Genomic DNA, 134,896 nt, shown 5'->3' on the forward strand with positions numbered 1-134,896 from the left:
TCGTTGGTCAGGGTTGTGTCTGGGTTCCCTGTGTTTCCAAGGCTCTGCAGGTGACGAGCGTGGAGCCGGCCCGAGAGCTGCTCTAGGCCTGCTCCACCTCTCACCACCTTCCTGACCTTAAGGAAGTTCCTTAAGGTCTCTGTGCCTTGATTTCTTCATCTGTATAATGGGGACAATGACTCTTCCTTCGTAGGGATATTGGGCGAAGTAATTGCAAATTCTTATAATGTGCTTCTAACAGTGCTGGGCACATAATGAGCCCCCAGTGTTACTTGATTTATTTTCCAGGATAATGTTAGGAGGTGTTTCATTCTTTGCTAACGATCCATCGCATCGTCAAAGATCATTTCTAAGTCACCACTCAGGCTCCTTCCCCGAAGCATGTCCCCTGGACCACTGGGGCCATGAGATGCTCCGTCAGAAAGAGGATGTGTCTTCTGGGTCCGAGGTTTGGAGATCTGCGTGCACAGACTCCGGGCCGAGCTGGAGGTGTGCGCGGCTTGAGATAACAGGTTCATGAGTTTTTTTTAAAATGCACCCACCCCCTCGGGGGGTGGGGGGAGCTGAGCAGCGGGCCAAGTGGAAACCAGTAGCTGCTGGGACAGTCACTCGGGCCCTCCTGCATTCCTCCTGTGGCGTCGTACCGCCGTTCCCCAGAGATAGTCAGTGTTCCCACGGGGCTGCCTTTCCAGGATTTGTCTGGTGGCTCCCCAGGCTGCTGGGAATGGCCTGAGGTCAGAGGCCACGAGGGCCACGCCTCCTGGGAAAGTGGCCGCTTCGCTTTGGGGTGTAACTGAGACACAAGTCGGATCGCAAAGCCACAACCACCTCCACCTCGGAGATGCTGCGGGTGGCTCTCCCTCCCAGCAGGTGCAACACCCCCAATGCATCGATGCTGCGTGGTGGGCACACAGCCCCCGGAATGGGGTTCCCTGTGCAGCTGGAGAGGGGCGGAGATCCACGTGCCCTGCAAGGAACACGTTGATTCACAGAACAGCGAGGGAAGATGGGTGCTGGGAGAGGTGGTGAGAGAGGCCAAAGAGCAAAGCATTTCACAGGCTGGACGGGCGCGTCCCCCCTGTGGTGACCCTCACTCTCGGGGGGAGGGGGGGGGGGTCTGAGCGCGTGTGCGCTGCGGAGGGAGCGGCAGGAACTAGCGGTTTGCAGAACCGGGTGCTTCCATTGTGTGTTTTCTGCATTCTGTCAGGATGGCTGCTGGGGTTTAGGACCCGTGGACTCTGGGAGGCTTCCTGGTCCCTCCTTATTCCCCGTGCTCAGGACCCAGCCGCGTGGCATGGCCTGGAGCCGCGGGGAAAGGCAGGCCCCGGGGCCCACCTGCTGAATCCGAATCCCGGGGGAGTTTGGACAATTTCTCCGGGCCGTTCCCACACGCTGTACCTGAGAGACAGGTCTGGGGCGGGAACTGTTGGGCCAGGGACATGGGGATGATTCAGGGACATTCACAGTCAGGGGGAGTTGTCAGTCCAGCTGGCCCAGCTAACTGGCTGTGACGAACTGGGAGGCCCTGCCTCGGGGCTGGAACTGGTCTTTATTTTTAGAGAAAATCAAGTGGGGCGCCTGGGCCGCGGGCCCGCAGTTGGGTGTTCTGACTCTGAGGACCTTCCCGGGGGGTCTGCGGTCCCTCTTTAGAGTGGGAGGGGGTGCTACACCCTCGTAGTCCTGTGTTGCATGTGGTCTCTTGCGCTGTAAATAAAGAGATGATGGTTAATACGCCGCCTTGCTGTCTCTCTCTGCCCCTCCAGGAGGCGGGCTGCCTGTGCAGGCAGTGAGCACGGTCGGGATTCCACCTGCCATGTCTCTTGCATTTTCTCACCCTCACCTTTTACTGAGCGTTTGCTCTGAGCTAAGCAGTAAACCAGGAAGATGGGGCCTCTGCCCTCACCTGGGCCTCGCTGTGGTCCTTCGACCAGACCTTGTGGGTGGGAGTTTCATACCTTCATCTCCTTCCCCATCTTAGGGTTGGGGCAGCTAAGGTCCCACAGAGATGACAGGGCTGGTCACAGCAGGTCGGCCCCTGGCAACCTCATTCCAGGCCTGGGTGGCCGAGTGCCGAGAAATACTGATGGCAACTTTGGCAAGACGGGGAAGAACTCAGGAACGCCATCGAGGCTGGGCCGGGCAGGCCCCGATGCATCTTGGGAAAGCATGCACTGGCGAGGGGGTGGCCTGGCTTTGCACCGGGAAAGGCGTCTCTTGTCTCAGTGGCAGCTGCAGCCAGCTCTGCTCAGCTCCACGCCCTCGGTGACCCTTATCTATGCTTTTGCTTTCCGTGGTTTCCGTTACCCGAGATCGACCTCAGTCTGAAATTATTAAACCGAAAATTGCAGAAATAACTCATACATTTGAAATCGGTGACATTTTGAGTCGCAGGATGAACTCACTCCATCCCGCTCTGTCCGCCCCGGACATAAACCATCCTTTGTCCAGTGTATCCACGCTGTTCACTAAACTCCCGTTAGCTGTCCGGGTTATCAGATCACCTGTGGCCAGGCTTGTGTTTGTCACCCTTATTTTACTTAATAGTGACTCACTCCTCTCACTTGGTCTCGTCACACAGGCCTCGTGTCATCTCACATCATCACAAGAAGGGTGAGTCCAGTACAAGATATTCTGAGAGAGAGAACACGCTCCTATAACTTTTATGGCAGGATGTTGTAATTATTCCATTTTTGTTAGTTATTGTCATTAATCTCTTACTGTGCCTAATTGATAAATTGAGCTTTATCATAGGTATGCATGTTTGTGTAGAAAAAAAAACAGTATACACAGTGCTCGATATATAGAGGGTTTGGTAGATCCACAGTTTCAGGCATCCACGGGGCGGGGGTGGGGTGTCGGGTGGTGTCTTGAAACGTCTAAGGCTGAGAAGGAGGGATGGATAAGGGGGGACTGTGCCTGTTGGGAGAGGAAATGGCAATGCATCCATCCAAATACAACCCTGGCCTGTTTATTGAGCTGTCCACTGCATGAGGCCCCCGTCCTCTGTGTAGCTGGAAACTGTTGCACCCCATTTTGTGGAGGAGAAAAACTAAGGCACTGAGAAATAAAGGCCTTAGTGACAGTAGTGAAGAGCCAAGGGCAACACCCAAGTCTCTCTGAATCCAAAACCTGATTATGTTCACCGGCCCCATGTTGCCTCTCCAATGCCTCAGTTTGGTCAGTCACCTAGCCTCAGACCCGCCCCCACCCCCACCCCAGCTCATCCAGGATCCCCAGGGCTGCTGCCAGGGCCTGCAGGGGACAGGAGCTCCTCAGGCAGGCCCCTGCCCTGGACACTCACCTTCACGCTGCCTCCAGGAAGGCCCCTGGGGTTTCCTCTTCCTCATTCTTCTCTTATCTCCCCCACCTGAGCACAGGCTCTCTTACTGCCCCTCAGGGAGCCAGGGAGCCAGACAGGAATGCTCTGCAGTGAGCCAGCCCAGCAACAGAGGGTGAAAGCAAACACCAAGAAAAGCCCCAGGCAGAGAGGCATCTTGGGCAGCCGCAGGGCTCGGTGGCCATCACTGGCCTTACTTGCGTGTCTGAGCGACCTCTAAGGCACAGCCAGAGCCCTCGTTGCCTCCCTTGGGATTCTATTCCGTCTACATGGAGAGACGAGGCTGGACAGGGGGAAGGAGGAGGCGGCCTGAACTCGGACAGAAGTGGGACAGAGGAGCAGAGCCAGGACAGGCAGTGGGAGGCGGGAGGCGGGAGACACTCTGCACACATTTAGGGAGGGCCTGCGTGCGTGCACACACATGGACACATGGTGACATGAAGAGGATGGCTGGAGGAGGGTAAGGGGAATGAAAGGCCATAGGACAGAGTGAGGGCCGCTCGGGCGATGGGCTGTCTCTGTCGTGGGCAACGGCCTCTGAAACCCCTCTCTTTCTGGCTGGTGTCGAACACAACCGTTTCCCGGGATGCAGCCGCTCACAGGCTTGTCCTTCCTGCTTTCCACACCCACGGAGTGGTCCACACAGCCTTCTGATGGGCTCTCTGCTGCCCCACCTGAGCACACGGGGCGAGATCAGTGGTAATTTGCATAGGATCCTGATGAGATGGCCGAACAACAGGAACATTAGGGATTATTGGCTGCATTTTAATGCTCAAGGAGGAGTATTCAAGGAGCCTGGCTGGGCCCATAACACTCGTCTGGTGGGGAAAAACCAAGTGTCTCTTCTGGAAAAGGGGGTTCTCACACCTTCCAGCAATGTCCAGGTTCCTCCAGAAAACGCGGGAAGAGGGAAGTAGCAGACTCGCCCACCTCGACTCCCTCCAGGCTCCTGCTTCCCCCAGGATCACACCCCCTTCTGGCTTTAGTGACTGGTGGTATGGACACCGTGGTCACACCCGCTTCCTGCTTTAGTGAGTGGAAGTATGGACACCGTGGTCACACCCGCTTCCTGCTTTAGTGAGTGGAGGTATGGACACCGTGGTCACACCCGCTTCCTGCTTTAGTGAGTGGAGGTATGGATACTGTGGACACAGTGGTCACGCCCCCTTCCGGCTTTAGTGACTGGTGGTATGGACACCGTGGTCACACCCGCTTCCTGCTTTAGTGAGTGGAGGTATGGATACTGTGGACACAGTGGTCACGCCCCCTTCCGGCTTTAGTGACTGGTGGTATGGACACCGTGGTCACACCCGCTTCCTGCTTTAGTGAGTGGAGGTAGGGTCATGATGATTTTACTGATGAGTCCTAATGGCGTTTGATCCTTTCAGATCCTGGGCCAAAGGCCAGGAGGAAGTCTGGAAGTCCAGGAAAGCCACCCGGCTCCAAACCACAGGATTCTGTTCTTTCTGTTCTTTTATTTCTGCCTCATTTCCCACTGTCTCTGTTCCCAGAAGCAGAGAGAGAGAGAGAGGGAGAGAGAGAGAGAGATATCACAGATACAAAGAACAGCATTGACCAACAAGAAGCCAGGCCTTCCTTCCCCAACCCCAGGAACACGCAGCTAGCGTGTTTGTGACAAGCTGAGCAGAAACGCTGGAGGACAGGTCTCCAGATCAAATCCCAGCGACATTCCCTGTGCCCCAAGAGCCACGCTCTGCCCCCCATACCTTCTCTGATGTGGAGGGAGGGCCCTGCGTGCTCACTGGCGCCTGTGCCTTGCGGACGGCGCGTCGGCTACTTTCTCCGTTCCAGTTTGATTTACCTACTGGGGAAAGGAAGAGGCCAGGCCACATCAGAATTGCTGGGTGTCCAGAACTTTGAGGACCAAAGGGCAGTTGGATAGCATTTCAAAGCTTTTCATATTTGATGCCTCCTTTGTGCCTCACACAGCTCTGGGGTTGACTATTCTGTCCCCATTTTTTTAGATACAGAAACAACTTCAGATGGCCTGGCCGGCATGGCTCAGTGGTTGAGCATTGACCTATGAATCAGGAGGCCATGGTTTGATTCCTGGTCAGGGCACATGCCTGGGTTGCAGGTTGGATCCCCAATGTGGGGTATGCAGGAGGCAACCAATCAATGATTCTTTTTCATCATTTATGTTTCTATCTCTTCCTCTCCCTTCCTCTCAGAAATATATATATATATATTCACACACACACACACACACACACACACACACACACATATATAATTTGTTTTGTTTTGGGGTTGTTTTAAAATATATTTTATTGATTTTTTACAGAGAGGAAGGGAAAAGCATAGAGAGTTAGAAACATCGATGAGAGAGAAACATTGATCAGCTGCCTCCTGCACACTCCCTACTGGGGATGTGCCCGCAACCAAGGTACATGCCCTTGACTGGAATCGAACCTGGGACCCTTCAATCCTCAGGCCGACGCTCTATCCACTGAGTCAAACCGGTCAGGGCATTTGTTGTTGTTTTTTAAAGAAAAAACTTCGGAGATGACGTGACTACCCAAGGTCACATGGGTGCAAAGTGGCGGTGCTGGGGGGTCAGGGCTGGGGAGGCCGGCACACTCAAACGCCGAGGCCCAGCTCTCAGGCTTTGCTCCTAGGAACAGGGCATGGGTGGAGTCCTCTCTCCATGAAAGGGGCCTTTCCGTGCTGCCTGGGTCCTGGCCTTTATGCCGGGCCAGGAGATGCTGAGACACGCTGGAAGATGCTATGTTTTTCCCCCCCCCATAGCAGCAGGGTAGCTATTTGCTTCCTGAGCATTTACAAAGTGTGAGGAGCTGGGCCAGGAAAGCTGTGTAAATCATCTCACATGATCCCCACAATCACTCTGAGGCTAAATAACTTGCCCAAGACCACTCTGCTAGGAGGGAACAAGGCAGGGATCCAAAACAATGCTTTTACCTAAAGGACACAGGCAACCATAGGAAGGACATGGCTGCGGTGGCTTCATCAGCCATTTCCATAACCAGCGGCATCAACCAAGTGACTTCCTGGACAGAGCCTGGACTATCGGTGGTACCTGAGGACAAGCAGGGCGTTGGGCGGCAGGTCTTCCGGGTGCCGATGACAGGAGGGAGCAGGGCACGCGAATGTGTGCAGTTGGTGTAGGTTCATTCCCTGGACACCTACTATGTGCCAGGCAAGTGTTGAGGTTACAAGACCCTCCTAGGACTTATAGTCTAGTCGGGGGAAGGCAGATAATAAACAAGTAAATGGATAGGGAAGTACCTTGAGAAATTGATAAGTGCGACAAAGAAAATAGGACGGTGCAACCAACTTGGAATAGAGCTTGGCAATTTCTTAAAAAGCTACATGTACACCCACGCTGTGGTCCAGCCACTCCTCTCCTAGATATTTACCCCAGTAGGTGTTCAATAACTATTCTCTGAATGGATGGATGGATGGATGGATGGATGGATGGATGAGTGAATCTATTCTGCATGTCAGTTTCTTTGTTGAAGGTACAAAGATAAAACTTGGCTGAGACAGAAGGGACTGATGAGGGAACATGAAAAACTTAAACTTCACTCCAAAAGTGTCCTCAGAAAGAATGCCCCCCTCACCCCAGAGCCTCGTGGAATGTGCTCTGTGGGGGTCCATCTGTCCTTCCATCCATCTTCATGCCTGGGTCTCAGCAGGAACTCTGGCTTCGTTGAGAATAGTTGCACTTTCCTTTGTTCCTCTGGGCTCCATCCCCACCCGGGTCAGCTGGATCTATACCACCACCTCCTCCACCACCTCCACCATCACCTCCACCACCACCTCCACCGCCCCCACCCCTACCCCACGCCTCTGGCCCCCGCTGGTCGGCATGAATACAGCGTCACTGGGTGAGCTGCTGGGACATTCCACAGACCCAGCCTCGTGTTTCATCTGGCTCCCATCTGTCTTCCCCTGCTTGCCTCCATCCTTGCATCTCAGCCTGGGCAGTGTTTCCCTTAGATGTGGGCAGCAGAGCTGAGTGGCTGAATGTCAAGGCCCTAGAGCCAGATCTCCTTGGGTCCCAGCCCAGTTTCATACAACTAGTGAAGTGCCTTTGGTCAGGCCTCTCAACTTCTCTTAACCTCAGTCACCTCACTGAGACTCTGCATAAGAACAGTACCTGCAGCATCGGGCTGCTGTGAGCATGTACTCTGAGTGCTTTTCACACTGTCTGACACAACATAAGTACTTAATAAATGTCAGCTCTAACCCTAGAAATTGTTTTGCATTTTCTGCTGACAAAGTGATCACAGTCTTGTTACGGACCTACAGGCTTGGGTTAAACACCTCTAGGATCTGGGGTGCATGGAGAACATTCTTGACTCAAGTGGGTACCAACCATGGGCCCCATGGGTATTGATAATGACAATATCTGATGCGTACTGTTCATTTACTAAGAGCCAGGCACTTTACCCGGACAAACACTCTCTCCTTGACCCAACTTTAGTAGGCTTCTCTCCTTGACTATGCCTCAGCCTGGCCCCTGTGTCTGTCCTGTTCTTGCTGGGCCTCCATAGGCCCATTTTAGCAGGAATCCTGACCTTGATATCTGATCACCTCAGTATTTGTATCTGATCAAGTCCCCTTCCTTCCCCTCCCCTTCCCCTCACCCTCCCTATCTCCCCTCCGTCATCCCTTCTCCCCATCCAGGCACTTTTAATGTCTAAGCCCTTGACCTGCCTTTAGCAGAGAATCCTGCTAGGTCAGTTTAGCATAATCCCACCTACCCTTGACATCTTCTCTTGGTAATTTTCCACCCATTGCCCCCTCCACCCTCCACCCGCCACTCTGCTGCTTGGCTATAAAACCCCATTTGTCCTTGCTGTCTTTTTTAAAAATATATTTTTTGTTGATTTCAGAGAGAAGGGAGAGGAAGAGATAGAAACATCAATGATGAGCGTGAATCATTGGTTGGTTGCCTCCTGCACACCCCCTACTGGGGATCAAGCCCACAACTCAGGTATGTGCCCTTGACTGGAATCCAACCTAGGACCCTTCATTCCGCAGGCCGACGCTCTATCCACTAAGGCTGTCCTTGCTGTCTTCATAATTAAGCTTGATTTCTCTCTTCTCTTGCAATATTCCTATTGCAAAAGTCTTGAGTAAAGTCTTCCTTGCCATTTTAACAAGTGTCAAAATAATTTTTCTCTAACAACATGAATTCGTGCACTTAGCTCCTGTGAGGTAGGTCCCGTAAGTGTCTCCACTTTAGCATTGGGACGTAGGAAGGAGAGAGGATGCCCTAAGAAACGAGACACCAGCTGTTGCCACATCTGCAGTTTGCACCTGGACGTTCCCCCAAGCTCTCCCGGCTGCAGGCGGTCCTATCAGTCCACCTACTGGGATATTAAACAGGCCGGATGTTGAGCCCTTTGTGACAAATCCTGGGGTTCTCCAGCCATCGGGGGGAACTGCCGGAGCAGTGAGTGGCAGGAGCTCTGGGCTGGAGGACGCGCTGGCAGCCCGACGCCATCTCCTAGCAACCGGACGGCGGTCACGTGACTCGACTCACGTGGCTGGGAGTTGGGCAGGGGTTGGAGCCCGGGTAGCAGGCTGGGCGGGACTGGCAAGTTTCCCTCCGGAGTTCGTAGGTCTGGAGCCTCCACGGCGGTCGCGCCGGTGCCTTCGGCCGAGGTCGGGATGGATCCGCCCTCCGTGAACCTGAAGGTGGCGACGGGCGGGGCGGGGCGGGGCGGGGGTGGCCACGCCGCGGGCACGCGGGCGCGGGGCGGGTCTCCCGAGTGCGGGGGGCGTTTGCTTTGTAAAAGTAGGATTTTAGAGGTGAGAGGGCCAAGGGTTTGGGGAGAAAGAGAATGTGCAGACGCCAGGTGAGAAGGAGGCGGGCAGACAAATTGGCAGGGATTGGGGTTCAGGAAAAGGCCACCAGGTTAGGCCCCCCCGAGGCGGAACTGGAGGCGGTGGGGGAGGGAAAGGGCCGCCCCCTCCAGCTGGAGGCGCCCAGCCCCCGAGGATCGCTGCGGCCCGCACGCCCAGAATTCCGCCGGAGGAGGAGGAAGGCGCGGGGGAGGGACCCGCTGAGCCCTGGGGCGGGGGTGGGGGTCGAAGCGGGACACCCCCTCCACGGGGAGAGGGGCTGGACCTTTTACCTGCCCTCCCAGTGCCGCCTGAGAGCCTCGTTTTTCCCAGCTATGTAAACCCTGCGACCTTATTTCCTAAGAAACACGAACTCCGCTAGAAGTTACTTAAAAGCAGAAAACCCCAACTTTGTACACTTAGCAAAACACTGCTGGGCTTCCTGGGGTGTCCTCATTTCCTGAGCCTCCTCCTCAGCTCCCCAGGGTGCCCTTGGCTGTTCTTCTTTTTCTCCCCGCCCACCCCTTTTTGGTTGTATTTGCGACAGAGGGCCCGAGCCAGTAGCTTTCGTCTGGAGGCTGTGAACCTTGGACCAAAGTTGCCGTTTTGAGTCTCTGTGCTGTCTCCTTTGAGACTTTATTCAGGAATCTTCGCAAATGACAACGCATTTAGCAGCCAGTGGTGTCCGGTACTCAAGGAGGAAGCGAACCCAGGTGATAAGTGACGACAAAACAACACATGGTCCATATTTGGGCTCTGAGACGAGGTCTGGGCTATTTCGCAGCCACACTCGCTGGGGCAAGCCTCCCCGAAGCTTCCCGCCAGCAGCTGCCTGCAGAGGTGGCTGGAGCGAGGGAGCGGGCTGGGAGTCACGTGTTAGCTGGGAAGAAATCTATGTAAGGGCAGCTGAGGTTGGTTGGCATCCATACTCATTCTGTGGCAGGCATTGTGGGGTTCATGCCAACCGTTACGTGAGGTGGTGAGATCCCCGAGGGAAAGTCAGGTGACGGGCAGAGGTGCAGGAATCGGAAGGGGCATCTGTGGTATGCCAGGTTATTTATTTAATCCCAGCAGCCTCCCCAGAAAGCTGATCCTGTCATCTTTTTACGGATGAACAGACTTCGGCTCAGATCAGGCAAACAACTTGCCAAGGTCCCACAGGGATTAGGTGGCAGAGTCAGGACCCGACCCCACGGGGTCAGACTTCAAAGCTGCCCTTCCCTGGCCCCCGGTAAGTAAGTGACGGCTTAGGTACATCAGGGGCTGTGGTTTTTGAGCAACTTTATGGGCCTGACAGCCACGCACCACCACAGGTGTGAGCTTTCGGTGCCCAGAATGAGACAGCCGGTCCCTCGCTTTACGGGGGAAATAAGACCCTCTGTCTCCAAGGGTCTTCGCGGCTACTAGTCAGAGACAAGCAGGTGCTGGAAGGCCCCAAGGGACGGGTTGCCAGGTCACATCCAGGCCATCCAGCTGAATTTGAATTTCAGATCAACAGTGAGTAATTTTTTAGCGTAAGTATGTCCCGGGCAATAGTTGGGACCTACTGACAAAATATTCATGATCCGAAGTTAAAAATTAGCTAGGCGTTCTGTGCTCTTGTTGTTAAGTCTGGCCGCCCTACGGAGGGCAGCTGTCGATTTCTCGTTCACAGGCCACTTAGATGTTCTGAGATCAGGGCCCCGAGGGAGCTGGGAAATGCCCCCCGGTGCCCCTGCACTCCCTCCCCATTTCTTCATTGGCCCATTGCCTGCCTGTGCCCTGGCAGAGTGGACAGTGGTGCCAGATGAGAAGGAATAGTCGCCCCAGGCCCTTTGCACAAAGGACAGGCCCTAACTTGAGCTCTGTCATGAGGCAGGTCCTGCGCTGGAGGAATGAGATTGAGACAAGCTGAGAAAGGACTAGACTTGGGTTCATGAGCCCCTGTTAAAAGAGGCCCTTGGGAAGGGGTAGGGGATTGTGTCGAATTAGGGTTAAGAATTCAGGACAGCTGGTACCAAGGGCTGACTGCCTGGCAGGCACTGTGCTCAGGGTTTCGTAAACCTCTCCACCTCCCTGTACCGCTAGATCCACACAGCAACCCTATGAAACAGGCATGTTGGCCCTAATATACAGAACAGCAAGCAGCAGTTCTGAGGGGGCAGTGACTTGCCCGCGCTCACACAGCTTCTGCGTCATGGAGCCAGGATCTGACCCACATATTTGGCTGCACACAGTTAGCCACTGCCTGGTTCTGTCTCCCCTCGAGGGCAGGCAGCCCTGACGGGCGTCCCTGAGCCTCAGCCACCCTCGGGGATCTTACTACCTCACGTAACAGGTCGTGTTGGCACGGGACTGGTAGGAATATATTCCATATGTTGTTCTGTATGTTGATCTGAGGTCTGTCCACACCTGTCTGGGAAGTTCTCCACCTCCATTCCAGACCCCACGGGCTCTAGCGGCAAACAAAGGGTCCAAGTCCAGGCCCTCATAACTCCTTGGTTTCCCCTTTGCCTTCCCTCCTCCAGGCTGAACCTCGTTTCCACCCACCCTTCCCTTGCTCTTCCAGGGCCTGGCAGTGTCTCACCGGCCTTGGGGCCAAACCTGCACTCAAGGCCAGGCTTTGCTACTTACTAGTCGCGTGGCCTTGAGCAGGTTTCCTAACCTCTCCCGAGGATCCGTTTCCTCGCTGTAAAAAGAGGAGAAAAATAAACCCTATCTTCTAGGGCGATAAGAGGAGGATCCAGGGGTCCAGGAGGGGATGTGGCGTTCTGTTTTTATTGACATAAAAACTCGGAACGGATAAACCAGTTCTGAGATTTGCATCTGGGCTGTCTTGTTTGTGAGTGTTATGTTCTGGTCCAGTTCACGTCACCTCTCACTGCCTCGGTTTCTTCCTAACTGAAACAGGATTCATACTCTCCCCCACGTAGTTGCGAGGATGCCATGGGCCAAGTGTCTGGGGCAGTGTGGACACGCGGTAGGCACCGCCCCCTCAGGAGCCGGAGTTGCTCTTGTCAACGCTGTTGCGGATGCCTGTCCCACACGGTACCTCTGCTTATTAAGCGGGTACCTCCAGGGACCATCCTGCTGCCTGGCTCAGTGGTGGAGGCACCCCCACAGGACATATGGGTGATGGGCCTTGCCTCCATTTCACAGCCACCAAGGGACCTGGTCCCTAGACCTGAACCCTGGTCTCTTATTCCTAACCCAGCATCCTATGCGCCCCCTGCTACCTGGGTTCTTTGACCCTCTCTTGCCCGGTCTTCTGACATATCTGGAAACGGGCTGGGCGGCCGCCCTAGGGCGAGCACTGTGTGAAGAGTCTCCCACTATGAAGGAGAGTCTTCCCTTCCTCTTGCCCAGCCAGGAGCTGTCTGGCTGCCCAGGCACATCCCCAGGTCCCAGCGCCTCCCCTCCCCCCCACCCCATTCTCCGTGGCCACACCTGAGCATCCCAGGTGGCCCCTTGTTACCGGAAACCTCCCCCAGAGCCTGCGGACAGTTCTTTGGCGCTGAGATGAGTCACTGTTCTCCAGGGGAACCGTGGGGAAGGGCAGGGCCGGTCTGGCCGGGTTTCTTATGGAGCTTTACTGGACAGAGGCCTGGTGGGTGTGCCCGCCCATTACAAAGCGGGGGAAACTGAGGAAGGGGAGGCTTGCTCCTCGGTGGGTTTCTTTTCCCAGGGGCTTAAGAGAAGTGATCAGGTCGTGCTAAGTTTTTTAAATATTTATGAGACAAGAGTGATGTCACACGGAACGGGCCGGATGTCTTTTGAGGATCTGCCGTATTTCCAGGGTATGCCCTTTGCTTCCCGAGAGAGATGGCCTCGTTTTACACCTCAGCCAGGTTCTCACTCCGTCTTCCAGGCCCCTCCGACTCTAGGAAAAAGCCTTTAAGCCACACGCTTCCCTGCGGATCAGCGGCCCCCCTGGTCCCAGCCTTTCCTCTCACCAGAAAGCCGGGCTCTGCAGGGCCCTTTGGTGCAGACCTGGGTGCACACAGCGGGGGTGTCGGAGCCAGAGCCCTGGGGAAGGATGCCGGTTCTGAGACAGAAACCCACGGTGGAAAGGGTCAGGTGTTGATTCTCCGGGCCAGGATGGTGCTGTGACTCCCCTGTGCCTCTTTCCTCCGCGCCTCCTCTTAGCCTGGAAGGCAGATGCCAGGACCGCTGTGGCTGGGCACAGTGTGGCCTTGGGCAGATCTCTCTCCTCTGTGGGCAGGGATTCCTGCAGAACAGAGGGGACAGTGGCTGGCTCTTAGGATAGAGATCAGAATCCGCCCCCACCCCCAGGGCCAGCCCTGCCCAACCCCCAGCTGACATCCCTCCCTAACTCTCCTCTTATCTTCTACTCCAGGCACAGTGGCTTCTTCTCAGTTTCCTTTCGATGACCAGCAGTGGAGGCCAGCTCCAGTCAAGGGGGCTGTTCCTTTAAGGACAAATGGGGCAATAGAAAAGGGTGGAATATGACAAAAGAGCCAGAGGGTTTTTTCCCCTGAGCGTAAAGCATACCAAGGAGCCCGCCGTGGCTTCCTCACATGGAATGGAATCCACACTCCAAGGCCCTCAAGGCCCCTGCCCCCCCCCAGCTGCGCCCCCACTCCTGCCCCACACGGCACCCCAGCTCCAGAGTCCCAAGAAATCAGCCTCTTTGAGCGCCTCGCCACCACCCTGGACATTCCCGTCAAGGTCTCCTCTATTCCAGGGCAGATTCCCGCTTCCCCAAAGGAGCCTCCAGCCTTTGGAAGCAGGAAGGGGGGCGGGGGTCAGCAGCCCCGAGGGAATGGGGCGGAGTGAGGGGGCAGTGTCCCCCGCCTGGCCTGGCCTTGCCTTCCTCCTCCTCCTCCTCCACCAGTTCACTCGCCATGGCAGACATCTGTGTAGGCCTCTTCGGTGCCAGGCAGTGGCCTCCTGGGTTTTCTGGCTCCACAGGCTTCCCCACCCCCTGCTCCCCATGGTGGTCACATTCACAGATCTCCCCTCTCCCCCTTTTTGTGCCACAGCTGATCATCCTGGTTCACTGGCTGCTGACGACCTGGTAAGTGACTCCGCAGGTGTGTCCTCTTCGGTGTCCACCTGTCTCCTGTGTCCCCAGCCAGTTCCAAGACTAAATAGCACCTTTGTCAAGAAGATCGTCAGCAAGCCGCCCATGTCCCAGGGAGGGGGGAGGGGCAGGCAGTCCCCAGAGGCCTTGCCCATCGCGGCCTCTTAGGACAGTGGTCCTCAACCTTCTGGCCCTTTCAATACAGTTCCTCATGTTGTGACCCAACCATAAACTTATTTTCGTTGCTACTTCATAACTGTCATGTTGCTGCTGTTATGAATCGTCATGTAAATATCTGATATGCAGGATGGTCTTAGGCGACCCCTGTGAGAGGGTCGTTCGGCTGCCAAAGGGGTTGCGACCCACAGGTTGAGAACCGCTGTCCTCGGAGCTCCGAGCCCTCATCCATGGTAGCGAGGTCAAATACAGATTTCTCAGCCTCACTCCTCTAGCTTCGGAGCTGGTGAGTCTGGGCTTCGTTCGGCCCCAGCACTTGCGCTCTTAAAACCCCAGGCTGAGACGACTGACTCCAGGACCGTGGAGCCTCGTTGCCTTCTACACGGAACTGCTTGGATGAGTTTTCTGGCTGGTGCACGTTAGGGATTGTTGTTCAGTGGATGAAGCGCCTCACTGCGTGCTGGGGCAGTCGAGGTCCAGTGAAAATGGCAAATAAGAGCATGGCCCCTGGCTCGGCTGGTGTGGCTCAGTGGTTGAGCGTCGACCTAAGGACCAGGAGGTCACAGTTTGATTCCTAGTCAGGGCACATGCCCAGGCTCCATCCCCAGGAGGGCGTGCAGGAGGCAGCCGATCAATGATTCTCTCTCATCACTGATGTTTCTATCTCTTTCTCCTCCCTTCCTCTCTGAAATCAATAAAAAAAAAAAAAAAATTTTTTTTAAAGAGCATGGCCTCTTGAGTCAGATTGCCTGGGTTCAAATCCCAGCGCCGCCACTTAGCCGCTGTGGGATCTCAGGCAGGTTGCTTGACCTCTCTGAGCCTGAGCTTCATCACCTGTAAAATGAGGATAATGACAGTGCCTCCTTCCCTGAGTTGTTAACACAAATGCACATAAATGACTTCACTTAAAGCATTTAGAAATGTGCCAGATACTAGTAAGGGCTCTGTGGTAATTAGTATTTTCATTGGGTTGACAATAAGTAAACATCAGTTAGTAGCAACACCCTAAGAAATAAAATAGGGTGGGCATTGTATTAGACGGTGACGAGGTGGCGCTTAAAACTGGGCGGTCAGGGAGGAGTCTTGGTGAACATTTGAGCTGAGTCTGAAATGACAAAAAGGGGCCAGGTGTTCAGGGTAGAGGTAGGCACAGGTGTCACCAGTGCTCCCACTGGGCCCCTTAGGCCATGAGAGAGTCTCTTATTTCAAGTGGGACAGAAAACTGGTAGGACTTGGAGCGGAGGAGATATCACCAGATGAACTTTTCCGGTTGCTATTTAGAGAATGGCCCGGAGGGGGCAGGAGTGGAAGGAAGCAGACCATGGGAGGCGGGCTGGTACGTCCTGGCAGGAGAGGATGGTTTGGGCCCGAAGGGATCCATTTGGGAAGCAGAGCCACTGGAATTTGTTGACGTTCCTGGCTCACAGCTGGGGCACAAGAGGCTTGGCCAACTGTGGCCTCTTCTCAGAGGCTCCCTGAGACCCTGGCGCTCCAGGGAGGTAGCCTATGGGGGGTGGGGGGAGCACCTGTGGGGCAGTCACCGGCTAACCTGACTCAGATCCATCTTCCCACAGGGGCTGCCTCATGTTCGGGGGCCCCTATGCTTGGGCCAACTTCACCACCCTGGCCTTGGGCGTTTGGGCCGTGGCTCAGAAGGATTCCATCGACGCTATAAGCATGGTGAGCTGGGGAAGGCCGCTCAGGATGATCTGCGGCCCCTGCTCTGTCTTCCCTGCACCTGTTCCAATCTTCTGCCTGTTCCTATTTCCTGTTTTCTAAAGCCGGGCTGCAGCCTGCGTGTGTTTGCTAGCCTGGCCTGGGCCTGTTTCTCTGCCTGCCTGGCTCAGAGAGCTCAGAGTGTGCCCATTGTCTTCCTGCAGGAAGGCATGGGGCAGGGTCCCACCAGTGGCCCAGGCTGGCCACGCCCCTAGGGCAGTGGGACACTACTCAAGACTCCCCCCCAACCCCCCACCCCGCTAGCACCCTCTTTTAGGAGGAGACCAGCAAAGAGGGAACTCTACTACTTTGTGAGGTCAAAGTGGATACAGCCCAATTAAGCTCTTCCTGAAGGGTGGTGGCTGGGGCCTCTCAGGATGACAGAGAAGGGATTTCCTTGGTGGTGGAGACAGAGTGGGTGAACTCAGGTACCTTCCATCTCAGAGGTTCTGGAACCAAGTCTTGTACCTTGTTTTGGCCTCAAGGGTGACAGGAGATGGGCGGGGGCTTGGGTGGGGCTGGCAGGCTGGGGCTGGGCCTCAGATACGCCCCCCCACCCCCCACCGAGTCCCTGCTCCACTCTGCAGTCCCATCAGCTGTCTCACCCACAGGGTCCTGCCTGCTTGCTGGGCCTGTTTTCCAGCAACCCCTGAGGTCACAGTAGGGCTCAAAGGCAGCTTCTGGCCTGGTTATGTGATGGGGGGGGGGGGGGGGGCAGGACGGGGAGGCAGTATGCTCGTGAACTCTGATGCCACGTGGTCACACCTGGGCTCTGTGCTGGCCTGTCTTGCAGTTTCTGGGTGGCTTGGTGGTCACCATCCTCCTGGACATCATCCACATCAGCATCTTCTACCCGCGGGCCGGCCTCTTGGACGTAGGGCGCTTTGGCGCCGGCATGGCCATCCTCAGCCTGCTCCTCAAGCCCTTCTCCTGCTTCATGCTCTACAACATGTACCTGCAGCGCGGGGGCGAGGCTCCCTTCCGCTCCAGGGAGTACTATCCAGGTGAGCATGCCACCAGCTCCCCACGTCTCCCCTGTCTCCCCCGCAGTCCCTTACCCACAGCCCCTGCCCCTAAGCTGTGCCAGCTCCTGGTCTCCGTGAAGGGTACTGAAGCCAGCCCTGATGGACCTAATGTGGAACGTGTCCTAGTCCCCATCTCAGGAGTTGGCTCTGTGCACACAGCTGTCCCAGCCTGGTGTGACCTTGCCCTGCCATCAAGCTAGAGACAGAGTTGGAGGCAGCAGCCAGGACTCTCTCTGAGCCCAAACACCGGATCCAGCTGGGGGAGTGATCCGGTTCCACGGGCAGCTCTGGGCAGTCTGCAGCCTGAGACTGGAGGCACCTGCAGGGCCACCCTCTCTTCTCTGCTCCCACCAACCCCCATCCCTAGAGCCCCCTTCTCCTGTCTCCTGGGATCTGGGTGGCCGAGGGAGAGATGGTGCCGGCATGAGCCAGGGAGCCTCAGCCGAAGGCAGCACTCACCTGCAGGGCTTACCCTGCCTACCGGCCCTCTCCTTTAGCCAGCCCCGCACTGCCCTGCTGCAGGGCCTCATCTGGTTGCACCCCTCCTCGTGGTGGCCGGGCCATTTCCCTGCTCTCTCCCACACATGTTCTCCGTCCCTCTCTCTCTCAGAAGTGGGGAGAGAGGGGTGAGGTTTCCTTCCGTTCACTCCTGAGATAGGCCAGCAGTGACCGGTGACCTGCCCTGGTGGAGCAGTGGGGCCAAGGGCAGGCAGGAGTGGCCTGTGGCCTGCCCTGGGGTGAGGGTAGCCAGTAACATTCCTCCCATTGGACAGATGGGGAAACTGAGGCTCTTGTTCAGGATCATCGGACAAATGAGCAGCGTGGAGATGGGAGTGTGGGGGGTGGGCACTGAGAGCCCTGCCGCCTGCCTCGCACCCCGACCCCAGCCTCTGCAACGGCCAGGCTCTGAGCCTTCGGGATAGAGAGAGCAGCGACTTTCAACCCGTGTGCCGCGAGAATTTTTAAAATACACTGTTTAGTCAGGAGCACTGACCTCTCTTCCCTTAGGTCAGTGATGGCGAACCTTTTGAGCTCGGCGTGTCAGCATTTTGAAAAACCCTAACTTAACTCTGGTGCCGTGTCACATAGAGAAACTTTTTGATATTTGCAACCATAGTAAAACAGAGACTTATATTTTTGATATTTATTTTATATATTTAAATGCCATTTAACAAAGAAAAATCAGCCAAAAGAATGAGTTCGCATGTCACCTCTGGCATGTGTGTCATAGGTTCGCCATCACTGCCTTAGATTGTCAGGGAAAGAAATTATAGCAGCCAACACAATAGCCATCTAGTGTGAATGAATCAAAGTTATACTTTTTTTTTTTTGTCAGATTGGCAAAAAATACATGTCTTGGTGTGGCACAGAATTTTAGCGATGTGTGTGTGTGTGCGTGCGCGCCATATGAGCAGGGTGGGAAATCGCTGGGATAGAGGAACACAGCACTCCCGTTTGCATCCTCGTCCTCAGCTTTGAGCTATGTAATCTCAGGCAAGTCAGTTCATCTCGTTGACCCTCAGTTTCCTCATCTGTAAAGTGGGGACAGTAAAAATGCCTGCTCCATAAGGATATGGGAGGACTGAATGAACATTATGGTGAAAGGCTTGGTATCTGGGACTGTGGCCACTGTCGCTGCCCTGGGTGCCAGGATGCCAGCTCTAGCCTGCCTGGTGGGGGTGGAGTGGGTCTTGGTTTGGACTCAGTGGAATGTCCTGAGCCTCACCCCTCATTTTTGCTTTCTCTCCATCTCCCCACCCTCCTAGGTTTTGGAAGCACATCTCAGCGCAGTGCCTACCAGACGATTGACTCACCAGAGGCCCCCACAGACTTTTATGCAGGCGCGGAGAACAAGGGTCACACCTCCCAAGGGTACTGAAGCCAGCCCTGCTGCCCTGGCCGCAGCTCCGGGGCCAGAATCACAAACTGTAGGGGAGGTTGGTCAGCAGGGCCTTCCTTGTGCCCTGGACACCGATCTACGGCTGCCCCTGACCCCCCCTCTCTTAGACCTAATGTGGAACGTGTCCTAGTCCCCATCTCAGGTGTTGCCGGAATGGCTCTGTGCACACAGCTGTCCCAGGCTCCCTGAGACTCTCCACCCACTTCCAAGTACCTCACCGGTCCCAGGCTGGGAACCGTGTTCACTTTCCTCACCTCCGCCCCTAGCTGCTCCATGCCGGTCCCAGGCCAAGTCACTCCTGAGCCGGGCAGAGTCCAGCCTCTAAGGGCCAGTGACGCCCCCGCCCTGGGCCTCCCCGCAGTTGTCGAGCCTCCCCACCCCCCGCCCCTGGCAGAAGGAGGTCTGTGGTATAGGGGGAGGTGCTGTGCTTCTCATTACCTGATCACTTACTCCTGGGAACCCCGGGGCTGGAGGCAGGCGGTGTCGACTAAACGTGAGACCCACAACAGCCCCCAGCTTCCCTTCTCAGAGGCATGGCATTAAAGTTTGGGGAATTCTGTAGCTGGATGTGTGTGGAGCCATGTTTAATACCCCAGCAGGGCTGGCGCCTGGAGCTGCCATTCCCAGGAAGGTTTCTGCTGCGAACCCACAGGGTACCTGGAATGAGCAGCCTGTTCTGCTGCGACAGGAGAAGGCAGGGGCTCACGACCAGGGGCCTGTGTTCAGTGTGGCAGATGGATGTCTGCGTCTCTGAATCAGTGGACTCAGGTGATGGTTTGAGTCTTGCTCTGCCATTGCTTGGCTGTGTGCCCTTGGGCCACTTAGCCTCTCTGGATGGGGACTGACACCTGCCAGAGGGCGATGATTCAAATGAAATGTGAAGCGGCTGGCCCCCTAGGGGCTCCTGAGATAGCAACTAAGTTGTTGGTGGGGTTGCTCCTCCAGCCTGTAATGGTGTTGGGTCAGGCGACAGGTGACCGCTTCCTGGCTGACCCTGGGTCTTGGCCTCAGAGCTGACCAGAACTGATACTTACTGTCCAGAAGCTCTGAGGGTCCTTTGGCCAGGGCCCCGCCCCACTGACTGGGATGGACATTGACTACTGGGCCCCGGGTATCTGGCCCATCCTGGCTTGTCCCCAGTACAAAGACGTCAAGGCCTGGTGCCCAGCCCCCACACTTAATGTCCTCATACTGGAACTTTGTTCACTCACTGCTGTCCTTTCAGCACCTGGGACAGTGCCCGCACCCAGTAAGTGCTTTATGATAGGAGTAGGATGAATGGATGAAGAAAAACTGCAGGACGCCAAACACAAACATCGAGATCGCCAAGGCAGCCAGGTAGAAAAGATATCATCCGGAAAGGAATGACAACTACACCAGCAACCGATGACCTGCCAGCAGCCACAATACACATCAGAAGACAGGAGTGTTATCATCAAAGTGGTGATAAAAGTAACTCCGCCTGAAGTTTGTAATAGTGAGTGAGCGTTCAGGGATGAGGGTGAAATAAAGACATTTAGAGAAATGACAATGAGTTTATCACCAACAGACCTTCAAGACAGAAACATAAAGAATCTGAGGAAGAAGGACATTTTTCCATAAGGAAGATCTGAGAACCATGAAGGAAACAGTAAATGTGGTTTAGTGTTCACGACAATAATAATACAGTTCAAGGGGAGTTGACCAGAAACAGTGTTATAAAGTCTTTGGTTTTTGGTTTGTTTACTTGTTCATTTTTTGTTGTTTTTTTGTCTGGAAGGAGGGTAAATAATGGATTAACTTTAGACTTTGTCAAATTAAATATACAAATTAAAATGTGTTGGATAACCACTGAAAGAATAGAAATAGGATGTGTAAGTTGCAAGACATTTGTAAGGGGAGGGGGAAACAAGAAAAAAAGACAAGAAAGAAGAAAGAAAAACATGAAGTTTGATCATTAACAGGCACAAAAATGAGATGGTTTGTATATGTCATAATCATATCATTGTAAATGTGTGGTTTTTTTTTAAATCTAGCCATATTGTGTCATAAGAGACCCACCTAAAATATATGGACACAGCAAGGCTGAAAGTAAAAGGATGCAAACATTAAACCAGGCAAGTAACCCCAATAGAGCTGGTGTAGCTGAATTAGTATCAGAACAATTTGACTTTAAGGCAAAAGTTTTACTGGAGACATAGGAAGAACAAGACCTGAATACCAAAAGGCTCAAGCCAGTGTTTACGAGGAGTTATTAGATGCATAGACTTATGAAGGAAGTAAACACACACACACCCCTTCAAGATCTGCTTTAGAGTCTGAAAGGCTGGCTGGCGTTTGTTAAACATCTGACTCTGGTCAAGCCAAAGGGTAGCAGAGTGGGTGTCAACACTCCCCTTTTACAGATAAGGGTCCTGAGGTTCAGAAAAGTGAGGGACTTACCTGCGGTCACACAGCCTCAGAACCCATCTTGACCGGGTCTTCGGGCTCCTGGCCCAGTGCTCCTTCCTCGTCCAGCGCGTGTTTAGAAAGGAGAAACAGCACCACCTAGAGCAGTGGTTCTCAACCTTCCTAATGCCGCGACCCTTTAATACAGTTCCTCATGTTGTGGTGACCCCAAACAAAGTTATTTTCGTTGCTCCTTCATCACTGTAATGTTGCTACTGTTATGAATCATAATGTAAATATCTGATATGCAGGATGTATTTTCATTGTTACAAATTAAACATAAAGCATAGTTTGTAATCACAAAACAATATGTAATTATATGTGTTTTACGATGGTCTTAGGCGACTCCTGTGAAAGGGTCGTTGGACCCCCAAAGGGGTCGCAACCCACAAGTTGAGAACCGCTGCTCTAGACGGAGGAAGGAAAGGACAGGGCAGGGTGGCGTGGGGAACCGCAGGGACAAGGGCTTGACCGTGGAGGGCCTGGCGGGCGGTGTGGATAGGGCAGGTTCCAGCCAGTTTCGGAGGGACCCGAGGGCCAGCAGGCTTGCAGGTCTTGCGCGCAAGAAGTTTGCACGAGGTCACGTGCTTTGTGGCTCGATGCTCAGCGAGGGTGCAGGGGGCAGAACCCTCGGGGCGGAGGACCCCTGGCCACGCCCTCGGGCCCACGCATGCGCAGACAACGGCGGCCACGCTCAGCACTTGGGACAACCGACCCCCCGAGCACCCTCCAGGCGGCACGAGGCAGCCGCGGGGCGTGCACGCTCTCTGCTCTCTGACGTTGCCCCGCCCCTACAGAGTTGGATCGTTAGCCGTACTGGGCCGGCCGAGGTCCCCTCTAGGTTCAAACCCAACTGGGTGAGAGAGGGCCCGAGGAAGACAGATATGTATATGTCATAATCATATAATTGTAAATTATATGCACTGGAGGGCAAGTTCAGGACAGGAAAACTGACCGAGGTTCTTTTGGTGGGAAGAGGAGGGGTGGGGGGCGGGGAGCGATAGAAAGGGCTATGTGGACTGAGCTGTCTACCTGCTGTCCTTAGCTGGACAGGTAAGGGCGTTAGGAGCAGATAGGGAGCCCAGGCGTGGGGTGAGTTGGGGGGGAGAGGGGTAAAAAGGGATATGTGGACTGAGCTGTCTCAAGTATCCTTTGGAAAGAGGTGGGGAGCGGGGTTGTCCTGCTGAGGAAGCCCGGCCCAGGTGGCCCCCCTGCAGCCACTGGCCTTGGCGGGACAGGTAGCCCCTTTAAGCTCCAGCTTCCTCTTCTGAAAAGAGAAGGACCTAAGTCCTTGGGCTGCGGTGCAGAGTAAGTGATGTGAGCCCCTACTGTGTGCCAGGGACTATTCCACATGCTGTGGATACAGCATGGAAAAAAGAGACAGTGGCTCATAGTCCACTGGAGGGAGAAAAGCAAACGCTGATTTCTTCAATCTGTTGGGTGGTGCTAAATCATGGGGTAGAGAGAGGAGGGAACGAGGAGCTGCTGTGGTTGGAGGGACAGTGGTCAGGGAAGAGGAGCTCACTGTGATATTTGAGGCAGAACGTGAAGGAGAGAGAGGGAAAGAGAGTTCCAGGCTGAGGGAACAGCAAGTGCAAAGGCCCTGAGGTTAGAACAGGCAGGGCATTTTGGAGGGACAACCAGGAGGCTGGGGTGTTTGGAGCAGGGAGAGCCAGGGAAGAGGAGTAGGGATGAGGCTGGTAAGGTAACTGAGGGCCAGGTATGTGGGGCAGGGGGTTTGGATGTACAATATAGTGATTTGACATTTTTATACCAGCCAGTGGTGATCACGCCATTAATTCTGTTAGCCATCTGTCACCATATAAACTTGCCACAATATTATTGACTATATTCCCCTTTCACCCGTTTCCCAAACCCCTCCCTTCTTATGCAAATGTCCTTAAAAGCCAGAAAGCAAATGTTTTAGGCTTTGTGGGCCACGGGGCATCCTTTGAAGTTACTCTGCCATGCAGTGAGAAAGTGGCCAGAGACAAGCCGTCAGCCAATAGGCTGGCTGTGTGCCAACAGTGTTTCCATGGCAAAGAGGCTCCGCATGTAGGGCCTTGAAGCCTTCAGTGAGGACGGAGTGGGCTGGGGAGCCCTTGGGGCTGTTTGAGTTGAGTCAGGACATGCTCTGATCTAAGTTCTCAGGATCGCTCTGGCCTCAGTGGGGAGTAGTCCGCAAGTGTGGGGCGAGGGCAGAGTGGGAGACCAGTCAGGACGCAAGAGGCAATGGCCCTGGACCTGGGCAGGTGGGGCTGGACGTGGTGAGCAGGGGCTGGGTTCCGGGTGTCTTTGGAAGGTAGAGCAGATGCGATTAGCTAATGGATTGCAGGTGATGGGACGGGGAAGGAGCGGTCAGGGTGGCTCCGGGATCTCCTCTGAGTCAGCAGGGGGCTAAGCTGCCCTTCTGGGAGAAGGGGGGATGGGAGTCTGCCTTAGAACTGTCTGGAGCTGAGGTCACTTGGGGTGCATGCGTCAGGGGAGGAAGGAGGCTGTGACACCTCCAATCCTAAGAGCTCAGAGAAGGGGAACCAGCAGGAGGGACAGAAGCCGAGAGGTGGCGTCCTGGAGGGCTCTAAGGAGGACAGTGACGACTGTCCTGCTGAGAGCTGGCCAGGGACCTGCATCTCGGAGGTCACCCGGAAGAAAGCAGCTTCGGGGTGGGGGTGGCTGATCGCAGGGAGGTCAGAGGCGGGTGAGAGGGATTAGGATTTGGGTGTGATGAGGAGAGGGAAGTGGTCTGGGGCCTGGAGGCTGGAGAGGGAGGGTTTTTGGTGTTTTTGTTTGTGGTTTAAGTGCTGATGGGAGTGAGTCAGTGAAGAAGGGGGAAGTGTAAATGATGGGGGAGGGGACCTGTGTCCTGTCCCCCAGGCTCGGTGCCCTGGTGTGTGGCTGAGTCAGCTGTGAGGGTTGGGCAGTGTGGTTCCTTTTCCTGGTTCAGAGAATGGCATCTTTGAGGCTGGTGATGGCCCTGGGAGCTGCCCTTGGGCCGGGGAGACAGAATGGTACCCAGAGCTTGGGGGAGGGTCTGGCTGGGGTTGGGACCACAGGATGGTGGAGGGGCAGGAGAGGCAGTGGACATGGAGCTGGTGGAGGAGCTGGTGGCATGTCTCTTCTGATGGCCGTGTTTGGTGGGGGCAATAGGTCCGCTGAAGGGGGTGTGGGGAGAAGAGGGGGCAGAGGTCTGAGGACGGGGGTGGGGGTTGGGGGGGAGTTTTAGTTAGTGTCTAAGAGGGTGGGGAGGAGGGGAGGAGGGTGTAATTTTGGAAGGAGGCCACGGCGCAGCCTCGCGGGTGTTTTCAGCCACTCTCTCCAGCCCTGTGACTTCACTGAGTGAATGTGGCCGGAGAGGAGCTGAGGGCGTGCAGAAGGGATGACTGTAAGCCTGGCTGGTTAAAGCGCAGGAGGGGAGAGAGACATCAGTGAGCAAAAAGAGACCAAGGGTGATGGGGTGGCGGCGGGGAGGGCGTCCCTGGAGGGAAAGACTGTTGGGATCAGGGCACTCCAGGAATGGGCTGGAAAGATGGGGGGCTCTGGAACGAAAATTACAGAGGAGTGCAGGTATTTAGGATGACAAAACCTGGGGTGATCATGGAGCTGGTGGCTGAGGTGGGGTGAAGGGCAAGATGGTGGGAGGGGAGAAGGTCAAGGACCCCACAGGCCAGGAGTCGGGGGGGTAGTCCATGGGGATGGTGAGCTCACTGAGAACTTAGACAGGTATGTGAAGAAAGTGTCAGTGAGCCCGGCCGGCGTGGCTCAGTGGTTGAGCATCATCCTATGAACCAGGAGGTCACAGTTTGATTCCTGGTCAGGACACATGCCCGGGTTGCGGGCTCGATCCCCAGTAGGGGGAATGGAGGAGGCAGCCGATCGATGATTCTCTCTCCCTCTCCCCTCTTCTCTGAAATCAATAAAAATACATTAAAAAACACAAAAAAGGAAAGAAAGTCTCAGTGAGCTGGCAGCTGAAATCTTCGTGGACTGAGGGGTGACTTCCTGCATGGAGCACCTGGGGCTCGGAACCAGGGTGTTAGGGAGGAGGGAGGGAGGACATGGGGGAGTGGGGACAGGAAACAAAGAGAGCCTCGCCCCCTCTTGGGGCTGGGCAGGGACTCTGGAGGACAAGAGAAAATGAGATGGAAAGGGGGTGGCCTGGAGGCAGGATGAGGAGACCCCATAGGGGCCTGACCCGGACAGCTGGGGCTGGGCCAGAGGGCAGCCAGGGGTGCCAGTGAAGGGTGGGCTGTGGGCCAGGGCTGGGGTGTGGCCTGGTGGGAGCCAGGGCACCCCGTCCTCCTCCCACAGATCTCGTCTGGTCAGCTAGGCTGCTGGCTGTGGTGTGGAGCAGCGACACTGCTGCCACCTGGCTTGGCCCTGAGCCCATGGAGCTGAGACCCGACGCCAGCCAGAAGGAGAATGTGTCCCCCCGGCCTGCGACCCCCCTGAGGCCAGGCAAGAGGCTTGGTGGGTCTGGGTTGGGAGGTGGCAGGAACGGGGTCCCCTCTAGGTCGTGGCCCAGAGCTCCTTTCCCAGACAGGCCAGCCCAGAGCCTCCACAATTCCAGAGATTAGCTGCATCGGGCCAGCTGGGCCAGGACACAGGCTTCCCAGCCTGGAGCCCAAGGGAGGGTCGGGAAGTCAGGGGGAGGGTGGACCAGGAGCAGGCCTGGCTGGGCCCTGGCTGAGAAGGGGCTCCCCCAGGTAGGTGGGTGGTAGGTGGGTGCCAGGGGTGGTGGGCTGGGGAACCTGAGTTCAGGTGCCTGGGGCTTTCTGAAGGCCAGAGCAGCTGCAGCCAAGGGTAGAAGCAGCCCAAGGACAAAGTCAGATTCTGGTTCACGTGCCAGGGTCTCTGTTCCAGCTGTGTGGCTGTGAGCAAGTTGCTTAACCTCTCTGAGGTTCCTGTCTACAAACTTTGATGGCCCACAATCTACTTGCCTGCCTTCCCAGGCATCGCCCCAGCTCCGTGGGATGGCTGTGAGGGCTGGGGGCAATGGGAAGGAGGGCTCTAAGCCCCACCCCAGGACCCCCAGAGCAGCTTTCAGCCGTTTGATATGCTGGGTCTTACTGTCATCCTCAGCTGCTGTCTATCTCCCCCCCCCCCTCCCCCGCCAACCCCCGGTCCCCCCCACCCCCGCATCACTTCTTTGCTCAAGCTGGAAATCAGGGATTGGTCCTTCACGCCCCCCTTTGCTTCGCCCCTCTAAGCCTCCACAGCGGATCTGAATCTGTCTTCTCTCCACCTTCCCTGCCACCCCAGACCTGGTTGTCTCCCCCTCAACAGCCTCCTGTCCCCCAGACTCCCTCTGCCCTCCTCGCCTCTGACCCTACCCCGTCCCTGATCCAAGCAGCCAGGCACAGTCAGATCATGTCACTGTTCTTGCTCAGGACCCCCAGACACTGCCCATTGTCTGCAGAGCTGACACAGACCCCTGCCGTCCAGGCTCTCTCCGGCCTGGGACCCTGTCCCTCCGGCTCTGAGGCCTGACCGGCCCCACCTGTCCCACCTGAACTGAACACGAGATCCCCACTCAGGGCATGACTGTCTCTACTCCCTTTAGAGCAACGGAGACTCCCAAAGAGCCTGGGTGTCGTCCTGGGTAGTGGACAGGGCCCGTGGGTGCCCAGGGGCCAGGCCGAGAGAGGAGAGCCGGCCACCACTCCCTCGCCAAGGGCAGCCCTTCGCCAGGAGCCCTGCCAAGTCCAGACCAACCTGGCCAGCCCTAGGCCCCGCCTGGGCCTTGCCCTGAAGGACACGACCGGCCGGCTGATCAACTCCAGATTCCAGCAGCAGAGCAACCTACAGCCCCTGGGAGTCCTCCCGCTGCGGGGGGCGCGAGCGTTCACCGTCCAGCAGAGTAACCTGAGCGCACGGGAGGCCGGCCTGGCGGGGTGTGGAAGCCGCAGCAGCCCCCACCCCTGGTCGGAGCCTCAGGAAGGCTTCTGGCCTCACGGGGTGCCCCGGAGAAGCCCCCAACCCCCAGGGCCACAGGCTCAACCATCCCCCACCCTGAAGCCGTCCTGGCTTCTGGCCACAGACACGCCCTGCCCACGCTCCAGGCCCACCCTGCGCTATGCCCCCACTGATGGGCACACAGAGCCAGGCTCCAGATCCTGGGGTGGCCTGGGGGACTGGCCCTCCAGGCTCATGGGGGAACCCCTCACCCTGGACGACCTGGCTGTCCCCGTCAAGAGCCCGGCTCGGGCCCCACCCCAGGCTGCCACCTCCCGGCTGCCGGCCTCCGGGCAGCACCTGGAGCAGGAGGCAGCCCGCCTCAGGTGCTGGGGGGCCCAGGAACCCCCAGGCCCTTCGCCGCAGGAGCCCTGGACCAGCGGTGGCCAGGCCCTCCCTGCTGGCCCCCAGTGCACCGAGCCTGTTCTCATGTTCTGCCGTCAGAGAAAGAAACACCCCCGAGGTCTCAGGGGAGCCGTGAGTCTCCCAGAGACACCGGGGGTCCAGGCGAGCAGCAAGCGCGCGTCGCCACCGCAGACCGCTTTGGGGGTGCTGACTGGGGGCTTCCCTGACCCCGTGCAGGGGGTCCTTCCTGCTTACCCCCTGAGGCGAGGAAAGAGGCCTACATGCAGCAGGGGGCAGACCGGAGGCCCCCTGCTCCCTCAAGAGGTGGGCAGCAGAGAGGCCAGACTGTGCTCCCCCACGTTCTCTGGGCAGCCTGGGGTGCCCTCCCTGGGCAGGAAGGAGGGGAGAAGGTCCCAAGGGAGCAGGTGGGAGGGTGGAGGAAGAGAGGCCACTTCCTTTCTGCAGGCCTTGGCCCAGCCACTAGTGCCCTGCAGGTAGCGGCCAGAGGAGTCTGGGAGCAGGATTTGGGGGGGGGGAGGGCGCTCCAGAGGGCTGCTGCCTCCCCCAGGAATTCTCACTCCAAGCAGCCAGGTTCGTCAGAAAGGGAGGCCGTGGGGCAGGCTGGGCAGGGGTGTCCGTCCTGCTGGCTGCGGGCCTGAGGGCAGTCTTGTCCTTTTGTTTTCCAAGAACAAAGCCGGAAATCTTGTGAACCTGGAGTCCGAGAGGGCCCGGTGAGGCCACAGCTGGGGCTGGGACAGCTCCTCTCCCTTTTGCCTCATAGAGATTGGCCCTGATGGCAGAGCCACATGGGACTTGAGGGGGAGAGACTTCCACGCTGTCCCTGCTGGGGATGACAGGGTCCTCCGGGCCCCCAGGGAAGGGACGGACAGCAGCTCCTGGAACTTGTGGCTGCTGGGCATTCTCCCGCCTCCATGGCTTTCTCACCTGAGATTTCCAAGCCATCAATAGAGGGAAGCCCTTTCTGCTGCGCCCTGGGCTGAGGAGCAGGCCCACCCCCTGACCAGCCCCGTCCATCCCCAGCCGGCAGCTGCTGTCCAGATGTTTCAGGGCGTGGCAGCACCTGGTGTGGAGGCGGCAGGCAGCGGCCCTGGGCCACCGGCGGCTGCTGCGCAGGGGTCTGCGGCTCCGGGAGGCCCACCTGGAGGTGGCGTGCGGTGGACAGAGGAGGGCCCTTCTGGCCCAGAGCTTCCAAAAGGTCAGGGACCTCCAGGTTGGGTGGAGGGGAGGGGATGAAATGCTGGTGTGCTCAGGAGGAGGTTCCTCTGGGGCTCGGGTTCTACCTTCTGAGTGACCCCCAGGAGAGCGCGCCGACACCTGAACCAGCTCTGCCTCAGCTCATATCCGGCCTCCGCTGCTGTCCTTCTTTCACACTTTCTGGCTGTGCGACTGTGGGCAAGTTACCTAACCTCTCTGTGCCTTCGTCTTGTATCTCTAAAATGGGATGATAATTGAACATACTCCCTCAAGGTTGTGGTGAAGTTAAATGAATAAAGGGACTCAGCACTTGCCTAGCACCTAGCTCGCACTCTGCCACGTACTGTAAGAGCTGCTGTTTTCCACGAGGGGTTTGCAGGCCAGGACTGTGCTCTTCCCTCCTTGGGAAGGGGGTGCTCTGGGAGGACCCAGCTCCAAGTTCGGTCTCCCAAGGAGAGCCCTGCCTCTGGGGCGCCCTCTCTCCATTCACTCATGCATTTCCAAGGAGGCAGGGTTGTCTAGTGGTTGAGACCATAGGCTTTGGAGTCTGATAGAAGTATTTGGCCCCTGTCCCTGCGCCTCCCTGGTGCTCCCTCTCAGGGCACATTGGAGGCTGCAGCCAACGTCCCTCTTCCCTTCTCTCCTGATCCAGTGGAGACACCGGGCTCAGCAGCAGAAACAAGGGCAGCCCCACTTCCAGGCTGGCCCAGGACCCCCACCCTCTGGGGGAGGCCAGCCCCCAGGTCCCTCAGGAAGGAAGCCAGGGGTGGACCCCGCCCAGAGAAGCAGGTAGGTGGGGACACCCCGGGTTGGTCAGTGTGGCTGGGCAGAGCTGGCAGCCTCCCTCCTCGTCCCCATCCCTCTCCCCAACAAGAGAAGGAGGATGCAACCAGCAGACGTGGACACAGATTTGTGCAGAAAGAGGTCCATCACAGCATTATTTATCCTTGTAAAAGCGTTGACACAGTCTCAATGCCCAGTGAGTGAGAAAATTCCCATTTAACTACGTGATGACTATTTGGCAACCATTCTGCATGGTATTTATGAAGATTTAAAATTTTTCTCCCCACTCTCTTTTCCTTTATTTTTCTTTTCAATACTTTTAATTTTTATTTCTGATCATGACAGTCATGCATGCTTGATTTGAAAACACATTCAATATAGTTAGAAATTTCATCCCCCTCCCCATGGGTCCCCATTCCCGGAAGTATTTTTATGGACATGTGTGTAGAATTTTTGATGACAAGGAACAATGGTTATGACAATGTTAAATGAACAAGAAAAAGGAATAAATAGTATCTAAGATATTTTTCTGTGCACCTAAAACAGTGCATAAAAAAAGACCAGAAGGAAAAAAACTAAAATGTTGCACAATAATGCGAATGGACTTAACACTACTGAACTGTCCACTTAAAAATGGTTAAGATGGCCCTAATCGCTTTGGCTCAGTGGATAGAGTATCAGCCTGCGGACTGAAAGGTCCCAGGTTTTTTTTTTGTTTGTTTGTTTGTTTTTAAATATATTTTATTGATTTTTACAGAGAGGAAGGGAGAGAGATAGAGAGTTAGAAACCTCGATGAGAGAGAAACATCAATCAGCCGCCCCCTGCACATCTCCCACTGGGGATGTGCCCGCAACCCAGGCACATGCCCTTGACCGGAATCGAACCTAGCACCCTTCAGTCCGCAGGCCGACGCTCTATCCACTGAGCCAAACCGGTTTCGGCCCCAGGTTTGATTCCGGTCAAGGGCATGTACCTTGGTTGCGGGCACATCCCCAGTAGGAGGTGTGCAGGAGGCAGCTGATTGATGTTTCTAACTCTCTACCCCTCTCTCTTCCTCTCTGTAAAAAATCAATAAAATATATATATTTTTAAAAATATGTAAAAAAAAAAAAAATGGTTAAGATGGCCCTAGCCGATTTGGCTCAATGGCTAGGGTCTGAAGGGTCCTGGGACTGAAGGGTCCCGGCTTCAATTCCGGTCAAGGGTACCTACCTTGGTTGCAGGCTCCTCCGCGGCCCCTCAGAGCACGTGTGGGGTGGCAACCAATTGACATGTCTCTCTCACTTCGATGTTTCTCTCTCTTTGTCTCTCCCCCTCCCTTCCACTCTCTAAAAATCAATGGAAAAATATCCTTGGGTGAGGATTAACAACAACAAAAAAATGATTAAGATGGTGACTCCAACCTCCAAAAAAATAAAATGCAAATAGTGCTTATTTCTGCAACAGAGGGATTAAGTTGGCTATTTTTTTCTTCATTTCCTCAATTTTCCACTACTCTGATGTATTGTTTTTGTTCTTATTTTTAATTTTAAAAATGGGTTTAAAATAATTTAAATAATATCCATTGAATACATGTTTGTTGTGAAAAATCCAAATAGTATTGAAGAGAGTGAAGCAAAAGCAGAACCCCCTCCCCAGATCCCTTGTGTGATCAGGGATGAGTGCACTGCCTGGAAGAGAACAGCAGGTGGCTCAGCGTCCCGTGCTCCTGTGGGCGGGCAGGATCCACCCCGGGCTGGGGTGGACAGTTGGATGTGTGCCTTCCCTGGGCCCTGGGCATCAGTTTCTCTCTGGGCAACTTCACTCTCAGCCCAGGGAGCCTGAGGGAGGAGGCAGGAGCCTGGCCAATTCCATCACGTTCTGGGCCGAGACCAGATGGAGGAGACGGGAGGGTCCATATCCTGCAGGCCCTGCAACAGCTGTCTGGTGAGATGTGGGGCCCTGGGAAAGCGGGGCAGACGGAGCTGGGCAGGGCTGAGTCCCCACACAGGGCAGGGGAGGGCAGGGGGTCCTGAGTGGATGAGTGTTCATTGAGCACCTACGATGGCAACTTCCCAGACACCATCTCATTTGAGCCTCACGGTGACCTCGGCAAGGTGTTGCGCCCATTTCACTGATGGGAAGACTGAGGCACAGAGTAATTAAGGGACTAGCTTGCAGACACACAGTGATATTGGTGTGCCACTGACGCTGGCACAGGCCCAGCAGAAGCTTGAGTGTTAGACCTGGAAAGTCGCTTAGACATCATTCGCTCACAGGGAAACAAGCCCAGAGATGAGGAGGTGTCCCAGGTGTCAGTGGCCCTCCTGGCCCTGATCCTCCCCTCTGCTCACTTCCTCTCTCACCCCTCCCTTTACAGTCTTCCTCCTGCAGTGCCAGCAGGAGGAATGGGCCAGGCAGGAGAAGGGGGTCCAGGGAGAGGCCTCCGGGGCCATGCTGAGGACTCAGAGCATGGGGAGGAGCCCCCAGGCCTGGTGCTCTCCTGCCGCAGATACAGCCTGGGTGCCCCCCTGGGGCCCCCAGCATCAGAGAGCCTGGCTCCGCAGGTAGGCAGAAGGGGGAGCGGTGGGAGGGGGACCGCCTTCCCTGAGGCAGACGTTGACTCCTCCTTGTCTTGAGAGACAAAGATGAAAGAGAAATGAAAACAGCTGCAGTTTACGGAGAGTCTGAGACCTGCTAGAAACCACCCAGGAGCTGGGGGTTAGTTACAAGTAAAGCTGAGTGCGTCGTCACCTGTCCCACGTGGAACCCCTGGCCAGGTGGGGGACAGACAGGAAATTAGCGGTCACAAGGGGGGCGGTGCGAACACCCCCTGAGTGTAGTGCTGTGAAGGGAAGAAACACGGATCTATGAGTTTTCTTCCCTGTTGTTAACGTTTAAATTACGGAACATTTTGTCTTACACAAAACTAAAGAAAAGGGGATAACACGCCTGTATATCGCCCAGCTTCGAGGAAGTCACCTCCCGAGAAAGCTCCTTTCGGATGCACTCCGACTACTCCCCCTCTACGTTACCGTGACGCAAACCCCAAGCCTCACACCATCCACCCATAGCTATTTCCGTAGCATCTCTGAAAAATAAGGACTCTTGTACACAACCTGACCACATGCCATGCTCACACCTGGAAAACGAACAGTAATTCCTTAATCCCAGCAAGGATCTGCTCAGCATTCGGATCTCCAGTTGTCTTACAAGCATCCATCTTGTTCCAGTTTGTTTGAATCGGGATCTAAATTAGGTCCACATGCTGGAATTGGTCGAGATTGTCATTCAAGTCTTTGTGAGCTGTGGGCCCCCTGAACTCTTTTTCCTTGCAATTTGCCTGCTGAAGAAACCCGATAGCTGCCCGCTGCCTGCATTTTGCTGAGAGTTTTTCCTGTGAGAACATTTAAACTGAGGGTGCCGACCGCGGCCAGGGTTGAGCGGAGGTGCGAAGGATGAATGGTTGGCTAGCGGAGGGAGAGCCGGTGAGAGCGCCAGGCAGAGGGAACAGCATGTGCAAAGGCCTATGACAGCAAATCACAGAAAACTCCAAGAACAGCAGACAAGTTGCAGCCCTGTTAGTGCGGGGGGAGGGGGGGGGGGGCGCGCGCCGGGGATGGTTTGAGATGAAGTTGGAAAGGTGTGGGGAATCTTGCAGGCTTGGGGAGGGGCTGACATTTTATCATACAAGCAAGGGGCTGCCACTGGAGGATTTCAGCAGGGGAATAAAATGATCTGATTTGAAGATTTGTTTTAAAAAATCACTCGGTTACTGAGTAGGAACTGACTGGAGGGGCCAAGAGTGGATGAGGGCAGCCAGGTAGGAGGCTGTGGAGGCCACCCAGGCACGTGGAGGTGATGGTGTCAAGTCCTTCCTGCAGCCCCATTTTACAGATGAGAGAGCTGAGGCCCCGAGAGGGGAAGTAGTGAGTCTGGTGCTTGACAGAGGCTGTAGCTGTGGCCTTTACAACCAGCACCTGCACTTCCTCTCGGCTCTCCCAGGTGCTTTGGGGCCTGGCGGCGGTCGGTGAAAAGAGGGGCCCAGCTCCGGGAGCACCTGGCTGACCGCCAGATGGGAACCCCGAGGACATGCCTGAAACAGTGGGTGTGGATGAAGCAGCTCCGGGCATCGGATGGGGCGAAGGTGACCCAGCTGTCCCTCTGCCGGCAGAAGGTGGGTGAGCAAGGAGACCGAGGGCTCCTCCTCCCTCCACCCCAGTCTCTTACGGTCCTGCTGCAGGGGGCCGAAGTGAATTGTGGATTGTTGAAATGGGAGGTGAGGGAATTGGGACCTTCCTCAGGGTGCAGCCTGGTGGGCCTGGGAGGGTCCAGGAGGGGTCCCGGGAGTGGGTGCGCCCTAGCGGGACCTTGTTCCCATCATGAGCTCTTCTAAGCCAGAGACTTTATTTATCTTCCACCAGGAAGGGATGTGGCCCCTGCTCCCGGGAAGCACCTGTGGTGAGTGGAGGGCACAGCCTCTGTCCCCACCAAAGCCTGGCCAGGACAGATGGGATCTTTGAGGTGCCTGGAGGGGGGAGGGTTTGGGGTGTGGGAGGGTGAAGTGCCCTATGAGTGGGGAGAGGTCTTAGGGGAGGGCCTGAGGCAGCAGCCATTAATGACTTTGGGCAGAGGGAGGTCACGGGGGACATGGCTGATGTGTCTCTTAACTGCTTCTCAGGGAACATGGACCTGGGCAGCTCAGCCCCTGGAGGCCTGAGGTGGGTGGCCCAGGCCCAGGGGCTGCCCCAGGAGCGAGGCCAGGGCTCCCCGCAGAAAGCCTGCCCAAGACGAGCCCTCCACGGGGTGCTACTGCTCTGGAGGGCGAGGCTCTCCCAGCGCCAGCGGGCTGAGTAGGTGTCCACAGGCTTGTGGCTTGGGCGTGGGCCTGGGGCCGGGTGGGCCCATGAGCGGTGCTCCCCCGAGTGGCTCCAGCAGGGGGCCTGGCACACGTGGTACCCAGCAGGTGTGGGGGCAGGGGAGGTAGCCCAGGGACACCGAGATAGTGCCTGAGCAGAGAGCTGTGGGGACAGACACCGAGTCCTACCCAGGTGGCTGGAACCTGATGGGGAAGTTGGTCTAAAGCTCCTCTCCCTCTCCAGCTTCTAGAATCGCCTCTCCCCCAGCTCCCAGCTCAGTGGGAGCCTCCTGGGGCGGGAACTATATCTGTCTCTTCGCCTCTGTCTCCCCACCGTGCAGGGGCCCAGCCTGCAGCAGGCACAGGATAAATACTGTAAATGAATACGTGAAAGATCTCTCGCACACACCCCCTTCCCCAGTGTGCCTCACTATACTGCTAGGCTAGGGAAACGGAAGCTCAGAGGGCCAAGCAATTGCTTTAAGTCACACTGTGAACCAGGAGCAAGAAGGTGGATTCAGAGCCCAGGCTGATTGATGGTTTTGTGTGAGGGGAGGGGAGGAGCCAGCCTCCCTCCCAGGACATCAGGTGTATGTAAGCCAGCCATTGCAGGGTTAAGAATTCTGCCCTTCCTAGCTGGTTTGGCTGTGGATAGAGCGTCGGCCTGCGGACTGAAGGGTCCCGGGTTCGATTCCGGTCAAGGGCACGTACCTTGGTTGCGGGCACATCCCCAGTGCAGGGGGGTGGGGTGTGCAGGATGCAGCTGATCGATGTTTCTAACTCCCTATCCCTCTCACCTTCCTCTCTGTAAAAAATAAATAAAATATATTTTTTTAAAAAAGAATTCTGCCCTTGAAAGCCATGCACCTGGCATCCATCAGTCCCACACCTATTTGGTCCACTTGGACCCTCAATCTCTTTTAATGCACCCCTGGAACTCCAGGGAATCTCAGTTCACCACAACCCTTCAGCATGTAGCCCTTCTACGCCCAGCCCATCCTGTGCCTCCGCATCAGGATATGGCCGGCCTCTCCCTGTGGCACCCCTTTGCTGCCCGTGGCCCGAGATGAGTGTTCGGGTCCAAGGTCTGCTGCTATTTGGGGCTTGAGGAAATGCCTTCCCCAGGCCTCCGCGTCCCTATCTTCATTACTGAGTGGAAGTAGGAGTACTAGTGCGGTTAGGCCTGTGGCCGCTTGAGGCTGGGGTCCCTGGACCTGGGCCCAGTCCCATCCCTCACCCACCCGGGAGCATGTCACTGTCAGCCAGGTGACCAGCACAGGTGGGGCTCAGCAGAGGCACCTGGGAACTTAGCCCGGGCGGCGCCCAGGCCACTGGACCAGGATCTCCGGGGGTGGGACCCCGGGCGTCCTGTTTCTTAGGGCCCAGTGGTCCAGTGTGGGCTGGTTTGGGAGGCGGGGTGCAGAGCTCTGGCCAGGTGTTTGGCACGTAGCAGCACCTTCCAGCTTGGCTCTTTCCAGGGGCCCGGCTGGGGTAGCCCCTGCTTAGCAGTCACTCCAGCCAGGGGGTGAGGCTGGGGCCGGGGAGCTCATCTGCCCCTTCCTATAGCTCCTTCTCCCAGGGCGTGCAGCGGCGGCTGCTAAGGTGCATCCTGAGGGCGTGGCACTTGAGGGTGTGGGGACCAGGCAACCCGTCAGGCAGTGCCAGGACCACCTCGGCCTCAGAACTGCTGGGCAGCACAGGCCCAAGCCCACTGGAGAAGGTGAGCGGCAGGGGCTGGGCTGAGCCAGGGTGAGTGGGGGGCACGCGGGAGGAGAGGGTGGGGATGGGCAGGGGCCGGGCACCCAGGAGTCCACACCCCCTTCCCCAGGCATCCAGGGCCTCCGCCCTCCTGGAGACGCTTCGGCTGAGCTTTCTGTGGGCAGCTGGGCGGCAGCAGCAGGCGCGGTGCCTCCTGCTCTGGCAGGCGCGGGCTCAGCAGTCCCGGCGTGCAGCAAGGTGGCACCAGCACACCCTTCAGAGGCGGTAGGGACCCTGCCCCAGGATGGTGAGCCAAGGCCTCTTCCCCCTCAGTCCTTGGCCTTCACAGCAGCCCCCCCTTGGGGTCTTCATCCCAGAGGGCACCCCTCGCATGCCCCAGTCTCAGATCCTCTCAACTCCTCCTGCCCTCCTTCCCTGCCTGCCCTGCTGAGAGGTGTATGCGGAGTTGGGACGGGGGGTGGGGCACTCGTCAGGGCTATGATTGCAGAGATTTCACAGCTGTGGCTCATTCATTCATTCATTCATTCACTCATTCATTATAGCCCAGTGCTTCACAGTTTGTCTGCCTGGATTCTAATCCCAGCTTTGCCCCTCACTGGCTGTGTGATCTTGGGCAATTTGCTTAACCTCTCTGTGCCTCCATCTCCCCATTTGTAGGAGGTAATAATAGTTCTCACTTCAATGGGGATCAATGAGGTAGGACACATGCCTCCCCTAGCACAGTGCCTGGCACAGAGCAAGCACTCCATTCCTAGCGAGGTTTAGCACTAGAGGTTGATACAGACCTGGCATTGGAGGTCTGGGGTCCCCTCTTATCCCCATCACCTGTCATTGTGACCCTCGCAGGAGCAGTCCTCCAGCCCCCAGCAACGACTCTCCCCCAAGATGGGAACTGGGAGAAGAGTCACCTCAAGCCCCTCCCTGCGGCTGCGGGAAGAGTGGGCTGGGCTGGCCCCCGGTGGTAGTGACCATCCTCAGGGTGGACACTCCTTTCCCAGCATCCTTCTCGGCTGGAGCCACTGGTCAATGGCCCAAGGGGCCCAGAGGAAGCTGGCTGTCCGCTGGGCCTGGGACCGGAGCTGCAGGGACGCGCTGGGCCTGTGGCGGCGGCGGCTGGCGCAGTGGCAGGAGGCAGAGCAGTGGGCCCAGGAGCGGGGCCGGAGACGGGTGCGAGACGCCCTGCAGCACTGGCACTCCTCCTGGCAGAGTGAGTGGGGGACTGGGACGGGCCCCACGGGTGAAGGAGGGAGGGCCAGGGTCCACCAGGAAGACCGAGGGGTCTGTATCCTCCAGCACAGAGTCCAACAGTGGGACCCCACAGGGCATGCCCAGGACCCGGGGGCGTGGACACTGGTCCCAGGTTCACGTCCCCACTTCCATTCCCTGGCAGTTGTGGACTGCAAGCAAGCTACTTAAGCCGAGTCTCAGCTTACTTACCTGTAAAATGGGGATAACAGCAGTAGCACCGCACGGGGGGTTGTGGGGATACTGTGAGACAGCCCATCAACGGGCTTGGCTCAGAACCCAGCTCCTAGCAGGGCTCTTGTTCATCTTCATCCTCGTCATCCTCACCTGGCTTTCAGGAGGCGCGGCCCCCTCAGAGCCCAGCACAGGAGAGGGGGTCACTCGGGGTGTTTTAGAGGTGTCCCCTACACTGATACCGCGTACCGATGGGCTGGCGGCGGGGACTTGGTTGTTCTGGAAAACTCAGAGATGCCCTAACGCAGTGGTTGGCAAACTCATTAGTCAACAGAGCCAAATATCAACCGTACAACGATTGAAATTTCTTTTGAGAGCCAAATTTTTCAAACTTAAACTATACAGGTAGGTACATTGTTATTAACTTAATTAGGGTACTCCTAAGGCTTAGGAAGAGCCACACTCAAGGGGCCAAAGAGCCGCATGTGGCTCGCGAGCCGCAGTTTGCCGACCACTGCGGCCTAACCGGTTTAGCTCAGTGGATAGAGCGTCAGCCTGCGGACTGAAAGGTCTCAAGTTCGATTCCGGTCAAGGGCACGTACCTTGGTTGCGGGCACATCCCCATAGGAGGTATGCAGGAGGCAGCTGATCGATGTTTCTAACTCTCTATCTCTCTCCCTTTCTTTCTGTAAAAAATCAATAAAATACATTTTTTTTTAAAAAAAGCTCCATGCTGTCCACAGGAGACAGTCGCTTCTCCAGCGCCATTGTCCAGTCGCCCAGGAAGGCGGGCCCAGTGCTGCCAGACCTTGTTTTTTAAAGAAAAGCTGGAAATCTAGATTTTCATGAAATTCTCGGGATTCCTAAACATCATCAAGAAATTTTTTTAAAAAGAAACAACTCCCTGAGTTGGGTTGGCTTGGTCAGCAGTAGCACACCTGTGACCAAAGCCTTTCAACCCAGACAGCGAGGGTGGCCTCCTCTGCTCCCACTTGGGTAGAGGGCAGAGGGCTGGCTAAGCAGGGCCCACAGTCACCCAGAGCCCGGGGGTGAGGCCAGAGTGAGCACCCAGGGCCCAGGGGTGAGGCCAGAATGAGCACCCAGGGCCCAGGGGTGAGGCCAGGGTGAGCACCCAGGGCCCAGGGGTGAGGCCAGGGTGAGCACCCAGGGCCCAGGGGTGAGGCCAGGGTGAGCACCCAGGGCCCAGGGGTGAGGCCAGGGTGAGCACCCGAGGCCCAGGGGTGAGGCCAGGGTGAGCACCCAGGGCCCAGGGGTGAGGCCAGGGTGAGCACCTGGGGCCACTTCAGCCTCTCTCTGGCCACAGGGCAGCAGTGCCTGCATGACCGGTACCAGGGGTGGGCGCAGCTACGCCAGCAGGGCCTGCGCAAGGCTGCGTTCCAGAGCTGGCGGCAGGCGGCAGCTCATCAGAGACATAGGATGGCCAGGCCAGAGCGGCTTGCACTGCAGAGGTGGGTGGGCCTGGCAGCGGGAGGCAGAGGGTCATTCCCACCCCGGGAAGAGCAGGGAGAGAGCCCATGGGGATGGGAGGCTGGGTTGCCCCTGCAGCTCTAGGGGAGTCCGCGCTGGAGGCCTGGGACCTGGGAAACTGGGGGTGGGGTGGGGTGTGAAGGGAGACCCTAGCCTGAGCTGTAGAGCCGTGACCACCAGCCTTCACTACCTGCTTTGTGCGGAGGTGGGGCTGGCAGGCCCCTCATCCCACATCCCCTCGCCCTCCTGGCTGGGTCGGTCCTTTGGTGTCAGAGGCTACGACTAAGATGGAGAGATGAGCTCCTCGGACACCCACCATCATCATTGTCCCCGCACCACGTGTTTGGGGGGTCAGCACAGGGGGACGCTGTACACAGGGGCCAAACAGAGGGGCTGGCATCTTAAATAGAGATGCTCCAGTAAAATATGCATGCACTTAGTTCATTAATGCCATCGGAGAGCAGAGGGCACAGACGATGCCCGCTGTGCAGTTACAGACTCACCATTGTCCAGCGTCCCCACAGCCAGCTAACACCGCTGCAGGGCGGCTGACTCCTGTGCTTTCGCATCTGAAGGCCGTGCCCGTGTTGCAGGCCCCTCAGAGTCCCCTCACTGCCCCCCTGCCCCAGAGCGGGCTTGTGAGGGGAGGCAGGGGCGGCTGTCTCAGGGGATCTGGGACTTGAAGCACAGCTGCTGGGCTCCCGAGTAGCATCTCCCCGCTCCCCCCCCCACCTCCTCGCCCCGAGTGTGTGCGCCCCTAGGCCCCAAATGAAAGCTGGCACCTTCCCCGTTACACGTCGGTCCGTACGTTTTTAGGCACAGGGTGTGTATGAAACCGTGTGTAACCTATAAGACTTTGGGGGGAGGGGAGGAAGGGTACCATTTTGAATAAATGCGATTTCTCACTGACAGCAGCGGGGCCCTCCTCTGCTCCTGTTTTGCAGCCATTTCCAGGCCTGGTGTGGGTCTGCGAGAGACGCAGGGATGCTCCGGGCCCGGTGCCGAGCCGTCCAGGCTGGCCTGAGAAGACGGGCACTGGGAGCCACATTGGCCACGTGGCAGGAAGCCCGCGTGGCCGCAGCCCGGGCGCGGGAGCATCACGTGGCCCGGGCCTCCATTGCTCTCTGGAGAAGCCATGTGCAGGGGAGCCGGGCAGACAGGCAGCTGAGGAGGGCCCGGGCCCAGCAGGCCTTTATGGCGTGGCGAGTGGCCCTGGGCCAGCGCTGTGAGGCCCACCAGCAGGCAGAAGGGAGAGCTCGGGCCAGGACCCAGCTGGCCCTGTGCTGGACTCTGTGGGTGCAGGAGTCCCGCCTACACCGGCTCAGCCGAGCCCGCGCTGCCCGGAAGCTGAGCGCCAGGTGGATGCCCAGGGCCCGAGGGCAGCCCCTCGCTGTGCTTCCAGCTGGGGCTGGAGTTGGTTTGGGGCAGGGGAAAGGGTGTCTGGTGGCTGGTGCCAGGGCTTGGGGGGCTGGGGCTGCCAGGGAGAGGCGATTCTGGTCATGGCAGCTCATCCTGGGCCAAAGCCCAGCTCTGCACTCCCCAGCGTGTGACCCTTACTTGGGCAAGTCTCCCTTTAAAGGTCAAAGAAAGATAACAGAACTGTTCTGCGGGGCAGCGGAGAGATTAGAGATAACGAGTGTAAACATTCAGCTCAGGGCCAGACACTACACAGCAGGTGCTCCGTAACCCGGGTTCTTGGGGGGGGGGGGGGCAGCGTAACTGGCAGGACTGTCCTTCCTCTGAACAGGGTGCTTGTCCCTGTTGTGCGATATTCTGCGGCTCTCTGTGCCCAATTAAGCCTGTTTGCTCCAGGAGAGCGGGGGGGGGGGGGGGGGGGGGGGGGCAGGGCTCGGGGCTTTGCCTGGAGGTCCCCTACCATAGGCACTGGCCAGGGCTGGGAGGGCTCCCTCCGCTGCCATGAAGCCTGGCGCTGATGGCCTTGGGTATGGGCTCCTCCTCTCCCCCCAGGGTCCTAGAGGCCTGGGCCCAATCTGCCGCCCAGGGTCGTGTCCAGCGGGTCGCCATCGCCCAGATCGAGGTGGTTGGGCACAGGCAGCTCCTGCGGGCCCATTGGGCCCAGTGGCGGACAGAGCTGCTCAGCGTGTGTTTGGAACCTCGGATGGAGGCCCAGGAGACGAGCACCGCCCATCCCAGGCCCAGGACCGACCTCACGCACTGGCCCGGGCTGGTGGGCAGAGGGCGCCTCCTGGCGCTTATGGACACTGCAGCCCCATGGAAACAGGTGACGTGGGGTCCAGGTGACGTAGGAGGTTCAGAAATGACCAGAAGGCCAGTGGCTTCAGAATCGGCTTGTTTCAGCCCGTGGTGGCAAGCGTGGCCGGATGCTTCCTCAGGGGCCAGTAGCCTTGGGGACACCACCCTCCCTAGCCCTTAGCCAGCCTCCTGGCTCTGGAAGACAGCCAACCCCGGTCCATCAGCAAACATCTCCTGGGCACCTACAGAGTGCCAGTCCAGCTCAGGCCTGCTGCAAAGACGAATGCTGGGTCACCGTCTCTTAGGCACCCAAGTCATATATGTCGTGGTGCAGGGTAGCATCAAGACAGACATATGGGGACAGTAGCAATTCTTTGTGGTTCTTTTTCTTATTGAAAAATGAAACATGCTCATTACAGAAAAATCAGAAATTGTGAGTTTTCTTTCATGATACTCTCTGCCCAAAGATAGCTGCCAGACCTTCTCCAATCAGAAGCAGTCAGTTCTGAGACCAGCAAGCTTGAGGGCCTGCAGGAGGGAAGAGGCTGCCGGGAAAGTCAGGCAGAGAAGTGACGCCTTGTGGCGTCCAGGGCTGTGTCATTGCGGGACGCACAGCCCAGAGTTACCGGCAAGGCCACAGGGTCCTGAGATGAACTGGCATCACCAGGAATCCTGTGTCAGAGCGCCAGGAAGTAGCTAATAGACTCGAGAGAGTCTGAGAAGAAAGAGCAAGTGGTTGTTTTAATGGAATAGAGAGGAACTGGCGTTGGATACTCGCAGAGTCCACATCTTCTATGTGGGGCTGCGGCCACAGCAGATTCTGGGGGCTCGAGGTATTTTATTCCTAGTTCTGTGCTACAAGACAATTCTATTTTCAGAGTATGTTTATAAACACGTTCACCCATTGCTGTCAGCAAAGGCAGGCAGGGACCCACTTACTGGTGGAGAAACTGAGGCTGGTAGAAGCTAGAAGTCAGTGCTGGGAATGGTAGTGGGGGTGCTGAATTCCAGGCCCCTCCTTTCTCCCACATGCACACACACGCCCAGGCAACCCTCACCTAACATCATGAGCGGGGATGATGCCACTCCTGGTGGCACTGGGCCCCTGAGAGCCTGGGGTCTGTCTGTAGGAACAGTAGCTGGGGGCTCCCGAGAGGGGTGGCCTCAGCCAAGTGACTTCACTTAGTCGACTTTAAGTGGGAGAGTAATACCCGCCTCACAGGCTATACCTGGTGCTGGGAAGTTCTCACCTGTGGTAGCTATTATCGATCCACCCGCTGCTTGCGCCTCCAGCCACATGGGAGGACGGGGGAAGAGGCAGTGATGTATGCTGAAGCCCATACTACGCTTGGATACCTTCTCCGTCTCCTCTGGGAGCCGCAGGGTTCACGGGAGAATGTGCAGTCCCACGTGTGCTCACACAAGTAGGAGGCCCCAATACTGGGTCAGAGCAGGGCCAAGCCCATTGGGTTCACGTTTTCCTCTCTGGCTGTTCTCATAGACCCGCAGCTGCAGGCCACAGGGCACGGGGCCCAGGCCGCCCAGCCCAGCACAACATCGCAGCCCTGGTGGGCAGAGGAAGCTGAGAGAAACGTCCTGGGCTCAGAGTAAGGAGACCTGCCCCTGTGGAAGGACGATGTATGAAGTGCAGGGGTGACTGGCCACCGGCCCTTAAGGGCCCGGAAATGAGCTCCGAGCTCCTGGGCAAATCCATTGTATGTATTTACCTGTATTTCCACCACCCATTTCCTCTTCAGGAATATCTCAGCCATTTTCAGAAAACAGTACATCCGCCCTGCCTGCCCCACCTATTACATCTCTTGGGCCTGGAGGCGTGGGTGGACGTGGGGCACACACTTCACTCAGCCCCTTTTGCCGCTCACCCCTGTTCTGTGCTCAGCCTCTGGGGGTGGACTAAGGGGGAGCTGGCCCTCCTGAATGTTGGCCTTTTCTGACTCGATCCCCCTTTCCAGGCGACAGTGCCACCCAGCTCTGGATGCAGAGGCCTGGACCCAGGGCCCAGGGCCGGCCCCCTCCAGGGCCCGGAGGGGACTGCAGCTCCGAAGGCCAGGTGGACAAGAGGCGGCTGGGGTAAGCAACTGCATGGAGAAGTGGGCGAGGAGGGGGCCCAGCGTGGAGGGGCCTGAGCTGAGGCCAGGGCTGGGCCTCTCTGGCCAGCACTCGCTCCTGCAGGCTCCTGGAGGAGCTGGCCCAGCCCACGGCTCAGCCCTGTCTCCTGGCCGTCAAGGGGTCATGATCTCTTGACCGTCAGTCGGGATGCACACAGGGCCTCTCTCCCCAGGAGGAAATACCTGCGACGCTGGCACCTGGAGGCCCTGCTCCGCCGGCTCCAGGGCTCCCAGCAGGCCAGGCGCCTGGCCGGGACATGGCAATGCTGGGTGGATGCTCAGGGGGCAGAGGAGCTGGCGCGATCGCTGGTGAGTGGGGAGGGGTCCTCTCACCAGCCTCACACCAGTTTCTTATGCTATTCTCAACCCTAACACCTACAATGAAGTCTTTCCAAGTATGGCCTTTGGACCTACTCAGTCTGAAACCTGGGACAGACCCAGGAATCTGCATTGTTCACACACCTCATGGTGTGTGGCACCCTTGTCCTGGTGCCACAGAGGGGCTGGGGGCCGCGGCGAGCACAGGTGCCCGAGGCAGCAGTCGCCCAGTGTGGGGCCTTCGCACCCTGTCCCCACAGCTCAGGCAGTGGCGGCTGAAATGGGTCTGGCGCACATGGAGGCGGCGGGTCGTGCAGCTGTGGGTGGCTCGGCGATTACAGCAACAAGCGGATGGCTGGGTCCTTTCTCAGGTACTGGCAGGGCAGCCCCAGCCCCCAGCAGGCCCTTCAAAAGCCAGCGCCTCTGAGCTGCAAGCCCTCCCCAGGCCCCTTCATTTGCAGGGGAGGGTCAGTGTGGGTAGAGAAAACAGCTTGGATTCGGGAGCCCTGGATATAGCTGGCGGCCCTGTGCCCAGCCCGGTCCTGCCTGGCACTCCCCGTATGTGCTCTGAGCATAGCTTCCCAGGTCACAGGTCCGTTCTATTCTGAGCCTCTGCATTTGGCCGGGGGCCGGGTCGGCTGCCTGCCCACCTAGGGCAGAGGGAGGGACCTCTATTCCCCATGGGACCAAAGGTGCTGGGCACAAACAGCGCAGGCCGGGAGGGAGCTGGAGAACCTCTCCTTCCCCTCCCGGTTCCAGGCCTTTGAGAAGTGGCACCAGAAGCTGGCAGCCAGAGGCCTGAGGAGGAGCCACCAGCAGCTTGAGACCCCAGAGTAAGGTGGGCATCGAGCCCAGGGAGCACCCCCTGCGTGTGGCGTACTCAAGGTGGAGCAGGGGCCCGCAGCAGCCGGGGCTTGTTGCCATGGAAAGAAAATCAGAATGGAGCCCAGCCTTCCCAGCGAGGCACTGTGCCCCCACCCCATTCCAGGGAGTGCAGACTGGCAGGCGCGGGGCGCTCAGCCCACCGAAGAGCCCTGGGAGCTCTGAATGCCAATAAACTGCCCTCCTTGGTCCCAGCTGCTTCTCTGGCTCCCAGCAGCCTGGACGGACGTGGAGGGGATGTGCCCACAGGCTGCTCAGTGGACGCCCCCCACCCCCTTAAGCTCAGGCAGGGACAGGGACAGAAAAGAGCCCACATGCACCTGCCAGTCACCACCCTGGGCAGCGCAGCTTGAGGGCCGATTTCTGGGCAGCAGTGCCAGGCAGGCAGATTCCGGATGCGCAGAGGGCAGAGCAGCTGGCAGGAGGAGGTCCTGCCCGAAAACTAAGCCAGGAAAACAGAAGCCCTGCTCGAGTGACCTCATGTGACCTCGCCTTTGCCCTCGGTGGTAATGGGCAGCCGAGAAAAGGGAAGGTGGAGGCTCCACCAGGCACAGAGCCCTTAAGAGGGACTTTATCCCTGGCGCCACCAGAACAGAGACAACTGCTCCCTAGAGCAGCATGGCGGAGGTGAAGCCCAGCGGGCCCCAGGGAGGAGGCGGCTTGTATTATTAGGTTTCAGCCCCAGACCCATCCGGGGGCCTGGTGCCAAGGGTAGTGTCTGCCCTTCAGTTACAAGTAGGAAGTGCCCAGCTGCCAATGTCTCGAAGGCAGAAGGGAGCAGCATCTTCACTCTGCCACAGCTATCGGCAATGCCACGCGTGCCTGCTGCCCGTGTGTGCTTTGCCCGTCTTCCATAGCCCCAAGTGCACGGTCACCGGCAGTCTCCGGCTGGCTCTGAGAGGCTGCCTGGTATGAGGTCCCCGTCAGCCATAACCAGTCTCCTCCCCTTCTCAGGGAGGATGGTGGTCCACGCACCGTGGTCCTGGGCGGGATGGAGGTGCTCCCCGCAAAAGAGCAAAATCTCCCGGCCGAGCAGGGAACACCAGGTCCCGCGTGGGGCTGACTCGGGTCCAGCCGAGCCCGGAGCCCCACACCAGCGCAGCTGCCGTTGTACGTGAGGGAGTGCAGGAGCCTCAGGATGTCAGGGTGCAGGGTCACGGAGCCTGTCCGCTCTCGCTCCGGGTCTGTTGAGAAGTTCAAAAGTGTCTTCCACCACCTGCCACAGGCAGTTGTCCAGCGGAAACTCGTTGTCTACCAGGTTGACGAGGAAGTAGTTGTCGTGGATGTACTGGATGATCATACGGGACGGGGACTCCTCGTCGTACAGCTTGCCCCACTGCTTCACCCACAGGGCGAAGGCCTCATCCTGCACGTGCACACGAACAGGCACAGGCGCAGTCACACACAGACATACCAGTGCAGACAGGCAGAGAGACGCACAGGTGCAGACACAGCCACACAGGCCCGGTGAACAGGGCTGCCCTTGGGTCAGGGCTCCGTGCTCAGCGCCACAAGAGTCTCTGCCACAGCCCAGGAGGACCTTCCCGGGAACAGAACAAGGCCCACGGCGGGGCCACCGCCCACTCCCCAGCCCAGAAATACGCTGTGGCTCAGAGTCAGGGGACAGCCAGGAGGGCCCAGCAGTCCTGCTGCCAGGTGTCCCCAGCGGGCAGGGCAGGCCGCTCCCAGCCCCTTACCTTCCAGAACATGAAGCTGACAGGATCCACCACCGTGGGCTGGATGATCTCTCGCCCAGGGAAGATGCCCCAAGTGACAGCGTTGGGCTGCAGCTCAGGGGCATTGGTGATGTTTTCACCCTGGGGTGGGAGGGGGGTAGGAGCAGACGGGACAAAGCCAACCAGAGCCCCCTGCTTGCCCAGGCAGCCCCTGCTCCACGCTCTCCCCGTGCCCCTCCCCCCAGCTCTGTGAGCCTGAGACCTAGAGGCCACACGGAGCACTTCCTCCTCTCTCGCTTCAATCAGCTCCACACCCAGCGGCTCTGCCTGCTTCCTCTCCACTCTGCTCCCTGGGGTCTACCCAGCTGGGCCTCTTTGCTACTCAGACAAGGGCCTCTGACTCTAGTGTTCCCGGGCCCATTCGTCATCAGCTGTCCGCTGTGACCTGCCTAAAATAACACGCAGAGCCAGTCGCTCACTGCTTGGAAAGGCTCCCTCCTGCCTCCAGGGACCATGGAGGCCCCTGAGCCCCTGCTCAACACTTTAGCCTCGCGCTCCACAGTCGGCGGTGACCCACTAGCCGTAGACGCTGCCTCTGAACACCCTGCCCTTCCCCAGGAATGCCCTTCCCTCCTTGTCCTGAAGGATTCAGGCCACAGAGGACCCTCCAAGAAGCCTCCGTGACCTCCCAGGTTAGGTGTCCCTCCCCTGGGTCCCCAGCATCCTTACTGAACTGAACTGTCCCGTTATCCACTGACGGACCTCGCTCACTAGGCTGGGAGCTCCGCCTGCCCGGGGCCAGTGCCTGCTGAGTGCGGGAGTGACCGTGGGTGCCCTCGGCTGGCAGCTGCCCCGCTGAGCACCGGTGTGTGGAGCTGGCCTACCTTCACGTCCACGATGTGGTAGTTCACCCGCTGCTCGTACTTCTTCAGCACCTGCAGGAGTGCTCCCACCGTCTCTCGGGAAGTGAAGAACTCCAAGTAGGCCTGGGGAGCAGGCGCCCGTCACCCCCGGTCCCTGCTGGCCGCCTTCTCGGCGCTCAGCAATCCGGGTCGGATGCCCCCAGGGAGGACCCACGCGCACAGGTGTGTGGGACACTGAAGACGGGGGCACTAGTGGTGGCCACACGGATGGAGTCTGGAGCAGGTGGTGAGACTTCCCAGCTGGCCAGTCTGCGGGACCTCTGCCAGCCCGCCTCCCAATAGGCAGGGAGGCCCCTGGAGAAGCCATGAGGAGGCCACTGTGGAGCGCAGGCTTGTGGGACGGGCCTGGCCCCTCCCACCTGCTCCCTCACTGGAGGTGACAGTGACTCTAGTGGCTGCTCTGGCACCCACTGGATCAGAGATTGAGCTGGGTGTACGCCGTCACTTGCCGTAATGCCCGTAGTACTGCAAGGGTGGGCCCCCTCAGCCCCATTTCCCAGATGAGGCAAGTTCAGGGAAGGTGAGGACCTGGGCCCACTGGTGATAAACAGCACAGCTGGTCTCCTCACACCGGGGTCGTTCTAATCAGGGCCCAGGGGTTCAGTGTGAGTGTAACTCTCACTCCAGCCGCCCAGGGGAGAGGTGGCAGCTTGGAAGAGAAGCGAGTGCTTCCTGTCCCTCCCACGTGTTAAGCTGTACGTGCCTCCCCACAACATGGGGTGATCCGTCCCACCTGAGAAGGCAGAGGCTCAGAGCGGTCAGGGGACCCCACCCAGGCCTGACCTAAAGCGGGAGCTCCCGTCCACCCTGGTCCACTGCTGCTCAGTGAAGGGTCCAGAGAGGAAGCTTCCTGTCCCCATCGCTGGGGCTCCTGGGGGCCAGTCAAGCTGGGGCGGCCCTGGGCCCCTGCACACCTTCTGGAAGACATAGCCCCCGCTGGGGCCCCAGCCCACGACCGGGTCAGAGGACGGCTTCCCATTGATGTTGGGCTGGGAGTTGATGGTGAGGATGCCCTGCCGGTTCACACGCAGCAGCTCCTCCTTCATCAGGCTGGTCTCGGCCGCCAGGGGCTCGTCATTCCAGGGCAGGCAAGTGACCTGGGAGTGGGGAGCCGGGCTGGGCTGACCATCGGATCTAGTACTCTGGGCCCCTCCCTCTCCGGGGCCCTGCGAGATACCCAGCCTGTCTCTGCCTCTGTAAGCCCCTCCCAGGCCCCCCAGCTGGCGACTTCCCAACTCACCCTTCTCCCTGGGCTGAGCTGCCACGTGCAGAGCAGAGAGGAGGCTGAGGGTGGGCAGGCCACAGGGAGACGGGGTGGGGGTGTAACCAGGGGCCCCACTGAGCACCACTCACTGTACAGCCGCTCTGGTTTGGCTCCCCCGAGAGGTAGTGGACAAAGACTTCAAAGACACTTTCTTCACTGGTCAGCTCCTCTCCCCACATCTTCAGCAGCTCCTCCCTCGGGGCCTTGCTCGTCAGATAGAAGAGGTAGTAGTCCTTCAGCTCCCCGAAGGCTGGCGAGGAGGAATGGCCCCTGCAGAGGACGTGCCCCGTGGTCAGGGCACAGCCTCACCTGGGGCTCCTCACAGGACGACAGCTGTCCCACACACCAGAGGTCATTCTGTGACTCCAGTCCCCCCAGGGCAATTAAAAATGCCAACTCCTGCCTCCTGCCTCCCAAGACACAGGACCCATTTGCAAAGGACAGCCTGCGGCCTCACCAGCGGCCGTTGGGGAACTCGTCCCAGTCCTGGGTGCGGTAGATGTAACTCTTCGGTCTAGAGGCCCAGAAGATGGGACGCACATCTTCCTCCCGGCGCTTGGGGTGGGCACTGACAGCCCAGGGCAGGGGACGCCTGGGTGAGATTGGGGACAGGAAGGGACTGGCTCAGGTCCTCAGGGAGAGGACCCACTGAGCTGGGTCTTTCAATCTCACTTGAAAACATCAAGGTGCACACGGACCTCCCACGGAGGCTGGAACCCCGTGTGCCTCCAGCCACAGCACAGACAAGCCCTGCACCCGTGGCGTCCAGCCCTGCTAGGGCGCACTCTTGCTGTGACTTCCATCTGACTTATCTGCCCACCGACTTCCCTCTGTGGCTCCCGGGCCTGAATTGGGGGCCCCTGGCCTCACCTGGGGTCCTCGGCCCACATGCCCAGGCGCTTCAGCACCTCGGTGGTGGCCATCCGGCGGTTGAGGGTGTAGAAGTGCAGGCCCGGCACCAGGCCACTGGCCAGCAGCTCCTGGCACAGGCTCACGGCCTGGTCGATGCCGTAGTTGCAGATGGCAGCGTCGTTGTCCTTGATGGGCTCGATCACGTCCCTGATCTTCTGCGGCACCTCCAGCTTGGACAGCTTCACGAGCTGCCGCAGGGAGTGGTAGCCCTGCCGAGACACGGGGGTGTGTCTCTCACCCCGTCTCTCACTCTGCTTCTCCCCCTTCTGCTCCCTCCAGGCCTCCGGCCGACTGCAGTGTGACACAGACCCAGGAAAGTCTGGCCACACTGTACAAGGACCCTTGCCTGGTCCTGCTTTTCCCAGTCTGCAGGGGACCCAGCTGCCCAGAGCATCCCTGCCATCGGTCTGAGCCAGCCCTTTAATCCCAGTGGTTCCCAAGCCTCCTGGGTCATCAGAATCACCCGTAAGACTTAAGAAGTAAGGTACACATTCCCAGGCCCCACCTCAGACCTACTAAATCAGAACTTGTAGGCATGGGATCTGAAGTCCATCTTTTGAAAAAGCTTATCGAATGATTCTGATGACAGCCGTGTTTCAGAAACATTGATTTAATAAAAATTGAGGGTGAGAGCTATCATGATCCCTTGTAGCGACACTTGTCAGTAAGCCAAGTACAACAAGCCCCTCCGTCAGGTGCTGTTGCTGGTTTGGGGTGGGGGAGACTGGAGGTAACCCAAATGGGGTGGTGAGAGGACATCTGCCAGAGGCATCTGGCAGGAAATCCACTGAGCGTCCAAGAACCTGACCACGAACTGAGCGCCGGGGGTGGGAGGAGTCCGCCAGCCCGCCCGGGCCCTCACCTGAATGGGGAAGATGCCGGGAAGGATGGGGCAGGTGATGCCTATCGCGGAACAAGCCTTAACAAAGTGGAAGAACGTGTCAGCCTCAAAGAAAAGCTGGGTGATGATGAAGTCGGCTCCTGCAGACACCTTCCCCTTCAAGTGCTTCAGGTCGTCCTCAAAGCTCTCGGCGTCGGGGTGGCCCTTGGGGTAACCTGTCGACAGGGTGGCAGTCGGGAGAGGCGGGCTCCACCTGCTCCAGGTGAGGGAGGAGGAACCCCGGGAGCTGGTAACACAGCTCTCTGCCTCCAGGGTCCGGACTCGGACCTCCCACCACCACCGCAGGGCCGGGTTGACACGGTGAGTAGCTGGGCTCATGGCTGATGTCCTCCTCACCCAGGAGGTGACGTCCGGTGAGCGGTGGCTTAGAGCCACCCTCCCAGAAGTGGGAGCAGATTGCTCCAAACCCCACACTGTCCTGCCTCATGTCCCTTGCAACCAGCCAGGTAAACCAGCCTGTGCTTGGTGGTCCTGGAGGAGAGAAAATGCCTCGCTCAGCAGTTGGGCAGCACTTGTACTGCACTGGACTCTACACATTGGATTAAAGCAGCACTTTTAACATTAAAATTACTTTAAAAAAAAAACAAAACACCACACACACACAAAATAAAACATTGAAATTACTCAGAGGTCCAAGAAAGGGAAAAGCCAGCATGTTACATGCGGAAAAAGGGGAGAAAGCTCAGATGTTCTGCTTGAAGAAAAGAATGAAGAGAATATAGTAACTATTTCTAAGTGGCCAAAGGGCCGTCATGGTCAAGTTCATATTCTCTGATGCTTCTCATGGCAGAACCAGGATCAGCCAGAGGCTGCCTGACAAGGGACCAAGCAGCCCCACTAAGCAGTGAGCTCCTGGGGTACGAGGACACGGGCGCAGCTGGGATACCCACATGCCAGGGACACACGACAGAATCGGAACTGCCCGGGAGGCGGGAGCGGTGACCCTGGCTCCTCGCTGGCTCCAGGAACTCTCTGACCACTCGCCTAAAGGACCGAGCTCACGGAGCCCGGCCTGCACAGGAAGACTGGCTCACTCAGCCAGGGCCAGGGGCAGGCCTCAGACCCAGGCTGGTGGGAAGCCAAGCTGCTCTGTACGTGGGGCCTGGGGTTAAACCCAAAGTCACCTACAACGAGTAATTTCCTTGCAGCCACATGGCTTATGTTTTAAAGTCTGGATCACTTTTGATATACTACTCCATAAAGTGGCTTTGTTTAATATAAAAAATGAATTTCCCCAAAAGATTTGAGGGAAAATGTCATGCCAAGATGATGTACCAATGAATCCCCAGACCTCACCACACCCAAGCCCCTATTTGAGAAGCTGGAGGCCCGACTCTGTTAGTGGGATAGGAGGGAAGACCCCCCACCTGTTTCCAGCAGGTAAACCTTGCCTCCTGGCTGCAGCCAATAGAACTAGAGTTCAGCTGATCTGATTCTCCTGAGACTGTGGAGTTGACATTGAGGCCTGTCAGTCAGTCTGGGCTGATTGACAGTGGAACTGACCCGGCGCCCTCAGGAGCAGGTGTGCAGCAGGAGGCAGAGCTGGGGGTTCTGTGGCCCCAAAGAGATTGAGGGCCTTGGTTTCTTTAAAAATAATGTTTTTAAATATGTTTTTATTGCTTTTTAGAGGAAGGGAAAGGGAGAGAGGGAAACACCGGTATGAGAAAGAAACATCAACCTGTATGCCTCCCATATGCACCCCGACCCGGATCGAACCCCAACCCCAGCATGTGCCCTGACCAGGTATGGAACCTGTGACCTTTTGTTGTACAGGACGACACTCAACCAGCTGAGCCACACCGGTCAGGGGGGCCTTGGTTTCCGACTGCCTCCCGGCTCCAGCACCCAGTGAGGCCTGGTGCGGCTTCCTGACCTTGGGTTCTGCGATTCCCTGCCGCCTAATAAACACTCCTCTTTTGTGTTAAAGAAGAACAGGCCAGGAAGCAGGCTAAGGACATGAAAAGGCAGAGAAACAAAACCTTCGGGGTGGTGGTAGCCTGGGCGGGGAGCGGATGATAGAATGTTGAGTCAGGGCATTAACCCACCTCTGCCCTGCTCTCCTCTGGCACAGGCCCGCAATGCATGGGGTCACCACACCCTGAACTGACTACAGGTGAGCTCTCTGTGCCTGTCCCCACCCACTGGGACGCTCCCGCCACTCACCTGCCACACAGATGTCAAAGTAGTCACCAAACTCGCTGCGGATGAGCTTCACCAGGTCTGTGGCATAGCGGAAACAGCCTTCCTCCTCCTCCCACTGGTCACCTACAGGGTCTGCAGGGTTGGTGAAGGTCATGGTCACTGAGGCTCACTGATCTGCAGCTAGTTTTTCTGTGCCTTCTCCTTACCCCTACACCCGGGACCATGAGATCCTCAAAGGCAGAGCCCTGGTGCTATTCCAGTTGGTGTCTCCTCTTGCTAGCGTAGCACTTGGTAAGCAGTGGGAGGGAAGACAGTGCCCAGCCTGTCGGACATTTACCAAGCACTGACTCTGTGGGCACTGGGCTGGCAGCGTAGAGCAGGGGACAGCTGCTGCTCTCAGCTTAGCTTGTAGCATCTGAGACCCCCCGCCCCCCACTCAAACCTGGGTGCCTAGCCTCACTCAACCAACCCCACTGCTCGCTATCCTATCCTCTTGGAGCTCTTCCCTCCTGGGAGAATCTTCTACTCATCTCAAGTGAGAAGTGGTCTTGTAGCAGGGAGCACAAGGCTGCACGACCCCACCCATCAGGCTCCCTCTTTCCACACTGGCCAGAGGCACAAGCAGCTACTTTTAATCCCGGGACAAGTGCCAGAACCGCAGTCTTGATTGGGCCAAGAGCTGGGTGCAACCAGTGATCAATGAAGCTATGAAGCCAGGGCAGAGGGTTATCAGGCACCAGTTGCACTCCTGACTGAACGCCTACGTCAAGGTCAAGAGCTCAAGAGGTGGCTCCAACTGGGCAGGGCTCCACACCTCCTCTCAGTGCCAGGATGTTCTTCAGGCCCAGCTGCTTGGCCTTGTGCAGATGGCCCGTGATCTCCTCCTGGCTCTGACGGCAGCAGGTCAAGTGCAGCACGGTCTCCAGGCCACAGTAGTTGACAGCAGCGCTGGCGATGGCCATGGAGGAGGTCTCCTTGTCCGAGCCAGGGTCTCCTGCTGGGTGCCAGGTCACATCTATGAAGAGGGGGCCACCTGCCCCCATCTGGTCAAACCTGTTGGGAATTTCTTTCTGAAGGGAGATTCCTGCGGGCACACCATCCTTCGCCAGAGAAGCATCACAGGAGGCTGGACTCAGACTCACCCGCATTCACGTCCTGACTTTGCTACTTATTAGCTGTGTGACCTTGGGAAAATTAATCTCCTTTTCCTCATTTCTACAATGTGACAGAGAACAGTACCTACTTCATAGCTCTATGAGACTATTATGAGAGATGGCTCCTCAGCTCTTAGAACAGTGCCTGGTACATGGTGAGCTGCTTTCATCAGGATTACTATTGTGGAGGTAATAGATAACAACATAACCAGGCTGTTTGAAAGCAGTACTGTAGACTTTCCAGTGCTGGCATATTTGTTATATTGGGTGAGTTAAGTTCACTGGGCGAGGGTTGGAGAACGCTCAAGGTGGCAAGCAGGGCCTCATTCCAGGAACACGAGAGAAGAGGGTCAGCAGACACACGTTTCTATCATGCTACCCCTCCCCCCCGATCCTGGTGCAGCAAGCAGTGCTGCAGAGCAAGGCCACAGTCCAGGAACCAGACTCAAGAGGCACGGGGGTGTGCACTCGCTGTTACAAGCTATTTAACGAGGTATTTAAACATCCTGGTGCCTCCAACTTCAAGCCTTGGGAACTAAACATGAGAAGTGAAAGTGGTAAAAAGCATCGGCTTTTAAGAAAAGGAGCTGTGATTCATAAAGTGCTAACGTAATTCAGTTGGCATTTCTAGATTCCAAGAGGCACAACACAAAAGCCTAACTTGTGGAAATGTTCTCCGAGACGCTGCTCTGTGATTTCCTAAACTACACTCATGATCCAGCCTGACGTGCTGCCAAAGAATGCTGAGAGTCAACATGTTTAACCCGATGTGGAGTGTGTCTGACACTCCAGAGGCTTGGGGGCACTTTTTCTGACAACTGCGAAGTCCAATGGCCGACCCCGCCTTTACTCTTCCGCCCCCTCTGGTGGCCTCTTTCTGCCGGGTCAAAGGGGCCCTTCTCTCCACTGCCCCTCCTAACTTGGCCCTGCTCCGTAACCTCACAATCCACTCACCTTGAGATGAGATTGACAGCGCCCTGCGCCGTCCGCGGAGGGAAGAATTCCAGAGAGAACCACTTGTCACCGGACTCCATCCTCCGCCTCATCTTCTCCCTGAGTCTCTCGTGCCGCTCAGGGTCCAGCCCTGGCGAGGTACATCTCGAACTATCCTTGGGGCTCTCCATGCCGCTGCTGCTGCCCTCCAGGCGGGGGTTGGGGCTGCCATTCCCTCTGGGTTCGTTCACCATGGCGGAGCTCCTGCTACACGAGATGGGGGCAGGGGGCGTCAGAAGCCGGCAGGCAGCCAAGCCCCAGAGAGGCAGGGTCAAGTGACAGTTGCTGCATTTCCACCCAGGGTCAGGGTGATAAGGCCCCCGCCAGCTGGCTCACACGCCACAGCTACCACCCACGGCGCGGCCTTGCTCAAAGCTGCTCCCCCTGCTGCTGCCCGACTCCGTGTATGACAGCCCCCTCCCATACAGAGTACAGAAACATGCCCCTTCAGCCCTCGGACCCGAAGTGGCAGCTACCTGATGGAGGGTGGCACTGAGAACCTCATGATGCCAGCCTCCAGGGCCTGCATTCCTAGGGAGGGGCAGCAGTGCCTGGCTGGGAGGACCTCGGGTTCTAGATGGTCCATCTCTGCCAGCTTGGACCCAGACTGGGCCGGGAACAGGAAGCTTCCCCTGCGGGTGTTTCTCTCATGGGCGGAGCAGTGACAGAGGAAGAGCTTAGAGCTACAGCTGGGACCTGCGTAAGGGAGAGGGAGGCGGGGGCAAGGCGTCCGGGCAGAGGGAGGGCTGAGGCTCCAGCTGTAGGAGGCAGATAGAAGGAGGGCCAGAGACTGTGGGGGTTGGTGGAGATGAGGCCAACAGACGTTCAGGGTCACTGGATCACTCTCCAAAGAAGAAATAGCTGATCCTGTCCTGCCTGGGACATCTCCTGTTGCTTGGAACAGTTTGTGTGCAGGATGGAGGAGGTGAGGGCTTGACAAAGCAGCCAGATTTCTCCTGAATTCCTGCTACTCCAAAAAGACTAGGTCATGCGTTAGAACTTGATAATTGGCTGGGTTCCAAAAGTAGCCAGAACCAAGTTCAGTGAGGGCTGAGGTTATGTCCAACTCAGAATAAAGGCTACCTGACGGAAGGAGACTTTGACTTGGGGTGATGAAGACACAATACAAAGCACAGATGATGTATTATAGAACTGTACACCTGAAACCTGTATAACTTTACCTGCCAATGGTTACCCCAACAAATTTTAAAAAGTTTTTTTAAAAGAGCAAAGGCTGCCTTCCAGGTACACCCCCACTAACACACGCCACTGAGGTCAGTTAAACTAATTATAGTGACTGCTCAGCCACACATCCCAAGCTCTGAGCCATGGCAACCACAGGCAGGCCAACAAAGGGCATGGTGCCAGTGGGCAGTTTAGTGGGAAAAATAAGTCAAATACTTAAAAACAAAACACTACTCTTGCATAACTATGTACAAATAGTCCTTAAAATCTAGTCCTTAAAATCAGAGGAACAATCAGGCCAAGTTCATTCCTTTCAGGGCACAACCACAGCTAAGCTGGTGTTCTTTTTTTTCTAATCCTATATAATAAAGAGGTAATATGCAAATTAACCCTCATGCCCTCACAAGATGGCTGCTTACAACCAGGCTGGCAGGGGGGTTAGTGAGGGATGACCAAATGACTGAACAAGCAGGCTGTGTGGGGCAACTAGGCCAGTAGGGGGTGGCAGTTGGGGGTGACCAGGCCAGCAGGGGGGGCAATTAGGGGCAACCAGGCCAGCAGAGGGGGGCAGTTAGGCGTGACCAGGCCGGCAGCTGTGGCAGTTAGGGGTGATCAGGTCGGCATGCAGAGGCAGTGAGGGGCAATCAGGCCAGCAGAGGGGGACAGTTAGGGGCGACCAGGCAGGCAGGCAGGTGAGCAATTAGGAGCCAGTGGTCCAGTATTGTGAGAGGGATGTCCAACTGCCAGTTTAGGCCCAATCATTGGGCCTAAACTGGCAGTCAGACATTCCCCAAGGGGTCCTGGATTGGAAAGAGTGCAGGCTGGGCTGAGGGGACCCGCCCCCCCCCATGCACAAATTTTGTGCACTGGGCCTCTAGTCCTATATAATAAAACCCTAATATGCAAATCAACCAAATGGCAGAACAACCAGTCACTATGACGCACACTGACCACCAGGGGGCAGACGCTCAATGCAGGAGCTGCCCCCTGGTGGTCAGTGCACTCCCACAGGGGGAGTGCCACTTAGCCAGAAGCCAGTCCCCATGGGGGACATCTCCCAAGGGGTTCCCAGACTGCGAGAGGGTACAGGCTGGGCTGAGGGACTCCCCCTTCCCCCACTGCACGAAATTCGTGCACAGGGCTTGGCCCTCACAGCCGCGGTGTCTGCCTTGGCCCTCACTGCTTTGGCTTCATCTGGAAAGTCCTCCAGAAGGTCGTTCGGCTGTCTGGCCTAATTAGCATATTACGCTTTTATTATTATAGACTAGAGCAGGGGTCCTCAAACTTTTTACACAGGGGGCCAGTTCACTGTCCCTCAGACCATTGGAGGGCCCGACTATAGTTTAAAAAAAACAACTAGTCGGCTGCTAAGCAACAGGCAGCAGCAGCAAAAACACCCGGAGGGCCGGATAAATGTTTTTGGCGGGCTGCATGTGGCCCCCCGGCCGTAGTTTGAGAACCCCTGGACTAGAGGCTCAGCGTGCACGAAATCGTGCGCAGTTAGGGTCCCTAGGCCTAGCCTGGCCTCCGTCACATGGCCTCTGCTGCCCTGTGACGCTACGTGAAGCTCCCTGCCCCAGGACACTCCGAGATGCTCGCGGCCCCTCGACTGCTCCGTGAGGCTCCCCCTGCCTCTTGATGGCTTCGCGAACCCCGCAACTGCTCTGCAAAGCTTGCTGCTGCCCCGCGAAGCTCGCCGCTGGACGCTCCATGAAACTCCCTCGCCCCGTGACTGCTTTGCGAAACTCACTGCCGCCTGGGTGACTGCTCCCCTAAGCTCACAGCCACCCCACGAAGTAGCAACAGGCCCCAGTCCCGCCCCACCGCCAGCCCCCCCTCATGGTGAGCGGCTCGGGGGCGGGGGAGGGGGTACCAAGAGGTGCTCCATGCACTTCATGGTGACCGGTCGCCCGTTCGGTCGTGACGGTACCTAACTCTTTATATATATTAGGATATTTTTAAATGGATTTCAGAGAGGAAGAGAGGACAGAGAGGCATCAATGATGAGAATAATTGATCGGCTGCTTCCTGCACGCCCCACACTGGGGATTGAGCCTGTGACCAGGGTATGTGCCCTGATGAGAATTGAACTGTGACCTCCTGGTTCATAGGTCATTGCTCAACCACTGAGCCACACCAGCTGGGCTAAGCTGGTGTTCTTAACCACTCTGGGATCCTAGAGTCATGAGAAACTAATGAAATCCAGAGCTCCTCTCCCCTAAAACACAGAGGCGCCATCACCCATAGCGACACACCAGAAGTCAAGAAGTCAAGTCCAGACTAAGAACACTTGCACCAACGTTTGCTCTCCTCAGGGATGCCCTGTTTTGGTTCTGACATAAAACTCCTGCTTCTCAGTGAGGGTGGCCATCAGGAGTGAGAAACAGGTAAGTGTGTCAAGATCTGCCTGGCTGGCCTTTCTGCTGGAACAAAATCAAGAGAGGGGGAGGAGACGGAACCACCTACAAATTACCTGCTCTTTCATTGGTTCCATAAAAACTTACTGCGTTCCTAGTACGTGCCAGGCACAGCCCTTTCCACCTTCTTTCTCGTGCCTCTACTTACCCATTTCAAGCTGTGCTCCCGCAGCACCCTGGATTGTAATTGTGGGTTCACAGGTTTGTCTCCCCTCCTGCCGCTCCCCTGTTCCGCCCCGCCCCCCGTTCCAAGACCAGGGTGGGACCCTGCCTTTGACGGGTATCCTGATATTCCTGTGACTGGCACAAGGTAATGCGACAGCCAGCCCTGAGCGCCAACAGGCCGGGCTCTGTCGCTCTGATCTCAAAATAGCCTTCTGCCATTTACTAGATACTTAATCGGCGAGCGGTGGGGGCATATGGAGGCCACAGCTGAGCGCAGCCGGACACGATGGGCCCGGGGTGGGGGGTGGGGTGCGGAGGACGCATGTGTGCCAGTGGCCCAGGGAGGGGAGGCAGGTTTAAAAGGCTGGAGCCGTAAAAACACCTCCCGCGCCCAGGTGGCTCCAGAGCCGCCGCCTCCTCTGGTGCCTGTCCAGGCCGGGACTAAAAGAGAGGGTTTGCTTCAGGACTGGGGGTGACAGCCTTTGGGGGTTACACTCGTCCCGCGAAAGAAGCTCACAGAGGTGGCGGGAGCCCCCGCCTAGAGGGCAGACCGGCCTCCACTGCCCCCCGCACAAAGGTATAAGTCACGGCCCCAGCTGGTGGCCCCCGATGCCAGGTCTGTGTACCCCGCGCCACGCCGTCACTCACCCTCCCGTAGCGGGCGCCGCACAGCACGCGTGCCAACTAGGCTGCGAGGCCGCCGCGGAGTCGCTGCGAAGGGGGCGGGGCGCGCGGCCTTGGAGTCTGTTGCTAAGGGAGGCGGGGCCAGGGGGCGGAAACCACCCGGCGGGCGACAGGAAGCCCCGCCCCCAACATGGCCGCGCCCAGCGGGCCCGCGGGAAGCCGCTCCACCTCCGTCCTGTGACGCGGCCCGTCGCCCCACCCGTCGGCAGCCACTCCCCGTCTCGGCCGCCGAACTCGAGAGGGACACGTGACCCTGCGGGGGCCAGTCACGTGAGGCGCCGAGCGGGTGGGAGGGGGTTGGCACTGGGGGTCCGGAGCGGCAGCAGAAGAGGAAGATGGCGGGGTGCAGGGGGTCCTTGTGCTGCTGCTGCCGGTGGTGCTGCTGCTGCGGGGAGCGAGAAACCCGCACGCCCGAGGAGCTGGTAAGGCGCGGGCGCTGCGGGCTGGGCCGGGCAGTTGCTAAGGGACGGGAGAGGCGTCGCCGGAGGTGGGGCCGGGCGAGCTGGGCCCGCAGGCGGCAGCGTGTGCGGATGGGCACCGCATGCCGGGCTCTTGCAGAATCGGCCCTGCTTCCCGTGCCCAAGTCCGGAGGCTTGTTCTCATAACTCCTCCCTGGGATCTCAGAGAATCCGGGCCAGCTTCAGTGAATCCCACAGATTTCTTTTTTTAAATTTCCACCTGGAAGGAGTGTTGCGAGAAACGAGCATTTTCGGAATGAGCCCTTTCATGCTTGTCATGCCGCTGGCTTCGGTTCTCCAGCGCTTTTCTCACTCCGTCCCTAAGCCTTTCGGGGTCATTGACAAGCCAGCTTCCCCCTGCAAGGCATCCTGGGAAAACTGGAGGTGCTGTGTCCCCAAAGCTGACAGGTCCCTTCGGATTTCAGATTGGGCACCTTGTCAGACGGACCTGGATTTTTTCCCCGCTGAAGCTGGCAGTGGGCATCTTTGACGTGTCCGGAAGACAAGAGTGGTTATTTGGAGAATGTATCAATAGAGATGAAAGGCTCAGCTGGATCCCCACCCACATCACCCCCTATCACAAAAGGATTTTGTGGGTTGTTTTTTGTGTGTGTTTTTTTTTGTGTGATCTTGTTCCCACTGATGACAATGGTTCTAGACAATTTAGAAACTAGCAACAGATGTCGGTAAACACTTCTGCCTCCTGTTCCTTTTAACCACTAAGAGGGTCTCCCTCCTGTGGATCTGTTTTTCTAGACCATCCTTGGAGAAACACAGGAGGAGGAGGATGAGATCCTGCCAAGGAAAGACTATGAGGTGAGCTTCTTAGCTGCTGTCTTGGTAACAAAAGCAGTGACTGACCTGGGCCCTTCAGAGGGGAGCTTTAGGATGCCAACCAAGGGAGTGGGTGAGAGGTAACTTCCCTCTGGGAAAGGGGCTGTTTAACAAGCCCCCTGCCGTTTTTAAATATAGTTTTATTGATTTTATTGTTTTCAGAGAGGAAGGGAGAAGGAGAGAAAGATAGAAAATTTTTAAGTTGTTATTCCCCCAAATCAAAGAGCAACATATACAGCAAAAATAAAAGGAAGTGAGTCATGGTAGAGAAGTGACAGCCCTGGATGGTGTGGTGCAGTGGTTAGAGTGTCAGCTGGAGCACGGAAGGGTCTCGGGTTTGATTCCTGTCAAGGGCACAAATCTGGGTTGCAGGTTTGATCCCAGGACATGGTCAGGCATGTGCAGGAGGCAGCCAATCAATGTGTCTCTCTCACATTTCTTTCTCTTTCTTTTCTCTCTCTCTCTCTCTCTTCACCTCCCCCCTTCTCCTTCTCCTTTCTGCCCCTGCCCCCTCCCTTCCACTATCTGAAAATCAATGGAAAAAATATCCTTGGGTGAGGATTAACCAAAAAAAAAGAGAGAGAGAGAGAAGTGACAATATCTGATTTTAATACAGACCATATATAGTTCATTGATGTATATTTTACAAAGTGTTAGGCTCTCAGCTGATAGATTTTAAAAAAAGAAAAGATTGATGTTCTGGCATTGCATTTGTTTCTAAATGCCCCTTTAAATAGCTTTATTCAGGGTTAGGGCTAGTATATAATTCACATGCTATACAATTTACCTATTTAATGTGTACAACTCAGTGGTATGTTTAACATATTTAGAGTTGTGCAGCCCTCACCAAATCAATTTTAGAACATTTTTGTCACCTTGGAGAGAAACCCTGTACTCATTAGCAGAGTCACTGCCCATTGTCCTTGTCCCTGACCCTAGGCAACCACTGATCTACTTCCTGTTGCTATAGAGTTGCCTCTTCTGGGCATCTGAAAACCTTTTCTTTTTTTCTTTATATATATATTTTATTGATTTTTTACAGAGAGGAAGGGAGAGGGATAGAGAGTTTGAAACATCGATCAGCTGCCTCTTGCACACCCCCTACTGGGGTTGTACCCGCAACCAAGGTACATGCCCTTGACTGGAATCGAACCTGGGACCCTTCAGTCCGCAGGCCGACGCTCTATCCACTGCGCCAAACCGGTTAGGGCCTGAAAACCTTTTCATTGTTTGTGGAGTCATAGCATTATTAGGCAAAACCATCAAACAAGTAATTAACTGACCAGTCATTTCTATAAATATTTGGTATGAAGATTATTCATATTTTCAACATTTTAATTTTTCCCGTTTGTTCCTAGAATGTGATGTCACTAACCTGATTAAAATATATATACACATATAAAAATATATACTTGATCACTCATGGATGGGTCTGGTTTCTCAGCAGAATTTTTCACTGTGTTTTTTTTTAATATATATGTATATCTTTTTATTGATTTCAGAGAGGAAGGGAGAGAGAGAGAGACCGAAACATCAATGATCAGAGAGAATCATGGATCAGCTGCCTCCTGCACGCCCCCTACTGGGGATCAAGCCCACAACCCAGGTATGTGCCCTTGTCCGGAATCAAACCCCAGACCTTTCTATCCACTGAGCCAAACCAGGTAGGGCTCTGTGGTGTGTTTTTTTGTAATCAGAAAAAAAAAATTCTTTTTGCAGATATAGAAAGTACCATGTTTGCTGTGAAAATTTCAAACAATGCCCAGATATGAAGAATACCTCCTAAACTATCACCTCAGAGATAGCCATTATTAACAGTTTTCCCAGATGCTTTTGCTTTATGTATGTTGACACAAAAAATCTTAATTTTATTTACTCAAAATGGGATCGTGTACCATAGTATGACGTTTTTACTCCTGACCCTCTTTCAGAGTTTGGATTATGATCGCTGTATCAATGACCCTTACCTGGAAGTTTTGGAGACCATGGATAATAAGGTGAGTCCCTTATTGATCTCTTGGGACTGAGGAGGTCTTACGATAGCTCCTCTACCTTTATCCCTTGTCCTTTTAACCCTCATGAGGCAACAGCATTTATCCCTTAGATTACTTCCTCCTGCCAACCCAAATACCCGCTGACCCAACCTCTTAGAGTCCATCATTCTTGCATTATAAAGCACCCTCCATATCAGGCATCATCTTTGACATTTTTGCTGTCCTTGTGAAATTCACTCTAAAACTGGTTGGCCAAGTTGTGTTCTTTCCCTGCTGCCAACATAATCCTGAAACTGAGTCATTTTTTTCCTGTGTGAACAGAAAGGTCGCAGGTATGAGGCGGTGAAGTGGATGATGGTGTTTGCCATTGGAGTCTGCACGGGTTTGGTGAGCAGGCAGGGTATGGGGGGGTGGCGGGCCAGAGGGCTGGAGCGGGTCAGAGGTCAAGCTCCAGCCTGACAAATAAGTTGTTTGTCATAACAGGGACTGCCTTGTCTTTTTTCCTCTTTCTTTTCTTAATTAATAATCTGACACTTTTTTATATTTCTCTTTTTCTTTCACTTTATGAAACGAAAGTAAGTCATACAACTTCGGTGTCCTTTAAAGCACTCAAAGGTTGGGTCAAGTTCTCTTACGATAAGCTATGGTCCTGTCACGTAGACAACATGGAGGGGAGAGTACTCAGTGGATGTTGAGTCACTCTGTAAGGAAAAAGCAAAGTAATGGGAACAAAACTAAAGCTTACGCCCTTGCCTTTAGCACAGCGTGCCAGTCACCAGGACACCGCTGATCTCAGTGAATGCTTTGTGCTGATCTGGGCTCTTCCCTGCACATTGCTTGTTTTTTCTAGAAGGTGGAGCTGGCCGGTTTGGGCAGAGGATTACACCTGAAAGCATAGGGTTCTGGGGTCAGCACATTCACACATGAATCATGGACAAGAAAAGATTATGAAAGATTGCCAAAGATGATAGTAGCACAAGGCCTGGAACCATAGCTGCTGACTTACCATGGTAAAACCTGGCAAAGAAAAGCTGAAAAAGGTAGCAGCTAGTCCAAATGAGGCCGGTCCAATCTGATTCTCCATCATTGCTGTGTTAAATAGGGGGTTGTCTTGGTCCATTTGGGCTGCTATCACAAAAATACCATGGACTAGATGGCTTGAAACAGACATTTATTTCTCACAGTTCTGGGGGCTAGAAGTTCAAGATCAAGGGCCAACAGATTAGTGTCTGCTGAGGACCTGCTTTCCAGTTCAGAGATGACCATCTTTGCCCTGTCCTCACATGGCAGAAGAGAGCAAGAGAGCTCTCTGGCTGGGGTCTCTCTTTAATCATGATAAACTTGGTATATAAGATAACACATATTTTAAGTATATTACATTATAGTTCAACTAGAGGCCGGGTACACGAAATTCATGCACTCGGGGGCCAATTGGACAACCAGACACTTAGCATATTAGGCTTTTATTATATAGGATATTTGTGTATACTACATAGTGTTTATTACTGTAAGTCTAGTAACCCTCTCACCATACAGTTGATCCTCTTCACCTATTCTGCACTCCCCCAGTCCCCTTTCCCTCTTGGGGTCTCTTTATAAGGGCACTAATCCTATTCATGAGGGCTCCACCCTCTTGGCCTTATCACCTCCTAAAGGCCCTCACCTCCAAATACCATCATATTGGGGGTTAGGCTTTCAACATGAATTTGGGGTGGGGGACAAACACAAACATTCAGTCCATAATAACGGATATATATATATATTCCTAAGCAGCAGCCTATTTATCATCTTTCTCTAGAATTAACCACAAGTCTCATAATTAAGTATACATGATATACCCATAAAATGTAAACACGTTTTTAATATAATATAGCCACAAGGGCCGACCACAGTTTTTGTTTTCACGGCACTTGTCCAATTTTTACTGTAGTAAATTAGAGGTCAAGGAACATCTTAGTAGTTAAGACTAATGGCATTTAGAGGCCTCTTTGGTAACATTCTGATGGATACCAGTGTGGGGAAACTTGGGTGGATTTAATTGTTTTGTGGAAATTTCAGAGTGTGAATTTTGCTCTATATGGTTTTGGTTGCAAATTTCCCTGTAATAGGCATAGTCATTAGCTATCTAGTTGTTAGTCTTTCTGCCACTTTCATATCAAACTCCTTTGAACTGCCATTTATCAATAGTAACAGCTTTACCTCCCACCCTCACGTTAAAGGCAGGCAGACCTGCCTTTATAACGTACTACCTGTTCCTCTTGCTACTGGCTCTCTTGTCCTTTGATCTGTCACCGCTTACTGCTTTAATGTTAAAAGCCTCAGCATTGGCTTGAGGGAAGTCTGGAGTTAAAGCCATGAATCCTTTGATCCTGAATCTACAAAATCAGAAGTCTTTCCAGTTCTCCTTTAAGCCCAGAGCAGGGACTTATGAGAGTGGAAGAGTTGTTGATCAGGGTAATCATTGACTACATAAGACAGTTAAAAGTCAAAGTAGTGACTTATGTAAAATAGAAATAACCAACTTGCAAAACCCATATACAGCTAAGTGAATGTCGTCATACAAAGCAATTTAAGCTAGCCCCGAGCAGATTGGCCCAGTGGGTTGGAGCATCATCCCATACACCTGAAGATGTTGAGTTCGATTCCCAGTCAGGGCACATACCCAGGTTGTGGGTTCAATCCCGGTCAGGGCCCATATGGGAGGCAGCTGATTGATATTTCTCACATCAATGTTTCTCTCTCTCTAAAATCAACTTAAAAGTTTGCTGTTGATTTTTTCAAAGTAATCTAAGCTCTGTGCTTATATAGCTAAGCATCGCTAAAGACACAGTGGTCTTCCTTGGTCTCACATCTTTTTCTGCATAATTTTCTCTCTTTGTTTTACTTTGCTCCTCTCATAGCTGTACTCCATTCTTTGTTCTTTAGTGGGCAGTGGGGCAAGGCTGGAGCGGGGCCCCTGCAGAGCCAGAGTGACTAACGAAAGCCCATCCACCCACTGCTGGTTGATAACGCAGGTGTGCGTGCGCAGCAGGCGTGCGTGCACCGTGAATGCAGTGGGGGAAGTCTGTGCTTTTGAGGGCAGTGCCCGTAACACACCAGGAAGCTGTGTGACTGACGCTCCTTTGCTCTTCCCAGGTGGGTCTCTTTGTGGACTTCTTTGTGCGCCTCTTCACGCAGCTCAAGTTTGGAGTGGTACAGACATGTATCCTTTTCACGGTTTCTGATTGTGCTTTCTTGTCTAGAAATGAGTTGAACAGTAGACATGACCTGTGGAGAGCTATTATTAGCCATTCGGCTTTAAGGTGTTTATCATTGAAGGACACAGAACACTTAAATAAATCAAGAGATACGTTCATGGTTGGTAAGACATAAACCACCAAGATGCCTGCTTTCCCCAATCAGTCTATAAATTCAGTGTAGTTCCAATGAAAGTGCAATAGTATTGTTCATAGAACTTGAAAATTCTCTTCCTAAGTTTGTTTGGAAGAGTCAAGAGCCAAAGTAGTTGAAATAGTTTTGAATAAGCAGGAGACTTATATAATTTAAGATGTAGTCATTGAAACAGTGTCACATTGGTGCAGAAACACCCAGACAATGGAGAATAGTGGAGAAGCAGAAACTAGCCTGTAGGGGTGTAGAAGTGCAGTGAATGACTGAGCCCGTGTGATAAATCAGTGAGGATAAAATGGGTTACTTAATAAAAGATGCTGGAACATCGGTTAACCATCTGGAAAAACATATAATTAGATTCCTACTTTGTACTAGAAATTAATTCTAGATGGATTAAAGAGGTAAATAGGCAAAATGAAACTTTAAGAGACTGTATGATGTAAAGAGTAGGGAATTAGCTCTGGCCGGTGGTGCTCGGTGGTTAGAATGTTGGCCCTAGCACTGAAGGGTCTCGGGTTCGATTCCCAGGCAAGGACACGTGCCTGGGTTTCAGGTTCCACCTCTGGCCCCGGTAGGGGCTCAGGCTGGAGGCCACGAATCAATGTGTCTCTCGCATCAGTGTTTCTCTCTCTCTCTCCTTCCTTCCCTCCTGTCTCTAAAAGTCAATGGAAAAAATATCAAGTGAGAATTAACAAAATTTTTTTAAAAGGGTAGGGAATTATTTCTTAAAATGCCAGAAGGCACACAGTGAAAGGGAAAAGATCAGAAAACTTAATCACATCTAAGTCAATATTCTATTTATACAAACAAATAAAACCCAAAACAATAATGTAAATGAAGTGAAAATTCCACAGCCTCAATGAGGTTCTTCACTGTGTATTTAAGGAACATAATTTGTATCCAGAATAGAGGAGAACTACAACCCTAAATAAAGCCCAACAGCCCAATAAATAAGCTGGCAAAGGTGTCGAACAGCCATTCTCAAGAGAGGAAACTGAACAGCCAATAAACCTGTGCAAAAGTGCTCCCTTCACCACTGGTTAGGGAACTGGAAATTAATAAACAGGAAGCTGCTTCTTCCCATGACTCGTGAATGCCTCTCCCGGCTGTGGGCCTTAGACATGTACGAAGATGTGCACCGCAGCTTTGTGATTGCGAAAAGTTGGAATCACCCCAAATGGAAAAATTGTGGTATTTTCATTTGATACAGAAGTTAAAATGAGCAAACCAGAACTGTTTCTCAACATGGCTAATTCTCAGAACAGGCATCAACTGAGAGAGAGGAAGTTGGAGTATATGCCTAAAATACAATACCATTTTTTTAATATATATTTTATTGATTTTTTACAGAGAGGAAGGGAGAGAGATAAAGAGTCAGAAACATCGATGAGAGAGAAACATGGATCAGCCGCCTCTTGCACATCTCCCACCGGGGATGTGGCCGCAACCCAGGTACATGCCCTTGACCGGAATTGAACCTGGGACCTTTCAGTCTGCAGGCCAACGCTCTATCCACTGAGCCAAACCGGTTTCGGCACAATGCCATATTTTAATTTTGAAACAAAACAATAAGGATACATCTAAAAAACACAAGTGCTAACCTGAGACTAACAGGCCAAAGTGAAAGGCAACAAGCATTTATTCCAGGTTCAGAGAATAGCTGTTTGGGAAGCCCTGATTCAGGCAGAAGCCCCAGTCGTGTTGCTGTTGGTGGTGAAGGCGAGGGGTGTTTATGAGAAAGGGAAGGGTGGCGATTACATCAGTAGGAGGAAGAAGTTTCTCTGGGTGCTGGTAAGCTAAGGAAGGGATGTCTTTAACGTGAATGATGCTCATGGTGTAATGTGTGCTTTCTTGTTATCTTTGTAAACAGTTGTTTGGAAACCTCTGCCTCAGGCCCAGTCCAAGAGTTAATTTGCCCGGTGGTAACATTCTTAGGGTTTGAGTAGTACAGCGGCAAGGCAGTTCCCCTGGGATGGCAGCTCCGACTCCACTTTAAAGTGATTCCATTTACATTTTCACAGAGGAAAGGATGCGCAATAATATCAGGGTAGTTAGTGTTTTTTCCCAGAGGGGAGAGGGGCAGAAACATAAAGGTGTTTTTCTTAATGTTTTAATTTTTTTTTTAATCATATGAGCATTTATTCCAATACTGCTGGCAGTACAGAAGAGCAGCAGGTCATCCACAAAAATCTGCTCTGCAGCCCCCATAAGCCCGCTGCTTATATAGGGCAGGACAGCAGCTTATACAGGGGGAAGCAGGGATTACAGGCATGGGGAAGTAGGAGGCTGGGGTGGGACTCCATTGTTTGTGCAACAAGGTTGTTAATCTTTCCGTGATAACAGGCAGTTCTTGAGTGAGAATGGACCACATTCAAAGGTTGACTCCCAGTCCAAGGTTAACTCCCAGGTCCAAGGTTCACTCCCAGGTCCAAGGTTCACTCCCAGGTCCCGGAGGCACACAACTCCCAGCCAGGTCAGAATGTTCTTTCTTAAACCAACACAAGGCAGTCGTGGTTAACAGAGCGTGATTAATATTTCCCATAACCGTAGCTAGTCCCCAATATTCTATTTTTGCCCCTAACATTTCCCCACTGCTATTTCTATCATCTCATATCTATGAGATTAGTTTTAGATGAAAAGTCTCATCCTGCTGGAACTGCAGCTGCTTCTGCCTTGAAAGTAGTTCCCAGGGATGGGATACACGAAATAAATGAAGGATCTTGGATATGTTTTCTATAAACTGAGAGTTGTCAGGAAGATTAAAAACAGCACATTCCTTTACATTCTTTACAACCGTGGTTATGCTGCAGCAGCAAATAATCTATTGCTGCCCGATTTTCTAGAACTGCCTCCCTGACCTGGTTCAGCTCTTGATTTATCCCATGTATAGCCCTGGAGGTGGCATTCAGGGCTTTTACCCTGCTGCAAGCCAGCTGGGCCACTTTTGCATTAAGGGAGCCTACCATTACCGGCATAACAAAAATGGTCAAAGCAATATAGGCAGCAGGCTCACAGGTGGAGATGGTCATTGCAGTCCGGTGCCTCGGGCTTGAGAAAGTCTCTTTTGGTTTAGACCCTGTGATGTTTCTGAGTCATAAAGACAATCAGTCATCCTATGGAACAGGGCCCCCTGGTGCTGTTAACAGGGATAAATAGTTACCCACATATCAGAAACCCACCAGCCAGCAGCTTAGTATGTCCATTACTATAAGGGAGGGTGAAATTATCAGAACAATTCATATTGTAGTTATTAGATACTTAAGGACAATAACTAGAACACCTGGTAAAAGTCAGACATTCACCACAGGGAACGACTGCAGTAACTTCTAGAGGAAACATCCCTGCATCCTTTTCCCAGACGGTGGGTCCCAACATATGAAGGTCCCCATCTGTGACTTTCTCCCCAGAATGAATAGTCTATGTATTATCAGTAGGTGTCCCAGCTCCTCCTCAGCAAGATGTAAAGGTCAGATCTATATAGGTTCCTCCACTGCCAGCGTCAGAGCAGTTGGCGTGGTGAGGAGCACGCCTCAGGGTGTCGTCCATTTCTCCTCCGGTTGGCCCATCGTCCTTGCTCTGCTCAGGTCTGTCTAACTGCCCACCACATGCCCTCAAGGATCTTGGCTCCCAATTCTTCCGGAGAAAAGGGGCACAGGGTCTCTTCTGTAACTGCTTCCTGCCGAGGAGGGGCGATGTTTTTCCTTCAGAGCCAAGAGCTGCTTGCTCTCTGTCAGAGGGATGATGACGACTGGGCACGGAAGGAGGTGGCAGGGTGTCTAGAGGTGGTATTCCCTGAGTGTGAGTAGGGCTTGTCAGCTGGTGGAGTCAAACTGTGTTATAAAATTTAATATTACTGGGCAAAAGTTAGAATAGCAAGAATTACGTCAGTAGTCTGGTAAAAGGAAAAAACATTTCCTATTGAAACATAATTTTTCTCTTTAAATCACCCTCATTTTTATTAAAGAGCCAACTTGAAACCAATTTATTTACTGTATTAAGTCTAGTTACCATTTGGCTTGATTGTTTGCATGAACACAATAAGAATAACTGTTGATCACATGGGCTATTTTTTTTTTTAATATATTTTATTGATTTTTTACAGAGAGGAAGGGAGAGAGATAGAGAGTTAGAAACATCGATGAGAGAGAAACATCGATCAGCCGCCTCCCGCACATCTCCCACTGGGGATATGCCCGCAACCCAGGCACATGCCCTTGACCGGAATCGAACCTGGGACCCCCCAGTCCGCAGGCCGACGCTCTATCCACTGAGCCAAACCACATAGGCTATTTTAAAAAGATACGCTTTCCTGGAATTTCATGATCAAGCTTTAAGTAGCCCCGCAGGGCAAAGTCGCTGAGCCACCTAGCTGCCATCGGGTTTGGCTGCAATACCTGTAGATATGGGTGACTTCCTCAAGTTGAGATCCCCAGTGATGAGGTTCCTTCTTTGCCATCTCTCAGGAAGGCAGCCTTTGTTCCTTACTTGGAAAGACTGCCATGAACCCTGTGACCAGGCAAGGTACCAGGCTTTCTCCAAGGTGTTCTTATTGGCTTCATTCCTTAACGCTTTCTGGTGACATCTAGAGTCCAGGCATGTCTCTGCAGGCATGACACGCCAGTCAAAGTCTTGGTTAACAGCCACAATTGGAAACAGGTCTTATTGAATTCATGCAAAGAACGTATTGCCACTTACTAAGAATTGCCAAATTCTGGAGGGACAGGCAGGGAGAAAAATATATAATTTACCAAATTGCTTTAAAAATGCTACCTTATATCTGATAAAAAGTTCAAGAATCAGCAATACTTTCAACAAAAGTTACAAAAACTGTATATTTTCCATTCATTCAGTCCCATAATCAAATTTTTGTTTCTCCTGATTTTTTCTGCCAGTACTTCTATAAATCCAGATACTTTAAAGTAATGTGAATGACATGGAATCCTGTCCTTTCTGCAAAACACAATATTCCAGGATAACAATTAGAGCTATAAATGGAAGCATAATATAGTTATTATTATTTGACAAAGCTTCCCATGTGCCTTAAGCAGAAAATTTTCCTTCATGAGAGAAAACAAATTCTTGAGGCATTTCAGGGCCAATTGGAATGACCTAAAGCCAATTCTAGGTCAAGAAAAGTTTCTTTAAAATTCAAACCTTGGAAAGATTGTCAAACTTATTTTACCAAAAGATCACATATCAAATTGACCAAAGGGTATTAGACACAACCATAGGCTAGCAAATTTTAGTTCCCATGATTAAGAAGATGACCTTTTTTTTTTTTTAATGAAAAAAAGTGCCTAATTAATATAACACAACTATTTCAATAACTTATAGAACTTTTGCTTCCTGGGCAAAAGCAGGAAAGACCTTTTCCCTTTTAATAGACTAGAAAAGGACTAACTAACATGAGGTTTATTCTGTAACTTCATTTGTCCTTGGGTGTGGTCAGTAAATGACACTGATTGGATTTCTGCTGTCTGTCTCCTGAGTAGGTTGATATTAGCTACCCTCTGGTTAGGGAGGCAAAGTGCAAGTCATTTACTCTTAAGCATCCTTGGTTTAGGAAAGATAGGATTTACTAGATGGCTCCAAATTGTTGTTTGACCATCTCAATTTCCCTATTCCACTACTACTCCTGGCTTATTGGCCTGTGTCATTTATATAACTTCCTTTCTTCACAAACCTTACAACTTTCAAAAATAACAACTTTAGAACCCACTTTCTTTTCCTTCAAAATGCATCTCCGTGCCGCATGCCTTCTATCACACCAAAACCATCATTTCTTTCCAATTAATTAGAATTCTTAACCTTAATTTTCAGGTGACATGTAAGTAATTAACATTCCTCAGATTAGCAATACATTCACATTTTTAAGAGATATTTCAAATAAAATACAAGACTTATTCATTAACAGATTCAAATCCACCCTCTAGATTTTCCATGCGAGGCAAACTCAGATTAGTATCCTGATATTTCAAAATACCTAGATATTTAATAATTTTTACTCTTAACCCTGCAAACTCCCAAAGTTTTTAGTTACCAAAGACTTTGGAAAACTATGTTCAGGTATATATAATTATCACTTTTAAAAAAGCTTTATCATAAACCCTTCACTTTAGTTATTTCATTTTGTCTTAACAACTTTGAGATTTTAAAGCCAATTATTACCCAAGGCATTTTCTAGACCATTTTTTTTAAACAGGGATAACTCACTAGCCTTAGGTGGCTTTAATGTGAAAGTACTATTTTACTTTATTTTATTTTATTTTTTCTTACAAAGATGGAAGTGGCCCTCCACTGCTATTTTTGTAATCTGCTGGGGGGCACTTCTGCAGATCTGACCCTCTTAGGAAAAGAACTTGTGGGGGGCCGAAACCGGTTTGGCTCAGTGGATAGAGCGTCGGCCTGTGGACTGAAAGGTCCCAGGTTCGATTCCAGTCAAGGGCATGTACCTGGGTTGCGGGCATGTCCCCAGTGGGAGATGTGCAGGAGGCAGCTGATCTATGTTTCTCTCTCATCGATGTTTCTGGCTTTCTATCTCTCTCCCTTCCTCTCTGTGAAAAATCAATAACATATATTAAAAAAAAAAAAAAAAAGAACTTGTGGGGGGAGGGGGCGTTCAGAAGGTTTATCTCCCATATCTTTATTTCTGAGTAGACTGACAACATGAAATCTTGCATGTAAGAAGATAGCTTTAAAAAAAAACAGAAACAAACAAGCAAACAAAAACCCCTACAGTGAATAGATGAACATTCTGAAAAGGATGGGCTGGGACATTAGCCTTAGACTCTTCTCTCACACTAACCCAGCACAGCACATGGGTTCTGAGCGGCACAAAGCCCAAACAGCAGACAGAGGATTCCTTATGTTCATAAACCGGCGAAGAGCAAACTAAGTCCCCCAAAGATAAGAAAGCAAGCAAAGAACATCAGAAACCAAGTTCCATCACAGACAAGAACTTGCCCTAGCTTAGAGTTTCCAGCGGCTGATGCCTTGAGAGGGAGAGCAGGAAGGGTCCCCAAGATTAAGAACTCTTGGCAGCTGCTGGGAAGTTCCTGCAATCCCTGCCACGGGCAGCTGGAGCCCCTAGCAAAATAGGATATGCCCCATCTTTAGACAAATTAAACCAAAGACACAAAACAACAATCAGCAGAGACACTCTATGTACAATATGTACAGGTGGGCTCAACCCACAGGCAAGAGCGTCACACCATGCTCCTTGTCTGTCCAGCCACAGACGCCTCAGAATGCCCTGCGTTTCAAACTGACCGAAGCAGAGCAATGTCTCATGCCAGAGTGGGTCAGACTAAGGGCTCGGAGACCAGGCAAGGACCACTGGAGGTCCTTACCACCAGGCTCGTCCAGACGGGAGGCAGTAAAATGCCTCCTGTGCCATACACAGTGCATACATCCTTACAAGGAAGCCCAGACGAGAGGCAGCCACTGCTCGTGCCACACAAAACATTTGATTCCGCCTACAAAAACGCTTGATTCAACTTAGGTCTCAGGTGAGACGACAGGGATTGCTGAGGCTGCGCCTGGAACTCAAAATGAACATTCCTGACAGCGCTGCAAATAGGAGCCCAGGCCTCAGCCCCAGGAACCCCCAGTCCAGGCAGCAAGCACACTCACTCCCGGGGAGTCTCTCGCTTACGTCCCTTCCTGGTCTCCAGAATATGTAACCGGACAATCAGTGGGTCTGGGCTGCCTGTCACTACTTGAGCCAATTAAGCAGAGGGTTGAATCATATATGAGCGTTTATTCCAATACTGCCAGCAGCATGGGAGAGCAGCAGGTCAGCCACAAAAATGGGCTCTCTTAACGTTTTAATTTTTAAAAGTATCGAGCAAATATGCTACCACCCTGAGATGTATTAAAGGTAGGGCTGGGAAGGTACGGGTGAGGGTTACTCTTCGCAATGTTTGAAGCATTTCATAATGAGAAACGGTGCCTAGTGTAGATGACATCTCAGGCAGTTTTCTTGTTCAGACGCGGAGACGCGGAGGGCAGGAAGAGGCGCAGTAAGCACTTCAGAGGAGGAGCTGCCCCATGTCGGGTGTTGGCAGGAAAGGCCTTGGCGTGGCTGGGAGCACGGTTCCTTAACTCGCTCTCTAGCGGTGGAGGAGTGCAGCCAGAAAGGGTGCCTCGCCTTGTCCCTCCTTGAACTCCTGGGTTTCAACTTGACCTTTGTCTTCTTAGGGAGTCTTCTTGTCCTAATTGAGGTAAGAGGCCTTTTTGTTGTCAAGACTTTGGGTCCTACACTCCTCGTCTCCATCGCCATGACTGGGAGGTGAGAGGACTGAGTTCGACTTGGAGTGTAGATTCCTGCAGAAAGTGGCCTCGCGTTCACTCAGAAATGTTTCTGAAAGTCAAGCGTAAGCCTGTGGTGAGATTAAAGAGCAAACATCCAGGTGAGGAGGGTGGTTCTCCCCCTTGGGGAGCACATCAGGGTAGGATCGCCTGGAGAACTTTAAAAATGACTGGCCCCCGGCCCCAGCTCACGTGAGTGAGCGCAGGATCTCCGGGAGCGGGGTGCCTGCATGGAGTGTTGAAGGCTCCGCAGGCGATGCTGAATCACTGGACGTTTTAGACGTGCACGTCCTCCCATCCCCCTCAGGCCTGCTGAGTCGGAAACCCAGGCCAGCAGGTCGTCCCTCTGTGGTGAAGTCGATGGGTTTGAGTGTACGGGTGTGCCTCCTCTTCCAGCCAGTGGCAGCAGGTTCTGGAATACCCGAGATCAAGTGCTATCTGAATGGGGTGAAGGTGCCCGGAATCGTCCGTCTCCGGACCCTGGTCTGCAAAGTCTTCGGGGTGCTGTTCAGTGTAGCTGGAGGTAAGGGGGGTCTTTCTGACTGTTCCCTTCTTTTTTTCAAAGGGTGACGAGGACAAGAAGCATTCTGTATGTAAATGAAGTAGATTTGGATTGGAGGGCCTGCCCTTAACAGATCTCTCTACTTTCTGTCCGTGGCTTCGTTTTTTAAATGCAGACCTGTTAGTTACCATTCAGAGCTCTCTGAGTAACTGACATTAGGTTTTAAAGTAGACCCACCATCCAGTTGGTTTATGGAGTTGGCTTTTAGCAAAGTCAGTGAGCTTTTTGTGTAAACAGATAGTCAATGTTTTAGGTTTGTGGGCCAAAGAGGCAAAATTGAAAATATTATTTAGGTGCTTAAACTTACATAACCATTTAAAACATATCCAGGTGAGAATGGAAAAATGATTCTCAGCTCTCCAGCTGTACAAAAACAGCGAGCCGTTTGGCCCACAGGCTATAGTTTGCTGATGCCCAATTGAGAGTTTAAAGAGTATTTTCTCTTATTCGATGGGAATTTGACTCTTTCTTTTAGACCAGTGGTTCTCAACCTTCTGGCCCTTTAAATACACTTCCTCATGTTGTGACCCAACCATAAAATTATTTTCGTTGCTACTTCATAACTGTAATGTTGCTATTGTTATGAATCGTAATGTAAATATCTGATAGGCAGGATGGTCTTAGGCGACCCCTGTGAAAGGGTCGTTTGACCGCCAAAGGGGTCGCGACCCACAGGTTGAGAACCGCTGTTTTAGACAGTCACAGGAGCATCTCTGTTTTATCGAGAGGAAGGTTTACACAGCAGAGGTCTCCCGAGCTAGAGTGGCTCTGTGCTGACTGATGGTCTCCTTCTCCACCTGCTCCCAGGGCTCTTTGTGGGGAAGGAAGGCCCCATGATCCACAGTGGAGCCGTGGTGGGCGCTGGCCTCCCTCAGGTAAGCTTGCTGGTTGGGAAGGTGAGTCCCTTACAGTGGCCTCCCAGGCGGGCTTCTGTGAGTCAGTCTGGAAGAACATCCATCGGCAGCACCTGGCATGGCTTTGGAGTCTGGCGTCAGTTTGGGTTGATGTAAAAACTATGCGGCCTGTCTCCTGGGCGAGGGGGTAACTGGTACCCCAGAGATTTAACTAGGTCCTAGGAACAGGAACGGCACATAGAGAAAGTCTGTTCAAATGAAGTCACCTGGTGCTCCCACAGCCATTGCCCGGCGCCTCCACGGAAGGTGGCTCAGTGGGTCAGCTCAGCGCCCCCCTATCCCAAGATGCTAGAAGCACGTCTGAGGTGGTTCCGGGCACGGCTGTGCTGAGTGCACAGGACTGATAACACGGGGTGAGGAGCCAGCTCAGGACGGCGAAGCTCCCTTCCTTACGGGCTATCCGATTCGGGCTGCAGGCTGGAGACACCTCGGTTCCTTGTGGTCCGTCTCTTGTGGGCATGTTCCTCTCTCGTCCTGAGCAGAGGGAATGATGCTAGTGAGTGGTCAGAGCCCAGGAGAGAAGACTTGCCCAGAGCCCGTCTTCTGCTCTCTCTGCTGCTGCCTCACCCTCCCCGCCGGCCCCGGCCTCCCAGAAGGGGGCAGGGACGGTGGCAGCGTGAGCATGTGGGGGACAGGTTGAAGGCGCTTGGGCCCTTCCTTACTGCCACCCCTGAGCAGGGCTCACGGTATCTGCTGCAGCAGCTTTCATTTCCTCCCAGCCGTTCGCTCAGCTGCTTCCTTCCCCATTTTCTTTCTGACTTGTTGATTATGTACAAAATGCAATTTCGGAAGAGCATAGGAATTTAGGGGCAGGAAAGGAAGTTTCTCCCAGAGACAGCTTCTTTTTCCCAGGCTGCTCTTCTGGACTCTCCCTTCTGCAGCACATCTGCCTGCTGTGCTCAAGGCAGGGGCTCCTGCGGGGTTCCTGCAGGTGGCCTGTGGGCCCCCCTCTGACTTGGTTTTCTCTTGTTTTAGTTTCAGAGCATCTCCTTCCGGAAGATCCAGTTTAACTTCCCCTATTTCCGAAGTGACAGGTATGGAAAGGTTAGGAATTGGATTTTCTTTTCTTTAAGTTAAATTTATTGGGGTGACATTGGGTAATAAGATTATATAGGTTTCAAGTGTAGATTTCTAGGCTACATGATCTGTATATTGCATTGTTTTACCATCACCCAAAGTGAAATCATCTTCTGTCACCACACATTTGGCTCCCTTTCCCTTTACTACCTCCCACCCCCTTCCGTCTGGTAACCACCATATTGTCTGTGTCTGAGTTTCAGTTTTATATCCTACAGATGAGTGAAATCATGTAGTTCTTAGCTTTTTCTGATTGACTTACTTTGCTTGGCATAATCTGAAAGTCCATCCGTGTCACAAATGGCAGTATTTCATTTCTTACCGCTGAGTTGTATTCTTTTATGTATATACTAGAGGCCGGTGCATGAAGATTCGTGCACTCGGGGGCGAGGGGTCCCTCAGCCCAGCCTGCGCCCTCTCGCAGTCTGGGACCCCTCGGGGGATGTCCACCTGCCAGCTTAGGCCCACAGCCCAGGAGCCCTTGGGGGATGTCCGTAGTAGGACATCCTTAGTGCTGCCGAGAAGGCGGGAGAGGCTCCCGCCACCGCCGCTGCACTTGCAGCTGTCAGCCCAGCTTGTGGCTGAGCGGAGCTCCCCCTGTGGGAGCACACTGACCACCAGGGGCAGTTCCTGCGTTGAGCATCTGCCCCCTGGTGGTCAGTGCGCATCATAGCGACCAGTTGTTCCACCCTTAGGATCAATTTGCATATTACCCTTTTATTGTCTAGAATACCACATCTTCTTTATCCAGTTGTCCACTGAAGGACACTTTGGTTGTGTCCATGTCTTTTGCCACTGTGAATAATGCTGCAGTGAATATAGGGGTGCATAAATCTTTGCCAATAAATGTTTTCAAATTTTTCGGTTAAAAACTACCGAGAAGAAGGATTGCTGGGTGGTGTAGGAACTCTTCTCTTAATGTTTTGAGGCACCTCCATACTGTTTTCCATAGAGGCTGCACCAGTTTACATTCCCTCCAGCAGTGATGAGGGTTCCGTTTTCTCCCCAACCTCCCCACCACTTATCATTACTCGTCTTGTTGATAATAGGAATTGGAGTTTCTTTTTTTAAAGGTGTTTGTGTGTGTGTGTGTGTGTGTGTTTTGTTTTGTTTTGGGAGAGGGAGAGAGAAACATCATTGGCTGCTTCCTGCCCACAACCTGGGCATGTGCCCTGACCCGGAATCAAACAGGCAGCCTTTTGGTGCATGGACAACACCCAACCATTGAGCCACACTGGCCAGGGCAGAATTGGATTCTCTTGAAAAAAATAAACTGTCCATTTACTGCCTCTCAGACCCCATACTCGCTCTAGCTGGCTTATTGCCTCCCCTGCTGGGCAGGCTGCGTGCAAAACCCAGTGTCAGAAAGAAGGTGGGCTTTGAGCTACTGTCCTGAGAATAAGCAACCAGGGCCCAGCTGGTCTCGTGGCTGCCACCGTGTCATGACCTAAGGCCTGGAAGCACCTCAGGCCGTGGCGGTGAAAAGCATGAGACAGTCCACAGCATACTCGCAAGAGCATCGTCCATATTCCAGAGCAGTGTGCTGGGTCGCCGCCCTTCTGGGTGGGCAGGTGCTCTTCTCGGAACTTTTGCCCTGTGGGATCTGTGTGTGTGAAACTGGCCCGCGCACGAGGCCCTTGGAATCGGCCCCGGGTCCGAGCTGTGGTCTACCTTCCCGCCTTGGTGCTCCGCATGTCATTGTCACCTGCTCCTCCACATGTCACAGCACTTTGGCCTTTTCATGACGCTGTGCCCTTTGGAAGGAAGATCTGGGGAGAGTGTAGCTCAGCGGGGACTGAGCTGGGACTGAAATTACATCTTCACAGGAGACTGGTGTGAGGGGGCCTCTCCCCCCCGGAGGAACTCGGGCTACGGAGTGGGTCTGGCTCTCAGGTGAACCTATGCGTTGCCCAGTTGGCCTGCTTCAAACCCTGACTTCATGGCTCCTTCATGAGATAAAATGTTGGCAGATAGGCCCTGGCCGGTGTGGCTCAGTTGGTTGGGCGTCATCCATGCACCAAGAAGTTGCTTCTTTGATTCCCGGTCAACGCACACGCCCAGGTTGCAGGCTTAATCCCCATTTGGGGTGTGCAGGAGGTAGCTGATCGATGTTTCACTCACATCAACATTTCTCTCTCTCAAAATCAATTTAAAAAACACACACAAACGTTGGCAAATAAGGGAGGGAAAACCGGCTTTTGTGGCCCGAGGGCTCTTTGTCCAATTAAGCGTCTGTCTCTTCTCTCCTCAGAGACAAGCGGGACTTTGTATCAGCAGGCGCAGCTGCTGGCGTCGCTGCAGCCTTCGGGGCTCCCATTGGGGGGACCCTGTTCAGCCTGGAGGAGGGCTCTTCCTTCTGGAACCAAGGGCTCACGTGGAAAGTGGTGAGGAGACTTCCAAGGAAACCTTCTCCTGGACGTAACCACCCCCATTTAAGCTGTAGTTCTGACGAGCCCAATCCTTTGCTTTAGACGCCCGTAACTGCCAAACTGGGCTTTCCCATGCTTCCTGTATGCCCACGCCCATCCCCCACATCAGACTGCCAGGATCGTCTCTTGTTGATGAGCCACCTGGCGTGAAGGCGTGGGACTGGTCATCAGGCGGCAGCAGAGCCCAGACTTGAACCCGACTCCTAAGAGTAGCGCGTTCTTCCTCTCATGTTCACTCTTTCTCTTGGCACAGAAGTCAGTGTGTATCTGGCTCTAAGTAAATAGATCTCACAACAGGCTGTTGAAATGAAAGCTTCTTGTGGCCTGTGGTCCAGTTGTCCACATGGGGTGCCTTTCTTGCCGTGGTTACCGGACACCTGTACCGGGCCTGGCGTCGGCAGGTTTCTGTGTAGAGCAGCAGGTTTGATGAGGAGGGTCAGGGAGGAAGTAGGACTTGTTGCTATTGAATGTTCTTGTTTTTGTCACCTGTCCCTAGCTCTTCTGCTCCATGTCTGCCACCTTCACCCTCAACTTCTTTCGTTCTGGGATTCAGTTTGGAAGTTGGGGCTCCTTCCAGCTCCCTGGATTGCTGAACTTCGGCGAGTTCAAGGTATGCTTCGTCCTTTTCCCCTAGAATTTCTTCTTTTTTTTTTTTTTTAAATAAGATGAAATTACAAAATTTTTTAATATATATATATATATATATATATATATATATATATACATTTTTATTGATTTCAGAGAGGAAGGGAGAGGGAGAGAGGGATCAATGATAAGAGGAAATCATTGATTGGCTGCCTCCTGTATGCCCCCTATTGGGGATTGAGCCTGCAACCCGGGCATGTGCCCTTGACTGGAATCGAATCTGGGACCCTTCAGCCCGCAGGCCGATGCTCTATCCACTGAGCCAAACCAGCTAGGGCCCCCAGAATTTCTTGCTTGACCGGTGACAATTGCTCTAAGTGATGTACCAGGTAGAAGCAATCAGGGGCAGCTTCTGGCGGGGCTCTCTGCCCCTGTAGCCTCCTGTGGGTGCTTCTGCCCGGTGTGGGCAGGCCCAGCACTGTGCTGTCTCTTGAAGAGAGAAGGCAGCCTCCCCTCCTGTGTCTGTCTGCTCCACCTCCACCCCTTCCTGTTCTCATGGGCACCATGGTTTTTCTCTCCCTTTCCTGCCCCTTCTCTCAGTGCTCTGACTCTGATAAAAAATGTCACCTCTGGACAGCTGTGGATTTGGGTTTCTTCGTCCTGATGGGGGTCATTGGGGGCCTCCTGGGAGCCACATTCAACTGTCTGAACAAGAGGCTTGCAAAGTACCGGATGCGAAACGTGCACCCGAAGCCTAAGCTCGTCAGGTACCTGTGCAGCCGCCTCCCCCAGCCTGCGGGGCTCCCCGAGCTCCGTGTGGATGGGCCGTCTCCCCGAGGGAGGCGATGGTGTGAACAGACCCTGCATCCCACACCAGCTCTGATTTCACAACTGAGACAGAACGTAGAAGGGGTCATGTCCACTGTATTTGTCAGGCCTAAAGGCTGAGTCTGAGCTTCATTTATATCAGAGTTGCTGGTTGCCTCCCCGCCCCACCTGACTTCCACTAGGATGCATGACAGTCAGAAAGGTCAGTGCGATTCTCACCCCTGGGACCTAAAATGAAAGCTACTCTGTTCCCCAGAGAGAGATGATGTGGACGCAGCAGCCTTGTCCCTGGCCGCCCACTGTTTACATAGGAATGGCTGAATGCGGCATGTCGCTGACAGATTCTGCGCGTGCTGACTGGCGGGGGCTCCTCCACATGCTCTTTGGGGAGAGGGGTTAGGGGTAGGCGGGGCTGTGTCTTTGAGTTCCCAAGACTGGGGTGTCTTATTACCTATAACAGCCGTCCTTTGCTTCCTAGAGTCTTAGAGAGCCTCCTGGTGTCTTTGGTAACCACCGTGGTGGTGTTTGTGGCCTCGATGGTGTTAGGAGAATGCCGACAGATGTCAAGTCAAATCGGGAATGACTCGCTCCTGCTCCAGGTAACCCGTGCACCTGCTCCCTCTGTCCTGCCTCCGCAACGAGGGTCCAGGAGTGGGTGGCATGCCGCTTGGAGCTCAGGAGTGTGTGGGTTCGTGGCTCCCACCTGATCCGATTGCGGAGAGGGACGTGCAGTCGCCTTTTCCCAGGAGAGAGGATGTGCACCTCCGTCTGTTTCATGTGTGTGGATGGTCCGGTTATCATAGGGGGCTCCTCTCTGTCTCTGTCTGTCTGTCTGTCTGTCTCTCTCTCTGTTGAACACTAATCGGAAACAGAAGCTCTGGAAGTGGACCATCTGCTTCTTCTCCGGCCCCAGTTTCCCTTCTCACTCTCCACACCTGAATGTGCTACAGCCCCCCCTGCGCCCCCTTGTGAGAGTCGCTCTAGGCTGGGAGGAAGGAGCGCCTGCCCAGGAGAACAGCAGCCCTGCTTCCTCACAGCTCCGAGGCACTGACTGGCACACGTCCTGTCGCATGTCTCCTTTTCCCTTCTTAGGAGGATGGTCTTTTTCAGAACCTTCCTCCGAAAGAGCAGGTCCGTGAGGTAGGATTGGAGCTTACTCTACCTGCGTTTTTGGATCGAACCTGGATGTGGGCCTGAGCTGGACTGTGGTCGGTCAGCTGTGTGGTCTGGACTGCAGGGGGAGCCGGGGGAGTGCTAGGTACCTGTCATCGTACAGTCCCTGGACGGAACTCCGTGCCTCAGAGCCCCTTTGGAGCCTTTGTCTTGGCTGCTGCTTTAGTGTCCCCAGGGTCGGTCCAGGTGCAGCTTAGACCATATTAGATCAGAGATGGGCAAACTATAGCTCACAGGCCAGATCTGGCCCTGCGCACCTGCTTGTTTCTGTGGAACTCCCAAGCTAAGAATGGTTTTTACATTTTTAAAGAGCTGGGAAAGATGGAGAAGATGGGCCATCGCCTGCAAAGGCTAAAATATTTACTGTCTGGCTCTTTACGGAAAAATGTGGCTGACCCATTACTAGTTACCAGACCACATTTCTAAAATGTGTTCCAAGGAACATTGATTTATATTATTTAGAAACAAATGGAAAAGGATTCTGTGGTCAAATGAGTTAACCAGAATTAAGTAAGTTTCTTTAATGCCAGACTTTCTAAGGCCCTTAAAATTCCAGGGAGAGTTATGAACAGTTGGAATGTTTATTGTGCCAGATATTCCACCAAGCTCTTTACATACATGATCCTATAATCCTTACCACTACCAGGCTGGCTGATGTTATTATTCCCATTTTCCAGATGGGAAAATGGAGGCAAAGTGAGGTCTTGACAAAGATCACTCAGCTAGTAAAATAGAGCCTGAGGTGGGACTTATTCCCAGTTTATAGATGAGAAAGCTGAAGCATCACAAAATGAAGTATCTTTGCTAAGGCCACCGGAGTGTCCATCCCTCTGGTTATGGACCCTGCGCTCTGCTTTTAGTGGAAACTCTGATTTCCAGCAGGTGCTCTGGGGCTTCTCAGTGCATTGGCTGCAGGACTTCCCAGAGAGCCTTCGGGACTGGTGTTCCTCCAGGCGTAGTTTGGGAACCACTGCCTGTGTGTCTTCTCGGCTAGCTCAGGGGTTACTGTTCTAAACACGGTTCTCCTTTGCCGGCTCTTCCTGTCATGTTCCACCACTAGGGGGCACTGTCCTATTTCCTAGGCAGCCTTCGTCTAACTGTGTTGGCCAGCCGGGTTCACCTGGTGGGTTTATCCAAACCCACCACCCGGTCCACCTAGTATTGTTACAGTGTTCACGTAAGGGCACCTCTACAGTGTTATCCGTAGAATGGAGTCCAGGAGAAGTCCATATCCTTACTGAGCTTTGTAACAACACTTACACTATTGGACACCATCAAATAGAAAACAGGAACTTTCATAATCCAAATTCCCTTACCCTCTAATGAGCAAGGCAGTACCGGAATTTCATCATCCTACACAAAATGATGGAGAGAGTGGGAGGTCTGAAATGTGAAGTAATCTCTTCCCATCGGGGTTTTGTTCAGCCAGGTGGAGCCTGCGGGCGGCAGCCAGGAGCACGGTGTCTGCACCGTGTGGAAGTGGTTTAGCTTCTGCAGCAAATTCAGGGTGGAGGCTTTTTCCATTTGGAACCAAAGTTGGGGCATTAGGTCAGGCCGTACCCTGGAAGCTCTGAAAAGCTGTCAGCTCCCAACCACTGGTCTGTCACCTGCCTCATCTTCCCCTAGTCCGTGCGGTTTCCAGCCAGGCTTCCAGGAGTGTCACACACAAAATGAGCCCTGGGAGAAGAGACAGCAGATTCCCTGGTGAATCATCGTAGTTACAGTGTCATTATGAGTGGATGAGCGAGGGCCCACATCTTGGTTCATTCATTCTCAAAATGCAAGGAACACAGTATCAGTTGGCCGCTCTTGGGTCTACATCTGTTTTTGCTACCGGTTTAATTCACAGGAAAAGCATGGATGCCAGACTCTTTTGACCTAGGTGGGGACCTCCCACTTGAAGATTCAAGTGCCCTGGTCAGGTGCTGACCTTGTACTGATTTCTGTTTCTTAGGTCACATCAGAAGATGTGAATTCAAGTATCAAGACCTTTTTTTGTCCCAATGAGACCTACAATGACATGGCCACCCTCTTCTTCAATCCCCAGGAGTCTGCTATCCTTCAGCTCTTCCACCAGGATGGTGAGCTCCAGTGCGCCTCCCCATCCTGTGCTCCTTTGTTGGCCCTCAGATACAGCCAGGCTTACCCTTCATTCTGAGCAAAAAACAGGACTTTGTCCTTGTAATTCCAACCCAGACAAGGTTAGCCTTTCTGCCTCCAGTGTGGGAGGTGACCTGGTTGGTGTGCAGAAGGACCTGTGGGGACCAAGGCGGGCCATGGCGGGCATCTGGCAGTGGGGCTCAGTCTGTCCTTGCCTTGCAGGTACCTTCAGCCCCATCACTTTGGCTTTGTTCTTCATCCTTTATTTCTTGCTTGCGTGTTGGACTTACGGCATTTCTGTTCCAAGTGGCCTCTTTGTGCCTTCTCTGCTGTGTGGAGCTGCTTTTGGACGTTTAGTTGCCAATGTCCTCAAAAGGTACAGTGTGTGTACGTGTGTGCATGAGCGTGCACGTGTGTACATGTGCAAGTGCTCGAACCGTAGCCTTGCCCCTCCACCCAGCATGATTCCAAGGCACGTTCTTGTTTTCTCTCTTCACCAGCTACATTGGATTGGGCCATGTCTACTCGGGGACCTTTGCCCTGATTGGTGCCGCGGCTTTCCTGGGCGGGGTCGTCCGTATGACCATCAGTCTCACGGTCATCCTGATCGAATCCACCAATGAGATCACTTACGGGCTTCCCATTATGATCACTCTGATGGTGAGCACTCCCTTCTAGTCCACTTTCGGGTTCAGGGCCAAGTTCGCCCCACAGCAGCCTCTTTTCAAGTCTTTACTTTGTGTTTCAGGTGGCCAAGTGGACAGGGGACTTTTTCAATAAGGGCATTTACGACATCCACGTGGGCCTGCGAGGAGTGCCGCTTCTGGAGTGGGAGACAGAGGCGGAAATGGACAGGTGAGGCCGTGAGGTCTCGTCACATCCTGGGGCCCAAGGAATGTTTGTATCAGGGTAGGAAATGGTTACTTAGATTCTTGGGTGAGAGTGAAGTGAAACGGGGTCATTGAAAGAGCAAGTATGTTTGGGAACATGGAGCAGGTCCTGTGGCCGGGAGCCGGGAGCCGGGGCAGGGCGTGGAGGGCAGGGCCGATGCCTGGCTTTGCTTGGGTCCTGTGTTCTGGTTCAATAGGAAGTTAGGGCTGTGCATAAAGTCTGTGTTAGGATTGAATGTCTAAACTACAGGCATGCTAGCCCTGGCTGGCTTTTCTCAGGGGTTAGGGTGCCCGAGGACCGAAGGGTTGCGGGTTCAATTCCTAGTCGTACCTCAGTTGCGAGTTTGCTCCCCACCCCAGTCAGGACGTGTGCGGGAGGCAGCCAGTCGATGTGTCTCCCTCACATCAATGTTTCTCTCTCTCTATCTCCCCTCCTCCTCCTCCTTCCCTTTCACTCTAAAAATCAATGGAAAAAATATCGTCAGGTGAGGATTAAGCTAAGGGTCTGCTAGCCCTGTTTGAGAACTAGCCTGCCTCGCGTGTGCCTAACGAAATCTCGTATTATAATCACCAAATTACCCATCAGCCCACAAATGGTTTGGGCCTCCTACGTCTGGCACCACACAAGTCCCTGTGGCCTCGCGTAGGGCGTTCCAGCCTCTGTAAAGGGCAGAGTCGGTGTTGTCAGCTCTGCAGGCACGTGGTCTCCGCCCTGGTGCAGAGGCAGCGTCAACGGCATGTAGACAAGACAGGCAGGGACTTGCCCTGTGGCTGCAGCTGCCATCCTGGTCTGAAGGGACACCAGACTTTTTTTTTTTTTAAATTCCAATAGTGTAATTACCAGCTCAGTGCGGTACGAGGAATGTGCCATGGGGTGCTGAGGAGGGGGTGGCCGGGCGGTCCCCTGGGCAAGCAGAGGGGTTTGTGGTGAGGGGACTCTTCATGTTGGGCCGAGGGATGAGTCCAGGCCCACACAAAGCGGGGAAGGACGTTTCAGGCCTGGGGAAGGGCATGTGCAGCAGAAGAGCCAGTGCAGCCCATCGCACTTGCCCCCGGGCGCCGTGGGCTCAGGCGTGGGGCTGATGGCTTCCCTCCCTCCACAGACTGAGAGCCAGTGACATCATGGAGCCCAACCTGACCTACGTCTACCCGCATACCCGCATCCAGTCTCTAGTCAGCATCCTACGCACCACTGTCCACCACGCCTTCCCCGTGGTCACCGAGAACCGGGGCAACGAGAAGGAGTTCATGAAGGGCAACCAGCTCATCAGTAACAACATCAAGTTCAAGGTGAGAAAACAGCCGAGAGGAGGGGTGGGTGGCAATGGTTCCATGATGCTCACACTGACTGGTGCTCGTCACGCCCCACAGGTGGGTGGCTCTTAGGAGAAATCAGCACCCCATTATGTGCGACAGTGAGTGTAGACTCAACAGCGAATGTGGACTCCGTTAGGCCATCAGGGCGTGTCCATTCTCCCAGTAAGCGCGGGCACAGGTTTGTTTTGTTCTGTTTTTAAGTGTATTTTTATTGATTTCAGAGAAGGGGGAGAGGGATAGATACATCAATGATGAGGGAGAATCATTGATCAGCTGTCTCCTGCACGCCCCACAATGGGGATGGGAGCCTGCAACCCAGGAATCGAACTGTGACCTCCTGGTTCATAGGTCAATGCTCACTGCTGAGCCACACCAGCTGGGTGGGACAGATTTGTTTTTAATCAGCAGCCTTCGGGATTCCTGCAAGTTGGATCGGCGAGGGTTCTAGAGTTGCCAACCACAGAGATGGACTTGGCCCTACACAAGAGGGGAAAAGAAGTCAGTTGTTGGAAGCGGCAGGACCGACAGGAAGTGAAGGAGCCAGAGCGTGGTGCTCGGGCGTGCAGGCGGTGAGGGGACCCTCTGGGAGACAGGGCCTCAGAGCCGCTGTTCTCTGTCCTTGGGCTGCTCCCAGTTTGAAATCCAGGCAGAGGGAGAGTCCCGTTGCCTCACCTGGGTCGTGTGCCCACCCCTGGGCTTGCTGGGAGAGAGGGTTTGTTCCCCACTGGACAATTGAGGTGCTTTTCCAAATCCAAGGAGCAAGGATGTTGGGCCGGCAGAAACCACAGGGTCTGCAGCAAGCCCTGCGGAGCCCAGAGGCTCCTGTGAACCGGCCCCTGAGCCACTGCCAGCATTTCCTGCAGTTCCTGTCGGCATGTGCTTTAGATCCCCACTGCCCCCCAAATCCTTACGCTCAGTAGGTGCTGTGTTGGTGTGCCTGCACCTGCAGCAGTCCAGGGCCTCCCTGGGGGATACCTCTGCCATTGCCACCCCTCCCCCCACAGAAATCCAGCATCCTCACCCGAGCCGGCGAGCAGCGCAGGCGCAGCCAGTCCATGAAGTCCTACCCGTCGAGCGAGCTGCGGAACGTGTGTGACGAGCACGTGACCTCAGAGGAGCCGGCCGAGAAGGAGGACCTCCTGCAGCAGATGCTCGAGCGAAGGTGAGCGCACAGTCCTCCCCCCGCACAGGCACCGGCCCCTACGGGGTTCAGGACGGGCCGGCCCTCGGCTCCGGCCCTGTTAGGTAGCTCCCGGGTTTTTGGGGAGTTTGGGGGGTGGGTTGGGACGTGGGTGAAACGCGATCCTGCTGAGGGTATACTAGGCAGCGTCTGGTTTTTATATAACAGATACACTCCCTACCCCAACCTATACCCTGACCAGTCCCCAAGTGAAGACTGGACCATGGAGGAACGCTTCCGCCCTCTGACCTTCCATGGCCTGATCCTGCGGTCGAAGCTTGTCACCCTGCTCGTCCGAGGAGTTTGCTATTCCGAAAGCCAGTCGGTAAGTGTCTCTTGCCTGCACCGCATTCCGGAGGCAGGAGGGCAGGAGCACACTTCCGCCTCAGGAGAGGGGGAGACAGGGAGTCATGTGCCAGCAGCTGCTTAGGGGGCGCATGCTGCCCCGCTTCCCTCTGCTGCAGTCGGTGTCCTCCCGGGTCACCAGGCGGGGGGTGAGTCCCCCCATTCTCCACGCAGTCTCTGCACCTGTGTCAGGTGTCCTGCCAGCCTGCAGGCTTTTCGTAGTCTTTACATTTTATTTTATTTTATTTATTTTATTTTATTTATTTTATTTTATTTATTTTATTTTATATTTTATTTTATTTATTTTATTTTATTTTATTTTATTTTATTGGTTTTTTTACAGAGAGGAAGGGAGAGGGATAGAGAGTTTGAAACATCGATCAGCTGCCTCTTGCACACTCCCTACTGGGGATGTGCCCGCAACCAAGGTACATGCCCTTGACCGGAATCGAACCTGGGACCCTTGAGTCCGCAGGCCGACGCTCTATCCACTGAGCCAAACCGGTTATGGCTATAGTCTCTACATTTTAGTTTCTGGTGTGCACGAACCTTCTTACATGTGTTACCAGAAGAAGTCCCATTCTTCCCGTGAGTTCCCCTGCCGTTTCTTTCTCTTTTGTTTGGTTTTTGTAGAGAGAAGCAGGGGTGGGTTGGGGGTGTTGTTCAGAGTGGTCCCACTCACTGACACCCGCTCACTCACACTCATCCTGAGAAAGGAGCCTGAAAACGTTGCCTAGAGACCTGGTTTCCAAACTGGCGCTCCTGGTTCGGGCCTTGTCCGTAGGGGTCAGCCTCCGGTCCCTCGTGGCCCAAGTGGCTAACAGGGCAGGGCAGGGAGGGCCGTGGTGCAGAGCCTGGGCCCTGAGCGTGTGGTCTGTGGGGAGGACCCACCTGGCTGGGAGTGGGGCACAAGGGTCAAGGAAGTGGAGGCATGAAGCCAGATGACAGAGGCCTCGCCTGCAGGCAGGAACCAGCCAGAGCCGGCCGGTGCAGCACTGGGAGGCAGTGGTGCGCGGAGAAAGCTGTGTCAGAGTGGAGTTAGGGGAGGAAGATGGGGACAGAGCAGTGACCAGTACGTGTGGTCACTTGTGGCCCAGGTGCCCAGTGACAGCAGCAGTGAGGCTCGGGATGGAGGGAAGTAGCAGCTGTTGTCTGAGTTTGCGGTGGCTGCTGCGTCCACTAACAGATGGCTTCACACAAGTTTGCTGTTCATAGCTCTCAAGGCCAGAGCACAGAGTCCGGTGTCGGCGGGGCCACACTCTCTGGCGGCTCCAGGGGAGATCCTCTCTCGCCCTCCTGGTCTGTGGCGGTGCCAGCGGTCCTTGACATTCCTGACTGCAGACCGATCACCCCCCTTCCTCCTCATCACGTGGTCTTCTCCCTGTGTCTCCTCTTTGTATACGGACAGCAGTCATGGGATCTAAGGCCCTCCCCAATCCAATATGACCTCGTCTGACCTTGATCACATCTGCAGAGACCTGGTTTCCAATAAGGCCACATTCACAGGCACTGGGGTTGGACTTGGACATCTCTTTTGAGGGCACACAAGTCAACCCACACAGCTACTATGAGTTAGCACTTTTCTCCTTTAAACTTCACTGGTCCATGTCCATTTTACAGGTGCAGGAAAGGGAAGTTTGGGGGGATTAGGAGGCTTGCCTGGGGGACCCAGCGGGGAGCAGGCTGGGAACTGGCTCTGGATCACTGTGTCTCACTCCAAAGCACGTGTTCCGGCCACGGCCCCGCCCCCCCTCACTCTGGGGGACCATGGCTGGGCGGATACAGACCGGACGAGGGGGGGGCTCTACACGTGACCCTGCCTGTTGCTGCATTCGCTGCAAGGACAGTGTCTTGTTGGGTTTGCAGAGCGCCAGCCAGCCGCGCCTTTCCTACGCAGAGATGGCCGAGGATTACCCACGGTACCCTGACATCCACGACCTGGACCTGACGCTGCTGAACCCGCGGATGATAGTGGTGAGCGGCTGTGCCCAGGACGGGCCGGGAAAGGACCTCTCTGGTCGGTGCTGTTGGCGTCCCGTCCTGGTTAGGGCAGAGCCGGCCGCAGGAAACCAGTTGTCTTTCCTCCGCAGGACGTCACCCCGTACATGAACCCGTCACCCTTCACCGTGTCACCGAACAGCAGCGTCTCCCAAGTTTTCAACCTGTTCCGAACAATGGGGCTGCGGCACTTGCCGGTGGTGAATGCCGTGGGAGAGGTGAGAGTTCCGGGGTGGGAAGGGAGCACCCACGGCCTGTAGCAGCCTGGCCTCGCCCCCCACCCCCACCACCACCACCTTCAGGAAAGGACCCTCCAACCACAGAATCCAGCAGGGAGGTCTCTAGACTAAAACCTCCTCTGAAACTCCCACCAGGAGTGAGGAGGGCGTGGACACGTGGAGCCTGGGATAACTTCACACACCTTCCCCCTTTGCCTTCGGTTTCTTATCTGCAATCTCCAGAGTGGCCAGCAGATGTCGCCAGTGACACCGTGGACTAGGAAAGTTTAGGGCCCGTCTCTTTACCCAAGACCTGGCAGCACCTGGGGGGATGGGGTGAGGTGTCGGTTCCCCAGCTGTTACGGGCACTGTAACGTTAAATGAGAGACTTTCAAGCCAAATACTGGGGAGCGTGTGCCCTGTCTGCACAGGTGCACACATTCAGATTGTCACCGGCTGGACTACAGCCCGTTGGCCTCCCCTTTAGGAGCCCTAGTTATCTGTGTATCCTGTTCCATAGGGATCAGGTGACCTTTGACGTGGGGGTCATGGTGTCATGTCTGCGCTGCACCACCCAGGACCCTGTCTGCCCTCCACTCCTCCTGACAGACGGGGCCAGCTCCGTCCGCTCGGGTCTTGCCCCACTGCGTTTGACTCGGCAGGTGACTTGGGTCTTTTCTCCTCATTCTAGATCGTTGGGATCATCACCCGACACAACCTGACGTACGAATTCCTGCAGGCCCGGCTGCGGCAGCACTACCAGACCCTCTGAGGCTCGCCTCATCCACAGGCCAGCGCCCTCCGGCCTCCGGGAGGCAGCTCTGCTCCGCCTCGCTTGGCGGGGCTGCCCCAGGGCACGGCAGAGCCCCGTCACCCCTCGCTCGGAAAGCCTGCAGTCATCGGACGCTTGCTGGTCTACATCCTGGGGATGGTTTGACCCGTCAGTTTGGACTTGTCTGACTTTCTCAGCAAGTACCTTCCTGTTCCCTGCTCCCGAGCTCCTTCCATCCAGGTCGGCACAGGCCCCAGCCCCTGCCCCACGAATGCCAGGACCCGCGAGAGGGGTCAGGCTCACCGCTGGAGAGTGACACCCAGAGCAGGTTCCTGCCCCTCCGCTGCTTTCCTGGGGGACCCAGCTCTGCCTTAAGCCACGAGGGAGGGATGTGGCCTCAGCAAACCCCGGGGAAGCGCCAGTTGCAGAGTGAAGGGACTTTACTGGCTCGGGAGCTGGGCGCTGAGAGGACGGCCACGTTCAGGGAGGCCTTCCTCTGCGGCCCCTCAATCTGCAGCTTCACTGGGGGGATGCGCTGCTGCCGGGGGAGCTGAGCTCTGGCCCCCGTGGTTTCAGTCTCCTTAGAACCACCACCCCCAGGAAGCACAAAGCATTAACCCCACTAATAATCCCTGAGCAGTGGATCTGACAATGGGCAGCTTTCCATGTGCCCTGGTTTTAACATTTCAGCTTTCTTTCCATTTCCCGTGACCCATGGTCCTCTGGTGACGCATTTTTACCCCATTCGTTCCTGCTCCTTTTCACCTCCACTGAATCACTAAACTTTCCCCATGTTTGCCTGCATCTTCCTGGTAAAGCCCCGAGGATCTTGATGCTCCCCCAAGTTAACTAAGAGCAGGCCCCCCACAATTTAACTAAGATCAGGGCCCCTAGATAAACCGCTCGGCTCTGGAGAACGGTACGGTTACTTCCAAATGGGAAAGAGTGAGTCTGAGCCAGCGACCACCACAAGGTTCGAGATGCGGCTTGAAAGGCCTGAGTGTGGCGACGAAGTAGATGCGTGTTCGAGGACGCGGGGGTCCGCACCCCACAGACCCCTGTCACTTCCCACTGCCACCCCCCCCAACCGGCTGAGGGGCTCAGCGATGAAACTCAGGATGCTTCCTGCTGGGACGTGCCCTGAGGCTTTAGCATCGAACCCAGGAAGCCTCCCTCTGTCCCAGTGACTCAGCTTCTCCAGGCACCGGTCCTCTCTGCACAGGCCCCGAGTGGGCCTTTGGGCGTCGGCATTTGCTCTCACTGGCCTCCGCTCTCTACACGATCATCAGCATCCTGGGCCCTTCAGGAAACCCCGGGCAGGTGGGCCTTGCACTCGAGGTGGCGTTCATTGGCGTTTCGTTTCCTCCTGTTTTAATCTGGGGGTTGCCTGAGGGAGTCCGGGCCTGGCCCTGGCAGCACTTCTCGCCCTCCGCCTCGACTTCGATGGGAAGATCCTTTCAAGCGGTGGGTGTCAGCCTTTGCTCTGCCCGCCCAGGTCTTGGCTCAACACACTCCAGTGAACAGTCCCACTTAGTGAGGGGCCTTTTGCAGCAGACGGTGGCCCTCCGCCCCATCTTATCTCTTCAACCAAAAGTACTTCGAGGTCTGAGTGTGTCAGCTTCCTGGAGGCACTTGATTTGTGAAACGTGATGAAACCCCCAGTGCATCGTTCAGGAAATCACAAGGACCGAAGAGGCCAGCCCTTCGCACCGTGGTGTGAGCCAGCCGCCACTTCGCTTTAAAGACTGTTCAGAGCTTGACCGCCTTCTTTCCTCCTTTCGTGAAGAAGGGGACCAGGAGCATGGTGTGACCCCCCACGGGAACTTGACCCTCTTCCCAGCCCTCCCTGAGATGGGCCAGGCCAGGTTCTGCAGGGGGTCAGGGAGCCTCTTGTCCTGGGCTGGGTCACCAGGAAATTGCCCCTCGTGCACATCGCATTGCTTTTAAGTCACCAGGCATTTGTTCCCTTCGGTGTGGCCCAGAGGTAGACGACAGAACGCAGATGCCTTCCCCTCAGAGCTGGCCGGACGGCCGCCAGGGAGGCCCAGGCCCCTTGTGAAAGGCGCTTCCTGTCCCCTGTGACGGCCGTCCTCTCCTGGTGCCCAAAGACAGCCAGCCTACTCGCAGCAGATACTGGAAGCCCGCTCCTCGGAAGCCTGCTGGAAACCTGCATCCAGCCCTCCTGGTGCCAGCAGCCCCGGCCTCCGGGGACCTGGTCCCTCCACAGAGGACGGCACAGGCTCGGGCTTGGCCAGCGGTGGCTGTTTGGTCAGTGTGGTGGTTCGTGGTCCCCGGCTGTGGTCGGGGAGATGGGGGTAGAGTCCCCATAGCTGGAGGACTTGCACCTGAGAGGTATTTGCTGATGACCTTGCTTAACGAGTGGCTCCGGCTGGAATGGACATGGCCTGGCCCAGCCGGCCACGTGGCATGTCCGATGTGAGGTTGCACACACCGCCCTGGGTGTCGGGAAAGGCCGGGAGCGGCCGGCCCGCGACGTTCGTGTGCGGATTGCACGCCTCCTGTGGGCCTTGGCCGTTGGGACAGCAGCAGCTTCCTTTTTGTGTTTGCACTGTTGGTTTATACGTAACCTTAGCTAATTCCACTGTGTATATAAATTGTATTTTTTTAATTTGTAAAATCCTATTTTTATTTGAACTTTTAGAACTTGGAAGTTCTCATTATAACCTTACCACGTCGGAATAAAACGTCTCCATCGTCTCCTTCAGCTCCGCTCCACGGTGTTCTTTAAAGTGGTGTTTTTGTCTCACACCCTCTCACTAACCTGTGAGGTGGCAAGCTAGGAAGTAGCTTCATAGTCTCAGCTCTTCCTCAGTTTCCCGCGGGACTCTCCACTCACAGGGTCCACTCACTGCCTTGGCAACCAGGAGAGTCCTGTGGATCCTGGCAGACACCATGAAGTCACCCCTCCTCCCAGTCTCCCTTCCCACTGACACTGTCAGACCTTATTACTGATGCTCTTCTCTTGTAAACACGGCCTGTCCCTTTCCATAGAGGTCACGGAGAGCCCGCGGCGATAGCGGGGAGCCCGCGGCGATAGCGGGGAGCCCACAGCAGTAGCGGGGAGCCCGCGGCGATAGCGGGGAGCCCACAGCAGTAGCGGGGAGCCCGCGGCGATAGCGGGGAGCCCGCGGCGATACCAGGGAGCTCCCAGAGAGAGTGGGGAGCCCATTTATATTCCTGACAGTGTTGTGTTTAGGAATTTGCCCCACAAACAGATTCCCCTGAGGACCAACCAGAGGAAACGAAGTCGATGCTGAGCCCGTAGAGGTCTGGCCTGCGGCAGCTTCTGCCGGTACCGTGTGCCGTTGCTTTGTGTTCACTTCGGGTCTTGCCAGAAACGTGCCTTTTCCTCTAACTGATCTGCTTCGAGCTGCCATTCCAGCAGCGGTGGGATGGTCTCATGCGGTCCCCTTCACCTACCCCCACGTTTCCTGTTTCTGGAGCACTTTCTGTGCATTTGGCACTTTGAGGCGACCCACTGCATCACGGTGGCACCTTGGGAGTATGGCCTGCTCCCCTCCCTCCCTCCTAGCACCTCCCACTGCCCAGTGCCGGACCTCCAGGGCCAGGTGTGGGCAGACGCTGCTTCCGGTCTCTCCCCTTGTCCTTGTCAGTCTGCTTCTCCGTTGTCTGCCCTCCTGTGCGTGAAGTCCACACAAGGGCCGTCTTCAGTGGAAGTGGTGAGGTTAGAGGTCTTTCCTCGTCTCCGCTCCCTACATCATTCACTTCTGGCTTCCCCATCCCTCGACAGGGAGCCAGTTGCTACTTTATTACCCCTTTTCCCAATTTCCACACAAGACCAAGACAAGTGGACTGGTATTTACTGAGCATTGACTGCATGTGCTGCTGGGAGTAAATGCCCAAAAGGGGCAGTTACCCTCAGAGAGCTTGCAACCCAGGGGCAGACACAATTGCTACCAAGACAAACTGTCCTATTATAATAGTTGTACAGCCTGGCCAGTGTGGCTCAGTGGTTGAGCATCAGCCTATGAATCAGGAGGTCACGGTTCAATTCCCAGTTAGGGCACATGCCTGGGTTGCTGGCTCGATCCCCAGTAGGGGGCGTGCAGGAGGCAGCTGATCAGTCATTCTCTCTCATTGATGTTTCTATCTCTCCCTCTCCCTTCCTCTCTGAAATCAATACAAATGTGTGTGGGTGTGTATGTGTATAAAATAGTTATACACAAAACACTGCCAGTGAAGTTTAATTTATACCAGGCATGTGGTATCAGGGAAGGCTTCAGGGAGGAGGTGGCATTTGCGATGAGCCTTGAGGAAGACTGAGTAGCTGTTCCCTGGATAAAGGTGTTCTGGGGGGAAGGAACAGCACGCATCAGGGCCCAGAGAAGCTGTCATGTAGGTGCAGGAGGAGTGTCGCAGAAGCTGATCCAGAGAGAGGCACAGGGAGGCGATGGTGGGAAATGGGTGTGAGAGCCACTCCCTATTGCAGGCGAGCTTAGTGGCTGGTGGTTTCTGCTTAGGACACCTTTTCAGAAGCAAATACAACGGAACTGTCTTCTCCAGGGGCTCCCACCTCGGTAAAGTCTACAAGTTCAGGCACCTTGGGCCTGAATTAGTGAAAGGCAATGGCTATTTTTTAAACACATGTTAGCACCCAATAGGTGCATGAGCTTGCAGTTTGTCAGCATAGCAAACATTTCTTTCTTCACTTTGCTCAGCTTTTAAACCCAATTTTTTGCCTACTCTTCTTAAAACAGTAAGTGCAACTCTCACGGCAGCAGCTGTCTCAAATGGATCAGAAAATGTAGTGCCTTCCTTCTATGAATGTGCCTTTGTTACGAAGCTGTAACCAAAAAGTACTAGGGGTGCAAAACATCTATTGCATACAAGCTACATTGGGTGTAACCGGAGAAAGGAAAGCGTAGATGCTTAAGTTTTCTTTTTCATAGAAAAGGATTCTGAATAAGAGCAAATCTGAAAAATAAATGCCCTGTCAGTCTCTTGGGGGCTTTTTCAGTATCTGTGCTGAGGCCGGAGTGAGAGAGCAGGTTCAGAACTGCAGCTTAAATCCAACCCCCCACCCCAAAAATAATAGAGGGAAGGAGGGAGGGAAGGAGGGAAGGAAGGAAGGAGGGAATGAAGGGAGGGAGGGAGGGAGGGAGGGAGGAAGACACAATTTGTCCAAATCCACCGAATGTACACCACCAAGAATGAACTCTGTGTAAACTATGGAATTGGGTGACAATGACGTGTCAGTGCAAGTTCATCAGCTAACGAATGCATCCCCCAGTGCCGGGTGTCGATGACAGGGAAGGCGGAGCATGTGAGGGCAAGGGGTCCCTGGGAAATTGGGAAATGTGTCCTTTCTGCTCAGTTTCGCTGTGAACCTAAAATTGCTCTAGAAACAAAGTTTATTAATTATTTTTAAAAGGAGGGAGGGAGGCACTGCGCATTCTTCATTCTGACAAAAGGTAAGAGGATGAGGCATACCTGGCCGCACTCTTTTGCCGCGCCCCCGCCCCCGCCCCGCAAACAGAAGGAAATCACACCCACACCGGCGCTCTCGGCCTCTGTCCGAGGTGCTGAAGTTTATTCATTTCCAAACCTCTTTAGTAACAGGTGAGGAGTTACCCTAAAACTCAATGCACGGGGTGGGCGAGGCGGGGAAGCCACGGGGAAGCCTTCTTATCTACATTTAGCATAAAATGTGAGACATGTCGACAGGCAGCTTGAATAGGGTGCTCGTCACAACTCCACTTGCCGGCAACGAGATGGGACCAAGAGGCGTGGGAGACCGGGGGTGGGGTCTGTCGGAGTCCGGAGTCCGGAGCCCGTGGCCCGGCCACTGTCTTCGGCCACTATCTTCGGTACTACCAAGAAAACACAGGCCTGCTTAGCGTGGCGGCCTGGCTCTGCTGGGAAAGCCGGCCTCAGGACTGCGCTCACCTCCCACCAGCCCCCCCCCCCCCGCCCCCCGTCAGCCAGACGATGACCCTCTGAGTTGCACGAACTGACAAACAAGTTGCCCACTGGACGCTCAGAAGGTCAATCAATTTCAATTGACCTTTGGGATCTGACAGTTCCGGGGAGGAACACCGCCTGCCAACCAGCAGTCTGACGGCGATTTGGTCCCCGGAGCACGTTAAGTACCCGATGCTCCAGGCAGTAACGGTTTTTCTCAGCAAACTGTAGCTGAGGATGATGCCACGGTCCCTAGATTCATGGGCCAGGCCCCCCGTTGGGGCAGACATTTCCAAGGGAGTAGCGCCCATGCTGGTCCCTCTCCTGCGGAAGGCGTCCCCGTGGTGGCTGCTAAGACGAGGCGCGAGACTCCACGGAACCACACCTGCCTTCCTCCCCACCCCGTTCCCATCCCCAGTTCCTCTTACCCGGAAGCTGTTGCAGCCCAGGCCGCTCTGGGCTCCAATCCTGTCCATCCTGCCCCCGAAGCAACTGGACCTCCGCAGGCTGCGAGGGGCCGCGAGCAGCGCCCTCAGCTTGTTTTTCAGGAGGGCGGACCTGTCGGAGTCCCAGGGGCCCCGCCCAAGGACACCCCCCTCTCGCGGGGCTGGGTTGACCTCCCCGGTCCAGGGAGACATCTCAGGGAGGGGGCTGAGCGCTGCCCCAGCTTCCTCGTTCTGCTCGCTTAGTACTTGTGGGGGCATGACCTCGTCTTCTAACGGCATCTTGTCCTCCAAATGGTCCAGCAAATTCTTTACGAAGGGAAAACACAGGGGACGGATGAGGTCTCACTGACCGGCAGAGTCTCCCCAAGCCCCCGGCCCCAGACCAAGTCCCTACCTTGAAATCCATCAGGTCGGCGTTGGCCACGGAGCTGTACACGGGGTTGGCTCTGGTCTGCCCTGGGAGCTGGACCGCCAGGAGGAGGAGGAAGCTGGCGGTGATGGTGGAGAAGGAGCCCATGCTGGCGGCGGTCAGGGAGTGGTCTGCTGCTGGCTGCCTTCTCTCTCTCCTCTCCGGCTGGTTCCCTTCTGCTGACCTTCGCTCAGCTCCGTCTCCCGGCTGCTCTGCGCCTCCTCTTTTTATAGCCCCCCCGGCTCTCCGAGAGCGCCAGGGGGACAGAACCCTCCCCATTCTGTCACTTGCCGCGATAAAGCTGCTGCGTGAGGAGCCAGCAGAAGATGCCCTTTTAAAGTTATCGGCCCAGCCGAGCTCTCCACAGCCCCTCCGCCTTGAGCAGCCCCAGCTACCTCCGGGAACCTCGGCGGCAAGAGCCACATTCTTGTTGATTTGCCTCAAGAGGTTCCCACTTCAAAGGTGTGAGAAGAGCAAAAAAGAGTCCTTGGTTATCTCACAGCCATGTGCTGCCTCTGCCTCGGCTGCTCTCTCCCGGGCAACGGGACCGGTGCCGGGAATCGCCCCGATGGTTTGCGGCTCAGCTGTCAGGGCCTCCAAATAAGGGCGGGAGAGGAGGAAGTGGCGGGCGGCCGGCTGCAGGGACAAATTAGTCCAGATGCTCTCGCCGGCCTCACACCTGACTCATCAGCGCCCAGGGCAGAGTCTCGCCCTCCACGGGGCTGCCCTCCCTGTTGGCAGCTGCTGTCAGCGGTCAGGGGAAACGGGGGTGAATTTTCTGAGTCCTAACTCACCCGGGGACCAAAGGCGATGAACGCCCCAAGAATTCAGCTCCCAAATATGAGCACCAAGAAAAGTTTGGGGAGCACAGTGATTCCCCTGCTGAGCTCCGCCCCCTGCACCCCCACGGCCCCTTCAAGGTGCCGAGGAGACAGGCACGGAGCCAATGCCCCTTTTCATTCTGCTGCCTGGAGGAGCTCAGATTCTTTGAGTTTGAAGCTTGTCATAGTCCCAGGAGGCGGATGGTGTGGTTCCCGTGGACTGAAGGACAGAACTGAGACTGAGAACTTAGGTCCCTTGCCCAAGGTCATAAGCAGCAGAACCAGGACTTGAACCCCAGATCTGACAGCAACGCCCATGTTCTTAAGCCATTTCTTGGAGACTGTGGCTCCTTAGCACGTTGGCTCCTTGCAAGCCCTTTGGTGCAGTCCCTGGTAACATGCACCCTGTTCCCATCTCTCAGGCTGCCTCTGAGCGGCACCTCACCTTCCCCCTGCCCAGGGGCTGCAGCTGTGCGTTTGTGGCAGGTGTGTGTGTGTGTGTGTGTGTGTGTGTGTGTGTGTGGATTGTCTCAAGGACAGCGCCACATCCGACCTCCTTGACCTCATTAACACACCGAACGCGTCCGCACCGGAGCTCAGGAAGTGCGTGTTGGTGACCAGCTCCCTCCCAGCCTGGCAGCGCAGCGAGAGCAGGATGCGGCGGTGGTTTCATTCTGAGACGGAGAAAGGAGCCTCTTCAGTCACTGGTTTGGGTCGGCCAGACTCAGCTTGAAATCAAAAGGGGTGTCGTCCTGAGTAGAAGCTCTGGGGGCAAAGAACCATCGCATCCTGATGAGCCCCTGGGATGTGCCCGGAGCTTAATTGCTCAGTTGGCAGGGTTATTATTAGCCAAGAGGACTCAGCGAGCAGCCATGCCGGGAGGAACCGGGCTCCGGCTGCGTGCGTCACACGGCGTCTCCTGGAGATGCCCTTTAACACAGGCCTTTGATGCTGCTGAGGACCTCTGGGAGGCGTCGATCGATCGTGGGGGGTGGCCGCTGAGGGCCCACACTGCCCTCCGTCCTGAGCCACTTCTGGAGTCTGCAGGAGGCCCGAGGAGGAGGAGGAAGTCCTGTTCAAGGTTCCAGAAAGAGAACTCAGAATTCACCCACTTCCTTTTACTCAAGTGGGGCTCCCTCTCCCAGAGTGGAGCTCGAACGGGCGTCCAGTGTCAGCCGCCGAGTGTCTGGTGAGCCAGGCTTTGTCTGTTTGTTCACAGAAGGGACTGGGAGAAAAAGAACATTTTTGCTGCACTGAGGACTTTGTATAGAGCCAACACCACCTCCCGCACTAACGGGCCCCCGATAAAACACAGGCAATTCCCAAATACACGTGTTCCCCCAGATCCCAGGAAATCCAGGGGCTTGCGCCTGAAACGGACTTGACGTTAAGCTTCTCTTCCTTTCCATGCTCCTGCTCAGTTTGGGGGGGAGGGGGTGTATGAAGGAGCAAATATGCAATGGGGTGTTTAGGGGCAGCCTGTAAGAGTGAGAGAAGAAGAGCAAAAGGCACAGAAAACCAAATCCACCCCCACCTCTCCCACTGGCTGCCAAACCAAAGCCTTTAGTTCCTTACCACTGGGAAGAAGCCACATTGGTCATCTATCGAATGAACATTGCAAATGGGTGGGAGAGTCCAGAATCAGGGTGTCTCCATGGGGATGCTGTGGGCAGCTTTGGGGAGCCCTAAGGTCCAGGGGTGTCACACGTGCATAACTGGTATGAGAAGCCCACCCTATTCATGGCACGAGTCTGTCAGACCCAACTGGTCTAAAGTAGAAGGCCCCGTTGGGAGAAATGGGTAGGACGCTGTTGCATATGGAAGGATGGTTGTTTCTGGCTTTGAACACGATGTTCTGTTCCTTTGGTACAATGTGGAGGTTCCTGGGATGGGAAGCGGGAACGGGTCCCCTAGAAAACAAAGCCCAAGGGAAAATTCATTTGCATAAAGCATTATGGGGGTTCTGGTCCAAGGGAAGCAAGAGCGAGGGGGAAAGGGAAGTGAGGTAGTGTGTCCGTCAACCATTGCTGCGTAACAAATTACCCCGAACTTACCAACGTCAAACAGCACACCGTGGCGGGTGCGGCTCAGCTGGTTGGGTGTCACCCTGTGCACCGAAAGAGATTAAGCAGCTCTGAGGCTGTGCATGGCTCAGCTGCATCCCAGCACCCAGCACCCAGCACCCAGCACCCAGCACCCAGCACAGAGCCGGCACATGCTGCTGCTTTAGCAAAGCATCCACTCATTTTCTGGATGATTGGATCAGTGAGTTTGCCTTCAGTGCCTCTTGTACACGCCCTGCCCCGCGTACATACGGGCACCTGGCCCTCCCTGGGGGCCTCACGGGGAAGGGGAGTCGCCCTCAGGCTGAAGCATGAAGGTTCTGCTCTCTCCCTGGTGAGGGAAGGACCCAACCAGGAACCGGGGACGAGAGGCCAGTGAGGAAGCTGCACAAGCGGTGAGGGTCTGAGCCAGGGCGGCAGCGCAGGACAAGGTACAGGAGATGCCCAGGAGGGGGGGGGGGTGGCCACGGTGCCTGCCTGGGTGGTTCAGCCGAGAAGGGAGCCCAGGAAGGTCCCAGGGCTCTCATCATCGAGGGCGGGGCCGGGGCGAAGGTGGAGTCACCCCCAAGTGTCTCCTGAACCTGAGACAAGGATTCCAGCAAAAGTCGTTTATTTTGGAGAAAATGCCAGGAAACACCAGGAGAGTCGGGGAGGGACGAGGATAGGAAGGAAATCAGTGACCACCTGGGGCAACTGGAGCTTCACCCTCCCTCCCCGCAGGGAACTCTGGGAACCAGGCTCAGATGGGTCCCACCTGGGAATCCAGGGCGCTGGGCTATGTAAGCACCAACTCCTGCCGGATGCTGGTTGAGCACACCGCCTGCCCGCCCCAGGGGAGCCCATGGGCTCTGGCAGCCAGCGGAAAGTGGGAACTGCTGGCCCTGGCTTGTGTGGCTCAGTGGAAAGAGCGTCGGCCCAAGGACTGAAGGGTCCCGGGTTTGATTCCGGTCAAGAGCACGTGCCTCAGTTTCAGGCTCGATCCAGCCCTGGTCGGGGCGCACCGGAAGGTAACCAATCCATCTCTCTCTCTCTCTCTCTTCCCCTTCCTCCCACTCTCCCTAAAAATCGATGAGAAAATATCCATGGGTGAAGATTAACAAAAAAATAATAAAATAAAATGGGGGCGGGGGTGGGGGAGAAACTGCGAACTGCTGAATGGAATTGCAGCCGGGTGCCCTGAGGCTGAGAGGGCAGGGGCTGTGCCCAGCACAGGGGAGAGCACTCCAGGCTCAGGGCTGGGAGCCCGGGTCCCAGGACAGGCACCTCATTTGGGCTCAGAAATGCCTGGGGCTGGCTCCTGACCCTGCGGGAGAAACAGGCCACTCCGTGGGATCAGACTGATCCTTAAAGCTGTGCGTGAAAAATCCGACGCACCCAGGGACAGAGGCTGAGAACCACACCCTGGACAAAGACAAATGGCCAAGTCCGTGGTTTTGTTTAGCTCTGGCTCTGCCGGAAGAGAAATACCTTTTTTTTTTTCTTGCTCAGAAGGGTCAAAGTTGCCCCAGGGAGGAGCGGTCAGAGCACACCTGGAGAAGGTCACAGGTGCAGGCTCAGCGACCGGATGAAGCTCCACGCCCTAGGCTGTCCTGGTTCTTTTTTTTTTTTTTTTTAATATATTTTTTATTGATTAAGATATTACATATGTGTCCTTGTCCCCACGTTACCCTCTACCCCCCACCCCCCCCACCCCCGCTCATGCCCTCACCTCCCCGTTGTCCATGTCCATTGATTAGGCCTATATGCTTGCATATAAGTCCTTTGGTTGATCTTTCCCCCTTACCCCCACCCTCCCCTACCTTCCCTCCAAGTCCCGACAGTCCAATCAATGCCTCTCCGTCTCTGGATCAGTCCTTGTTCATCAGCTTATGTTGTTCATTATATTCCACAAATGAGTGAGATCCTGTGGTATTTATCCGCTCTCAAGTTCCATCCATGCTGTGGCAAATGGTAAGAGTTCCTTTTTCTTCTTCCTCTTCTTAAAGAATACCTTTCAGCATTTCATATAATGCTGGTTTGGTGGTGATGAACTCCTTTAGCTTTTTCTTATCCGTGAAGCTCTTTATCTGACCTTCTATTCTGAATGATAGCTTTGCTGGATAAAGTAATCTTGGTTGCAGGTTCTTGCTATTCATCACTTTGAATATTTCTTGCCAGTCTCTTCTGGCCTGCATGGTTTCTGTTGAGAAATCAGCTGACAGTCGTATGGGTACTCCCTTGTAGGTAACTGACTGTCTTTCTCTTGCTGCTTTTAAGATTCTCTCTTTATCTTTTGCTCTTGGCATTTTAATTATGATGTGTCTTGGTGTGGTCCTCCTTGGATTCCTTTTGTTTGGGGTTCTCTGCGCTTCCTGGACTTGTAAGTTCATTTCTTTCACCAGGTAGGGGAAGTTTTCTGTCATTATTTCTTCAAAAAGGTTTTCAATATCTTGCCCTCTCTCTCCTTCTGGTACCCCTATAATTCTGATGTTGGTACGCTTGAAGTTGTCCCAGAGGTTCCTTACACTATCTTCATATTTTTGGAATCTCTTTTCTTTTTTCTTTTTCGGTTGGGTATTTTTTGTTTCTTTGTATTTCAAATTTTTGACTTGATTCTTGGGATCCTCTTTTCTGCTGCTGGATCTCTGTAAATTATTCTTTATTTCAGTCAGTGTATGCTTAATTTCTAGTTGGTCCTTTTTCATGTCCTCCATGGTCTCCCTATACTTATTGAGGGATTCATTAAATTTATCGGCGGTTTCCATAAAATTCTTGAAAAACCTTATAACCGTGGCCTTAAACTCTATATCCAATCGTTTGCTTTCCTCCATTTCTGCCATTTGTGACCTGTTTCTTTGTCTCCGCATTTTGGCAGCTTCCCTGTGTTGATAGAGTGGCCCTGTGCGCCAGGTGTCCTGTAGGGCCCAGTAGCTCAGCCTCCCCAGTTACCTGGGGTGGACACTCTTGGTGCACTCTTGGTGCCTTGGTTGTTGTAGAATCACTGGGAGGAATTGACCTCCAGGCCAATTGGCTGTGAGAATCAGCTGTGTCTAAAGTGGGAGAACTTCTGTGCTGAAGACACCCTTCTGGGGCAAGACTTGCTTCAGTGGGGCTTTGGTGCTCACTGAGTCTGCTCCCTGAGTGCGTCCCTTATGGATCTGAGGAGTTGCAGTCTGGATGGACCCCCTCTGACCACTGGGTACAGTGGCTCCTGGATCTAAGGAGGTGCTAATTCAGCCTCTGCCTGAGGCCACACAGCAGGAGCCACGAAGAGGCTCAGCTGTGAAGCAATGCAAGCCGCTGCGGGGCCTTGGGCCTTCTCTTGGAAGTTCCGGGTCTGCCTGGTTCGGCTGCAGTTAGGTACATTCACATGCAAAAGCCTCTGCCCCAGCCTGGGTGGGGCGGGGTCTCAGGGAGTCAGAGGGCGGAGAAAGCGGCCATGGCCGATTCTCCGCCGGAGTGGCGCGTCTCAGTGTTCCGGTAACGGCTGCAAGCACCTCTGAGGGAAAGCCGCCCTCAAGTTCGCTCGCTGCCGGACAGACCAGCTTCTCCCCGTATGAGTCCTGGGTCCCCAGAGACTTCCCGGAACCGGAGTTCAGAGCAGTCAGGAGCTTGTGACTCAAAAAGTCAGCCGCGTCCTCAGGTGCTACCCCCTTTCCTCGCGCGCGCGCGCGCCGCTGTACCTCTGCACTTCACCTCCGCAGCGCCTCTGGCTCTCAGCGTGCTTTTCTTTCCTTCTAGTTGTAGAATTTACACTCAGCCAGCCTTTCTGTTGTTCTGGATGATGTTTGCTCAGTCCTTTGCGGTAATTTTCAATTGTTGTGTGAGGCGATAATTTCCCGGTGTTTACCTATGCCGCCATCTTAGTTGCTCCGCTGTCCTGGTTCTTAACATTTGCAGCCCAGCACAGCCTGTCTGCCGCCCGCCCCCCCCCCCCCACCGCCCCGAACCTCCCCCCAGCTCCGAAGGCAGCACGGGCCAGCCCTCCCTGGGTGCGTTTCCACCGACACATCTTTCTGGGAAGATTCAAGGGACAAGCATCCCTGGAGATGTGTCATCCGGCAGCTTCTTCCTGGGAGGAGGTTGGCAATAGGGCAGTCGGGGAGGTTATGGCCACGGTTAGAGCTACGAGGGGGCACAGGTTAAGGAGGCTGGTTTATGGGGCATCACAGATCATGTGTGGGCCGCCATGCTGCCCACAAACACCAAACACAGAGGGCGCTCCGTGAGCGAGCGGTCAGTTCATTGGGGACCTCAGCCCACCTCCCGCCCCCCCCCCCCCGCCCCCCGTCACATGTGGCTCCTTCACACTTGCTCAGGGTCCTCTTTCCTGGAACCCCCCAATGATGGGTCTGTATCATACAGATGCCACCCCCGGAGCCCTGCTGATGGGAGAGCAGGCCCACCTGGAAGGACTGTGAAGGCCTGGCTGGGTGTTCTGGGAGGGGTTTATCTTCATCACCTGAGCAGGGAGGAAAGGAAGCAGTGGCACCGAATGAAACTTCCATCCCCCCAGCAAGCCTGGTTCACCGGCGTGGGGGAGGCCGGGTGGTGCCGTGGTTAGGAGCGTGGGGGCCAGGACAAGGCTGGGAGGGCTGGAATCCTGTCTCTGCCACTCACTCACTTCGTGACTCTGAGCAAATTCCATCACCTCTCTGTGCCTCGGTTTCCCCATCTGTAAAGTGGGAGGTAAGTAGAATTCTTCCTAGAGCTGTTGTCAGGAACATAGGGGAAGCTGGCTCACCGTTCTATCGGCAAGTAAGTTGCTCCTAAGGCCTCATTTTATAGCTCTCAGTAGATCTCATTAGGTAGCCATGATCTCTGGTGCACAACGGGTCACAGTGAGAAACAGCACAAAGACCCACTCCTTCCCTTTCTCTCAAAGACACGTCGGTGAGACGAGCAGAATGACGGTGTGAGTGCGGTTCAAGGCCAGAGCTCCAAGAGAGAGCAAGGCGGAAGAGTCCCTAGGGTCTGCGCTCAAATCTCAGCACCGGCACTGAGCGGCTGCATGCTGACGGTAGGACAGCTTCCTTTTTCCGGGTCTCAGTGTTCTCATCTGTAAAATGGGCGTTATAACAATCTGCCTCCTTTGCTGAGTTGGATCATAAGCAGAATGGCCCCTGGAACCTGAAAAGCAGTGCAGGTTCAGCAGCGTGGCCTGGGATGCCTAGAATGCAGGGTGCAGGGGGAGGGGTACCCCCAATGACAGGGCCGGGACCCCCTGCTGACCGAGGCAGCACAGTAGGATTCTGGTGTTTGTCTCCTCTTCTGCCTGAAAATGAGGGGCTTCTCTCCCTAGGGCAGCGAGGCAGTGATGCCGCAGGGCCCAGGGGAGGGGCACTCTGAAACGCTGGGCCTCTTGTTCGACTCTGCGAAGCTGGTGGGTTTGGGAAATGAAAATACTGTAAAACTCGGGGGTTTTGAAGGCATCTTTCAGATGATGTCATGAATTGAAGGCGTGAAGCTGGGGTTTGGGGGAGGATGGAGGGCTCACCCCTGTTCAGGAGTGCAAATGAGATGTGTCTTGGCCCCTTTGCACAGGCTCACACGCACACACACGCTCACACGCACACACACACACACACACATACACATACACGCACACACACACATGCACACTCCGCCCCCAGTCTCGGAGGTGTTAGCTTAGACCTTCTGGAAACGGCAGCACCAGGGAGAGGGCCTCTGAGGGAACCGCAGGCAGAGGAGAGACCAGTGGGACACAGCCTCAGGCTGCACTAAGCACCAGGGCCCCTGCTGCTCTTTGACAGACAGTCTCTGGGAGGTGTCCCAGTTGCTTGAGGTATTTCTAGACATTTCAGAGCATGAAAACTCTTAAAGGAGAAAACAGCCTCCCCGCCTGGCAGCGTGGCTCAGTGGTTGAGTGAGCGTCGACCTACGAACCAGGAGGTCACGGTTTGATTCCCGGTCAGGGCACATGCTTGAGTTGCAGCCTCAATCCCCAGTAGCGGGTGTGCAGGAGGCAGCCGATCAATGATTCGCCTCATTGATGTTTCTATCTCTCTCACTCCCTCTCCCTTCCTCTCTGAAACCAATAAAAAATATATTTTAAAAATAAATAAAATAAAACAGAAAAGAAAAGAAAGCCTCCCCAACCCTCCCCCCATTGCTTGCCCAGCGCTTGAGGCTGTGTCCCCACCAGGAAGACACTGTTGGGACCTCCAAGCAAACACGGAGTTTGGGGGTTGTTGTTGTTGTTCGGTGCTTTTGGTTGTTTTATGATGAATTATTCTGAATACACGGAGACAAGTCGGTTTCCAAAGAAAAAGCTTTAATGTTGACTTTACCTCATCATGGAAAACTAGGGCTCAAAGGTAAGAACCGTCTTATATAAAACAATCCAATAAATTAAGAAATAATAAATAAATAGGAGTTGCTTCAAAGGGGACCAGGGGGTCGATGGTGAGTCGGGCGTAGATCTCTGCGGCCAGGACTTGCTCCTAATGGCTCTTCAGCACTGTGGGGAGAGAGGGTGGTGATGGTGTTGGCGGGGGAGACAGGCGGATCCGAGCTTCTCCCCCAGCGCCATCCCTGCCACCGCCATGCACCGCCCCATCCTCAGCCAATCTGAATATTTGAGGCTTTGGAATAATCCATCTCTTGGTTGCTCAGTTTCCTATCTGTAAATGGGATTGTGGCCGCCCTGGTGACCCCGCCCTCAGTCTTTACAGCTATAAACAGGTGAGGGGAAACCAGGAGGAAAATATTTAGGGCTCTCTCTGCTCCAAGGAGGGGCTGTCAGGTAGGACTGAACTCCACCCGGAACCATTTCTGTGCTTGTGATAACAGAGGCAGGTGGTGGGTGCAAGGTGGGTGAGTCTCATGGACTTGGTCATGACTGGTGTCCACAGGGATGTAGTCCCAGAAAGGCCCCCCTGGGCCCTGAGGACCGTCAGCAAGAGGGAGTAATGTCCAGATGGCCCTTTCTCAGGGTGTGGTCCCAAGAGACAACATACCCAGGTGTGACTGCATTGGTGGAACCCATGGGAATGGGGGTGGGGGGTGCCCGGGGTGGCTGGGAGGGAGCTCACCATTGCAGCCCAGGCCAGTGGAGGTGCCGATCCGGTCCATCCTGCCCCCGAAGCAGCCCGAGTCACGCATCCTCTTGGGGCTCTGGAGGACATGGTCACGGGGCCCAAGGCCAGCAGCAGAAGCTGCCTGCCTGGCCGCCCCAGCTGCTTTAGAACTGCGTCCTTGCTGGAGGGGCTCTGGGGTGGTCTGCTCCTCCTGCCGCTCCCCAGCTGTGCCCGGAAGATGGTCCCGCAGCTCCTGCAATGGATGGGGAGAGCCCGAGCCTCAGGAACCCTCACCTGAGCCCAACCACCCTCGATGGTGCCCAAGTGAACCGACCACTTGGGTACAGGGTCCTGGCTCCCAATCTTGCCACTTTCTGGTTCCCAAGGTGACCTCTGTGACGGTAGGCGGAGACCTGCTCGTTTCAGCCTCCCAGTATCCAGTCCTGATGCCTGTATGCAGCCCTGCTCACCTGGACTCTGGACAGTTCCAAGTGGGGGCCTGGGCTAGGGCCACCCCGCGGGTGCGAACGACCTCCTAGTGGCATCAGGTGCAAGAACAGAAGGAGCAACAGCGCCCTGGACAGCCCCGTCTGCGGGTCCATGTTGCTGGAGAAGCGGGCAGAAGCTGCTGCTGCTGCTCTGTCCGGGTTTTACCGGCTCACCTCCCGTTCCTCGGGCGGGCACGCTCCTGGATCCTCCCGCATCCAGGGCCTTTTATCCCGAGCCTGGGTGCCCACAGGCCCTGCCCTCTGGGGTTATCTCTGATTTATCAGTCACATTCCCACCCGCTGAGCTCAGGGCTGGGGAATGCACCCCTCAGTGCCTGGGACACGACTCGCCAGGGCTGGAGGCAGAGGAGAGCAGGCCTTGTATAGAAATGGGCCTTGCTGGCGAGGGGAAGGCAGGAGCACCGGGCAGGTGGGGGCGGGGGCGATATCTCACCTCCCCTTTCATTTCCCGGCAAAAATCCCAAGACCTTAGCGTGACGATTTCCTGTTCCCTCCCCACCCCCAACCATTCCTGGAAAGGGAAGGGAGGACGCCAGCTTATGGGAGCCCTACACAAGTGAGGGTGCAGGGGTGACTCAGAGCGAGAACAGCCCCAGCAACACCCCACCGCTGCAGCGCATCTTGCCTGCCGCTGCCAGTTCCTTTGCTCTGATCTCCAGCCGGTGGGTCTCCCTGCGCCCTGATCGCTGTCCGTGGTGCTGATCTCGCTGAGCCAATTCAACGCACGAGGTTTTTCTCCAACAACGCAGGTGTAGCCAGAAAGACAAGCGTGGGGCAGGGACAAGACACCCCCCCCCCCCCCCCCCCCCGCCTCCCACAGCCCTCTGCACTAGGATGCTAATTCTCCAATGTCACCTCAGTGAAAGCCTGGGTGTGACAAGGAACTTCTGGAATGCTGACCCTGCTTCCAACCCTTAAAGGGTAGAGCTGATTTGGCTGGAATTTTGAGAGGCAAGGCCCAGAGATGAAGTCATCCAGAAATGACTCCCGGTGCCAACACCTCTTCTCCGTCACCAAGCCAACGTATAACGGAAAAGGCAGGGATAACGGGGGATGGTTATCTGTTGGGTGGGGCCTGGAGGTGTGAGGACTGCCCTCCCTCGTGCCTCCCGGGGCTGCTCATCTGTGGTCTAATTCCCGTTAGCAGCCGGTCAGGACCTCTCATCTGCGATTACAAATGAGGCTGCGAAGAAAGGCGGCCCTGGGAAGAGACACAGCAGATTAACCCCCTGAAAGTATGGGGGTCACCACCCCTTCCAGATGACCTCCCTTAACAAGCGGCAGGCTGAGGGGGCCGGGTCGCCCAGGAAGGCAGGTGGCTTGTGACAGAAGTGGAGAGAGGGCGTCACGGGGCAGACGCTGTGGCTTCTGAGCAAATCTTGCCTCAAAAAAAAAAAAATAGCGCCTGCCAGGTACAGTGACAAAACCGCGATTGTTCCTCCTCTTTCAGATGGGGACACTGCAAGGACCACGGGCACAGAAGGTCCCCAGGGCGGGAAGCCCCCGGCCAAGCAAAGAACAACTGTAGGGGGGACCTCGCCCCCAGGGTGACCTTTCCTCCCCTAGCACATCACTGGTCACGAGGTTTGGACCCCCTGACCTTTCCTCCCATAGATAACATCTAGTCCCCAGTTATATTTCACCTCCAGGCCCAGAGAAGCAGCCAAGCCAGACCAGCGGCCCCATGGCTAACCTCAGAGCAGCTGCACTGAGTAAGGCCCCCTGCCCTGGGGCCCATCGATCCATCAGTGCAGACCACAACCCTGAAAGGACCCCTGGAAAGCTGCTGGATGGTCTATTGAGATCTTCCCCTGCGACCTCCCCTAAGATCTCCCTTAAAACCCTTAGGACTGAGGACCCAGCACGCTCTCTCTCCTGGCAGCAGCTCTCCCTCCTGGTAGCACACCAGCGGGCCCTTCCCTCTCTCCTTCCCCCTCATCCTCCCTTCCTCCAGGTGTGTTACCATAACCTTCCTGACTCCCAAGCTCCAGGGGCCCTTCCTTTGCCTCTATAATTTACTTCCCTAAGCCCATCTCTTCTGTGAATTACTTCTACTTCTGTGCTTTACCAAATAAATCTCCACATAGTTTGGGTCTTGGCTCTGAATTCTTTTCTAGCCAGAACCCAAGAGCCAAGGTTGCTGAAGCCAGGTCCGGTCTGACCCATAGGTCTAATACCCAGTGCCGTTCCCATCATCCAAAAGTTGGACACTTAGGTGGACTTAAGCTTCCTGGGACTGATTTTGTCGGTGACCTCTGCTTTCTCCTCCTCCCCCTCCTTCCCTCTTCTTGTTACTGAATCCTTTAAGCCTCCCTCCCATGATGCTCCCTCCTACAGACTGGCAATGGCAGAGTAAATCTGCTGGAACTGGCGTTTGGGGTCTTATAGGTAACTTGTTGGTTGTTGTGTTCTCTGTCTCATAGCACTGCTGAAGGCGTGGGTCATGTGTGGTTTCATTCGCATTCTTTGTTGACCTTATGTGTGTAGATGCATTAACTCGGTTAATCCATTTGATGGACACATTTCCTTGATGACTAATGGATACAAGCAGTCCTCGGGTTACGTCGGACTCGACGTACGTCGTTTCGTGGTTACGTCGCCATCTCCCATTTACATATTTTAAAAAAAAGTTCCGTCATTTCGATGTATGTACATATGTGCTTTATGTTTTTATTATTTATTTACCACAAGTAAAGGTCAGGAATTGTTATCTTTCTTTTAAAATTTCTTTTACTGTTTCACTTCATTACTGCTGTGTCTGTGCTCCACGTGAGTGATGTCGGTGCTTATGTAGGTGGGTTCTGACATACGGCGAAAATCGCGGTAGGTGGTGCCGTAAGAACCGATCTCCGACGCAACCCAAGACCTACTGTAGTTTCCTTTTGTGCTGGAAATCTTCAGGTCCGCCCTTCATCCTCTCCACCCGGCTCAGTGCCCTGGGAGGCTGACTTCTATGGCTTATGTATAGACTGGCTTGTGGTTCTCCAGCTTCATGCTGGATTCAACCAGTGGTAGGGGGGCAGCAAAATGCAGACGTACATTTTCATCTCTCTCGGGTATATATTTAGGAGTGGAACTGGTGACTCAGATAGTAACTTTACATTCAAGTATTTGAGGAATTCATATATAATCATATATAATTGTAATATCCATCTCAATATTCCTAAAGAACTGTGGTATTTATCTTCTTAAATGGTTACTTTATAGTCCACTGAATTTCATATTCTTAATATAATTATTTTCTAAGTAGGTAGATAGTGTCTAGATGTTTTGTTGATCTAAATTTTGCAGCGATAGCCCTGGCCACTGTGCCTCAGTTGATTGGGCGTTGTTCTGTACACCGGGAGGTTGCCAGTTCGATTCCCGGTCAAGGGCACGTGCCCAGATTGCAGGTTCCATTCCCAGGAAGGGACATGCAGGAGGCAGCCAACCAATGTGTTCTCACATCAATGTTTCTCTCTCTCCCTCCCCCTCCCTCTCTCTCCAAACATCAATAAACGACTCTTTAAAAAAAATAATGCTGCCGAAACCGGTTTGGCTCAGTGGATAGAGCGTCGGCCGGCAGACTGAAAGGTCCCAGGTTCGATTCCGGTCAAGGGCATGTACCTGGGTTGCGGGCACATCCCCAGTAGGAGGTGTGCAGGAGGCGGCTGATCGATGTTTCTCTCTCATCGATGGTTCTAACTCTCTATCTCACCCCCTTCCTCTCTGTAAAAAATCAATAAAAAAATAAAATAAAATAAATGCTGCTTTAAACATCTTGAAATGTGCAGGTTCTTTGTCCTTTCAGATCAGGGTTCTCCAGCCGTGACCCTACAGACACTGGGACCAGATCAGTCTTTGTTGGGGCAGGGTTGGTGGGGAGGGCTGTCCTATGGACTCTGCAGCATTCCTGGCTTCTGCACCCTCACCCAATTGTGACGACCAAAAATGACTCCAGACGATGCCAAACATCCCCTCGGTGCTGTAGGCAGTGGGAACGGCACCAGTGTTAGACTCATGGGGTCAGACCGGACCTGGGTTCAGCAACATTGGTACTTGGGTTCTGGCTAGGAAAGAATTCATAGCCAAGACCCAAACTATAAGAGAACATTTATTTGGTAAATCTTGGGAGTAGGAAAAGTAATTCCTGGAAGAAATGAGCTTAGAAACAGGTTATAGAGGTAAAGGAAGGACCCTCGGAGCCTGAGAATGAGGAAGGTGACGGTACACGCACCTGGGGAGTCATCGCGAAGAACAAGCACTTACTGGCTTAGATCCCGCGGACACTGTGGAAATGGGGGGGGGCGGGGGAAGGCTTTAAGGGTGATCAGGGGAGGTCCCAGGGGAAGATCTTAATAGAATTCTCAGCAGCTTTCCCGGTGTGTCCTTTCAGGGTCCAGGTCTGCACTGATTGACTGGTCGGCCCCAGGGCAGGGGGTCCTTATCCGATGCAGCTGGTCCTGAGGTCAGCCATGGGGTCGCTGGTCTGGCTGGGTCAGCTCCAGGCCCAGAAAAGGTCACCCTGGGGGCGAGCTCCCACCTACAGTTGTCCCTTGCTAGGCACCTGGGCCTTCCCACCCTGGTGGCCTCTGTACTTGGCACATGGTCCTTGCTCTGCTCATAACCGCCTACCACATGGAGGATAAAGGCACTCCATTGAGAGCCACTGTTTTAGATATTTTACTCAAGATAAAGGCCCAAGAATGAGGATGAGTGAAAGGCTAGGAGCATGTTCACAGGCCTCTGTGCTAACCAGCTACCCTCCAGCAGTCTTTGTCGCAGGAGAATGGAGTCAGGACTCCTCCTGGAAGCCATGGGGGCATCTGGGAGAGAGTCCTCTCTTCGTGTGCAGGGCAAAGAGTGGCTTCCCAGTGCTGCTTGCACACCTGTAGGGGGCGCCTTCCACTTCGCAATCCCTGGCCGGTGCACATCTCCAGGCTGACATTGCTCATGTAGAGTATGACATGAACGCGGCAGCCTCTAACTCGAGGGGACCATTGAGAAGAACAGACATGTACTGACCTAGATCCTGCGGACACTCTGGAAATGGAGAAGGGGAGGGAGCGAAGGAGCAGAGAGAGCACAGGACTGAGCAGGGAGCCAGCCAAGCCTGGAGGGTCACATTCATGAATGGCTTGGAGTGGGGGGCTCACGTGAGGACGAGATCATGAATGGCTGTCCCAGAACACCCACATGAGGGCTATTTATAGAGCTGTTGCCCAAGGGGACACTCTGTGCTTGGGGAGGGTCAGGCCTGAGCAGGGCCAGGACTGGGTGTGCGAGAAGCAGGCTCTCTGAGAGCCTCACCCGCCACCGGAAATGCAGGAGGCATTGGCAAGGCACTGATGCCCTCTGGCTGGCTCTTGTCCCCTGACATGAGTGTCCAGTGAAGTCCGCCATCCCCATGCAGGCTTGGAGTCCCAGGCCCTCCCAGGCGAGCTCCGACCTCCTGGACATGGGTGGGAGCCTGGAGCTGTGTTCCCTCATTTAAAACGCTGTGTCGAGCAGTGTGAGGGACGGAGAAAGTAGCCAGGCGTGACAGGAAAAGCATAAAGGGGCATTATACTGGGTTGAACAATGATCCCCAAAATGCATGGCCACCCAGAACCTCAGAAAGTGACCTTACTAGGACATAGGATACAGATGTTGTTGTGTTAGGGTCGCCGAAGGAGGAACACGGGAGGCCAAAAGTGGTCCACGATTCTAAATGCATTAGATCATCTGCAGACCAGATGGGCTGAGCCCCCATGTGGGTCAGCACCCAGGGCTGGGGAAGCAGAGGTGTTGAAGGACTCTAGGGGCCAGGCTTTATCAGCAGGGAACTCTCTGAGTGGGTCCAGATCCTGGGGAAGTCTGGAGGGGAAGGTTAATGGTCTTAACAAGTGGAATGTGGTCTAAGCAAAAGGCAATATTGGTTGTGAAATGGCCTAAAGGTCAGTTCCCAGGGGAGGGGGTATCAGTCGATTCAGTTATTTGATCAGACCTAACGATCAGTAAAGATGAGTCAAACTGAATTAGGAGGGCTCTACATCCAATATGGTTGGTGTTCTTCTTAGAAGAGGAGAGACACAGACACAGACAGACAGAGAGAGAGCCAGGTAAACACAGAAGCAGCCCGGCCCTACCCAGCTTGGCTCAGTGGATAGAGTGTCAGCTTGCGGACCGAAGGGTCCCAGGTTTGATTCCAGTCAAGGGTACCTCGGTCGCAGGGCTCTGGTCATGGCATGTGCAGGAGGCAACCAATCGATGTGTTTTTCTCACATCGATATTCCTTTCTGTCTTTCCCTCTCCATTCCACTCTCTAAAAATCAATGGAAAAATATCCTTGGTGAGGATTAAAAAAAACACAAAAACCAGAAGCAGCCTGGCCAGTGTGACTCAGTTGTTTGAGTATCCTCCGCGGGTATCCTCTCGCAGCAAGAGGTTGCGGTTCAGCCCTAGCTGGGTTGGCTCAGTGGATAGAGTGTCGGCCTGCGGACTGAGGGGTCCTGGGTTCAATTCTGGTCAAGGGCACATGCCTGGGTTGTGGGCTCCATCACCAGTGGGGGTGGGGCTGCAGGAGGCAGCCGATCAATGATTCTCTCTCATCATTTATGTTTCTATCTCTCTCTCCCTCTCCCTTCCTCTCTAAAGTCAATAAAAATATATTATTTTTAAAAAGAGGTTCTGGTTCAATTCCCAGTAAGGGAACATGCCCCAGTTGAAGGCTCAATCCCGTTAGGGCCGTGCAGGAGGCAGCCGATCAATGTTTCTATCTCTCGCTCTCTTTCCCTTCCTCTCTCAGAAATCAATAAAAACATAGTTCAGTGCCGTGACTCGGATTCAAATAAAAACATTTTTTTAAAAAAAAAAATTAAACAAACAAACACAGAGGCAGAGGTTGAAATGATGTGTCTACGAGTGAAGAGACACCAGGGATCTCCGGCAACCACCAAACGCTGGAAGAGGCAACAGAACCCTTCCTAAGCGCCTTCAGAGAGAGCATGGCTCTCTCTGACACCTGGACCTCAGACTTCCAGCTTCCAGTACTCTAAGAGCAGAAATTCCTATTCTTTTCGGCCACCCAGTGTATGATGCTTTCACCACAGAGACGAGCATAGCCGTCTTGTATTTGCAAAGGGTCTTTGGTCTGGGCTCCTGTGTTTTTCAGGGGGTAACACTGTGCAGCAAGGCAGAGCTTGGGGTCCTGGAGTCAGCCTTGCCAGGTTCAAATTTCAGCCCCACCTCTCGCTAGCTGTGGTAGATTGAATATCCAGCGACGGCTGCAAGATCTCCCAACCAGCGTGCTCGTCCAGTAATGGGTCATGGACCATCCTCCCATTGGATTCAGGTTCCCTCCTCTTGAATCTGGATGAGCTTGTGATTGTGGTAGAAGTAACGCTTGGTGATGACGTCTCAGGCTGCGTCATAAAAGGTGAAGCAGCTGCTGCTTTGCTCACCAGAACATTTGCATTGGAGCCCTGAGCCACCACGTAGGCAGTCCCACTGCCCAGAGGCCACCATGCTGTGAGGAAGCCCAACTAACCCACCCAGAGATTCCCTGAGGACCTATGAAGAGAGAAATGCCTGCCGAAACCGGTTTGGCTCAGTGGATAGAGCGTCGGCCTGTGGACTGAAGGGTCCCAGGTTCGATTCCGGTCAAGGGCATGTACCTGGGTTGTGGGCACATCCCCAGTAGGAGATGTGCAGGAGGCAGCTGATCGATGTTTCTCTCTCATCGATGTTTCTAACTCTCTATCCCTCTACCTTCCTCTCTGTAAAAAATCAATAAAATATATATTTAAAAAAAAGAAAAGAGAGAAATGCCTGGCCAGCCACAGCCTGTCCCAGCTCCAGCCACTGTCTGACGGCTGGCATGAAAGACCCAAAGCCAGAAACCCCACAAACCTTCCCAAATTCCTGACCCACAAAAAATATCAGGGAGCCCAGCTGGCGTGGCTCAGTGGTTGAGCGTTGACCTATGAACCAGAAGCTCATGGTTCGATTCCCGGTCAGGACATATGCCCAGGTTGCATACTCGATCCCAAGAAGGGGGCGTGCAGGAGGCAACCGATCAATATGATTCTCTCATCATTGATGTTTCCCTGTCTCTTTCCCTCTCCCTTCCTCTCTGAAATCAATAAAAATATATTTTTTTAAAAAATCATCAGGGAGAATAAAATGCTGTTGTTGTTTTAAGCCAATAAGTTTGGGGGGGATGGTGGACTAAAAAAATATTAATACTTTTCCTCCCACCTTCTAAATTCTTCTAGCTGGCTAATAATCAAATTAACAGAGATAGCACATTAACAGGAAAAAAAATCAAAGTTTTAATACTTATGTATGGGGAATTCACATAAGCATGAAAATTTCAAAAAGTCAGTGAGGCAACATTGGGTATATAAGACATTTTGGACAAAGGAAAAAAGTGGGGGTGGGTATTAGATTTTAGAAGTGAGAATGGGTGATGTACAGGTTGCTAGGCAACTCAAAAACAATGGGACACAGGGGGTATCTATCTAACAGACCCCATAGGCCCACACGCATCCTTCTGTCTGGGTGACCTCCTGTCACCGATATAGCTCAGCTGCTCTCCGCCTCAAAAACAAACAAACAAGCCCTAACTGGTTTGGCTCAAGCCCTAACCTAATCGGCCTGCGGACTGAAGGGTCCCAGGTTCGATTCGGTCAAGAGCATGTACCTTGGTTGGGGGCACATCCCCAGTCAGGGGTGTGCAGGAGGCAGCTGATCAATGTTTCTCTCTCATCGATGTTTCTAACTCTCTATCCCTTTCCCTTCCTCTCTGTAAAAAATAAAAAATAAAATTTATTTAAAAAACAACAACAAACAAGAATGAAAGTGACTTTGAAAATCATCCATTTCCAACCACCTTGGAAATAAATAGAAAATAACGAAACGGAGGCCCAGAGAGGTGAAGCCACCGGTCCTAGTTACACAACCGGCTTCTTGCCTCCCTCCTTCCCTTCTGTGGACAAAAAGGGGCCACACACTACGCCTGACAAGCTCAGGGGAGGCCAGCACGGCAGGCCCTGCACACTCAGAGACTGGAAGTAACCACATAGGATGCACATAAGAATCCCTAAGTAGCCGAAACCGGTTTGGCTCAGTGGATGGAGCGTCGGCCTGCGGACTGAAGGGTCCCAGGTTCGATTCCGGTCGGGGGCATGTACCTGGGTTACGGGCACATCCCCAGTAGGAGATGTGCAGGAGGCGGCTGATCGATGTTTCTCTCTCATCGATGTTTCTAACTCTCTATCTCTCTCCCTTCCTCTCTGTAAAAAATCAACAAAATATATTAAAAAAAAAAAAAAAAAAAGAATCCCTAAATAAAGTGAGTCATGGTGGGCAGTCCCGCCCTCGGCTGTAGCTCCCTTGACAAAGGTCAGCCTTGATCTTCGAGAGCCTGTCTTTTATCTTTCGCATCTAAGATGAACTGCCAGAGAAGTCTCTTCTCCAGAGCCCTCAGGGTTCAGCCACGCACCAGAGTAGAGACCACTGAACCCTCCCTGTTACCTTGTTCCCTGAATACCACCTCCATGTCCTGTCAATGTCAATGGTTAACTATCCTGTACTCCCCCTGCCCCTGCCCAATGCAATGTCAAAGTATGTGTCTCTCCATGTTACTCCTTATCCAACCCCAGAGACCCTGCTTTGCCTTCTCCTGCCCCCCCGCCCCCCGACCTACCCCCAGAGGATTTCGTGGAGCCCCTCACATCTCCCACGCCGATCCTATCGAGTGTATAAAATAAGCTGTAAAGTGCCTGCTCCAGAGCATCTTCTCAATCCAGTCAGATTTTGCTTTCTGACCATTGTCATCAGTTTGGCTCAAATAAACTCAGAAGTTCCGCCCTAACCAGTTTGCTCAGTGGATAGAGCCTCGGCCTGCGGACTGAAAGGTTCCTAAGTTCGATTCCAGTCAAGGGCATGTACCTGGGTTGTGGGCACATCCCCAGTAGGAGGTGTGCAGGAGGCAGCTGATCGATGTTTCTAACTCTCTATCCCTCTCTCTTCCTCTCTGTAAAATAGTGATGAAAATATTTTTTAAAAATAATAAAACTCAGAAGTTCTCTGCAGGTTTGGACATTTCTTATGTCGACACCTCCCTCCAGATACACACCAGGAGGTTTACCCTGCCAACAAGGCAGTGCTTTCTGAGCGCGTCCCACGTGGCATGGATGCTTCCCCGTGCTGAGGCCAGCACCTCTCTCCCAGCGAGGGTGGACGGGCGCACCTGGCTCACCAGTGTTCACGTTTATGACACTGGCACAGGGAGACCAGGTGCCCGGCCCAAGGCCCGTTGGTGCCAGCCTGGGGTCTCACTCACCCCACTGCTCAGTCCTCGGGTGCCGCTGGGCTGGGCCCTGAGATGCTGTCCCTATAACTGAGCTTTGCAGTCGGGGCCAAGGGTGGGCATGTGTGTAGTCCCTCCGCCTGGCTCTGTCTGGAGACTCATTCCAGGGGCTTTGGCCAGGGAAAGGCTAGGCCCTGTGCCCTGAGACCTAGGCCAGCACAGACATGAACCTCAGGATCTGCCCAATATGGACCCGGCATTACTCGTGTTTGGAGGGGCTGGGGCTGGGGCCCGGGGGCTGTCACCCCAGCCTCTGCTCAGAACAAAGGCAGGGCGGACTTGGGGAACGTCCCAGGGCCCCAGAGGCCAGCTCCCCACTCAAGGCTGTTAGGGGCTGAGAATGGGTTTCTCTTCATTTCGCGTTCTCTTTTGCATGAGCCCCAACTATGTACCAGGCACAGACTCAGAAAGTTCTCTCTGAGGACGTGACATTTCAGACTTGAAGAATGAGGAGGAGCCAAGATCCTAGGGAAGAGTCAGCCGGAGGCAGTCTGACTGGGCAGGTTCACTGGTTGAGCGTCAACCTATGAACCAGGAGGTCATGGTTCGATTCCCGGTCAGGGCATGAGGCAGACAGAGGAGCTGGGACCAGTGGGCTGGAGCAGGGAGGGGGAGAAAGGCTCATTATCAGCCCCCCAAAGATGCCCACGTCCTAATCCCTGCCCCCTGTGAATGTCACCCTAGGTGGCAACAAAAGACTTGGCAGAGGTGACAGGAAGGCTCCTGAGCTGGGGAGGTCATCCTGAGCCGCCAGGTGGCCCTCGATGCCCTCATAGGCGTCCTCCTAGAGCAGTGGTTCTCAACCTCCTGGCCCTTTAAGTACAGTTCCTCATGTTATGACCCAACCATACAATTATTTCCATTGCTACTTCATAACTGCCATGTTGCTACTGTTATGAATCGTCATGTAAATATCTAATATGCCAGATGGTCTTAGGCGACCCCTGTGAAAGGGTCGTTCGACCGCCAGAGGGGTTGCAACCCACGGTTGAGAACCGCTGTCCTAGAGGGAGGCAGAGGGAGACTTGATGCACGCAGAGCTGAGAGGGCGCCCGACCACACAGACAGACCGGGGATGGAGTGAGCAGCCACCAGGGGCTGGAAGGCACGGGATTCTCCCCAGAACCTCCCAAGGACTGTGCCCCAAACTCCACTCCCCCCCACACACACACACCCTAGGTTAGCCCAGTGGTACTGAGTTTGGACTTCCGGCCTCCAGACCTGGGAGAGCTCCGTTGTCTGAAGGCAGCAGCAGCCGCAGGACAGCCAGGGCAGGGCTTGGAGGGAGCTGCAGAGCCAGGCCAGGGCGGCAGTGGACGGGAAGGAGTTCGGATTTTATTCCTGGTGTGTCGCCTCGCACCCCTTCTCTCACACTCCTCCTCCTTTCTGCCTCTGATGGGCCCCAGTCCTCCCCACCCCCTTTTCAAACCATTCAACTTGTTGCAGTGAGCAGGCATCGGCCCTGAAACTATAAGCACATTTTTTAAAAATATTTTTTTAATTGACTTCAGAGAGGAAAGGAGAGGGAGAGAGAGACAGAAACAGCAATGATGAGAGAGAACCATTGATTGTTGCCTCCTGCACGCCCCACGCTGGGGACCGAGCCCGCCACCCGGGCATGTGCCCTGACCAGGAATTGAACCGTGACCTCCTGGTTCATAGGTCGGCACTCAACCCCTGAGCCACGCCGGCCGGACGAAACTGTAAACACATTTTAAAATCTTTGAAGAAGCCGGCCGGCGTGGCTCAGGGGTTGAGCGCCGACCTATGAACCAGGAGGTCACGGTTCAATTCCTGGTCAGGGCACATGCCCGGGTGGCGGGCTCGGTCCCCAGCGTGGGGCGTGCAGGAGGCAACGATCAATGATTCCCTCTCATCATCGTTGTTTCTGTCTCTCTCTCCCTTCCTCCCTGGAATCAATAAAAATATATATTTTTTTAAATCTTTGAAGAAAAGGGGGGGATGGAAGCAAGCCCCTCAGCTCATCTTTCTCCCTCTCCTCGTCCCCACCACCCTCTCCTCTCCCCACATGTCCCTGCGAGGTGCAGCCCGTCCTGGGCTGCGAACAGAGGCACTGGGCACTGGGCACTGGGCACTGGGCAGAAGCCTGCCCGCCCAGCTCCTGGCTGTCAGCACGTCGCCCAGCGGGACTGGCGCGAACTCTGACGGCTGATAAAGCCCCGCGACCTGTTCGTCTGGAGCCTGGGGCTCTGGGCCTGATAAGTCGGGCCTGTCAGCGCCGTGTCCACACCTGCTCCCGGCCAGGCCGCAGAGCCCACCCCGGTCTGTGCTTCCTCCTGACTGTTTACAGCCCAGCCCTGGCCGCCGTGCCTAGGCCAGGCCGCAGTCACCTTGAGGTGCCCTCCGGGGCCAGGCCCGAAGCAGCAGGTCTGAGGACCGTTCGTTCAGGAGGTGGAGGGGGGCCCAAGAGCTGTGCAGGCTGCTACTTCCAGATTCATCGGTGTGGGGTTCCGATCGCACATGAGGCTCCCAGCATCTGGCCCTTCCTGGGGCAGCAGCTGGGCCAGGGGGAGATCTTGACCCCTGGGAGATATGTGGCACTATCCAGGGCATTGCTGGTATCCTGATTAGGGAGGGGGGGCTGCCTGCAGCTGGTGGGTAGAGGCCAGGGGTGCTATTAGATATCCTACGTGCCCAGGATACCCACGACAGAGGATTATCGGCCCCCTATGTCAATGTTGCCCACAGAGGGAACCTGAGTTGGAAGGCACAGGAACCAGGCCGGGGATGGGGCCTCTGGGTGCTTCGTCCAGGGACGCTGGAGCCAAGTCTAAGCCCGGGAGCCTGGGCCTGGACCAGAGCAGGCACAGCCCACCCTCGGGGACCAAACGGCCAGGCCCGGCGCTGCCTTGCTCTGCCTGCCGACACCGGGCACTGGTGCCTCCTGGCTCTGTAGGCGCTCGTCCTGGGAATGTCACAGGAAACAGTAGCTGTTTTTCTGAGTGCCAGTTACACGAGCTGGGCACTGTGCCAAGCGGGCTTATTCCTTGTAGTGTTTCTACACAGCAACTCGGGAACGAAGGGATTATCACCAAGCTCATGTTATAGACAAGAAAACAGAGGCCTGCCCTGGCCAGTTTGGTTCAGTGGATAGAGCATCAGCCCGTGGACTGAAGGTCCCGGGTTTGATCCTGATCAAGGGCACATGCCCAGGTTGTGGGCTAGATCCCCAGTAGGGGACGTATGTGAGGCAGCCGATCAATGATTCTCTCTCATCATTGACATCTCTCTCTCTCCCTCTCCCGTCCTCTCTGAACGCAATAAAAAAAAATATTTAAAAGAAAGAAAGAGCCCTAGCCGGTTTGGTTCAGTGGACAGAGCATCGGCCTGCAAACTGAAAAGTTCCCAGGTTTGATTCCGGTCAAGGGCACATGCCCAGGTTGTGGGCTCGATCCCCAGTGGGGGACATGCAGGAGGCAGCCAATCCATGATTCTCTCTCATCGTGGATGTTTCTCTCTCTCCTTCCCTCTCCCTTCCTCTCTGAAATCAATAAAAATATATAAAAAACAATTTAAAAGGAAGGAAGGAAGGAAGAAAGAAAGAAAACCGAGACCCAGTACTATTCACTCACTTACCCAAGGGCTCTGTGAGGGCCATGCTGAAGCCCAAACCCAGCACCTCAGCGTTAGCCCACCTGGAGCCAGGGCTTTCCAGAGGCCATCAGGTTCAAGGAGGTCATTCTGGGGGTTCCTAACCCCATAGGACTGGTGTCCTTACAGAAGGGGGACTTGGACACAGAGACATGCACGGGTCCTAACAGGAAGGCAGTGCCCAGGGAGATGCGCCCACAGCCAAGGGCTCCGAGAGTGCCACTGAGCCACCAGAAGCTGGAAGGACCGACCCCGGACACCATGCTCTTGGAATTCTAGCCCCAGGACCGTGACACAAGACATTTCTGTCATTTAAGTGTCCAGTGGGTGGTCCTCTGTACACCAGGCCTAGCAGACAGATCCCTGCCTGGGAGGGGTGGGCTCTGGGTGGCTCGCCGGCCTGTCCAGCTCCAGCTTTGGACCATGTTCCAATGATTCCTTCTGGAGCAGCCACCCTGCAGGTAACAGGTCCCTGGAGGTAGGACTTCAGCTTCCAGAAGCTTCCTTTGGTTGCGGCACCTAACCCCTAAAATAACGCTCTAAATACCACAGCGAGTCTGTAGAAGCGAGCGCCATCCCAGGCTGTGTGGGGGGATGATTTTTTTTTTTTTTTAATATATTTTGTATTGATTTTGGAGAAGAAGGAGAGAGAGAGATAGAAACATCAATGATGAGAGAGAACCATTGATCGGCTGTCTCCTGCACGACCCACTACTGGGGATCGAGCCCACAGCCCGGGCATGTGCCCTTGACTGGAATCAAACCCGGACCTTTCAGTCTGCAGGCCGGCGCTCTACCCACTGAGCAAAACCGGCTAGGGCTTGTGGGATGATTGTTACTTAAGGGATCATTAGTCTGCCCGGCTGGTGTGGCTCAGCACTTGAGCATCAACCTATGCACCAGGAGGTCACAGTTCGATTCCCAGTCGGGGCACATGCCCAGGTTGCGGCTCGATCCCCAGTGTGGGGGGTGCAGAAGCAGCCGATCAACGATTCTCTCTCATCACTGATGTTTCTATCTCTCTCTCCCTCTCTCTCCCTCTCTGAAATCAATAAAATATATATATATATATTTAAGGAGGGACCATTAGTGTGGGCCACATGCTTGGTGGGGACTGGCTGAGGAGTGATTGGGCTGGAAGCTGGGCTCCGAGGCCTGAAGCACGGACCCCCTCCTGCCCTCCCTTGCCCCCCGCCAGCCGCACGGTCTTAGGAGAATCACTCAGGGTCCCCAGCCTCAGTGTCCCCGTCTGTGAAATGGTTGTAACAATTGTCCCCCCCGTGGGGTCCTCGTGAAGGTGAAGTGTGCTGACGCCTGCAAGCTGCTCGACACAGTTCTCCGCACATTGTCCCTCTCAGACGAGCTGCTGCTGTGACTGTGACGCTTATGTGCCTCTACGTTCAGTCCCTTGCATGTCAGCTCCGGTCCCCTCTGACCTTCTCAGCACCTGAGACCTGGGAGAGTCCGGGGAGGGGCGCCGGGCCCCCCCACACACACACTCGTCTTCACCACCCCTGAGGAAGTCACACGGTGGCCACTCTCAGACCGTGAAGTGCTGTCAGCAGCCCCGCCACATTCCTGGGATGCTCCAGCTGCCCCACGCATGAGCCTGGGCTGCCATCACCCAGCTCCCCCGCAACCACCCCCCCACCCCCTGCCATCACCCAGCTCCCCCGCAACCACCCCCACCCCCCTGCCATCACCCAGCTCCCCCGCAACCACCCCCACCCCCCTGCCATCACCCAGCTCCCCCGCAACCACCCCCCACCCCCCTGCCGTCACCCAGCTCCCCCGCAACCACCCCCACCCCCCTGCCATCACCCAGCTCCCCTGCAACCGCCCCCCACCCCCTGCCGTCACCCAGCTCCCCCGCAACCACCCCCCCACCCCCTGCCATCACCCAGGGTAACCTGTACCCCAACCCTGGCAGGCACCACTAACCACACCCAGAGCTATTGCCACCAACCCACCAGAATCTGTGCCAAGGTGGACCCTGCTTCCATGCTGGTAGGAGACGGGGACAAACTCTCAGAAAAGACGGAGGGCAGCCAGGACGGTGCCCCTGAGCGATCCTGCGGGCTTCCTGCTTCTGGGAGGCAAGTCGGCCTTCCTCCCGGCCGGGGCTCGGCAGCAGGACCCTGACCGGGGCCTGGCGCTCTTTTGGGCAAAGGGGACCCCGAATGTCCCTGCCCTGGAGGAGTCTGCAGTCGCGAAGGAGGGAAAGGCCAGTCTGGATTGTTGTTGTATTTTTTTTTTTTAAATATATTTTATTGATTTTTTACAGAGAGAAAGGGAGAGAGATAGAGAGTTAGAAACATCGATGAGAGAGAAACATCGATCAGCCGCCTTCTGCACATCTCCCACTGGGGATATGCCCGCAACCCAGGTACATGCCCTTGACCGGAATCGAACCTGGGACCCTTCAGTCCGCAGGCCGACGCTCTATCCACTGAGCCAAACCGGTTTCGGCTGGATTGTTGTTGTATTTTGCTTCGTTGTGCTGCTCATTACAAAGGCCAGATCTCACATTTCCCATCAAACCTGAGAAATAAGCCATAGAAGAATAACAAGGAGAAAGCCCTGAGCCACACAATAAAACCCAGAGTCCCGTCTGGGGGAGGGGATGGGGGATGAGGGATGACTGGCTTTCTGTTTTCTGGAATTTTCTCTTTTTTTTTGCAAAAAAGTAACACATGTTCATAGTAATAAAAAGAAAATCAAGCCCAGCTGGTGTGGCTCAGGGGTTGAGCATGGACCTATGAACCAGAGGGTCGCAGTTCGATTCCTGGTCAGCGCACGTGCCTGGGTTGCGAGCTCGATTTCCAGTGTGGGGCGTGCAGGAGGCAGCCGATCCATGATTCTCTCTCATCATGGATGTTTCTATCTCTCTCTCCCTCTCCCTTCCTCTCTGACATCAATAAAGAAATATTTAAAAAACAACAACATAGGAAATCAAACTTTTGAACTAGGTGCACCCATCCAGGGCCCCACCCCTGGTTCCGCTCCCCTCCGAGCCGGCCACTGGTCCCGTCCTCACAGCCCCTCCATGGACGGCCCACCCACACCCAGGGCTCACGTCTGCCTGATTTTGCATATGTCTACTCTTTTATTAAATTATGAAGCTGTCCAATTGCTAAGTTACTAAATAACCTTAGAGATAACCCTCTGTGAACATATTCTGACTTAACAGCATAGTCGTATAACATAAAGTCCAAACCAGGATGCTTTTGAGCGTGAAATGGGCGATGTTAGAAACCAGGTGATGGACAGCAGCCGGGACCGCCAGGCATGGGTGTCGGGAGAGAGCCAGCTGACGCCGAGGGGGACAGAGCTGCGCACATCTTCTCTGAGCGTTTCGCGTGTTTTCTAAGCACGCGATGGAGGCTCCAGGGTGCGAGGCACCTCGGGCTCTGCGTCATGGGTCCTCACATCCAGGGGACTCCCCGGAGACGGGCTGGGGTCGGCGGGGACCATGTTGGGAAGAAGTGCACAGCATTTTCCTGGTGGCCTTCTCCTGTGTTTGCTTCCAACTCCCAAGGTGCCCTGGGAGGTGATTCCAGCCACCGGCTCGTCCACGCCCGTCTCTGCAAGTCTCCAGGGCCCAGGCTGCAGGGCCAGGGCAGGGACCTGTGTTGGCCCGGAAGTGGGGAGACAACCCCTGTGTGTGACCGCGTGGCCACTGCCCCGGGCCCTGTTCTGCATGCCCCCCTCCTCCCGTGCCCCCCTCCCACCTGCCTTGGTGGCCAGTCCCTCTGCCCAGGCAGCCCATCTGCAGAAGGGCGCAGCCACGTCCCCGGATTGCCAGGCCCCTGTTGCCCAAGCGTGACCAGGGCACTACCTTCTCAGGCTCCCCCTCCGCTCCACCCAGCGCGTGTGTCCGAGCGCTTCCTGTGTGCCAGGCCCTGGAGGTAAGCAGTGAGCGGTTTCCCCAGAGCTTCCACCTGACGGGGAGGCGGGATGAGCGCCAGCAGAGGGAAGGGTCGTGCGGGACCACAGTGGGGGCTCAGTCCGCCGCCCTGGCAGCCTTTCCGAGGGAGTGGCCTTGAAGTTGAGTGACAGGGCCCAGCTGAGCAGGGCGGTGGCAGGAACTTGGCGTGTTGGAGAGCGGAAGAGCTGTGCTGGGCGTGGGGTGAGGGGGGGCAGGGCTGGACCTGGGTGAGGGGGGACCCTCTAGACCACATCCAGGGCCCCGAGCTGCTGTTGGAGGAGTTTAAATGAGGGTGATGACAGCACTGAGACTGCCACCCTCCCTGCCCTGGCGGAACTGGCGTAAGAGGAAAGGCAAGTGACAAAGTCACAGACCCCCGCCAGGGCCTGGCAGGGGGAGAGGAGCCAGCTCAGAGCTCAGAGCTCAGAGCGCGGGGCTGAGCGCTCACGCCCCTCACCCAGGAAGTCGGTGTCAGGACTTCCCCAGCTCCTCGGGGCCACATGCCTGAGGCTGGGGTAAGGTCTAGGGACAGGGGAGGAGACAGGCAAGCCCAGTGACAGGGGCTTCTGTGACCCTGGGGGACAAGGGCAGATGCCTAGGCCCCACTGCGCCGGGACACCTGGCCCCTCACAGGCTCACACCCAGGCCCTCCCTGGGAGCAGCAGGCTTCAAGGTGGCTGATTCTTGGTTTTTTTGTTTTGCTTTTAAATCTTTATTGTTGAAACTATTACATATGTCCCCCTTTCCCCCCATTGACACCTTCTAGGCCTCCCCCACCCGCCCCCCATGCCTTCACCATGTATTGTCTGTGTCCATAGCTTATGCTTATAAAGGTGGTCCATTCTTGTGAGTCCCCCTCCCTCCCCCCAACACACACACACACACACACACACACACACACACACACACACAATGGAGCAGAAAGCATGGAAGGCAAAGGTACTGTCAAAGAAGGGAGAACGCAGCAGACAGGAGGCCAGACAGCGCCAGGCATGGGGGCTCGGGCCTCACCTTCCTGCCCGCTTGGCGCAGGAAGCGGTGGGAACCCGCTCCAGAATCTGCAGGCGGGCGGCTGGGGACCGTGCCCATGACCCCCGGCCATCGCGGCCCCACGGGCCACAGGCTGACCTCATTGCCCAGGCCCGCGGGAGCCCTTCCTGGGGCCACATTCCGCGCTGAAGAGCCCCTCTCCAAGGCCTCGGGTGGCGCCAATGTCTTTTTAGGAACCAAGGGGCTAATTTTAGTGGCCCGGCCTTCGACACCTTCTCGAAATAGCTCCCTGTTTTCCCTCTCGTCCCTGCCCCTCCTTGGAGAAGGTGCACCCCCTGCGTCCCCGTGATCTGGGGCGGAGAGCACAGGCCAAGGCCTTGTATGGGTCTGGGTGGAGGGACCCGTGTCCCTGCCGTGGGCTCCGTGTGACCAGACTCACCTGGGGAGAGGGCGGCTCACAGAGCCCGCCATGTCGGGGGGCGGGGGGGTCCCCCAGCAACGCGGCAGCCGGAGCTCACTCCTGCCTCCTCCCTGTCAATCAGCCATGCTCAGAGGTGGCACCAGCTCCTGTGGCCTAAAGCCAGATCCCCACCCTCCCGGAAATCACATCTGACCCGTGGGAATCATAGGTCAGCTGCCACGACCACCCAGGGAGCCTCTATTTCCCGTGTCGCCGATTCTGCGCCATTGTGTGTCAATAATAATTGCTGCCTGGCCAGCGTGGCTCTGTGGTTGAATGTCAACCTATGAACCAGGAGGTCACGGTTCGATTCCCAGTGAGGACACATGCCCGGGCTGTAGGCTCGATCCCCAGTAGGGAGCCTGCAGGAGGCAGCTGATCCACGATTCTCTCTCATCATTGATGTTTCTATCTCTCTCTCCCTCTCCCTTCCTCTCTGAAACCAATAAACATATATTTAGTAAATAAATCAATAAATGATAATCACAGTTGCTAAGCCTTTTCTGAGCGCTCACTGTGTCGCCGCGTGCTTCCTGGGCATGCTTTCAGTAACTGTCCCCAAAGTTGTGAAGCCACCAAAACTGGGGTTTGGACTCCGTAAACGGACCCCCAGCCTCCGCCTCCTTGCTCACTGGTGTCACCGCACCCCCATCCTCCGGCAGCCTGTCTCCACCAGCCCTTCCCAGAGCACTCCGCCAGGTTCTGCTGGGCTCCCTGAGTGAGCAGCCCGGGGGGCAGCCTGAGGCCGGAGCACCCGGTGGCGGGCGAGGACACCCCCGCTCTGAAGCTCTGAGATCCGGGTGGCTTTCCCGGAAGGAGGCTGCAGCCCCCCGAGGCTGAGGGGTCCGAGAGAGCCATGTGGGGTCCACACGTAGACAGAGAAGGGGGCCGGGGACACAGCCCGGCGTGTGCATCTGGGCCTGGGTGGGCTCAGCCACAGCCCTTCCTTCCCTGAGAGGCAGGAAAGCTGTCAGAAGGCGCCGCCGTGGGCTGCGATCCGAGTCTAGGAGCCGTGAGGCAGCGCTCCCGGGGACACTGCCCAATCGGACCCGTTGTCCTGCTGGGACATGGACCCGTCACAAAGGAGAAAGCCACACTGGCCTTCCCGGGCCTCCTCCTGCTGCAGTCAGAGCCCAAACCCCACGCCCAGAGGCCCCTGCCCTGCAACCTGGGGGTCTGAGCACGTGACCAGGCTCTCAGAGAGCAGGGTGGGGTAGGAGAAGGCCGGGTGTGGGCGCACCGGGGCAGCCAGAGCCCAGCACGGCAGGAACTCAGGAAGCTTTCCAAACCCCAAAATGTCTCAAACTGTCTCGACGGGTCCACGCAGCCCTTGCCTGTCAGGGCAGGAGAGAGCCGCGTATTGTCTGCGTGAACAAAGAGCCTCTCTTCCCCAGGGAGCCAGGGCCTGCAGCTTCCTTTTATTTTTTACATTTATTTTTATTGACTTCAGAGAGAGGAAGGGAGAGGGCGAGAGAGCTAGAAACATCACTGATGAGAGAGAATCATTGATCGGTTGCCTCCTGCACGCCCGCTACTGGGGATCGAGCCCGCAACCTGGGCATGTGCCCTGACTGACCAGGAATTGAACCCTGACCTCCCTGGTTCATGGGTCAACGCTCAACCACTGGGCCACACCAGCCGGGCACCAGCAGCTTTCTTAAATGTCTCCAACCTCTAGAGCAGTGGTTCTCAACCTTCTGGCCCTTTCAATACAGTTCCTCATGTGGTGACCCAACCATAAAATTATTTTCGTTGCTACTTCATAACTGTCATGTTGCTACTGTTATGAATCGTCATGTAAATATCTGATATGCAGGATGGTCTTAGGCGACCCCTGTGAAAGGGTCGTTCAACTGCCAAAGGGGTCGTGACCCACAGGTTGAGAACCGCTGCTCTAGAGTCAGTGCTTGGTGCCAGGCGCGTGGCCACACACAGGGCTGGGGGGCGCAGAGGAAAGCGGGGGGACTGTCGCGCAGCCAGAGGGGTATTGGGCCTTGACATGACCCGAGGGATGGTGACAATACTGTACTTTGCAGGCACATGGCACAGGCATTACAAACTCAGACACCTGGAGGGGCCAGACGGCTAGTGTAAGGAGTGAAGCAACCACGTACCGTTGACCTGAGTGTGGAGTCATCACAGGGCACGCAGAGGGCTGTGGGCACCTAGAGTAGCTTGTCGGAGGGAGGGCTCAGCCTGCCTGCGTGCTGTCTGGGGGGAATGCACTTGTATTGTCAGTTGCAGAAGTAAATTCAAAATCTTCCGTAAAAATCCAATCTTTAAATCTGGGCCAAAACTTAAAAAAAATTTTTTTTTTTACTGCTGAGAGTTTTTAACAAAACGTGTCTGCAGGTGGTATCCATCTATGGAGAGGACGGGGGAGGCAGCAACTGTATGAAATGATGCTTTTCTTATTTACAAAGTACATTGTCTTGTATCATTATCACCCCGACCCTGTGAGCAGAAGGGGCAGGCCTGCTGTGCCCATCTGACAGGTTAGGAAAACTGAGGCCCAGAGGAGAGAAGCACTATAGTGTCACACAGCCGTGGTAGAGCGTGATTTAAACCCAGGTCTCTCTGATCCCAAAGGGGGGTGTTCTTTCCCCTCGGCTCTGTCAAGGCTGCGTGGCGAGAGACGGGGTGGGCTGCCCTTTCGCACCAGGAGAGCTGTCCCCATCCTGCTACCTGAGCTCCCGGCTCCCTGTTCTCAGCCCCCTGAGAAAAGCTGAGGGTGGAGATAAGGGTGCCGAGGTGCTGATGGGGCATGTGACACCAAGATTTTTCAGCTCCACAGACAGCCCCACCCTCCCCGGGGTCTGGCCCGGGTGGAATGCAGAAAAGAAGGGTCAGGTGATGGACAGGGTGTCGGTGATGGACAGATTCCAGTGTCAATCCCAGGAGCTCCCAGCTGAGTCCTGCCCCATCCCCGAGGCCAGCTCCTCATCCCTGGCCTCCTGTGTCTCACCCACTCTGGCTCCTCACCCTCTAGAGCAGCGGCTCTCAACCTGTGGGTCGCGACCCCTTTGGGGGTCGAACGACCCTTTCACAGGGGTCGCCTAAGACCGTCGGAAAACACATATATAATTACATATTGTTTTTGCAATTAATCACTATGCTTTAATTATGTTCAATTTGTAACAATGAAAATACATCCTGCATGTCAGATATTTACATGACGATTCATAACAGTAGCAACATTACAGTTATGAAGTAGCAACGAAAATAATATTATGGTTGGGGGTCACCACAACATGAAGAACTGTATTAAAGGTACGCGGCATGAGGAAGGTTGAGAACCACTGCTCTAAAGGGTCCTCACACCCCGTCTGCCTCTCGGGGTCCCGCAGCCCTGAGTTCTGAGATGCCCGGTGTGGGGAGGCCACCCATATGCCTCCCTCTGGACTCATCGGTCCCACAGGCAGAGGCAAACTGGTTTGCTGTGGATCCTGCCTTGGAGACCAGCCAGCCTTACTGGTTCCCTAAAGGAGACCCAAGAGAAGCCACTTGGGACCAAAGACTGCCCTGCCCCACCAGCTTAGGTCTCGCATCTAGGAGGCTCCACCCCTGCACACCCAGGTCACAAACACTTTGGAAGCACCTGTCCAGCAGTCTCCCTGGCTCGGGGACCCTGCCTCTGGCACCCACCCTTCCCCAGCCTCACTGCTCCCTGAGTGTGGGTCCTGTCTGGGGTTCTGCCCCTGACATTCTGCCGCCCCAGCTCAGAAACACATGCCCCAAGCACCCATGGGCTTGTCGGTGGGGCCAGACCGGCTTTGCCAAGGGAACTAAGTCAAAACCCTGCCTCGAGCCCTGGCCAGTGTGGCTCCGTTGGTTGGCATCATCCTATGCAGCAAAAGGTTGCCAGTTCGATTCCTGGTCAGGGCACATGCCTGGGTTTCAGGTTCTATCTCCAGTTGGGGCACAAACAGAGGCAGCCTCTCTCTCTCTCTCTCTCTCTCTCTCTCTCTCTCTCTCTCTCTCTCTCCCCCTCTCTCCCCCCCCCCCTCCGCCCCCAAGCATGTCCTCAGGTGAAGATTTAAAAATTAACTAGCCCTAGCTGGTTTGGCTCAGTGGATAGAGCATGGGCCTGCGGACTGAAGGGTCCCAGGTTCGATTCTGGCCAAAGACACATGCCCAGGTTGTGGGCTCAATCCAGGTAGGGGGCGTGCAGAGGCAGCCAGTCAATGATTCTCTCTCATCATTGAGGTTTCTATCTCTCTATCCCTCTCCCTTCCTCTCTGAAATCAATAAAAATATATTTAAAAAATTAAAAAATAACTAAAAATTAAAAACCAAAAAACCCACTTCTAAGATGGGTTATGCTGCTTAAAAAAAAAAAAATCCCTGATCTTTTGTTTTACCATCACGTTAAGCATGAAGCTGTTCGCCTGGCCAGGCTTTTTCTAGAAAAGCAATTATTACTGTCCTATACTAGAGGCCCGGTGCACGGGATTCGTGCTCTGGCTGGGGGCGTGGCCTGCAGGGATCGGCCTGCTGTGGGAGGCCGGTCCAGCATCTTCCGTGGAGCTGGAGCACCTGCCTCTCCAGGGGACTGGGTTGGGGCTGGGCCCAGGGACAATAGCACTGAGAGGTGGTGCAGTAGGCCTCAGTCCCGCGGCAGCCAGGAACCCACCTCCCAGCCTCCAGGGTCAGCTCTGTGAGCCCGCAGTGGCTGTTGCACTGGGTGGCCTGTGGGCGTCTGGAGGAGGTGGCAGGGAGCAAGGAGGAGGAGCCTGGAGTGAGGAGGCGATGATCACAGGAATCCGGTCACAGCCCAGGTTCCTGCCCGTCGGCCCAGGGTTCGGCTGCTCATCCTGGTCAGACGAGCGGCTCTCCCACTGTGGTAGCGATCCTGCATTGAGCATCTGCCCCCTGGTGGTCAGTGCCCTTCATAGTGACTGGTCGACCAGTTGTTCTGGTCCTTCTGCCATTCGGTCGCTGGGCTTTTATTATATAGGATAATAAAAGGCTAATATGCAAATTGTCCCCTCGACCGAGAGTTTGACCAGGAGTTCAACCAGGGGGCAGGCTGGCCGGCCAACCACCCACGGCCTTTCCCCTGGCCGGTCCCACCCCCAATCAGGCCCCCCCCCAACTGCCCACAGCCCCTCCCCCCGGCCAGCCCGGCCCCATCACCCCATTGGGGGCAGGCTGGCTGGACCCACCTGTGCACGAATTCGTTCACCAGGCCTCTAGTTTTTAAATAAAGTAGAATGTTTCCTCCAGCCCTGTTGTGAAAGAAGCAGGGGGAATTTGAAAATCGGGGTGATGTGCCCAAGTGCCCCAAATGCGGGGGGAGGTACTAAGGTGGCTGTTAGTGAGACATTCCTCACCCCACCCCAGTTCTGTCTTACCAGGAGCCCGATTCTATCTTTGCTCAGGGAGTAAAAAATTCAGCCCCTTGCTGGGCTCCAGCTGCCTACAGGGCCACAGACTGCTGACAGGGCCTGTGGAGGAGGGAACAACTCACAGACACCTGTTATGATTTGGTGCTTTTACATGATGACTCGTTTAATCCCGATGCTGACCTGGTGTTAGGCATCATTACCCCATTTCACTGGGGAGTAAACTGAGGCTCAGAGAGATGAGGCAACTTGCCTACAGTCACACAGGCCTCAACAGGCAGGGCCTGGATGTGAACTGAGGTCTGTGTAACTGCAAGGTCTATGGCCTTTCCAATGCCCCGGAAACAATTCTGGGGAGAAAGTGAGGTTGGCTTTGACCACTGTGCAGCTGATCCCAGACAGCAGGGGGACAGGCCCTCCTTCACAGGCTAGAAATGCCCACACAAGGACCAAGATCTCTTATGGGAGTTCCCCTGCCTCGCCTGCTGGCCCCAGGCAGAGCCACTGCCCAGTCTTGCCCACCTGCCCCTTCTCAAAGCGAAGACCCAGCAGACAATGTCACCCAGGTGAAGAGAGGGCCTTTAGCGTCACCTGCTGGAGATACAGTAACAGCCTCTCCAGTGACCCCCCGCATCTCCAGAGTGCATTGTCCCTGGCCACTGAGGAGACGGTGAGACAGGACAAAGGGCAGCAAGAGGGGCCAGAAGTTTAGCTCTTACACTTGAGCCTATAAACAGGTGTGGGTATCGCTCCTGCCAGAACCTTAGAAATTTGCAGCTGGAAGGCTCAAAGCCGGAGCCAGACCTCACAAGATGAATGGATGCTACACTTGATCTTAACCAAAAGGCTGAGAAGTAATGGATGGATGGATGGATGGATGGGTGGATGGATTGGATGGACGGATAGATGGATGGGTGAATGGATGGATAGGTGGATGAGTAGATGGATGGGCGAATGGGTGGATGGGTGAATGGATGGATGGATGGATGGATGGATGGATGGATGGGTAGGTGGAGGCATGTCTACTGCTAAGGGCCAGGCTAGGAGGAAGATTAGCTAATTGCTGTAGCATAAAAGCAAAGCAATCCTATATAATAAAAGCCTAGTATGCTAAGGGTCCGACGGTTCATTTGACCGTCCGACTAGTCGCTGTGACATGCACTGACCACAAGGGGGCAGATACTCCAACTGGTAGGTTAGCTTGCTGCTGGGGTCAGGCCGAGACTGGGCAAGTCGTGCCGGACACGCCCTGGAGCCCTCCTGTGGTCCCTCCCTGAATCTAATTGTGCACCAGTGGGGTCCCTCAGCCTGGCCTGTGCCCTCTCACAGTCTGGGACCCCTCGGGGGATGTCGGAAAGCCAGTTTTGGCCCAATCCCCACAGGCCTGGCTGAGGGACCCCACCAGTAAAGGAATTCGTGCACCAGGCCTCTAGATTTCTATAATTTCTATAATTTTTTGAACACTGCCCTGGCTGTTTAATCCCTAGAGGGGCCTGCTGGGACCTCCTGTCATTCCTATTTCTGATCAGCCCAACATTTTCATATCAATCGAGACCATTGGTGGGACTGTGATCACTGTCACTATACACCTCCCCTCTCTTCCCTCTCCCAACCAAACTGCCCACAACTTCCACTGAGGGGGCCTGGGGTGACGCTGGCCCCAGGAACCTGGGAGAAGTGGGCAGCAGGGCCCTAAGGCATGTCCCTCATCCTGAATTCATCTGACTTTTCCCCCTCATGGTAGATACTTCTTCCTCCAAATTTCATGTGTTCCCCTGTCCTCTAAACTTCCTATAAACTAGCCATCAGCTCTGCAGGCCTGATTAAATTCGGGTTTGTCATTTTTGTATTTATATTGTCTGACATTACGTATATTGAACAACAGCTTTTCCAACTTTTCACGGGGTTTTCCGGGGGCGTGTAAGGCTCACCAAGCATTTCTCGGGGCTTGGCTTACAACAGGTGTACATGAATTCTAGCTGCGAACCTGAACCAGGCAGCCACACTACAGATGTGTTTGGTCTTGTATTTTTAGTTTTGAATTAATTCTCAACATGTAAAAAGCTGGACATTTTAAGTAAAACCCCGGATTTCTGGCTCCTTTAGCAACCCCGTGTCCCTCTCTGCATGGCCCCCCCTCCGCGGGAGCCGGTGGCAGGTGCGCCCTCTGCAGGTTTGGTCCAGGACCCCCGCTCCCTCCATCTTGTCTGAAGAGCAGCGGGTGTTTCTGAGGTCCTGTTCCGGTAGCTTTAGTTATCATAGGTCTGGAGTGGGTGGGACCCAAGCACCTCTAAGGGGTACCCAGGAGTGCTTCGGTTAATCCAGGGGCCACGCGCGGTGAGAGCACTGTTTTAAACACTGATCTGGCCCTAGCCGGTTTGGATCAGTGGATAGAGCGTCAGCCTGTGGACTGAAGGGTCCCGGGTTCGATTCAGGTCAAGGGCATGTACCTTGGTTTCGGGCACATCCCCAGTAGGGAGTGTGCA

At 54.8% G+C, this 134,896-nt stretch overlaps 6 protein-coding genes across 16 annotated transcripts; 3 read left to right on the forward strand and 3 right to left on the reverse strand.

Annotated features, from left to right (window-relative positions):
• The first annotated feature begins 8,892 nt into the window (after positions 1 to 8,892).
• LOC118676828 (angiotensin II receptor associated protein) lies at positions 8,893 to 20,849 on the forward strand. Of its 2 annotated transcripts, XM_036351338.1 has the most exons (6): positions 8,912 to 9,025; positions 9,720 to 9,885; positions 14,155 to 14,189; positions 15,947 to 16,052; positions 16,882 to 17,092; positions 18,880 to 20,849. In XM_036351338.1, exons 2-6 carry the CDS (start codon positions 9,829 to 9,831, stop codon positions 18,990 to 18,992), a joined length of 522 nt encoding a protein of 173 aa, XP_036207231.1. In that variant the 5' UTR covers positions 8,912 to 9,025; positions 9,720 to 9,828; the 3' UTR covers positions 18,993 to 20,849. The 2 variants fall into 2 exon arrangements, with proteins under 2 accessions (XP_036207233.1, XP_036207231.1); XM_036351340.1 differs by lacking the exon at positions 9,720 to 9,885 and having other exon boundaries at positions 8,893 to 9,025.
• A 4,933-nt stretch (positions 20,850 to 25,782) lies between these two features.
• Positions 25,783 to 44,697, forward strand: CUNH1orf167 (chromosome unknown C1orf167 homolog). The gene is made up of 20 exons (XM_036353096.1): positions 25,783 to 25,895; positions 27,001 to 28,000; positions 28,779 to 28,953; positions 29,605 to 29,741; positions 31,607 to 31,662; positions 32,096 to 32,282; positions 33,721 to 33,896; positions 34,397 to 34,568; positions 36,140 to 36,293; positions 36,402 to 36,556; positions 37,291 to 37,499; positions 39,036 to 39,180; positions 40,144 to 40,557; positions 41,168 to 41,441; positions 42,915 to 43,020; positions 43,387 to 43,504; positions 43,607 to 43,634; positions 43,716 to 43,851; positions 44,121 to 44,179; positions 44,620 to 44,697. Exons 1-20 carry the CDS (start codon positions 25,826 to 25,828, stop codon positions 44,695 to 44,697), a joined length of 3,849 nt encoding a protein of 1,282 aa, XP_036208989.1. The 5' UTR covers positions 25,783 to 25,825.
• A 589-nt stretch (positions 44,698 to 45,286) lies between these two features.
• Positions 45,287 to 59,313, reverse strand: MTHFR (methylenetetrahydrofolate reductase). 6 transcript variants are annotated; one of them, XM_036348375.1, is made up of 12 exons: positions 59,123 to 59,313; positions 54,669 to 54,914; positions 53,375 to 53,613; positions 52,582 to 52,692; positions 50,380 to 50,573; positions 49,476 to 49,726; positions 49,063 to 49,197; positions 48,695 to 48,875; positions 48,256 to 48,438; positions 47,303 to 47,404; positions 46,440 to 46,559; positions 45,287 to 46,108 (listed from the first exon to the last, which is right to left on the reverse strand). In XM_036348375.1, exons 2-12 carry the CDS (start codon positions 54,899 to 54,901, stop codon positions 45,884 to 45,886), a joined length of 1,974 nt encoding a protein of 657 aa, XP_036204268.1. In that variant the 5' UTR covers positions 54,902 to 54,914; positions 59,123 to 59,313; the 3' UTR covers positions 45,287 to 45,883. The 6 variants fall into 6 exon arrangements, with proteins under 6 accessions (XP_036204268.1, XP_036204264.1, XP_036204263.1 ...); XM_036348371.1 differs by having other exon boundaries at positions 54,669 to 54,911; positions 59,123 to 59,230; XM_036348370.1 differs by lacking the exon at positions 59,123 to 59,313 and adding an exon at positions 55,184 to 56,241 and having other exon boundaries at positions 54,669 to 54,911.
• Positions 59,314 to 59,394: 81 nt separating this feature from the next.
• CLCN6 (chloride voltage-gated channel 6) lies at positions 59,395 to 93,257 on the forward strand. 5 transcript variants are annotated; one of them, XM_036348365.1, is made up of 23 exons: positions 59,395 to 59,580; positions 60,373 to 60,432; positions 62,382 to 62,447; positions 62,766 to 62,831; positions 65,580 to 65,646; positions 73,950 to 74,056; positions 74,541 to 74,667; positions 75,514 to 75,581; positions 76,596 to 76,654; positions 78,949 to 79,081; positions 79,623 to 79,736; positions 80,312 to 80,478; positions 81,018 to 81,138; positions 83,667 to 83,793; positions 84,035 to 84,188; positions 84,313 to 84,472; positions 84,561 to 84,667; positions 85,806 to 85,992; positions 87,024 to 87,181; positions 87,368 to 87,524; positions 89,411 to 89,518; positions 89,635 to 89,760; positions 90,452 to 93,257. In XM_036348365.1, the coding sequence occupies exons 1-23, from the start codon at positions 59,494 to 59,496 to the stop codon at positions 90,530 to 90,532; spliced, it is 2,607 nt and encodes an 868-aa protein (XP_036204258.1). In that variant the 5' UTR covers positions 59,395 to 59,493; the 3' UTR covers positions 90,533 to 93,257. The 5 variants fall into 5 exon arrangements, 4 of the variants coding, with proteins under 4 accessions (XP_036204258.1, XP_036204259.1, XP_036204260.1 ...); XR_004973927.1 differs by lacking the exons at positions 89,635 to 89,760; positions 90,452 to 93,257 and having other exon boundaries at positions 59,494 to 59,580; positions 87,402 to 87,524; XM_036348366.1 differs by lacking the exons at positions 80,312 to 80,478; positions 81,018 to 81,138 and having other exon boundaries at positions 59,494 to 59,580.
• Positions 93,258 to 96,075: 2,818 nt separating this feature from the next.
• Positions 96,076 to 97,615, reverse strand: NPPA (natriuretic peptide A). The gene is made up of 3 exons (XM_036350676.1): positions 97,316 to 97,615; positions 96,904 to 97,227; positions 96,076 to 96,384 (listed from the first exon to the last, which is right to left on the reverse strand). Exons 1-3 carry the CDS (start codon positions 97,607 to 97,609, stop codon positions 96,373 to 96,375), a joined length of 630 nt encoding a protein of 209 aa, XP_036206569.1. The 5' UTR covers positions 97,610 to 97,615; the 3' UTR covers positions 96,076 to 96,372.
• Positions 97,616 to 106,467: 8,852 nt separating this feature from the next.
• On the reverse strand, positions 106,468 to 107,940 carry NPPB (natriuretic peptide B). Its single transcript, XM_036352188.1, has 3 exons — positions 107,704 to 107,940; positions 107,249 to 107,486; positions 106,468 to 106,674 (listed from the first exon to the last, which is right to left on the reverse strand). The coding sequence occupies exons 1-3, from the start codon at positions 107,833 to 107,835 to the stop codon at positions 106,658 to 106,660; spliced, it is 387 nt and encodes a 128-aa protein (XP_036208081.1). The 5' UTR covers positions 107,836 to 107,940; the 3' UTR covers positions 106,468 to 106,657.
• Between the last annotated feature and the right edge of the window lie 26,956 nt (positions 107,941 to 134,896).

Source organism: Myotis myotis, unplaced genomic scaffold, assembly GCF_014108235.1.
Source record: "Myotis myotis isolate mMyoMyo1 unplaced genomic scaffold, mMyoMyo1.p scaffold_m19_p_2, whole genome shotgun sequence".
Lineage (NCBI taxonomy): Eukaryota > Metazoa > Chordata > Mammalia > Chiroptera > Vespertilionidae > Myotis > Myotis myotis.

Coding starts and splice junctions, on each gene's coding strand:
- LOC118676828 (XM_036351338.1), top strand. CDS start 9,829: ATGACAACGCATTTAGCAGCCAGTGGTGTCCGGTACTCAAGGAGGAAG. Junction 14,190..15,946: donor CACTGGCTGCTGACGACCTG/GTAAGTGACTCC, acceptor ATCTTCCCACAG/GGGCTGCCTCATGTTCGGGG. Junction 17,093..18,879: donor CTCCAGGGAGTACTATCCAG/GTGAGCATGCCA, acceptor CCACCCTCCTAG/GTTTTGGAAGCACATCTCAG.
- CUNH1orf167 (XM_036353096.1), top strand. CDS start 25,826: ATGGAGCTGAGACCCGACGCCAGCCAGAAGGAGAATGTGTCCCCCCGG. Junction 41,442..42,914: donor CTGCAGCCCCATGGAAACAG/GTGACGTGGGGT, acceptor CTGTTCTCATAG/ACCCGCAGCTGCAGGCCACA. Junction 43,852..44,120: donor AGGAGCTGGCGCGATCGCTG/GTGAGTGGGGAG, acceptor CTGTCCCCACAG/CTCAGGCAGTGGCGGCTGAA.
- MTHFR (XM_036348369.1), bottom strand. CDS start 55,293: ATGGACCATCTAGAACCCGAGGTCCTCCCAGCCAGGCACTGCTGCCCC. Junction 48,876..49,062: donor GAGTTCCCCAACGGCCGCTG/GTGAGGCCGCAG, acceptor CGTCCTCTGCAG/GGGCCATTCCTCCTCGCCAG. Junction 46,109..46,439: donor TCAGCTTCATGTTCTGGAAG/GTAAGGGGCTGG, acceptor GTGCACGTGCAG/GATGAGGCCTTCGCCCTGTG.
- CLCN6 (XM_036348365.1), top strand. CDS start 59,494: ATGGCGGGGTGCAGGGGGTCCTTGTGCTGCTGCTGCCGGTGGTGCTGC. Junction 75,582..76,595: donor TGGGCGCTGGCCTCCCTCAG/GTAAGCTTGCTG, acceptor CTCTTGTTTTAG/TTTCAGAGCATCTCCTTCCG. Junction 85,993..87,023: donor GTAACAACATCAAGTTCAAG/GTGAGAAAACAG, acceptor CTCCCCCCACAG/AAATCCAGCATCCTCACCCG.
- NPPA (XM_036350676.1), bottom strand. CDS start 97,609: ATGGGGAGGGTTCTGTCCCCCTGGCGCTCTCGGAGAGCCGGGGGGGCT. Junction 97,228..97,315: donor CCGACCTGATGGATTTCAAG/GTAGGGACTTGG, acceptor CCCTTCGTAAAG/AATTTGCTGGACCATTTGGA.
- NPPB (XM_036352188.1), bottom strand. CDS start 107,835: ATGGACCCGCAGACGGGGCTGTCCAGGGCGCTGTTGCTCCTTCTGTTC. Junction 107,487..107,703: donor TGGAACTGTCCAGAGTCCAG/GTGAGCAGGGCT, acceptor CATCCATTGCAG/GAGCTGCGGGACCATCTTCC.